Here is a 144179-nt window from a genome sequence, read left to right on the forward strand (position 1 = left end):
ATTAATGGCACCTGTTTGAACTTGTTATCAGTATAAAAGACACCTGTCCACAACCTCAAACAGTCACACTCCAAACTCCACTATGGCCAAGACCAAAGAGCTGTCAAAGGACACCATAAACAAAATTGTAGACCTGCACCAGGCTGGAATGACTGAATCTGCAATAGGTAAGCAGCTTGGTTTGAAGAAATCAACTGTGGGAGCAATTATTAGGAAATGGAAGACATACAAGACCACTGATAATCTCCCTCGATCTGAGGCTCCACGCAAGATCTCACCCCGTGGGGTCAAAATGATCACAAGAACGGTGAGCAAAAATCCCAGAACCACACGGGGGACCTAGTGAATGACCTGCAGAGAGCTGGGACCAAAGTAACAAAGCCTACCATCAGTAACACACTACGCCGCCATGGACTCAAATCCTGCAGTGCTAGACGTGTCCCCCTGCTTAAGCCAGTACATGTCCAGGCCCGTCTGAAGTTTGCTAGAGTGCATCCAGAAGAGGATTGGGAGAATGTCATATGGTCAGATGAAACCAAAATATAACTTTTTGGTAAAAACTCAACTCGTCGTGTTTGGAGGACAAAGAATGCTGAGTTTCATCCAAAGAACACCATACCTACTGTGAAGCATGGGAGTGAAAACATCATACTTTGGGGCTGTTTTTCTGCAAAGGGACCAGGGACGACTGATCCGTGTAAAGGAAAGAATGAATGGGGCCATGTATCGTGAGATTTTGAGTGAAAACCTCCTTCCATCAGCAAGGGCATTAAAGATGAAACGTGGCTGGGTCTTTCAGCATGACAATGATCCCAAACACACCGCCCGGGCAACGAAGGAGTGGCTTCGTAAGAAGCATTTCAAGGTCCTGGAGTCTCCAGATCTCAACCCCATAGAAAATCTTTGGAGGGAGTTGAAAGTCCGTGTTGCCCAGCGACAGCCCCAAAACATCACTGCTCTAGAGGAGATCTGCATGGAGGAATGGGCCAAAATACCAGCAACAGTGTGTGAAAACCTTGTGAAGACTTACAGAAAACGTTTGACCTGTGTCATTGCCAACAAAGGGTATATAACAAAGTATTGAGAAACTTTTTGTTATTGACCAAATACTTATTTTCCACCATAATTTGCAAATAAATTCATTAAAAATCCTACAATGTGATTTTCTGGATTTTTTTTCCTCATTTTGTCTGTCATAGTTGACGTCTACCTATGATGAAAATTACAGGCCTCTCTCATCTTTTTAAGTGGGAGAACTTGCACAATTGGTGGCTGACTAAATACTTTTTTTCCCCACTGTACTATACATTATCTCTTCGCCTAGCTGGATCTGGCCAGAGAATTTCATCAACATCACAAGCAATATCCTCATTAGCAAGACAAAGTGGGAAGAACCGTCTTGAATGTCGAATCCATCCTTGCACAGCTGCGGCGTCGACTTGGTCACAGGCGTCCTCCATGGCCTGAATGAGGGGTACCTGAGCCTGAGGCTGGAGATCGTAAACCTTCCACCGCCATGCAGAGAAAAACTATTCGATAGGGTTTAGAAACAGAGAGTATGGTGGAAGGTATAGTACTGTCAACTGTGGATGGTGTTGAAACCAGTTCTGGACCAAAGCAGAGCGGTGGAATGACACATTGTCCCAGATGACAGTGTATTGCATCTGGTGCATTTCATTACCTGCTGTGACGATGTGGTGCAATCGGTCCAAAAATGTGAGAATGTGAGGTGTGTTGTAAGGGCCCATTTTGGCATGACGGAGGAGAACCCCATGCTGTGAAATGGCAGCGCAAAGGGTGATGTTACCCCCACGTTGTCCTGGGACATTGATTATAGCCCTGTGGCCAATGATATTTCTGCCTCTCCTTCTTGCTTTTGTGCGGTTGAACCCTGCCTCATCAATATATATGAATTAATGCAGGATTTCCTCAGCATCCATCTGCAAAACTCTCTGAAATACAGTGAAAGACAAGATTGTGTAGTTCAGGATAGGTCTAGTATACAGTCAATGTAAAAAAGTCATGTGTGCAGTATGCAACATCACAGTGCTAAAGTGAACAATACAAACCTCCACATACTCATGGCGCAGCCGTTTGACCCTCTCTGAATTCCGCTCAAAAGGCACTCGATAAAGTTGTTTCATTTGAACCTGATGTCTTTTCAGGATGCGTGCCAGTGTTGACTGAGAGACCTGATGGACATTATTGAAAATGGCATGGTCACCGATAATGTTGGCTTGTAGTTCTTTAAGCCTGATAGCATTATTGGCCAAAACCATGTTTATTATCTCTCTCTCTTGTTCTTGCGTGAATATGGGCCCCCTTCCTCCTTGTCGTTCCCGACCCTCAATCCTATGTAGAGAATAATACATGTAACTTACTGTACAATGTCACAGGAAGGGGTATCACAAGTGCTGATATGGTGCATACAATAAGCGGCTGATTACTGTAACTGTAGACAGATCTTCTTTTACCTGTTTTCCTGTCGAAAAGTCCTTATGACAGATGCCACTGTATATCTGCTAAGATTTGGCTGAACTCTCAGTCTAGCCTCCCTCAGCGTCAATCCGTGGTTCACAACATGGTCCACTAGTGTTGCACGAATGTCATTTGATAAGTTTGGTCCTCTTCTTCTTTGTGCACGTTCTCCGCCTGCTTCAGGTCTTCCTCGACCTCTGGCTCGGCCTCTGCCTCTTCCTCTACCTCCTTCTCCTCCTCTGTGTACTCCTCCTCTCACCCTCACTCTTCTTCTGACTCCTTCCATTTTGGTTGAAGGCAGGTGAACCTACCTGCTGCATTTTTATAGTGCTTAAACCTGATTGGTGTGTCTACAATTTAGCAATCATGGGTTTGTGCACCTGATGGCTGTGTTTACAGTTTTTCTCAGTCGCTTTGGTGCATTTCTTAGATCAAAAGTGCAATTCTTGATACTACTTGTACAAATTCCAAATCATCTAGTCACTTGTGCACATCATTAAAGCAATTTCTTATTCCTTTGAACAAATTGCAATTGCTTTTGTACATATTGCAATTGATAATGTACAAGTGTCAGCTTTTTTCCACATTTTCAATTGCTCATGTCATGTTGATCAAAATATAGTAGATGGTTCTCTGTTGAATAGTCTTACCCCTCAAAACATCTAGGCATTAGTTCCTTGCATAAGCCATTACATGCAAAATTGTTGAACTATTTGTCATAAACTGTCAAGCATAGTTTTACACATTTCTATTAGACCTTTTGTACAAAAACGTAAATTGCTGAATCGTGCAGGTGAAATTAACCCTCACTCATGAAGGAATGTAAAGTGTTAGTTCAACCAACAATCAACCAGTTGTCTAAATTGCTCAAAGGTGCATCTCATGAAGAATCAATTGGCAAGCATATATAGACAGACCACAACACAGAGTTGCAATTTTCCAATAATGGATGGACCAGGAAACGAACAGGGTCAACAGCCAAGAGGAGGAAGAAGAGGAGCAAGGATGCGTGGTGGAAGGCAAAACAGAGGAAGAGGCAGAAGAGGACATAGGCGCATATCTGATGACATAAGGGCCACTATTGTAGACCATGTTGTCAATCATGGCCTTACAATGGCTGAGGCGGGTCGAAGGGTGCAGCCGAATATTGGGAGATCAACCGTGTCCTCAATAGTACAAACGTTTCGAAGAGAGAACAGGTATGTCCACCAATGTACAGTGCACTGTTACTGTATATAAGCAGTATACTGTATACTTCCTACAATGCTTCATATTACAGTAGTCCACTTGTATTTCACAGCATACAGAAATATACTCTATACAGATACATACTGCACCTTACATGCACCCACCTGTATGTTTTACAGTAAAATGTGTGTTCGCATAGTTTTTGTCTATGTGAAAGTGTGCGATGCATCACTGCATTTTTCCACACATAGGACTGCAAGATTACCTCAAACCGGTGGCAGAGGACGCCTTTTCACACCTCAACAGGAGGAGGCTATTTGCACCATGGTCCGAGCAAACAATGCCATGAGACTCAGGGAAATACAAAGGACCATTATAGAAGACAACGATGTCTTTGAAAACATCCGTACGGTTAGCATCTCAACCATCGACAGGGTGCTGCATAGAAACCAGATGAGTATGAAACAGCTGTACCGTGTACCATTCCCAAAGGAATGAGGACAGATTTAAGGAGCTACGGTACCAGTATGTACAGGTAAAACATATATCTATGTAACTACTTTACAGCAACATTTTATAGTGTTACATAGTACAGTAAGCATAAACTGCACACATTTCCATTGCTGTGGAAGGAACATGCAATATATGTACATTTTATGTCACTCTTCCTTACCAAAACAAATTCAACTGTGTGTTCTGGGATATAGCGTATAATGGAGTTGGAATCAAGTGAACCCTCTCACAACTTTGTATACGTGGATGAGGCTGGCTTCAACCTGACCAAATGCAGAAGGCGGGGGTCGGAATATCATCGGTCACAGAGCTGCTGTGGATTTGCCAGGCCAACGGGGAGGAAATATCACCATGTGTGCTGCTATTTCGGAGCATGGTGTCCTAACCCATATCCCCCTTTTAGGGCCATACAACACCCAGCATCTACTCAACTTTTTAGAGACTCTCTACAGGGCTCTCATCCCTGATGATGAGAGGGGTCTGTTTAGAGAGGATTTGCCAAAGTATGTGGTCATTTGTGATAATGTGAGTTTCCATCGATCAAACATCATAAGGCAATGGTTTGTGACCCACCCGAGGATGCTCATAGAATTCATCCCACCTTATTCACCATTCCTTAACCCAATTGAGGAGTTCTTTTCAGCATGGAGGTGGAAGGTGTACGATCGTCAGCACACACACAGATGACCCTGCTGGCTGCAATGGATGCAGCATGTGAGGACACCACAGTAGACGCCTGCAGAGGATGGATAAGGCATTCCAAAAGATTCTTTCCACGTTGCATTGGAAGGGAAAATATCCGGTGTGATGTGGATGAGAATATGTGGGCTGACAGACAGGAACGTCTGGATGTGTAGAGACAGCACTAGAACAGTGCTGTGGGCAAAGTTGTGCCTTAGGGGTGGTTTCCTGTGTTTCTTTCTAATTTCGTTTTTTTCCTTTGTGCCCCTTGGGTTGTCCAGTCTCTTTCAATCAATAACCCACATACAGTAATATGTAAATAGTACTGTTGAAATTGATATATGCCATAGAAGTGCAGCCTTGTGCATTTTCAATACAGTAACTGTCATCCAAACTGTAGCCTAAGTTTACATCAGGTAATACTGTCAAAGTACACAGTTCCATTGACAACATGCCTAAACATTTTGACAACCTTGTTCGTGAACAATGACTCAATGACTTAACATTCTGATGACACTGACATGATCATTGGCATGAATATTTACTTTTGAGAGATGTACTAAGGATTTTTAGTGACTGACTAGCTTTAGAAACATATCTATTGTATATTGCAGTTTGTACAAATTGTTCTGAGAAATGCACTTATTATTTTGCACATGTTAGGGATGATGTGAAAAATGCACCAAAGCGACTGAGAAAAACTGTAACAGATTGGCTCATAGGTGTGGTAATTTGACAGTCAGTGCTTTGGAATTGCAAGGAAGTGACATCATGATATACTTCTGTGTCTGATGTATACAAGTGTGTTTAGTGTTTTGCAAATCACTGTGTGTAATGTTTTGTAAATAGTGTGAAGCTGACAATGTGCTTACAGTTGTGCAAATCTAGCCTTGTGTTTTGCTCCTTGAGTGTAAGGTTTTGCTAATTGTGGGAAAAGTTTAATTTTAGTGTGTAAGCAATCGTAAAAAACTGTAAAGATTTGATGGATGCAAACCAAGACACTGGGACTCCCCTTCTCTGAGACCTCCTCTTGTTTTTGTCCAAGTCAATGGTTTCATGGCAATGTGGGTGATTTGGGGCCTCACCACTAACTCCAGTTAAGGGTTTTATAGCACCTAAAGCCACACTAAAGGGTATAGTACCACATTCACAGCAAACACAAAGATGTACTAGTATTTTGGACCTGTAATGCTGAGTTCACTACACTTGGGTATCACATATAATAATAATAATAATATGTTTGGCATCTCTGAGTTTACATGCCCTCAATGTCACCACAGCCCCAATCATGACTACACATGTATGTATTGTAGTTGTTATTCCAGGGTGGGGAACATTGAGACTGGCTGCCTGCCAATGAGGTGCCAGCAGACTTCTTAAAACCACCACCTGTATCCCTACTCCCACGCCTGTTTTGTCTAGCGCCTACTACCCACGGTGATAGAATCTGGGGGAAATCCAGGTGGTTGCCTCAAAGGAGAGATAATATCTGTTTAAGTGAGAGGCTCCACACACTTAAAGCTCATATTGTAGTGTTTCCCAGACTGTAGCCTATGTACTGATGATTGGGTGCTGTTTGTATAGTTCCTGGCAGGTGGAGTTAATCTAACAGTCAGATGCTGATAAGAATCTCCTATTTTAGATAGAATGCAAACACCTCCCCTCTAGTCTACATGACCTGTGTGTAATTTATGATATGTGTCTGGTATGATATAACATTTGAATAAAGAAAGACAATCCTAAATTCTGCTCCAACATGCTCCCAAGCACCGGTTTAAGAGTTTGGAATGTGCATATCACCCACACAATTTTCAATAATAGGTAATTTGATGTTTTCAGTGGGTAGCTTACATTTTTAAAAATCTCCCATTCTTCCTCCCCTGTTATCTTGTTTAAAAAGCAGAATAACAAATGTTCTTCCCCCCTCCCCACCATCTCCTGTTGAGACTTTCCTGTCCTGAGGCGATAGCTAGCATGTAATTTTCCCTGTCTCCCTATCCGTCCTCTCTCCATCCTCTGGATATCCCCTATCTTGCTCTTACTCTCTCTCTCTCTCTCTCGCTCTCTCTCTCTCTCTCTCTCTCTCTCTCTCTCTCTCTCTCTCTCTCTCTCTCTCTCTCTCTCTCTCTCTCTCTCTCTCTCTCTCTCTCTCTCTCTCTCTCTCTCGCTCTCTCTGTCTCCATCCATTCCTCTCTATCTCTCTCTCTCTCTCTCTCTATCCCCCCTCTCTCTTTCTCTATGTCTTTCCCCTTTCCCTAGGTTCGTCTGTGTCTGCCCACAGAGGGAAGTAACATTGCAGGTGACTGACTGTCTGGTGTGGTTTGCCTCATGTTGTGTGGTCAGTAGCATCTCTCACAATACAACCCACAGTAGACAGATGGCAGGGGTTTGGCTTGGGCTGACAAAGACTTCCACAGATGGACCTTGTCCCCTGCATTATTAAAACAATTTTAACTGAACATAGGGACTCACTAGGACACTGAACGACCCTGCGATTACGTAAGGTCCTCATCTGCTGTGTCCTGTCACCAAGGTGATGAGTGTGTGCCCAGGGACCAGCTGGTCAGCGTTGCTCCTCCCCTGCAGTCAGTCAGCCACTGAGCTGCCTCATTACAACCATTACCATATAGATAGAGCTTGTTTAGCCATTGAATGACTGTATCACTTATACTAGAGTACTGTATCATAAAAAACCAAATGTCACAAAATAGTCATATTGATAGTATTTTACTTTGGTCCTTATGATAAAGGAGTAATACATCCCAATGCTATGGTTTATGGCTACTGAGTAGTGTGTATATTTCAGAACCATCAGACCCGGGGAAGTTGTAAGAACGTGTGGAGACCAGCTCTGTTGCTAGTAAGAGAGTAAAGTGTACTGTACATGATTACAGAGTAAACATGCAAAGGTTTCCATTGTATCACTCCATACTTACTCACTCACTCATTTCCTCATCTTTCCCAGCTGCCTCTAGGTTATATGAAAAACATAAAATTCTGTGCTTAACTGATCAATTATCTGCTGTTAATTTCCCTGGCCTTACTTGATAAGGATCCTGACACCCCTTACAAAAAAACGTGTGAAATAAACGTGGTTTTCGTGTGAAGTTTCACGTTAATTTTTCATGTGTTTTTTGTTATGTGAAAAATAAATTCTCCACGTGATTTCTTTTCACACATGTATTTTTCTAATGATTACTTTTGACCATTTCCAACTACTTCTGGTGTCCCATCCAGGGACGACCCTGCTTAGCTTCAGAGGCAAACCAGCAGTGGGATGCAGGGTGCTATGTTACTGGAATGAACGTGCCAGAACTTACACCTGGACAAAAGGCAGCGAAAGCAAAGGCAAGGGTAACATAACCAAAGATAGGAAAGCGGAAAGGGCTTTATTAAATTGCTTTTTCATAAAAAAAAGCATTTTCTTTCTTTTTTGCATCCAAAATAAATTTGCTCTGGCATTTAAAAATGCTATCAATACTTTTGGGTTTATCTTTATTTCTTTCAATATCATTATTTTTGTTTGCGATTCTAAGAATTTTGTTCTCGACTTCTGAAGTTCTGCTTGATATTAATGGCACAAAATTTACTCAATCACTAGACGATTGCACCACTATTACTCTATCTGTCACGAACGTCTACTAAGTGAGTGGACCAAGGCGCAGCGTGCGATACGAACATGACTTTATTTAATTAAAGTACTCAATACAAAAACAACAAACAATGACGAATCGTGAAGTCCTCAGTTACAATGACTGATACGGAACAAAAACCCACAACCCTAAGGTGAACACTGACAGTTTAAATATGGCTCCCAATCAGAGATAACGAGCCGACAGCTGACACTCGTTACCACTGATTGGGAGTCACACGACCAAACAAGGAAACACAACCAAATACAACACAACCAATACCAAACACAACCAAATGAACACAGCCTGGCTCAAAATACACAGTCCCGGAGCCAGAGCGTGACAGTACCCCCCCCTAAAGGCGCGGACTCCGACCGCGCCTACACCCCAAATAGGGGAGGGCTGGGTGGGTGTTGCTCCTCGGAGGCGGCTCCGGCTCCGGGCTTGACCACCACCCTACTACAATCCCCCGTAGTGCCCCCCAGTCCGATCTGACCCAGTTAGCTGGATCAGGACTGCCGACGCGCACCCCTGGCTTGGCGCGTGAGGCAGGAATGGACCGGACCTGGCAGACGATACGCACCCTTTGCATGGTGCGTGGAGCCGGAACAGGCCTCACCAGGCTGAAGACTCGCATCCCTGGCTTGGTGCGAGTAGCAGGAATGGGCTGAATCCGGCTGACGACTCGCACCCTTGGCTTGGTGCGAGTAGCAGGAATGGGCTGAATCCGGCTGACGACTCGCACCCTTGACTTGGTGCGAGTGGCAGGAACAGGCTGAATCCGGCTGACGACTCGCACCCTTGGCTTGGTGCGAGTGGCAGGAACAGGCCGGGTTGGGCCGGCGACGCACACCGTGGACCTGGTGCGTGGAGCAGGGACCGGCTGGGCTGGGCTGACGACGCACACCGTGGGCCTGGTGCGTGGAGCAGGGACAGGCCGAGCTGGGCTGACGACGCACACCGTGGGCCTGGTGCGTGGAGCAGGGACCGGCCGGGCTGGGCTGACGACGCACACCGTGGGCCTGGTGCGTGAAGCAGGGACAGGATGAGCTGGGCTGACGACGCACACCGTGGGCCTGGTGCGTGGAGCAGGGACCGGCTGGGCTGGGCTGACGACGCACACCGTAGGCTTAGTGCGTGGAGCAGGAACAGGCCGGGCTGGGCTGGCGACGCACACCGTAGGCTTGGTGCGTGGAGCAGGAACAGGCCGGGCTGGGCTGGCGACGCACACCGTGGGCTTGGTGCGTGGAGCAGGAACAGGCCGGGCAGGGCTGTCGACGCACACCGTAGGCTTGGTGCGTGGAACAGGAACCGGCCGGGCTGGACTGGCGACGCACACCGTGGGCTTGGTGCGTGGAGCAGGAACAGGCCGGGCTGGGCTGGCGACGCGCACCATTAACTTAGTGCGTGGAGCAGGGACAGGCCGGGCAGGGCTGGCGACGCACACCGTAAACCTAGTGCGTGGAGCAGGAACCGGCCGGGCAGGGCTGGCGACGCACACCGCAGGCTTAGTGCGTGGAACAGGAACCGGCCGGTCCGTACTGGGAACACACACCACTGGCCTTAACCGGGGATCAGGAACGGGCCGGACCGGACTGGTAACACACCTCAGTCTCTCACGCCGTGCCTCAACTACTTCCCTCCCTCTACTCGCCAATGGCTCCCGTAATCCGGTAGCCTTCTCTCCACGTCTCCCTGTGGCAGCCTCCTGCTGCCCAGCCGCCCAAGCCATGTGCCTCTCGTCCTTCCGACGATGGCCCTGCTGACGCCGTTGCTCCTCTCTCAGTCGCCTCTCCACTGTTTTACTCCATGGCCGGCGATCCATCCCATCCAGGATTTCCTCCCAAGTCCAAGACCCTTTACCATCCAAAATCTCCTCCCATGTCCAGACCCTTGGCTCCTGGACACGCTGCTTGGTCCTGGTACGGTGGGTTTTTCTGTCACGAACGTCTACTAAGTGAGTGGACCAAGGCGCAGCGTGCGATACGAACATGACTTTATTTAATTAAAGTACTCAATACAAAAACAACAAACAATGACGAATCGTGAAGTCCTCAGTTACAATGACTGATACGGAACAAAAACCCACAACCCTAAGGTGAACACTGACCGTTTAAATATGGCTCCCAATCAGAGATAACGAGCCGACAGCTGACACTCGTTACCACTGATTGGGAGTCACACGACCAAACAAGGAAACACAACCAAATACAACACAACCAATACCAAACACAACCAAATGAACACACCCTGGCTCAAAATACACAGTCCCGGAGCCAGAGCGTGACACTATCAATGGTGTTTAAAAAGACAATCCTTAATTGAAACATTAAGACAGTTTTGGTAAAAAGCTGAGGGATGGGGCTGGAGAAATACAACCACTCTCAAATCCATAGACAACGATATGGATGCAAGGACTAACCATCCATGATATCAAAATTATAGTATTGTGGAAAATCTCACTTTCACATGTGGAATTGCAAGTTTACAATCAGATGTTAAAATACAATTTGCAGTTTCATATGTGAAAAACTTTTCATATGTGAAAAAAGTTAACATGTGATTGATTGATTTTCACATGTGGAGTTGTTTTACATGTGAAATGGCAAATGTGATTTTCACATGTGCAACTATATCCTGGACTTCCTGACGGGCCGCCCCCTGGTGGGGAGAGTATCCAACAACACATCTGCCACGCTGACCCTCAACACGGGGGCCCCTCAGGGGTGCGTGCTTAGTCCTCTCCTGTACTCCCTGTTCACCCACGACTCTAACACCATCATTAAGTTTGCTGATGACACGATGATGGTAGGCCTGATCACCGATGACAATGAGACAGCCTATAGGGAGGAGATACGTGACCTGGCAGTGTGGTGCCAGGGCAACAACCTCTTCCTCAACGTCAGCAAGACAAAGGAGCTGAAAACGGAGGGCCAGAGGGCTAAGCACACCCCCATTTAGGAAACGGAGGGCCGAGCACGCCCCCATTCACATCAACGGGGCTGTAGTGGAGTGGGTCGAGTGCTTCAAGTTCCTCGGTGTCCACATCACTAAGGATCTATCATGGTACACACACCAACACAGTCAGCTTAGCGGTTACAGCATTGGACCAGTAACTGAAAGGTCACTGGTTCGAATACCTGAGCTGACAAGGTGAACATCTGTTGATGTGCCCTTGAGCAAGGCACTTAACCCTAACTTTCTCCAGGGTGCCATACTTCTATGGCTGACCCTGTAAAACAACACATTTCACTGCACGTATCTGGTGTATGTGACAATAAAAACCTCATTTTTTCAGGAAGCTGAAAAGATTGGCATGGGCCTTCTGAGTTCTACAGCTGCACCATTGAGAGCATCTTGACTGGCTGCATCACAGTCATCACCTCTTGGTATGCCAACTGCTTGGCAGCCGACCGCAAGGTGCTACAGAGGGTAGTGCGTACAGCCCAGTACATTACTGGGGCCGAGCTCCCTGCCATCCAGGACCTCTATACCAGGCGGTGTCAGAGGAAGGCCCTAAAAATGGTCATAGACTCCAGCCACCCAAGTTATAGACTGTTTAGCGGTACCGATACACCAAGTCTGCAACCAACAGGACCCTGAACAGCTTCTACCCCCAAGCCATATGACTGCTAAATAGTTTGTTATGTTGTTAACCAAATAGCTACTCAGACAATCTGCATCGACCCTTTTTTGACTCATCACATACGCTGCTGCTACTGTTGATTATCTATCCTGTTGCCTAGTCACTTTATTCCTAGTTATATGTACATACTGTATCTTCCTCAATTACCTCGTACCCCTGCACTTCGACTCGGTACTGGTACCCTGTGTATATAGCAAAGTTATTGTTACTCATTGTGTATTTATTATTACTTTTATTATTACATGTTATTACTTTTCTGTTATTTCTCTATTTTCTCTCTTTCTGCATTGTTGGGAAGGGCCCGTAAGTAAGCATTTCACTGTTAGTCTACACCTGTTGTTTACATGTGACGAATAACATTTTATTTTATTTGATAAAGATGTGATTTGAGGCGAAAATATGTTATTCTCCTCACGTGAAAAATGTAATGCATGTGAAAAATATGGTTTCACATGTAAAATTTAAGCTCAACATGTGAAAACAGATATTTCAAATTTGAAAATGCAAATGTGACGTGTTTTTTTGTAAGGGACGTCTGTTTTACAGGAAGTCACATGGGGAAGAGGGGGATGGGGAGGCAGAATAATTTATCAAAATGTAAAGTCTTTGTGCCTTAATAAAAAGAGATGATATCTGACTCAGCTGTGATTTCATCTTTTTTTGGTCAATGTGTATCACCTCTGACATCCTCCCCTTGCATCCCCTCAGCATTTCCTCCCAATCATATCGGTGTGATCAGGCGTGTATCTGACTTTGATTATTTCTGTTCTCATATGATAGTGAAAAAGGTCAAGAATAGAAATGTGTTTAAGTCATCCTTAACAGTCAGATCAAAATGTATGTTTCAAGTTGAATATGTAATGGGAGTATTGTTCCTCATTACATATGCATCATTGTGACTCAGATGTTACTGTTTATCCCTCATCATACTAGGTAGGGGCGCTGAGCCATTTCATGGTTTTCTAATGTGAACACAGCACCATTGAGAATGTTTCAGTTCCAGATATGGCGTATTCTTGGCAGGTTTTCATACTTTCATACTTTATAGACTTTGAAAGATATTGCCTCAGATTAACCTCCAGCCCTAGAAACAGGATTGTGGTGTCGACTGTATGTCTGACTACACAGTGAATGAAGCAATTGCACTGAGGCTACACTGAACTTTCTAAAAGAGAAAAGTGAATATATAGCGCCAGCTTTGGTCAAAATTGATATTGCATGCAATTAAGTAGGAAAAGCACAGAGGTCAAGATTCCATATAACACTTGTCTACTGTTATTTGATTTACATGTTTATATAGTCCCCCTCTGCAGTGTGTTTGTATGTAAAGCACAGCTGACAGATGTGGTGTCCAGTGATGCAGAGGAAGAGAGCAAAATCCCAGGTCCCACAGGATGGGAAAGAGTTAATTGTGCAGAAAGTGATGATCTTATTCTCAGCAAAACCATATTCCTCCAGTTTCTCACATAGCAAACATGGCCTACATAAGAGAGCTCAGTCTCTCTGCACATTCACCATCCTCTTTGACATTAAAGCTGAGAGAGAGAGTAAGAGAGAGAGATTTCAAACAGATTTTTCCCTGCAAGACAGAAGAAAGAGGGATGGTGTGGAAAATGGGAGAACAGAGTAATTGTTGTGAAAGCATGTGCACTCTGATACACTGACTCACAGTCAGATAGTCTATAATGTGATGCTGCTTCACAAATATGAATTGTACCTGTGGTTCTGCAGGTATGTTGTAGATGTAAAGGTCATGACTACAGTGACTGGATGGGGATCGCCATAATATCCACAGAGCCTGATCCAAATCACTAGTCAGGAAAATGTATGATGCAATGATGTTTCCTGCACGAGAATGATAAATAAATTATACGCCAATACTGACACACACACACACACACAGACACACACACACACACACACACACACACACACACACACACACACACACACACACACACACACACTTTCCTGTGCTTTGCTTGTGCTCCCAGACATTCTCTCAGCTTCAATGTTTTTCAAAGCCAATGTATTCGTCTTCACTTCTTCTATCTGTCTTTTCGTGTTTCCCACAAAATCTCTATATAAAGTTATCTCTTATCTGGTTATGCTATGATTGGTGCACTTCAACCATACAAATTGGACAGACAAATAAGTGACTTACTTTTTATTTTTTTCTCCCCAATTTCATCGCTGCAACTCACCAACGGGCTCGGGAGAGGCAAAGGTCAAGTCATGCATCCTCCGAAAAATGACCTGCCAAACCGCGCTGCCCTATTGGACTCCCGGTGATGGCCAGTTGTGACACAGCCTGGGATCAAACCCAGGTCTGTGGTCACACCTCAAGCTCTGCGATGCAGTGCCTTAGACCACTGCGCCACTGTGACTTCCTTTTGTATGCCCCAATTCTGCAATACTGGTATAAAGTGAACTTGTGTAGCACTGGATGGGGAGCAGAATCTAAGTTTGTTAGCTAGCCCTGGAAAGTCCCTGTGCTCTGCTGTAGATCTGTGTGTATTATTGTGTGGTCTCTGTGAATCCTTGTTGAAGTGTACACCACCATCACGCTGATCCTAACAACTCAGAGGCTTGGCTTCTCTCTACGAGCTCTACTTTGAGATGCCCCCTCTACTTACTCTCTCTCACTCTCTCTCTATCTGCACCCTCTCTCTCCTTCTCTCCTCCGCCTGTCCCTCCTCCTCTTCTTGGATGCCTCCCTGCTGTGGCTGGGCAGAGCTTCAGTGAAAGCTTCCTGGCTTTGAAAACAACTCCAGGACTCCACAATGTGACATATCATTAATATGTTTTATTTGGAAACGACCTGTGCATGACTTTTTGCATTGACTTATGTGTGCTTATTTGTGTGTGTGTACTCTATGTATGTTTGAGTAAGTAGGAGTGTGGGTGGAATATTCCCTCATATATACTTCTGTGGTTTGTATGACTTCTCATGAACCAGATATGCAGAATACATGCTGATCTTTCAACACAGCGAGCCCCAGACACTAGCTGCTAGACTGGGGAAGAACAGGAGGGGAACCCCCTGGCCCCATCTACCCTTCCCTCCCTCGCTGCCTAGCCCCATCCTTCTCCACACTGTATAAACTAGGCCTGTGAAGATGTGCTCAACTGAAAGTACATTTGTATTACATGCATTTTCCCAAACATCTGAGAGGGCTGCTGGCTGTGCCGCGGTAGGCAGGGGAGAACAAGAAATACTATTTATTCCTTTCTTGCTGTTCACAGGGTATACTAGGATCTCTGCCTGAAGAATCCCCTGCTTGAGTTCTGTGGATGGTCTCCCATCCCTGGTTCAAAGCTGATGACTGAATAAGAAGTGACAGTGCCGTTGTATGTCCTGTTATGTTTTACATGTAAATAAATAATGCACATACTTCCTGTACAGTCCAGCTGAGACTTGCAAAAATGAAAATCAGCCAGGCAAACAAAACATAGGTCAATTGAGTAGCAACGCAAACCAGTAGTAATAATGGGTTAGAAAAAGGAAGGACTCCCCCTTTCATAATTTCTATCAGTGTTTTACTATCAGAGCTTTGAACAATATGTTTCGCCTTGCCCATACCATCTCAAATTCAAATCCTCAGTCCCCCGGCACCCGGCACCCAGACCACAGTTATGCGAGTCTCCTGGCTGTGTGGAGGCTGAGAGGAAACCCCAAGGGGAATGACCTCTTATTAGCTATACCAGTCATCCTGTAAGAGAGGCGTGCAGTCAGAGCGCCCCCCTGCAGGGCACATGTCATTCTGTCTTTGGCCTCCATATTGTTGCACATGTCTCTGAAGCATTCTTTGCCACCCCCTCTTCCCCCACAGGGTGAAGAAAAGCTGCAATTGTTATAACAGATAACAGTTAGACAGGATTATACATAACACAATGAAATCATTGATATGAAGGGATGTGCCTCTTTCCGTCACTCACCTTCTCACCTCCACCTCGTCCTTGACCTCTAACCTCAGCTACGCCCAATACCACACCTTATGGGTAGAGTCAGGAGTTTTTCCTGACCACTTGACCCAACCAGGAATACCTATAGGCACTAGTTAGTTAAAATTTCAAAATGTAGTTATAGCTAAACCCCATACCAAAACTATTACACTAATATTATATTATAGTGCAATAGAGGCGAGTATCCTCTTTGCCCCTACTCATGGAATAGATTTCTGCGAAACATTAAAAGCTCCTCTTATGAATACAATATTTTTCTGGCAGGGGTTTCATAGTCTCTCCTCAGTCCCTCTGGTTTTGTTTACCCCCTCTCTGGCTCCCTGGCTGTCTCCCTGGGAGGGGGTGCAGACTGCACCACACTGATGGACAGGCTCCCACAGACGATAATAGGCTAGGGAGAGAGAGTTACTTTGGCACCAGGCCCTCTCTCTGTACTGCAGAGTTTGTGCACAGAGTAATCCACGCCTGCCATCATCAATCAGCTGAAGCATTATTTGTGGATCTAGCACCCTGCTAAGTGTTATAGTCTCAATGGATACACCCCATTTTGTTGTAATTTAGATCTAACAGTTTGGTGGAGATATACACTGCTCAAAAAATTTAAGGGAACACTAAAATAACACATCCTAGATCTGAATGAATGAAATAATCTTATTAAATACTTTTTTCTTTACATAGTTGAATGTGCTGACAACAAAATCACACAAATTGATCAACGCATGGAGGTCTGGATTTGGAGTCACCCTCAAAATTAAAGTGGAAAACCACACTACAGGCTGATCCAACTTTGATGTAATGTCCTTAAAACAAGTCAAAATGAGGCTCAGTAGTGTGTGTGGCCTCCACGTGCCTGTATGACCTCCCTACAACGCCTGGGCATGCTCCTGATGAGGTGGCGGATGGTCTCCTGAGGGATCTCCTCCCAGACCTGGACTAAAGCATCCGCCAACTCCTGGACAGTCTGTGGTGCAACGTGGCGTTGGTGGATGGAGCGAGACATGATGTCCCAGATGTGCTCAATTGGATTCAGGTCTGGGGAACGGGCGGGCCAGTCCATAGCATCAATGCCTTCCTCTTGCAGGAACTGCTGACACACTCCAGCCACATGAGGTCTAGCATTGTCTTGCATTAGGAGGAACCCAGGGCCAACCGCACCAGCATATGGTCTCACAAGGGGTCTGAGGATCTCATCTCGGTACCTAATGGCAGTCAGGCTACCTCTGGTGAGCACATGGAGGGCTGTGCGGCCCCCCAAAGAAATGCCACCCCACACCATGACTGACCCACCGCCAAACCGGTCATGCTGGAGGATGTTGCAGGCAGCAGAACGTTCTCCACGGCGTCTCCAGACTCTGTCACGTCTGTCACATGTGCTCAGTGTGAACCTGCTTTCATCTGTGAAGAGCACAGGGCGCCAGTGGCGAATTTGCCAATCTTGGTGTTCTCTGGCAAATGCCAAAGTCCTGCACGGTGTTGGGCTGTAAGCACAACCCCCACCTGTGAACGTCGGGCCCTCATACCACCCTCATGGAGTCTGTTTCTTACTGTTTGAGCAGACACATGCACATTTGTGGCCTGCTGGAGGTCATTTTCCAGGGCTCTGGCAGTGCTCCTCCTGCTCCTCCTTGCACAAAGGCGGAGGTAGCAGTCCTGCTGCTGGGTTGTTGCCCTCCTACGGCCTCCTCCACGTCTCCTGATGTACTGGCCTGTCTCCTGGTAGCGCCTCCATGCTCTGGACACTACGCTGACAGACACAGCAAACCTTCTTGCCACAGCTCGCATTGATGTGCCATCCTGGATGAGCTGCACTACCTGAGCCACTTGTGTGGGTTGTAGACTCCGTCTCATGCTACCACTAGAGTGAAAGCACCGCCATCATTCAAAAGTGACCAAAACATCAGCCAGGAAGCATAGGAACTGAGAAGTGGTCTGTGGTCACCACCTGCAAAACCAGTCCTTTATTGGGGGTGTCTTGCTAATTGCCTATAATTTCCACCTGTTGTCTATTCCATTTGCACAACAGCATGTGGAATTTATTGTCAATCAGTGTTGCTTCATAAGTGGACAGTTTGATTTCACAGAAGTGTGATTGACTTGGAGTTACATTGTGTTGTTTAAGTGTTCCCTTTATTTTTTTGAGCAGTGTATGTTCAATCCATTGAGAAAGTGTATAATGTGTAGAAATGATAGCATCAGTTTATGTGTTTGCCACAAATGTTCTGGAGAACGGAGATCACATACATAATTTATCAAAGGAAGATGTATGAGTTTCAACAATGCAGCTGATGTAATGTACTGAAAAACCAATTACTGGTGAGAAAGCACACACACCATAGCGGTATCTAGGTTACACTCTCTGAGGTTGTAGCCTACAAAAGAGAGAAAGCTTGGGTCCTCTTCCTTAAAATGTTGAGAGAAAAACACTTTTAATCTACATTGTTTTCTTTGATATGTAATAGACATTTGGAATTCAGTAAAAGGTGTTACAGTTACTTACACTGGCTGTTTATTTAACCATGGATATGATTTTATAATCAAGGCTATTCTTCCCATACTTCCATACTACAAGGGATTGGCCTTTTCAACAATTTCTCAAACTGTCAGTAGGCTGGATGGAAGGTTTCAAAGCGCCGTCTTTGGTGCCGCCCTCATCTCCAAGTCCCACCCTTTTTCGCTTCCCCGCTCCGCTAGCAATACCTCCAATTCCCAAGGAAAAATTCCTTTAGGAAAAATGACGGGAAGACTATCGAAGAGAGAATAGCGACTTCTACTCAACAAATATCGCATCAAGTGGCATTTAGAGTAAACTGGAATTGTGCGATTATAAAGGTATGTGCATATATGTATTTTATTCTGCAGTGGACAGCTAGTTTCACTTGAAAGCCACAGCTTGCTTGCAACACTGGGGTGTCAAATGACAGACAACACGGCAGAATCCATGCAGGAAAGCCCAGTCTGATCCCTTTCTGTCCTTGTGTGTGCATGGAGATTATTCAATATTCGTGAATAAATATAATACAGACGTTTGTCTGTATGTTGACTAACTTGACAATGTTGAAACATTGTTGCTTGATTTTACTACAGAATTACCACACCATGAAGTTGATATAATGGAATAATTTTTTCTTCACTCCACCTAGCTTGCTAGAAGTGTTGTAGCTGTCAGGAGTTAATTATTCTCTGTTTGAGTTGACCGACATTTCCCCTGTGAAATGGCATTGCTTATGAACTGCAATGGCGCACTTATAACTCGTTTATAACGAGGCGCGTGTGTTACAATCTCACAACAAAGTGCGAAGTTCACAAGTTTGATTGATACTGTACCTCTTATTGAAGAAACAATCATGTTACACTACAGTATTTGCTACGACAATTTTAGAGGACTGTTGAAGGAGACCGTTGAATGACACCGAATAACATAGGTTAGTGGATGACATATTTTTTACATTCAGTGGCATCATTCTTGGGGAATCCATCTGCTGAAAGTATTGTGCCATCATTGTTGTCACAGCACTAGCTCTACTGTGTTAAAATCAGCATGGAAGTTAGTTAGTTCTACAGGACTGGAAATCTCTGCATGATCTTTTTCTAAATACACATTTTTTTGTATAGGCCTACTTTATTGGAAATTCCATTGTTACATGGCTTGCATGCAACCTTTCCCTTCGTTTGAACGTTTCTTGTTTGTAATGAATGGGTGTTTCCCAGAAGATGATGCCAGCTCTATAGCCTATTATTCTGTAAAATCTTATTTTAGGGTACTGCATTACATGGTTTTTGTTGTTATATTTTCCATAATATTGTAAAAGTGACATTGAATCAATGGGACATGCTTATTATGGTTTATGCTCAAGTTAACCCTATTCCACTCTCTATCTCCTTGTATCACTCTTCCTCTCTCTTTCATCCAGCTCAGCTGTCGTTCCCTCATCTCCTTTCCCCTTCCCAAACATACTGATTGGTTCTGATTGAATAGACATAGCCTTCAGGTTTTAAAAAAACATAACATATTTTTTCCTCCAGGCTGGGTCTGGGCCATCTGCCTTTACACCCAGCTTTAAAAAAAAACACCCCTGGTCTTCCACTTCAAAACCGTGTTAATGTGTGGTCAGAAAAGTTTCACTAAGCCCAGGTCACTCTCACATTTTCCACATTTGTAATAGCAACTCCAAGGCCACAGCAAATATTCTTCCACGATAAATCCCACCATTCTAAATTATAATGGGAGGTTCCTCTTGGTTATTCACTGTCATCTTTGAATATTGGTTTCCGTTTTAAAAATAGTTACAATAGAGAGCAGTTAAATCAAATCTTGTGGAAAAGTGAAAATTGATTTATAGGACAGCCGGCCCTATAACTCTCAACATGTTCCCCTTTCTCCTCCAAAAAAAAATGTCTCTCCTCCTCGCCTTTATTCCGCTTCTTTTCTCAATGCTCCTGTCCTGACTAACCAGGCTTGGGGCTGAGTGAGGCATGCTCACTGAAACCCTGGCCACGCTGGCTGTAGTCCACTCCTGTGATGTCCCTGTTTAGCCTGCTGTAGTCTGCCTACCTACTGGATGACTGTTGATGAAGATGACAAGAATGAGGATGATGGGGATGAGTCCAACTGATCTTTTCTTTACAACCTTACTCCCCAAATTCAGGCACATAACCCCCTGAATGAATGTCCAAACACTAACTGGGCTTGCTTTGGTAAGCTTCTTAATGGCTACCTGATGCATGGGTCAGCTAAACAGACAGACCCAAATACTGAGATAATTCACATCTCTAATAGACTTCTTCTCACAAACGCACACACACACATACAGATGGACAACGCCACCGTGTGTGGTTGTCATGGCAACACCACATTTTTAGGATGGCACAGACCCATCTGCTTGCGTGCCACATGCAGCAGACTGTGTGTCTGTGAACTGACATTCTGAATCTGTCTGTGTGTGTGTAATAACAATAATACTACACAGGATTGATGTACCGCCTTTCTAAAAACCCAAAGACTCTACGCTACATGTAGAGTAGACTATGCCTTTGGCTTTGAAAATACTTCTCCTTTGTCTTACTTCCTGTGTGGAATATCAACATCCTCCAATACCTCTCCACCCCTCTCAACACTTACATAAACAATGTCAGAATATAACAATGGCGCATAGAGTACTGGTGGTTTAAGTGTAGCACAGCTACTCTTTTAGTGAATGTCCAGGATAAATACTGGAGGCTATACTGTGTTTATTTTGGTGCAATCAAGAGCAATTGGTATGTAGTCTGCATGCCAAATTGACAGTGTACCTACAATCATCCTCGCTAAATGCATTCCATTCCTCCACACCAAGCTCTTTACCCTCTCATAGTGTTTGCTCTCCCCTCAAACCCCCTTCTCCATTCCCTTTGCTCTCTCTCTCTCTCTCTCTCTCTCTCTCTCTCTCTCTCTCTCTCTCTCTCTCTCTCTCTCTCTCTCTCTCTCTCTCTCTCTCTCTCTCTTCCCCCCTCTACCCTCTCCCTCTCTAATCCAGTTAATTGACTGACATAAATATTGTTATTTATTCCTGACTGGAAGACATGTCCAGAAGAAAAACAAGTGAAGAATCAGAGCTGACATCAGTAGACCTCTGTGGCACTGGGTACAATAAGTAATGACTGTTAATACATGTTTAAGGAGCCATTTCCTCTATCAGCTCTGCGCTGGTAAGTTCATGGTCAGGGACAGAGACCCTATGACAGATTGATGTCTAGAAGCTCCTATTGCAGTGCTGTCTCAGCCCCATGACCATGCTTCAATTATTGTCAAATCATCAGTCATAGGATGGGTATACAGTCTGAGGCTTAGCTTAATGACTGATCCAGAAGCACACGTGTGTGATCATTCTACAGTGGTCCCTGCAGCGTACGCTCAAACTGGTGTGATTAGAACGGTTATTTAGAACTTCCAGTTTCGATTGATGCAACCGTCAGCGTTTGAGCTGGCCACATTTTTCCCCCACATTTTTTTTGTTGCATGAACATAGTCCTTATAACATTATATCCTGAATGTGACCAGTTTATTTTGGATGCAATGTTCAGACATTCACAGAAGTAGTGGCATCATAACACAATCATCCAAACCGTAAAATGTGGGCTACATTAGTCCTAGCGCTAACTGAGGAAAGATTGATCTAACACAAGCGGTCATATTTAGCTAACTCTCGGCTGACAGAAACCATAATATGAATTAGCTAATAACAATTACTATTTACAATTCATCACACCACGGATGAGCTCACAATTGATCAAAATAATTGAGTAAAAAACTCTCTATAAATCTAAAGTAATCCGACGATGGGTAGTTTGTGCGCGCCGCCATATTTGTTTTTTCGCGCCAACCAAAGATAAGAAGAGGAGACTAGATGAGTTTGGTCTGTTTTCAGTATGCATGTTGAAGGGGGTGTGTCATCTACCATCATTCACCATCAGCCAGTTTTAGTTTGCTTGTTGGTGTCCTAATCGCTCAATTGAATTATCAGCCTTCTGCAGAGCTCACTTGTGACACACCACTGTGATGGTTGATATGGCTGACATCCAGAGGTCTGCATACTGTTCAGTATGGCACAGTCACACAAATGTTGATCTTATCTTGTATGTAGAGGACCATGTTTCCAAAACCAGCATCCATTACTATTTTACTTGATATCTTGAGACAGTTAGGGTTGGTTTGCGTAATTTGTTGTTGGCTGTCCAGTCAGTCCAGTCTGTCCTAGCAGGCCAAACCTGGGAGAACGGAGAGAAGAATATACTCTTTATCAATGATGAGAGGATCTAGGAGGAATTTGCTGGCCTTTGCATAGTAATATATTTGTCCTATTTCACACATGTACAAGTGTGTATTGTACGCATGTGTGAATTAGGAATGTGTTTTTTGCGTATCCCAAATCTCCCTAAGACACCCTCGGATACTGCATATTTCTCTGGAACAAAGTGGAAGAATGACCTTGCTTGCCATGAATATGGCCTCAGGGGCACATGGCTCCTTTGAACGTTTTGATGACATAACGCCAGCTGTTACAGAGAGTAGTGGATTGTTGCAATGGCTACCCTTGCTAATATTGCTCCTTTCTGAGTTTAAGCATTGAAAATAATAGAGCATCACATCAGTTTAGAAATAGCTCTGATTCAGTGGCTATTGATGTGAATTCAATACTGCCTGCAAGTCTTTCCATGTGAATGTGACAGAATATCTAACTTTAGCTTTATATAAGACAATGTAATTACTGTTTGGCAGTAATGTTACATTTGAGCAAGGCATGGAATGCCTTTGGTCTTGTCTGTCAATGGGGCATCACTATCGGGCAATCTTGCTGTGGTTGCAGTCGTTAAAGCAACTTTCTGTTTAATTCTAGAGTGTGTGTTGTGAGAGAGTGACTTTAACGTTGTTTTCAGAGATTGTTATGTTGTTGTCCAGAGACCACAGGAAGGAGATGTGGGTGGAGCAGACAGCGGAGTTGGGGAGTTGACTGACCACCACTGACAAACCCCCTCTTCCCTTCCCTCTCCTTCCAACCTGGAAACAAGTTTGGCTGCCCTCTCTCCAGGGAGTGACCGTAAGTCACCCTGTAGCCTTTTGGGTGGGACAAACAGACTGACATCATTGGACGGTCTGTGCCTCTCTAAGCAGTCTGCCAGATGCACTAGAAGCAGCTTCTAGTGGCTTTAGGTTGAGAGGGACTGTGGCATGCTATGTGCTTCATTATTAGAGAAAGAGGCCCCTATTTACGTCCACAGAGCGCAGACATCAGCCCTGGTTTGTTCCGTCAGTGGAACAAATGGTGAGGAGGACCAGGCCTCGGCTACATTAAAGAACCTAGGTCTGCTCTCCCTAATGTAATGCAGCCCAGATTCCATTGGGCGCTGTGTATTTATGAGTGTGTTTGGTGTGTATTAAAGACACAAGTGTGTCATGCAAACCAAATGTAGGTACATGTCTGTTATAGGCTAATAAAAGCACTGAAGTAAAACAAGTCATAGGCAATCTGTGTTTCTGGATAATTTATTGAAATGTAATTTCCTTTCTTTAACTTTTCATTGGTGGAGGCCAAGACTGCCATCAGCCTTGACCAGACAAAATTTGGCGCCGATGTAGCCAAAAATGATTGATATAATATGAGCTCATAAATGCTGGTATGCCTTCTTTTATTGTCGCCCTGTTTCCTCTGTGTGTGTTGATGAGAAGACCATGAGAGGGATTTATTTTGGGCTGGCGTCAGTTCTGCCTTTCATAGTGATGTGAGGGAGGACTATATTCCTATAGGTGCAATCACATGAAGGTCTCTGAAGCCTCCTCAGATTGCTGTGCAGTGGATTGGTTGATCTCAAAGCCAGTTACACAGAAATACCCACAGGTAGTCTGATGACACTGATTGAATGGGCTTTGTTGTGATGTGGGGGACTGCCAACACATCCCACCACCAACTGGGACAACATGTGAGTTATCATTTAAAGTGTCAGACAATAGCGTTGGTCAGCCTCTGTTAAGCTTCCTGGAGGTATTCTGTTTCCCTGTTTTGGCAGTTGGCGTCACAGTAAAACCTTTCCTTCTGGGAGAGCCTATCATAATGTCTGATCCTGTAGTTTCTCTCCGTCCGCCCATGTGCAGACAGATGTAGAGAGCTTTAATGCTCAATTACTTCTGCCTTACAGCCGCCACCACTTACCGTTGATGCCCGGCTAATGGGGGTGGGCCCCCTGTCAGGAAAAGACCCTCTATTTGATGAAAAGTAAGAACAAGTAACACTTCAAAAATCTCTGCACAGTTGCTCTGCACAGCGCCAGCCATCTCTACCTATCCATCTGTCTGACAGAAAGCTGTGATACATGCCTAAATAAATTACAGTCAGATCAATAGAGGGAAGGTGCCTTCATCCATACTCTACACCACAGCCTGTATCTTTTTACTGCAATTTAACACCTACTACTAACTGGACTGAGGATCTGTCCCCACCCCAGTGTTAGTGATTGACTTATTTTACCCCACCCCACTGTGTTATAGCACTAGTGTGGACTCGATCCTGTGGTGAGGGATTGAGCTTATTGCGCTTAGCGGCAAAACGTAGCCAGGAGCCTGCTTGATGTTACAGCCACAGTATTTACCACCCCATTTAATTTTTTCCTTACTCCTTGACACTTGCCTCTAGTTAAACGAGCTAACTGAGAGTATCTCTCTCTCTCTCTCTCTCTCTCTCACTCTCTCTTGCTCTCCCTAACACCTGTCTGCCTAAACAATTTATTGACTTAACCTTTAAGTTGTGTGTAAATAATGGCTTTTTAGAGGCAGCTTATACAGTCATCCACTTGGCTGATGTGTTCATGAGTGAAGAAACACTGAGACCCATCCTGGGAGGTAAAGTCATCCCATGACTAATAATATTGTCTGCTTCATACAGTGAGTTGGGGCTTTTATCCAATCATTCATAACAGCATGTGAGGTGGTACATTTCCAATTTAATTTAACCGTGCAAGCTGAAATTGGGTTATAACAAATAATTCCTGATTGTGCTGGCATGTTTATCGATACTGTTTTAATGGAAAATAAATGCTGTTTTGGGGACAGGAATGATTAATGGAAGGGGAGCTGAGAGGCAGGGGGACAGATGGGAGGGTGTGGTGGACTGGTGGTGTTTTCCTCTGATTGAAACAGCAGGACTCCTCACTGAGCTGACAGGCCCTGCAGAGAGGAGCAGCTCTACTGAGGAGGAGAGGAGAAGCAGGATTCACTCTGTCACTCAGAATCTGGTCTAACCACTGTAGCCCCAGCAGAGAGTGTCACGCCCTGACCTATAGAACTCTTGTTTGTTGAGTCAGGGTGTGGAAATCTATGTTGTATATTCTATGTTTATGTTCTAGTTATTCTATTTCTATGTCTGGCCGGGTATGATTCCCAATCAGAGGCAGCTGTCGCTCATTGTCTATGATTGGGGATCATACTTAGGTAGCCCATTGCCTACTGTATATGGTGGGATCTTGTTCCTGTTAGGCTGGTATGTGTATAGCCCTTTGGACTTCACATTACGTTGTTTCTTGTTTTGTTGAATGTTTATTTAGTTAATAAACATGTGCGCTTTTCACGCTGCACCTTGGTCCGACCCGTCTCTCAACGTTCGTGACAGAAGATCCCACCAAACGAGGACCAAGCAGCGTGGCCAGGAGCAGACCTCCTGGACATGGGAGGAGATCCTGGATGGTAAGGGATCTCGGACATGGTAGGAGATCCAGGCTGGGATGGATCGCCGTCCTTGCGAACAGACAGAGGAAGCCCGGGTAGGAGAGGAGCAACGGCGACACCGCCGGCGCCGGCCGAGGAGGAAGCCCGAGAGGCAGACCCAATAAAAACATTTGGGGGGGCTAAAGGGGTGGTCGGGGATCGAGAGAGAAGAGCCCCGACCACTGCACCCGGTGGGGTTCCAGTTGGAGTCCCTACGACCATGGGAACAGGAATAGGAACAGTTTTACACTGAGTAGTCGGAGGATGACGACGACGATGAGTTTCTGTTCCCTAACTCGTGGGGGCTCCCGGAGGAGTCCTCACTGGAGGAGGATTGGGCGCGGAGAGTAAAGGACTGGTACAGTCGTAGCCAGTCCGGGTTCCCAGTCCGGGACGCCTCGTGCCTGCTCCTCGCACCAAGTCAGTGGTGCGTGCTCCCAGTCCGGTAAGGTCCGTGCCTGCTTCTCGCACCAAGCCAGTGGTGCGTGCTCCCAGTCTGGTAAGGTCCGTGCCTGCTCCTCGCACCAAGCCAGTGGTGCGTGCTCCCAGTCCAGTAAGGTCCGTACCTACTCCCCGCACCAAACCAGTGGTGCGTGTCGCTAGCCTGGTACGGCCCGTACCTGCTCCCCGCACCAAACCAGTGGTGTGTGTCTCCAGTCCGGCCCGGCCCGTTCCTGCTCCTCGCACCAGACCTGTGGTGCATGTCTCCAGCCCGGCCCGTTCCTGCTCCTCGCACCAGACCAGTGGTGCGTGTCCCCAGTCCGGCCCGGCCCGTTCCTGCTCCTCGCACCAGACCTGTGGTGCATGTCCCCAGTCCGGCCCGGCCCGTTCCTGCTCCTCGCACCAGACCTGTGGTGCGTGTCTCCAGTCCGGCCCGTTCCTGCTCCTCGCACCAGACCAGTGGTGCGTGTCCCCAGTCCGGCCCGGCCCGTTCCTGCTCCTCGCACCAGACCTGTGGTGCGTGTCCCCAGTCTGGCCCGGCCCGTTCCTGCTCCTCGCACCAGACCTGTGGTGCGTGTCTCCAGTCCGGCCCGGCCCGTTCCTGCTCCTCGCACCAGACCAGTGGTGCGTGTCCCTAGTCCGGCCCGGCCCGTTCCACCGGTGCCTGGTCCAGCACCGGTCAGCTGCTCCACTCCGGAGCCAGAGCAGTCCGCTCCACCGGTGCCCAGTCTAGCTCCGGTCAGCGGCTCCACTCCGGAGCCAGAGCAATCCGCTCCACCGGTGCCAGTCCAGCTCCGGTCAGCGGCTCCATTCCGGAGTCAGAGCATTCCGCTCCACCGGGGTCCAGTCCAGCGCCGGTCAGCGGCTCCACTCCTGGACTTCACGTTACGTTGTTTCTTGTTTTGTTGAATGTTTATTTAGTTAATAAACATGTACGCTTTTCACGCTGCACCTTGGTCCGACCCGTCTCTCAACGTTCGTGACAGAGAGGGAGGAGGAGGATGGGGAAGATAGTGGTAAGAATAGAGGAGAGGTACGAGTGGAAAAGGAGAGGGAATGAGGGGATGGTAGAAGAGGGGAGAAACTGACTAAACTGAGGGATAGTGGATATATTGGGGTGTTTCCTAGCCCTCCTGACAACATTTATTTGAACCTACCGTGACGGGTGTCTTCTCCCTACACCCCCAGCTTCGTTCAAACGTACACTTCCTAATCCTGCTGGGTCATTGCAGTGCATGTAGGAGATGCCTGTAAGGGGGGTTAAGTCGTCTCATCCCCCGGCCCACAGGATAGGTCTGAGCCTTGTGTCACTCTGCTCCAACAAGGAAACAACCTAACTATGGACCAGATGGCCATCTTTATGTGTGTTTCTGTTGGAGTTTGTATGGGTGATAAGCCCCTCCCTCTCTACCCCCTAATCCCAGACAGTTTGACCCCCCTAATGGGGAGAGATAAATTGGGGTTTGTACTGTGGCATAACCAGCCAGGTCAGTATTCGACATCCATCCATGTCTGAGGACGTCAGGAAATGATGTGGAAACTGCCACTAGGTGCAACAGTGAGCGCCGTTACCTTCAAGTACGTTTCAGTTTTGCTCGGGTGTTGTGGACAGGAATGGCAGATGGGCATAAGCAAAGGACCCTCTGATTCCAAAGGTTCCAAGTTTGAATCCAGCAATATAATTTTATTTTTAACCTATCCCAAACCGTAACCCTTACCTTAACTATTCCGAGTTAATGCCTCTTAGCCCAAAGGGTGCAAGTTCGAATTCAGTGATAGAAAGTAGTTTTTGAGATTTTTGTTTTAAGCATATCCCAAACCTTAACCCTTACCTTAACCATTCAGAGTTAATGGCTAACCTTTGGGATAGGCTTAAAACAGAAATTCAGAGTTAATGCCTAAAGATTATGCGGAAATTTCCCATCAAAATGAATCAATTTGTTTCACGCTTTGAAGTTCATATCCTGCAGTCAGATTTGTTCTACTCTTGGCTTAGGAGGTTGAAAGATATATTCTCTCACCAAGCTGCAGAGAGCAGGCAGTGAAACAGGCAGTCAAACAGTATCTCTTCAGCCCTCCATCACTCCCTGGCCTGCCTGGGCTCTGGGCTGGCTGCTGAATAAATGATGGCTATTTGATACTGCACCACACTGTGATGCAGAGCTGCTCTGGACTCTGGACACTCAGCAATACACAGGTAGAGACAACTCTGAGGTAGCAAGGTCACTATGCTGAACACAGCACATCATTGCAACAACACAGGCGAAAGGTAGCCTAGCGGTTAGAGCGTTGGGCCAGTAACTGAAAGGTTGCTTCTTCAAATCCCGAGCCCCCAAGGTAAAAAATATATCGATGTGCCCTGGAGCAAGACACTTAACCCTACTTCCTCCAGGTTTTGGCTGGCCGTGACCCCACTCTTAGGGGGAGTTGGGATATGCAAAAAACACATTTCCAATGTGCATAATACACATGTATGAAATAGGACAAATATACAGTTGAAGTCGGAAGTTTACATACACCTTAGCCAAATACATTTAAATTCAGTTTTTCACAATTCCTGACATTTAATCCTAGTAAAAATTCACTGTCTTAGTTCAGTTAGGATCACCACTTTATTTTAAGAATGTGAAATGTCAGAATAATAGTAGAGCGAATGATTTATTTCAGCTTTTGTGGGTCAGAAGTTTACATACACTCAATTAGTATTTGGTAGCATTGCCTTTAAATTGTTTAACTTGGGTCAAACGTTTCGGGTAGCCTTCCACAAGCTTCCCACAATAAGTTGGTTGAATTTTGGCCCATTCCTCCTGACAGAGCTGGTGTAACTGAATCAGGTTTGTAGGCCTCCTTGCTCGCACATGCTTTTTCAGTTCTGCCCACACATTTTCTATAGGATTGAGGTCAGGGCTTTGTGATGGCCACTCCAATACCTTGACTTTGTTGTCCTTAACCCATTTTGCCACAACTTTGGAAGTATGCTTGGGGTCATTGTCCATTTGGAAGACCCATTTGCGACCAAGCTTTAACTTCCTGACTGATGTCTTGAGATGTTGCTTAAATATATCCACATAATTTTCCTTCCTCATGATGCCATCTATTTTGTGAAGTGCACCAGTCCCTACTGCAGCAAAGCACCCCCACAGCATGATGCTGCCACCGCCGTGCTTCACGGTTGGGATGGTGTTCTTCGGCTTGCAAGCTGCCCCCTTTTTCCTCCAAACATAACGATGGTCATTATGGCCAAACAGTTCTATTTTTGTTTCATCAGACCAGAGGACATTTCTCCAAAAAGTACGATCTTTGTCCCAATGTGCGGTTGCAAACCGTAGTCTGGCGGTTTTGGAGCAGTGGCTTCTTCCTTGCTGAATGGCCTTTCAGGTTATGTCGATATAGGACTCATTTTACTGTGGATATAGATACTTTTGTACCTGTTTCCTCCAGCATCTTCACAAGGTCCTTTGCTGTTGTTCTGGGATTGATTTGCACTTTTCGCACCAAAGTACGTTCATCTCTAGGAGAAAGAACACGTCTCCTTCCTGAGCGGTATGACGGCTGCGTGGTCCCATGGTGTTTATACTTGCGTACTATTGTTTGTACAGATGAACGTGGTACCTTCAGGCGTTTGGAAATTGCTCCCAAGGATGAACCAGACTTGTGGAGGTCTACAATTTTCTTCCTGAGGTCTTGGCTGATTTCTTTTGATTTTCCCATGATGTGAAACAAAGAGGCACTGGGTTTGAAGTTAGGCCTTGAAATACATCCACAGGTACACCTCCAATTGACGTCAATTAGCCTATCAGAAGCTTCTAAAGCCATGACATCATTTTATGGAATTTTCCAAGCTGTATAAAGGCACAGTCAACTTAGTATATGTAATCTTCTGACCCACTGGAATTGTGATACAGTCAATTATAAGTGAAATAATCTGTCTGTAAACAATAGTTGGAAAAATTACTTGTGTCATGCACAAAGTAGATGTCCTAACCGACTTGCCAAAACTATAGTTTGTTAACAAGACATTTGTGGAGTGGTTGAAAAACGAGTTTTAATGACTCCAACCTAAGTGTATGTAAACTTCCGACTTCAACTGTATGTCCAAATTATTATTATTTTGTTATTACATATCAGTGAATCCTCTAAAATATGTCCAATTTGTTTCAATATGTGTGTCGTATTGTGTGCATTTGTTTATGCATACATGTATAGGTGTGTGGTAACCAATTCTCTAAACGAGTAGCCAATATGAATTGAATATAATGGATTGTATTCATATAGCAATTTTAAGGTGTCCAAAGCCCATTGCAATGCAATTACGTCTCACCTCATCCACTACTGCTAACCCATTTCCAAGTCTGGAAAAAATCCCACACACTTTCCTCTGACTGCAGTTGTACTGTTTTAGTTAGACCTACTTTATATCCTGCTGTGAATTTAGCTGGAATTCTGCTCCTGTTCAGCTCTACTGCCTTTTGCTCTTTGATCACATCAATGAGACTTTTAATGTGGGCGACTGTCATAGGGGCTCATGTTAGTAGTTACAGGAACCTCTGTCTGTGAGTCATTATTTGGTATTTGTTTATTTGTGGATTCATGTATTTGCATGTGTAATGAGTGTTGGTTTGTGTAAAAAAAAAAAAAAAAAAAAGTATATTAAACCAGGGCTCAGAGTGTACTAACCAATTTTGTGTCTGGATGTGAATGACATATTCTCAATTGCTATGTCTGTCATTTGTTCATCGATTGCCATGGCACCACCACAGCTAGCACTAAAAATAAAGAATGGCTAGCTAGTCTATCGCGCTCTAGCGACTCCTTGTGGCGGGCCGGGCGCCTGCAAGCTGACTTTGGTCGCCAGCTGGACAGTGTTTCCTCCGACACATTGGTGCGGCTGGCTTCCGGGTTAAGCGAGCAGTGTGTCGAGAAGCAGTGCGGCTTGGCAGGGTCGTGTTTCGGAGGACGCATGGCTCTCGACCTTCGCCTCTCCCGAGTCCGTAGCGGAGTTGCAGCGATGGGACAAGACTGTAACTACCAATTGGATATCACGAAAAAGGGATAAAAGTACAACAACAACAACATTTCTTCCAAATGACCTCCCTCCACTAATATTTGTGCGTCGGTATTTCATATAGCTTTGTGATTCTGCTTTTATTCATTTTGTATGGCTGTCCAGTATACATTTTCTCTCCTTCAGAGCTTGTCCCTGAATGTGGTGTGAGTAAAGCATCTTTATTTTTTTAATATTTTTTTTTTAATTGGGGGGGGATGGATCAGCTTAATATTGCAGATAGATTGTATCTTCTATCAATGTAATTGTCTGCATCACTTCCAATCCCCCATGTTTTTTATATATATACTCCCCTTTATTACTTTTCAACCCCGCCATCCTTTCCCTACTTGGAGTAAATTAGTGAACAACAATGCCCAGGCCTCTACTTCCGGTCTATACTTACTATCTACACCTTATGGACACAGTTAATTTTACAATAATTATATTATATATATATATATATTTTTTGCTCCTGAACTTCTTCTACTCTCAACCTCTCCGATCATTTTCATGATGTCCATCCGGTTTGCTTCTACAGTGGGGCAAAAAAGTATTTAGTCAGCCACCAATTGTGCAAGTTCTCCCACTTAAAAAGATGAGAGAGGCCTGTAATTTTCATCATAGGTACACGTCAACTATGACAGACAAATTGAGAAAAAAAAATCCAGAAAATCCCATTGTAGGATATTTAATGAATTTATTTGCAAATTATGGTGGAAAATAAGTATTTGGTCACCTACAAACAAGCAAGATTTCTGGCTCTCACAGACCTGTAACTTCTTCTTTAAGAGGCTCCTCTGTCCTCCACTCGTTACCTGTATTAATGGCACCTGTTTGAACTTGTTATCAGTATAAAAGACACCTGTCCACAACCTCAAACAGTCACACTCCAAACTTCACAATGGCCAAGACCAAAGAGCTGTCAAAGGACACCAAAAACAAAATTGTAGACCTGCACCAGGCTGGGGAAGACTGAATCTGCAACAGGTAAGCAGCTTGGTTTGAAGAAATCAACTGTGGGAGCAATTATTAGGAAATGGAAGACATACAAGACCACTGATAATCTCCCTCGATCTGGGGCTCCATGCAAAGATCTCACTCCGTGGGGTCAAAATGATCACAAGAACGGTGAGCAAAAATCCCAGAACCACACGGGGGGACCTAGTGAATGACCTGCTGAGAGCTGGGACCAAAGTAACAAAGCCAACCATCAGTAACACACTACGCCGCTCAGGGACTCAAATCCTGCAGTGCGAGACGTGTCCCCCTGCTTAAGCCAGTACATGTCCAGGCCCGTCTGAAGTGCATTTGGATGATCCAGAAGAGGATTGGGAGAATGTCATATGGTCAGATGAAACCAAAATATAACTTTTTTGGTAAAACTCAACTCGTCATGTTTGGAGGACAAAGAATGCTGAGTTGCATCCAAAGAACACCATACCTACTGTGAAGCATGGGGTTGAAACATCATGCTTTGGGGCTGTTTTTCTGCAAAGGGACCAGGACGACTGATCCGTGTAAAGGAAAGAATGAATGGGGCCATGTATCGTGAGATTTTGAGTGAAACCCTCCTTCCATCAGCAAGGGCATTGAAGATGAAACGTGGCTGGGTCTTTCAGCATGACAATGATCCCAAACACACCGCCGGCAACGAAGGAGTGGCTTCGTAAGAAGCATTTCAAGGTCCTGGAGTGGCCTAGCCAGTCTCCAGATCTCAACCCCATAGAAAATCTTTGGAGGGAGTTGAAAGTCTGTGTTGCCCAGCGACAGCCCCAAAACATCACTGCTCTAGAGGAGATCTGCATGGAGGAATGGGCCAAAATACCAGCAACAGTGTGTGAAAACCTTGTGAAGACTTACAGAAAACGTTTGACCTGTGTCATTGCCAACAAAGGGTATATAACAAAGTATTGAGAAACTTTTGTTATTGACCAAATACTTATTTTCCACCATCATATGCCAATAAATTCATAAAAATCCTACAATGTGATTTTCTGGAAAAAAATTCTAATTTTGTCTGTCATAGTTGACGTGTACCTATGATGAAAATTACAGGCTCTCTCATCTTTTAAGTGGGAGAACTTGCACAATTGGTGGCTGACTAAATACTTTTTTCCCCACTGTATATGCCATATCTTTCTAACTGTGCTCTTTCCCTAAAGCTCCCAACATACAACCTATATACTTATTATGGACACAGTATGCTTACATTATTAGCTATCTTTGTTATTATTTGTTGTTATTTGTTATTAGTCCCATCCTTCAACTCTATTCAATACCTCCCATCTATCTCTTAACACCATCCATATAGGATTTCTATTTGCCATATATATTTCAACCGTACTGTGATGTTTTACAAAAGTTCTGAACCTTTCTATTCTCATTGCTTCTACAGATTGTGAATTAAAAATAAACATTTTTGCTAAAAGTATTATTATATTATTGACCGATTGACTATGACTTTTCAGATCACCCAGTAATGCTATCTGCAAGGTTAGCTCCAGGTAAATATTGCAATCCTTTAGCCATTCCTGGACCTGTGTCCAAAAAACAAGCTACAAAATGGACAGAACCAAAACAAATGATCTAATGATTCTGTCTCTTCACAGCAAAATCTGCAGAGCTGGGAAGATTGTATCCCCATATAAATAACATTCTATTGGTAGCAAGAATTTTATATAATAATTTAAATTGAAAGATTTTTGAATCCGGTGTCGTTTTGCGTGTCAGTTCATAAACACTATGCCACTATGTAAAGCATCTTTGTGGGGGCTGAGGTTCTGGTTATGTTTGAGGGAAAATGTTAAAAGAACATATCACACTTCCACCCCATCAGTTTAGCGATGGGGTTAGAATGTCAACATCGATTTCCAAATCTGCTGTCATCTTCTGCAATAACAGGGTGGAGAGAACTGTGAGGGTGTGGTTTATTGAGCGCACGTATGTGTGCGTGCCTGCATGTGCGTACGTGTCTGGTGTGTGTGTGTGATGCATGACGTGTATTGTTGCAAGCATATGTGTGGGTCTAAGTTTTTATGCATGAGGACAGGATGTTAGTGAGTCATGGTTCAGGAATGCAGTGTATTATACATGGTAGATCCAGATCCCACTGCAGCTACTACACCTACACTCTTAGAAAAAAAGGTTCCAAAAGGGTTCTTCGGTTGTCCCCATAGGTGAAACCTTTTTGGTTCCAGGTAGAACAACCCTCTGTGGAAAGTGTTCTACCTGGAACCAAAAGGGTTCTATCTGGAACCAAAAGGGGTTCTTCAAAGGGTTATTCTATGGGGGCAGCCGAATAACCCTTCTAGGTTCTAGATCTTTTCTAAGAATGTAGGCCCACAGGGAACACAACTCTTCCTATTGTGCATAGTCAGACAGAGGGAAACAAGAATGAACTGTGTGGGTTTGGATGAGTCAGGCCCCATGGCATAGATGACGAGATACACATTGAGTTAGAGGTGTAACCATAGAAACAAGCTTCAGAAATGTTCTGTTCGGGTAAAGAAGACAGACAATTTTTTACTCTGTGTGACTAGGGTTTCCATTGGTGATGGACATTGCGTATTAGACCAGGGCTCAGAGTGTACTAACCAATTTTGTGTCTGGATGTGAATTACAGATTCTCAATTGCTATGTCTGTCATCATTTGTTCATCGATTGCCATGGCACCACCACAGCTAGCACTAGAAATAGGGAATGGCTAGCTAGTCTAAGATGTCTTTACCCTAGATTAAATCAGATCAAGCGTTAACGGATGTTTTGGCGGTGTCGGAAGTGGAACTGCATTGGTGCTTTCAAATCAGTAGGCAGCTGCTCTTGCATCATTGTCACCCGCCCCACTCGTGTTACAGCAGCGGTTCCCAAACTAGGGGTTGCGACCCCATATGGGGTCGCCTGGTATGAAAATGGGGTCGCGGTGGAATTTCAAAAATCCTGAAAATAAATATACAGTACCAGTCAAAAGTTTGGACACACCTACTCATTCAAGGGTTTTTCTTTATTTTTTACTATTTTCTACATTGTAGAATAATAGTGAAGACATCAAAACGATGAAAGAACACATATGGAATCATGTAGTAACCAAAAAAGTGTTAAACAAATCAAAATATATTTTAGATTTGAGATTCTTCAAAGTAGCCACCCTTTGCCTTGATGACAGCTTTTCACACTCTTAGAATTCTCTCAACCAGCTTCACCTGGAATGCTTTTCCAACAGTCTTGAAGGAGTTCCCACATATGCTGAGCACTCGTTGGCTGCTTTTCCTTCACTCTGCGGTCCAACTCATCCCAAACCATCTCAATTGGGTTGAGGTTGGGTGATTGTGGAGACCAGGTCATCTGATGCAGCACTCCATCACTCTCCTTCTTGGTCAAATTGCCCTTACCCTTACACAGCCTGGAGGTGTGTTGGGTCATTGTCCTGTTGATAGTCCCACTAAGCGCAATCCAGATGGGATGGCGTATCACTGCAGAATGCTGTGGTAGCCATGCTGGTTAAGTGCAAAAGCACCCCCACACCAGAACACCTCCTCCTCCTTCCTTCACGGTGGGAACCACACATGCGGAGATCATCCGTTCAGCTACTCTGCGTCTCACAAAGACACGGCGGTTGGAACCAAAAATCTCAAATTTGGACTCATCAGAACAAAGGACAGATTTCCAGGTTTCTTTGCAGCAATTTTACCATGAAGGCCTGATTCACAGAGTGCCCTCTGAACAGTTGATGTTGAGATGTGTCTGTTACTTGAACTCTGGGAAGCATTTATTTGGGCTGCAATCTGAGGTGCAGTTAACTCTAATGAACTTATCCTCTGCAGCAGAGGTAACGCTGGGTCTTCCTTTCCTGTGGCGGTCCTCATGAGAGCCAGTTTCATCATAGCGCTTGATGGGTTTTGCAACTGCACTTGAAGAAACTTTCAATTTTCCGGATTGACTGACCTTCATGTCTTAAAGTAAGGATGGACTGTTGTTTCTCTTTGCTTATTTGAGCTGTTCTTGCCATAATATGGACTTGGTCTTTTACCAAATAGGGCTATCTTCTTTATACCACCCATACCTTGTCACAACACAACTGATTGGCTCAAATGCATTAAGAAGGAAAGAAATTCCACAAATTAACTTTTAACAAGGCACACCTTTTAATTGAAATGCATTCCAGGTGACTACCTCATGAAGCTGGTGAAGAGAATGCCAAGAGTGTGCAAAGCTGTCATCAAGGAAAAGGGTGGCTATATTTTGATTTGTTTAACACTTTTTTGGTTACTACGTGATTCCATATGTGTTATTTCATAGTTTTGATGTCTTCACTATTATTCTACAATGTAGAAAATAAAATAAAAAATAACCCTGGAATGACTAGCTGTGTCCAAACTTTTGAGTGGTACTGTATATACAAACAAATAATTATTTATAATATTGTCTTTGTATCTCAAAATCATTGTAATGTGGTTAACCTTAAAAATCTCTAAATGAAAATTATTCAAATCTAAAAGATAAAATTCAACCAGAGAGCGCCCTTAGATCATTGGAAAAGGCGGCACTGAGGAAACTCTGACTGAATGACTGAATTAGCTGTGAGGGCCGAGATCCTCATTGTATGATACACAGAGAACAACTGGCGGCAAAAGAGCTGAGCACAGAACTCTGAGATATACTGCAGCAGGTAACTTTGATTGTAAACTACATCAAACCACATCCACTGCGCGCACACCTGTTCACAAACCTATGGGCGATATGGGATCAGAGCATGACATGGTGGGGGAGTGTTGGAAAGATTTTTTGAGTTTTCGTTCCTAACTCAAAGGGAATACCCTGCCGTCTCCCTCTGAGCATTAATGCCACATTCAAAACAACTGGGAATTCGAAACTGGGAACTCGCAAATCTCAGTGCGTTCAAGACAACTGGGAACTCTGAAGAAAATGAGCTCCGACTGGGAAAATTTGTTTTGAACAGTCATCTAACTCGAAATTCCAACTCGGGAACTCAGGCCTCTTTCTAGAGCTCTGACTTTCCGACCTGAAGATCACTGACGTCATGATTTGAGCTCGTATTTTTCAGAGTTCAAAGTGGTCTTGAATGCACCATAAAACTCACGGTACCCTTCGCCAGCTCATACACTATATATACAAAAGTATGTGGACACCCCTTCGAATTAGTGGATTAATGGACAGGTGTATAAAATCGAGCACACAGCCATGCAATCACCGTAGACAAACATTGGCAGTAGAATGGCCTTACTGAAGAGCTCAGTAACTTTCAACGTGGCACCGTCATAGGATGCCACCTTTCCAACAAGTTAGTTTGTCACATTTCTGCCCTGCTAAAGCTGCCCCGGTCAACTGTAAGTGCTGTTATTGTGAAATGGAAATGACTAGGAGCAACAACGGCTTAGCCGCGAAGTGGAGGACACACTTCGTGAGTGGCGCAGTGGTCTAAGGCACTGCATCGCAGTGCTAAACTGTGCCACTAGAGATCCTGGTTCGAATCCAGGCTCTGTCGTAGCCGGCCGCGACCGGGAGACCCATGGGGCGGCGCGCACAATTGGCCCAGCGTCGTCCAGGGTAGGGGAGGGATTTGGCCGGCAGGGGATGTAGCTCAGTTGGTAGAGCATGGCGTTTGCAACGCCAGGGTTGTGGGTTCGATAAAAATAATGTATGCACTAACTGTAAGTCGCTCTGGATAAGAGCGTCTGCTAAATGACTAAAATGTAAAAAAAACAAGCTCACAGAACGGGACTGCCGAGTGCTGTCCTCAGTTGCAACACTCACTACCGTGTTCCAAACTGCCTCTGGAAGCAACGTTAGCACAATAACTGTTCTTAGGCTTGTGTGCAGCCGCACACAAGCCTAAGATCACCATGCGCAATGCCAAGCGTCGGCGAGGAGGAATAATGGTCTGGGGCTGTTTTTCATGGTTCGAACTAGGCCCCTTAGTTCCAGTGAAGGGAAATCTTAACGCTACAGCAAACAATGACTTTCTAGACGATTCTGTGCTTCCAACTTTGTGGCAACAGTTTGGGGAAGGCCCTTTCCTGTTTCAGCATGACAATGCCCCCTTGCACAAAGCGAGGTCCATACAGAACTTGACTGGCCTGCACAGAGCCCTGACCTCAACCCCATCGAACATCTTTGGGATGAATTAGAATGCCGACTGCGAGCCAGGCCTAATCGCCCAACATCAGTGCCCGACCTCACTAATGCTCTTGTGGCAGAATGGTAGCAAGTCCCCGCAACAATAATCCAACATCGAGTGGAAAGCCTTCCCAGAAGAGTGGAGGCTGTTATATCAGCAAAGGGGGGACCAGCTCCATATTAATGCCAAGGATTTTGGAATGAGATGTTCGACAAGCAGGTGTCCACATACTTTTGGTCATGTAGTGTATCTGTGTGAAGCTGGATTCATTGTTCTCGTCGGCAAAAAAACAAATATCGATCCAAGTTGGATGTAACAGCAGGGATGAGGTGCGCACTGTCGACCACGCCCCCTGACTTTGAGAAGCTCCGACGCGATATGCACTAAAGCACACCCATCTCATTAGTGGTGGTGAGATAAGATACATTATGTCAGTCTAACTTGTAATTGACTGTCATAGCCCCACATTAAAAGTATGTGATGGTGAGTTGAGAAGACAATCAGAAATACTGTTGGAATGTTTTTCAGTTGACTGCCATAGCCCCAAATAAATAAGTTAACATTGGCTGTTAATTACATAATTTCTTTCACATGGTTGGGGCCGCGAGAATTTTCAGATATCAAAATGGGGTAGTGGGACAAAAAAGTTTGGGAACCCCTACATTAGAAGTTCAGAAAGAGAAATTGTAGGCTATATAGAAATAATTAGGCTCAAATTGAAAAATCATTCAACAAAATAATAAGGATTTCTATCATCCTAATGGAGGTGTAGATTACATCTCACATTCCAGTGTTCAAACTTGTAAACAAGGCTGCATGGGATTTCTCTTAATGCTACTCCGTGCAGCCAATGGCATTGTCTGCTTTAGGTTTAATGCCAGGAGCCACTTGTGGATTTGACAGCTCTAACACAGTTCTACCTCCGACACCGTCAAAACAACCGGTATGTGGATGTTGGCTAAAACAGATCTCATTGAATCAAGCCTTTTGTCTTTGGTAGTTGGAGTTGGCGAGCCTCTGACCCTACCCCTGTTTGCTGTTCCTTGCTGCCTGGCAGGCAGAGTAGGCTGTCCTGTTATAACTCACTGCTGTCCTGTTATAACTCACGGCTGTCCTGTTATAACTCACGGCTGTCCTGTTATAACTCACGGCTGTCCTGTTATAACTCACTGCTGACCTCTAACCCCTGTCTGATCTTTATCACAGCTGTGAGGCTCCCTTCCTTCTGAGGATGATAACTGAGATTTAACAAGTTATGAATCAGCAAAACCCATCCCACCATTCCGCTTCCGCCGCACAAGCAGTTGAAAATCCTCAATGGACATTCCTTTGATGAGTCATAGGGGGGAAGTCCTAATTTTGCTGATTTATGTTTGATGAAAATGCATTGCGTGCAGGTCTCTAGTTACAAATCTTTTTTTCCTGAAGCACTCTACTTCGTATGAGTTGAAAATGTATTTTCTCAGACCGTTTGATGTTTGGAAAATCTCACGCTGGCTTGGTTTCAAAGCTTTAAATTGAATCCATAGTTAGCTAAACTTTAAATTGAATCCATTGTCCAAATTGAATAGTTAGCCTATGCTTGACCCCAGGTCTCTCTCCTCCCCCATGCTTGCTTCTGAATGGTCAGTTTCAAATGATTTTTTACATGAATGTCTGTTGGTTTATAGTCCTATAGACCAGGTGCTCTGGCTAAGCAAACTGCTAATGAAGGGCTCCCAAATCGACCAGTCCCAAAACCAGAGTGTACGGTCACAGTGAGACACACATTCCCTCCCATCTGACTCATGCGGGAAGTGTTTACAGGCCCAGCCCTCTATAGGGTCTCAGAGAAAGGTTTGTGGTCAAACCAACCTCACAGAGCTATGCTTGCTCTAGCACAAATTGTATTTATTTATACTCCAACTCTCTGAAACTCCTCTGATTAAATCCACTCTGACCACATTCCCACAAACCCCTGCTTTTAACATAAAACCGCTCTCAGTATTCCAGACCTGATATAAATGTTTTCCAGTTATGGTATTTTTTTTAAACGTAGCCTTGACTGAAAATGTATTAATCTCTAATAGATAAGAACCCCTCACTTTGGGGAGGGATTGTAATGTGTGTTTATAGGGCGGAAAGTTTTATGGCCCAGTTTGCAGCGATAAAGAGGCTATTGGCTGGACTGGGAGTCGCCACACGGCTACAACACTCAGCAGCCATGACGGCTGGCTGACAGCAAGAAGGGTGATGGGGGTTGTATGTACACAGTTAAAGAGAAGGGGGAAGAGAGGGGGTGTATTTTGACATTCTTTCTAATGTATTCTAACGTATGTTTGTCATTCTGCTAGCTTTGGTGTTGATTTTGGTGTGGGTTGTATTTGAGTGATTTAGGTGTGTTTGAGCCACAGCTCAGCCCAGCTGTCTGGGTCAGAGGACATGCTCCTGTCAAAGAATGGCGCTGTTTTTTGGGCCTACGGTCGGGGGCGGAGAGGGAGAGAGAGACCAGGATGGGGATTTAGTATAGTGGGAGAGGGCAAGAGAAAAAAAGAGTTGGAGAGAGTAAAGACAGAGCAAAAACAGACAGAGCAAAAACGGTAGAGAAGAGAGTGTGGGGAAGAGAAGAATCAGAATGAGTATGAGGAAGAGCACCTGTGGGACAGAGAGACCTGTTAGTGGTTGTAGAAATGTTTTTGTTTTGAGCCATCTGTTGCATGAGGACATCAAATGTCAGGAATCTCAGCTATAGAGACAGGAAGGAAGAGGATCATAGAACAGACGGTTTGAGGTAAGAGTGGCTGCTGCTACACTGATTCCTGTAAAATGACTTTGAGTACCATTCCTGCAGATCTAGCTGTGCTTTCACTCTCTCATCATCATCTCTCTTAGAAAAAAGGGTTCCAGAAGGGTTCTTCGGTTGTCCCTAGGGATGTGTCGATCATGAAATTTTGTCAGCCGGTGATTGTCAAGCAAATAACTGCCGGTCTCACGGTAATTGACCGTTAATTAACATAAGCACATTTAGCATCTCCTGGCTTCCACGCATAGCCTACAAGCAACTGTTGCAGACCTTTGGAACATCTACATTTTAAAAAGTATAATAAATCCATGTAATATAGCCTACACCATCACAATAAATCTATTATTTATTTTAGACAGGTCTAAAGAAACATGATATGAAGAAAATGTAGTCTATTTCAGAAGAACAGAATAGCATCTTCTGAGTTGTCCTTATGTTAGGCCCTGATCTGGCTATGCCAAATGACTGTGGGCTACACTAGTTAATTTAGCAGACAAGATTTGCTTAGAATTCCGTGGCATTGTTTTATATTATTTTATAGTATGAAGAATAAAATTGAACATAGCTGAATAAAATAGAAAGGATATTTTCTCCAAATGATTTGAGGGAGTGCGCACATGCGGCCATTCTGTGTTGAGCGGTTAACAAAGAAACAGGTGCTCCTATATGCTTAATTTAGAGTTATTTATGTAACTTTAGTTGTGATACAAATGTTGGGCTATATGTTTTGATTTTTAATACAATTCTAAGGCTGCATGATGTGACTCTAATGATGATTTGAAAGAAGTCGCATGAAAGGCGTGAGCTCTGCTTTTTTTTTTGGCTGTTGTGCCCTTGGGCTGAATATAATAATTATAATTCCCTTCTCCCGGCTGCATGACGAAGCACTTCTCACTCACATGGCTCTCCGTCACGTGATCGGGTCTTTCTCACAGGCTACAAGTGAAGACAGACAAATCGGGGACGCAACTGTGCACGTCCTGATCCAATTCCGAGGCGCATATTGAAGATATTGGAAGAACTGTCCACATTTGCTTTTCGTCAGCCAACAAGATGAGTAGGCCTAACGAACAGCAAAAGCACTAGCCTATGTCAATCTACTATCCCCCATAGTACAAAAGTTGACCTATTCTATTCTGTGCGATAAATAAATATTCCAAACATAGTCTGGGACAGTTGTGGGATGCGATAGATCCCAAATTAATGCAACCACTAGCATCAAAAACCTATTTTAAGCAATGAGCCTGATGGAACAGATGAGAACGTTTAGCTTAAAATGTTAATAAACTATTAGGCTATTTCTTCACATTATAAGCGCAGCAATGCGCACACGGCAGTAGGCTATAAGCGCGAATGTTCCATTAGCAGGAAAACACCATTCTCAAAAGTGACCACAAATCGATTATGCATGTAATGCTGTTGTAAAGCGAATTAATGTGCTTCATTTTAAGAAGTTATTTGGCCACTTTAGTTGTGATACAAACCTTATCAAAACATATAGGCCTATGGGCTAGGCTACATGAGGTATGCGACTATGATTTGATAAGTCGCAAGATAAAGCATGCACTGTTTCTTGCCTTCAGCTGGGCATCAGTCACAAGTGATAATATATTATTCACAAGTGATAAGCTAATATTGCCACCCATCAGACTATTCTTGATTTAATCTTGTCTATACATATACTAAATAATGGTTTATTTTTATGCCAGCCAGGTAGGCTATACTCCTGTTGTAAATCAAATAAAATTGTATACACATATTTAGCAGATGTTATTGCGGGTGTAGTGAAATGCTTGTGTTTCTAGCTCCAACAGTGCAGTAGTATCTAACAATTCACAACAACACACACAATACACACAAATCTAAAAGTAGAAGAATGGAATTAAGAAATATATAAATATTAGGATGAGCAATGAGTGGCATAGACTAAAATACAGTAGAATAGAACACAGTATATACATATGAGATGAGTAAAGCAAAAATATGTAAACATTATTAAAGTGGCTAGTGTTTCATTATTAAAGTGGCCAGTGATTCCAAGTCTATGTATATAGGGCAGCAGCCTCTAAGGTGCAGGATTACATAACCGGGTGGAAGCCCGGTTACGCTAATGTTCAGAGAAGCAATTTGCTTAATATTAGGAAAGTTGAGAGATAAATATAGTAGGCCTAGCCTATAGAAAACTGATGGGATCCTCCTCTTTTTAATAGAGGCCATCACTCTGTTTTCTCACGCAATTGCATAGCCTATAGAAATGTTGCACAACATGAGCTCATGGGCACTCATTAAGTGTTTGATTTGATTTTTGATTACATTTGCATTGATGTCAGAGTGATTAGAGGTACAATAGATTGCTGAGTACCAGGCAGTTAGCGAGTTTGGTAGGCTACTAATGACCATCAGCAGCATCAGAACAAACAGGGATGCAAATATTTATTGTATAGACGGTTTAGCTGAGAACGTCATGAAAACGATGCACACGCTTTAATGGGGCAGAAGGCCGTGTGTTGTTGTTATTCTGGATGGCCTGATAGCTAGCAACGATGACAAGGAACTGCCATGTGGGCAATTGTAAGTGGCTCGTTTCAGTTAGTTTGATCTCGTTCTTGATACCATGTCTTTTGAGGTGTTTTGACTGTGCTAATATGGCAAGCTAGCTAACCAACAATTGTAACGATGTATTTGAGAGACAACAAGTACTCATTGTGCAACTTTATATATGTTTTCAATAAACAATGGAGACAAAATATAGTTAACATGTTGTCAACAATCTAAGCCAACCCTGTCTGTTTTGCTCCATAGCTCCTGGGTCTCCTTCATGGGTCACATGGTTGTGGCTATTTCCCCTCTGCTGCTGCCCAAACTTCCCTCAGAACAAAAGAGCCACAGAGCCGTGGCCCCTTGGTGGAAAACTTTTACAGCGTGTTTATTGGGATGCCAAACAAGCTTCATTTAGTTTCTGCAAAATAGAGAAAGTGTTGGGTCATTCAACTACACACACACCTTACACCCACATTTTGTACACACAAAAGGATTTTCATAAGAGCCCATAGTGTCAGAACGGGTGGTGAAAAGAAGAGAACTTTGGCTCTGCACTCCAACCCAACACACATGTTACCACAAGCACTCACACGATGAGTCACACACTCATTCACACATTCTTCCATGGTGCACCCTCATACTTACACAGCCGTGACATCTCCTATTCCTTCCCCTGCTCTCCTTTCACCTACCCTCCCATCTCTCATCTGCCTCTCTCCTCTCTCTGGGTAGTGGGGCCGGTACTAAATCAGATGAGTGTGTCTGTGCCTGCAGGGTGGCCTGCAGGGTGGATGACAGCAGGGCAGGCTGACTCTGGGCTTTAAATAACCTGTATGTTTTTATATCCAGAGGGGAACCCCATCAATAGAGGCCTCTACTCTCCCATCTGCTGCCCTCTCAAAGGCCTGTTACACTCCCCCCATCTACAGCCCTGTCAAAGGCCTCCTCTCCTCCCTCCCTCTCTTCTCCGCCTCTCCCTCAGCTACTGCCTCACGTGGTCTGCTCTGCTCCCTCCCTCATTGTCTGACCGGAATGTCTCTCACTCACCTATTCCTTATCAAGGCTGTCACTTTTCCATCACTCGGATCTCAGTAACTACATGGTCTATCCAGACACTGAAGCTGTCCATTTCCTTCACAAGTCTCGCATACTAGGCTTCACGGTCTGTGAATATGAATACTGACAGTCCTACTTCTCTCCAGTTCTCTGTCTTTGTGTCTTTGCAAAATTCCATTACATAGCTCGAGGGAGTTAAGGCTATACAATTCACATCGTTATTCATGTAATATATTATCCTTCACATATGTCTCCCGTTACGCAGTACCAATTATTCATACTGTACAACATATTTAATATGCCAAGTTAACAGTGATCCATATGTCGTCATACAATCCATAGAAGCCATTTAATCAAGCACATAGGGTTCAGAATGTGAATTTTGCAATGACCCATCATACACATTATTTTGACCTTCAGTCTAAGCTTTTCTCTAAGCTTTCGTCTTTTATTGCTTTACCATTTCCTCACTGTTTTCCACCTCTCTTTTTCCTTGCAGTCCAGTGTGTCCTTGTAATGGTGCCAGATGTGACTGCTACGTTGGATAGCTGCTGTAACTCTGTTAAAGCGGTGATGCCAGGTGTCCACAGGCGCTATGTCCTGTACAGTGACAGGAGGAGAAAGTGTAGTGAGGAAAATTCAGGACAGGGAAATGGTCACCTGACCACTAACTCGAGCTCAGAATAACTCTGCCCTTCAGGAAGACAGCTCTAGTCGTAGGGAGGAGAGAAAAACACGTGTACAGTGCCTTGCAAAAGTATTCACCCCCCATCTAGCCACTGGGATTTTTGCCCATTCTTCAAGGCAAAACTGCTCCAGCTCCTTCAAGTTGGATGGGTTCCACTGGTGTACAGCAATCTTTACGTCATACCACAGATTCTCAATTGGATTGAGGTCTGGGCTTTGACTAGGCCATTCCAAGACATTTAAATGTTTCCCCTTAAACCACTTAAGTGTTGCTTTAGCAGTATGCTTAGGGTCATTGTCCTGCTGGAAGGTGAACCTCCGTCCCAGTCTCAATTCTCTGGAAGACTGAAACAGGTTTCCCTCAAGAATTTCCCTGTATTAGCGCCATCCATCATTCCTTCAATTCTGACCAGTTTCCTAGTCCCTGCCGATGAAAAACATCCCCACAGCATGAGGGTTGGTGTTCTCGGGGTGATGAGAAGTGTTGGGTTTGCGCCAGACATAGCGTTTTCCTTGGTGGCCAAAAAGCTCAATTTTTGTCTCATCTGACCAGAGTACCTTCTTCTATATGTTTGGGGAGTCTAACACATGGCTTTTGGCGAATACCAAACGTGTTTGCTTATTTTTTTCTTTAAGCAATGGCTTTTTTTCTGGCCACCCTTCCGTAAAGCCCAGCTCTGTGGAGTGTACGGCTTAAAGTGGTCCTATAGACAGATACTCCAATCTCCGCTGTGGAGCTTTGCAGCTCCTTGGAGAGCTCTTTGGTTTGTCCCTGACCTATCTTTGGTCTCTTTGTTGCCTCTCTGATTAATGCCCTCCTTGCCTGGTCCGTGAGTTTTGGTGGGCGGCCCTCTCTTGGCAGGTTTGTTGTGGTGCCATATTCTTTCAATTTTTTAATAATGGATTAAATGGTGCTCCGTGGGATGTTCAAAGTTTCTGATATTTTTTTATAACCCAACCCTGATCTGTACTTCTCCACAACTTTGTCCCTGACCTGTTTGGAGAGCTCCTTGGTCTTCATGGTGCCGCTTGCTTGGTGGTTCCCCTTGCTTAGTGGTGTTGCAGACTCTGGGGCCTTTCAGAACAGGTGTATATATACTGAGATCATGTGACACTTAGATTGCACACAGGTGGACTTTATTTAAATAATTATGTGACTTCTGAAGGTAATTGGTTGCACCAGATCTTATTTAGGGGCTTCATACAGTGAGGGAAAAAAGTATTTGATCCCCTGCTGATTTTGTACTTTTCCCACTGACAAAGAAATTATCAGTCTATAATTTCAATGGTAGGTTTATTTGAACAGTGAGAGACAGAATAACAACAAAAAAAACCAGAAAAACGCATGTCAAAAATGTTATAAATTGATTTGCATTTTAATGAGGGAAATAAGTATTTGACCCCCTCTCAATCAGAAAGATTTCTGGCTCCCAGGTGTCTTTTATACAGGTAACGAGCTGAGATTAGGAGCACACTATTAAAGGGAGTGCTCCTAATCCAGTTTGTTACCTGTATAAAAGACACCTGTCCACAGAAGCAATCAATCAATCAGATTCCAAACTCTCCACCATGGCCAAGACCAAAGAGCTCTCCAAGGATGTCAGGGACAAGATTGTAGACCTACACAAGGCTGGAATGGGCTACAAGACCATCGCCAAGCAGCTTGGTGAGAAGGTGACAACAGTTGGTGCGATTATTCGCAAATGGAAGAAACACAAATGACCTGTCAATCTCCCTCGGCCTGGGGCTCCATGCAAGATCTCACCTCGTGGAGTTGCAATGATCAGGAGAACGGTGAGGAATCAGCCCAGAACTACACGGGAGGATCTTGTCAATGATCTCAAGGCAGCTGGGACCATAGTCACCAAGAAAACAATTGGTAACACACTACGCCGTGAAGGACTGAAATCCTGCAGCGCCCGCAAGGTCCCCCTGCTCAAGAAAGCACATATACAGGCCCATCTGAAGTTTGCCAATGAACATCTGAATGATTCAGAGGAGAACTGGGTGAAAGTGTTGTGGTCAGATGAGACCAAAATGGAGCTCTTTGGCATCAACTCAACTCGCCGTGTTTGGAGGAGGAGGAATGCTGCCTATGACCCCAAGAACACCATCCCCACCGTCAAACATGCAGGTGGAAACATTATGCTTTGGGGGTGTTTTTCTGCTAAGGGGACAGTACAACTTCACCGCATCAAAGGGACGATGGACGGGGCCATGTACCGTCAAATCTTGGGTGAGAACCTCCTTCCCTCAGCCAGGGCATTGAAAATGGGTCGTGGATGGGTATTCCAGCATGACAATGACCCAAAACACACGGCCAAGGCAACAAAGGGGTGGCTCAAGAAGAAGCACATTAAGGTCCTGGAGTGGCCTAGCCAGTCTCCAGACCTTAATCCCATAGAACATCTGTGGAGGGAGCTGAAGGTTCGAGTTGCCAAACGTCAGCATCAAAACCTTAATGACTTGGAGAAGATCTGCAAAGAGGAGTGGGACAAAATCCCTCCTGAGATGTGTGCAAACCTGGTGGCCAACTACAAGAAACGTCTGACCTCTATGATTGCCAACAAGGGTTTTGCCACCAAGTACTAAGTCATGTTTTGCAGAGGGGTCAAATACTTATTTCCCTCATTAAAATACAAATCAACTTATAACATTTTTGACATGCATTTTTCTGGATTTTGTTGTTGTTATTCTGTCTCTCACTGTTCAAATAAACCTACCATTAAAATGACAGACTGATAATGTCTTTGTCAGAGGGCAAACGTACAACATCAGCAGGGGATCAAATACTTTTTTCCCTCACTGTAGCAAAGGGGGTGAATACATATGCGCGCACCACTTTTCCGTTATTTATTTTTGTTGAATTTTTTTCATTTCACTTCACCAATTTGTACTATTTTGTGTATGTCCATTACATGAAATCCAAATAAAAATCAATTTAAATTACAGGTTGTAATGCAACAAAATTGGAAAAACGACCAAGGGGGATGAATACTTTTGCAAGGCACTGTAAGTAAATGATTGAAAGGGACGGGAGAGATTACGGTTAACATACTGTATATTACGGTTAATATACTGGTCAATGGCGCCGGAGAAGATGGCTGCCGTTTTACAGCCCTCTAACCAATTGTACTATTATGTGTGTTTTTCCGCGTTATTTGTAATTTATTTTGTACATAATGTTTCTGCCATCGTCTCTTATAACCAAAAAGAGCTTCTGGATATCAGGACAGCGATTACTCACCTCGTTTTGGACTAAGATTTTTTCTTCAACGAGGTGGCCGCGAAGGATATCCTACAGACACCCGACAAGGCCCAAATCCCCGTCATTCGCATGAGGAAGAGACGGAGATATCGTGGACGTAGGTCGGGGTGCCTTGTAAGGATCCGACGGCGAGCGAGTAAACTGCCACTCCCATCAATCCTATTAGCCAATCTTCAATCATTTGAGAATAAATTGGATGACCTAAGATTACGGTTATCCTACCAACGGGACATAAAAAAATGTAATATCTTATGTTTCACCGAGTCGTGGCTGAACGACGACAAGGACAAAATACAGCTAGCGGGCTATACGCTACATCGGCAGAATAGAACGGCTGACTCCGGTAAGATAAGGGGTGGCGGTCTGTGTATATTTGTAAACAACAGCTGGTGCACAAAATCAAATACTAAGGAAGTCTCGAGGTTTTGCTCACCTGAGGTAGAGTATCTTATGATAAGCTGTAGACCACACTATTTACCAAGAGAGTTTTCATCTATATTTTTCATAGCTGTCTATTTACCACCACAAACCAATGCTGGCATTAAGATTGCACTGAATGAGCTGTATAAGGCCATAAGTCAACAGGAAAACGCTCATCCAGAGGCAGTGCTCCTAGTGGCCGGGGACTTTAATGCAGGGAAACTTAAATCCGTTCTACCTAATTTCTACCAGCATGTTAAATGTGCAACCAGAGGGAAAAAAACTCTAGACCACCTTTACTCCACACACAGAGACGCATACAAAGCTCTCCCTCGCCCTCCATTTGGCAAATCTGACCATAACTCTATCCTCCTGTTTCCTGCTTATAAGCAAAAACTAAAGCAGGAAGCACCAGTGACTCGGTTAATAAAAAAGTGGTCAGATGACGCAGATGCTAAGCTACAGGACTGTTTTGCTAGACTGGAACATGTTCCGGGATTCTTCAGATAGCATTGAGGAGTACACCACATCAGTCACTGGCTTCATCAATAAGTGCATCAATGATGTCGTCCCCACAGTGACCGTACGTACATACCCCAACCAGAAGCCATGGATTACAGGAAACATTCGCACTGAGCTAAAGGGTAGAGCTGCCGCTTTCAAGGAGCGGGACTCTAACCCGGACGCTTATAAGAAATCCCGCTATGCCCTCCGACGAACCATCAAACAGGCAAAGAGTCAATACAGGACTAATTCAACTATTGAATAATACTACACCGGCTCTGACGCTCGTCGGATGTGGCAGGGCTTGAAAACTATTACAGACTACAAAGGGAAGCACAGCCGCGAGCTGCCCAGTGACACAAGACTTCCAGACGAGCTAAACCACTTCTATGCTCGCTTCGAGGCAAGCAACACTGAAGCATGCATGAAAGCACCAGCTGTTCCGGATGACTATGTGATCACGCTCTCCGTAGCCGATGTGAGTAAGACTTTTAAGCAGGTCAACATTCACAAGGCCGCAGGGCCAGACGGATTACCAGGACGTGTACTCCGAGCATGTGCTGACCAACTGGCAAGTGTCTTCACTGACATTTTCAACATGTCCCTGACTGAGTCTGTAATACCAACATGTTTCAAGCAGACCACCATAGTCCCCGTGCCCAAGGACTCTAAGATAACCTGCCTAAATGACTACCGACCCGTAGCACTGACGTCTGTAGCCATGAAGTGCTTTGAAAAGCTGGTCATGGCTCACATCAACACCATTATCCCAGAAACCCTAGACCCACTCCAATTTGCATACCGCCCCAACAGATCCACAGATTATGCAATCTCTATTGCGCTCCACACTGCCCTTTCCCACCTGGACAAGAGGAACACCTACGTGAGAATGCTATTCATTGACTACAGCTCAGCATTCAACACCATAGTGCCCTCAAAGCTCATCACAAAGCTAAGGATCCTGGGACTAAACACCTCCCTTTGCAACTGGACCCTGGACTTCCTGACGGGCCGCCCCCAGGTGGTAAGGGTAGGTAACAACACATCTGCCACACTGATCCTCAACACGGGGGCCCCTCAGGGGTGCGTGCTCAGTCCCCTCCTGTACTCCCTGTTCACCCATGACTGCATGGCCAGGCACGACTCCAACACCATCATTAAGTTTGCAGACGACACAACAGTGGTAGGCCTGATCACCGACAACGATGAGACAGCCTATAGGGAGGAGGTCAGAGACCTGGCCGTGTGGTGCCAGGATAACAACCTCTCCCTCAACGTGACCAAGACAAAGGAGATGATTGTGGACTACAGGGAAAAAAAGTGGACTGAGCACGCCCCCCATTCTCACCGACGGGGCTGTAGTGGAACAGGTTGAGAGCTTCAAGTTCCTTGGTGTCCACATCACCAACGAACTATCATGGTCCAAACACACCAAGACAGTCGTGAAGAGGGCACGACAAAGCCTATTCCCCTTCAGGAGACTGAAAAGATTTGGCATGGGTCCTCAGATCCTCAAAAAATTATACAGCTGCACCATCGAGAGCATCCTGACTGGTTGCATCACCGCCTGGTATGGCAACTGCTTGGCCTCCGACCGCAAGGCACTACAGAGGGTAGTGCGTACGCCCAGTACATCACTGGGGCCAAGCTTCCCTGCCATCCAGGACCTCTATACCAGGCGGTGTCAGAGGAAGGCCCTCAAAATTGTCAAAGACTCCAGCCACCCTAGTCATAGACTGTTCTCTCTGCTACCACACGGCAAGCAGTACCGGAGTGCCAAGTCTAGGTCCAAAATACTTCTCAACAGCTTCTACCCCCAAGCCATAAGACTCCTGAACAGCTAATCATGGCTACCCGGACTATTTGCTCTGCCCCCCCACCCCATCTTTTTACGCTGCTGCTACTCTGTTAATTATTTATGCATAGTCACTTAACTCTACCTACATGTACATATTACTTCAACTACCTCAACTAGCCGGTGCCCCCGCACATTGACTCTGCACCGGTACCCCCCTGTATATATAGCCTCCCTACTGTTATTTTATTTTACTTCTGCTCTTTTTTTCTCAACACTTTTTTGTTGTTTTATTCTACTTTTTTATTAAAAATAAATGCACTGTTGGTTAAGGGCTGTAAGTAAGCATTTCACTGTAATGTCTGCACCTGTTGTATTCGGCGCATGTGGCCAATACAATTTGATTTCATTTGATTTGATATCGAGTTAAAGACAACTCTGCTTCTCTTCATTCATTATTGCTCAGACTATGTCAGACGTGCTGGATGGATGACAACACTGCAAGATCAATGTAGCCTGAAGGCAGCTAGCTTCTCCCCCTCACATCCTTGGTTATTGTTAGCGACAGAGACAACGTGATGTAATCCCTGTAGGCGGTAGAGCAGAGCCCTATGGCCAGGCGCTGTGTCATTAGCATGATCAGCCCCAGTGTTAATTAGCTGGCTGCTGCTCTTTAGTCATTCATGTATTCAAGCTGCCTGCAGGGTGGCACTGCACATCACCTCCTATCGCTCCCTGGTGTCAACCTGAAGTGAAACTTTCAAGATTACTATTCTCTCTCTGGGTTTACCTTTGGCTGACACGTAAATTATATGAACAGCTCATGGTTAAACCTTTGGTGTGATTCTCTTGATTCTTCTCCACAAGGGTGACTGACGGGATATCCTCTGAGGCGCAACTGATTGGATTTTTAAATGAAGGGCGTATGACACGTCTTCTAACAAATTAAACATGAATCACATCAGATTAGATGGATCAGAGGGAGACTGCAGGCAATTCTTGATCGCCATTAAATACATTATTCTTAAACTCTCTCTACTGAGACTCATTATCGGCAAGGTCGGTACATTCTGAGTGAACAATACATACACTATGGTGGAGTTGGGGTCCAGTGAAGGAAACACTATGTTGGGGTTCAATTATTTACACAGGGAGGTTCTGCTGCACCTCCTAAACACCCACTTCCACACGGTTAGCACCACAAAAACAGAATTAGTAATTATATTTCTATGGTTAGCACCATGCACCTGGCCCTCTACTCACTGCCTACCTCCAGTCTGAGGGAAGGGGTTGGGGAGGGAATCCATTCAGCTCTCACATTGCTGTAATGAGTTAGAGAGGAAACCCAATAGTCTGTGGGCAGTCTCTCAAAAACACAAACTCACAGGCAGGGACAGAAGATGGGATTGTGTGTGTGTGTGTGTGTGTAAATTCATGTGTGTGTGTGGTGAGTTAGAAATACGTTTCTGATACATGTATGTCCCCTTGGGCCCCTGGAAGGTCATGGTTCTTTATTTGATGGCTGATTAGTGTTGAAACATCCCCTCTCTGTGCCAAGATGCGAGCTAACAGGATTAAAACAGCCAGCTTCTTCAGTCATCCCCACACCTCTGTCAGTTTCTATTCTATCACTTTCCCCCGCAGTCACCGGCCCCCTCCACACACACGCACACACACACACACGCACACACACACACACACACACACACACACACACACACACACACACACACACACACACACACACACACACACACACACACACACACACACACACACACACACACACACACACACACAGTCTTGTATAAATAACCTTGTGGGGACACACATTTCAGTCCCATTCAAAATCCTATTTTCCCTAACCCCTAACTAACCCTAACCTTAACCCTAACCCTAACCTTAACCCCAAAACCCTAACACTAATAAAATGTCCCCAGTTGGTACAATTTTTTGTTTGTTTACTATTCTTGTGGGGACACATTAGTGTTGACCTTTATGTCCTCAGTGAAAGCGAGCTTTAATTTGCTGATATGTGCAGCAGTACCAGTCAGTCTCTGCAGTGCAGAAGGCCCCTCTCTCACCCTGGCTGTTACCATTGGACCCTGACTCTGAGATGACCCCGGCAGACTCCCATCTCTCTGCTGGTCAGCTGTCCACTGGCCCTCTCATTGTCCCCCCTCATCCTGCTGGGCGGAGACCCTATTAAGAGCACAGTCACAGCCAGGGCAGGTTGTTCTGGTCATTGATATGTAGAAGATGGAGACTGCTATGCCAGCTGTGTGATACTCAGATCCCATTCCTGTCCCCCCCTCTCCATTATTCAGGGCCCCAACAGGAAACAAGAAGCCCTAAAATCCATGGATTGTTGTTGTTTTACTGGAGTCTAGAATAGGGAGATTTTTTGGCGTGCCAAAGCAGTTAGGCTCTACAGGCTGTGAGAGTTTAATGAGGTATGACACTTTGTGTGCGGTATTTGGACAAGCTTCACTGAAAAAAGATTTATCAGACTGTTCATATGTTCGGCCTTCTTGTTTTTAAGTCTCTAGTACTTACGTTTTGCAAAATGCTTCCCTCTGCTGTTGCTGTTTGTTGAAGATTTAATATCATGAGACCAAGATGACCAAATCATGACCCATTTTCCTGATGGTGTTGGATTTAACGTTAGTGAGCCCAAAGTCACGGTCAATGATTTTCTCCATTGAATAACATGAGCTAGATTAAAATGGACCAGAAGTTCTCACTTCATCACTCCTACATATATTTGGTGAGACTATTGTTTGGTACTTTTTAGGTCACTTGATGTAGTGAAGTGAACTGTTTCCTCCTATGCTGATTTACTGTAAGTGTTTGCCCCAGATAGTCTTATCTTACCTACAGTAGCACCAATAACACATCTCAAAGCACTTAGAGAAAGTGATAGCATTCTGGGTTTACCATCTCAGATCTGCTCAAGTGGTTTTATGCACTTCTAAGCAAAGAGATGCAGAGACAAGCACTCAGGTTTGTTTGTATTGTGTCTTTTCAGATAAAAACGGATGAAGCAGTGACCAAAAAAAAAATGCTTTCCGCTTCACGAAGATGGAAGAAAGATATAAAAACAACACTTCCTCAGTCTGCGGTTGTAGACCCTAGGCTGCACAGCCTGTTTGACTTCCTTCCTACCTTTGGCAGTTTCAGGTGTAAAACCGCAAGGTGCCGTAGTGTAGCCAACTAGGACACATGCTCTTTCAGATATTGCACAATACAGCCTGTAACAACTAAAGCAGTTGTGCTTTTTATATAAAGATACTGTTTGTGTGTCTTGTTAAAAATAGGAAAGTGCATTGGCAATGTAGCAGCCATAGTGAATCATATTGTTCCATTCTCTCTTTCACTTGAATCCAGTTGTAAACAGAGAATGTTTCACATGTGAGTAGAACTTTCTGCCTGCATCCTCTAAATAGCACTGGCCGTTCTAACTATCTCGTTCTCAATTTCTGTCACTGTCTCTCCTCTATTTCTGATGACACTGTTTTCTCACAGCAACACTAGGCTGTGTGTAGTGACAGCACTGTGTCCTTGTATTCCCTAACCATTTTACCCCACATAGACACAAGTCTAGATGGAATAGAATTTGCATATAAATGTCATGGTTGTCTTACAGTAAAAATCAAATTAAACTTTATTTAAAGTGCATTTAAAATCGCAACACACTTTATAAGAAAACATATCTATTCATATTAGTTTCTGTTACTTTGAGTGGTGGTGCGTCTCTGTGGTAGGTTCCAGTGAAGGCTACTCTACTCTCTTTCTGGGTTTCATTTCTCAATATCCTGCAGCTATCGGCTGGATTCCACACATCCCACATGAGCTTAGATCCTCCAGCTGGAACCAGTTTCCAAAGGAAGTTCCCCAGAGAAATCGTCTTATTTATAGAGGCATTTAATTTTGGGATCGCTGACCCATGATACCACTGTCTTGGAACAGATTGTATTGAAATGCAAAAACTCAGCTCCAGCTTTTACTTTGTTCTTTCTTTTCTAGTTTTCAGTCTCTGTCCATCTCTTCTCTCCGTCTGGAGTCTTTTTGAAACTCGCTCCCTTTTGCACTGATTCTTTCACTCACCCGTTGCAGAGCCACATTGATTTGCCCCACTTTTTTCTCTTGGAGTTCATTGACAAGAGTTTTGTTTGTGCTTATTGTATCTGTCTGCAGTAGTCACTCAGTATTAGGATCACTTCCCGGTCCAATACCTTGTTCACCTCTTTGATGTTTCCCTACAAGACTCAGATCAGTGAAGGTGAACAAATACCCCCTGGAGCCATAAGAGGGAGACAACAGATAGTCCATTCAAACCAATGAGATAATTGATAGAACAGCAGCTGACCTTCTAGGTCATGGATTGGTCCGAAGAACAACTTGAACTTTTGATTGGCATGTTGACAAATGCTAGTCTGTCAAGTTGGCTTCGATATTGTTGAGATGGGTCTTTGATCATTATGTAGAGAGACGCAACAGCTTATCCCTTTATCTCAGCACCCATATACACACTGTGATTTTCACTGTGACACAAACACTCTTCACCCCTGGCCTCTGAAATGAGGTGACAGGAAAAGCCTGCTGTGTCTACAGATAGAGTACTGTAGCTGTGGTTTTGTCAACTGCGGTTCATGGAAATGTATGCAATTTTTCCTTCGTGTAACCACATGTAAGTGAAATGTCTGTCTGTCTGTTTGAAAAAACGTATTTTAGCAGACTGTTCAACCTCTTACACACATGGTAGACAGTTGCAAAATAGACGTAGGAGTTCTAGATCATTTTCTTTGCAATCCTGATCCCGAGGAGCAACTTAGTGCTTGATTGATTCATTGAAGCCATACAGTACTGTCCCCTCCATGTAGGTCTAAACCACTGTGGATGTACAGCGAAAACACCCAGGTGTCTTGTCCAGCTGCAGCCTTCAAAACCTCTGTCTCCCAGCCAGACACAGACCAAACATTTCCCTTCTTATAGCCTATCTCCTCTATACCCAAATGCAATCTCTTCCAGTCAACGTCTTTGGGTTTCTGCGGTCTTCTTTTGTCTCTCAGTTTCATTTCTTCTCTTACTTTCTCATTCTTCTCTCGTTCCTGCTCTCATTCTACCTTCCTGTCTGCGTCTGATGAGGTTCAGGTTACGTACTTAACGAGAACCATGTATCCCCCTGTTTTCCTTTCTCTCTCCCTCACTCTGCCCCTCTCTGCTTTCACTCTCTTTCTTTCGCTTTCTCGGTCTCCCTCTTGTATTACTAGCCCCGGTTCCTATGTGTCTTCACTTGATTCAGTTCAGATTACATCCACAGTTAGCTGATAGAAGAGTTGTGTCTCGTTTTCCACCTTATCTTCTGGGTCAGTCTCTTCACCTGTTCTCCTCTTTTTCCACATACCTATATATGTTCACTTTTTCTCTCCATAAAAGCGTTCCCTTTCCATGCGAGGGGACAACAGAAATGGTTTGTGATCCAGACGGAGCAGTGTGTGTGTTTCTGTGTATGTTGCTCATTGGCTGACATCCTGTCTCGAACATTCACAGGCGATCTCCCCCTGACAGTTGCTTGTTGTCACATATCCCTGACAGAGATGTCCTACAAAGGCGACAGGGCCCAAACCATCTCCCTCTCTGTCTCTGCCTCCCTTTTAGAGAGTACGAGACAAGACTCTCAGGGGATAGTGTTCAGTGCAGGTGAAAAGAAGTGGGAGGTTATCTCCTTACTCTACTGGGCTGCCTCAGCTGACTCAAATCACCATCTCTGAGCTTTAGCATGAGCCCTGGTGGGGAGTGACAGAGCGAGCTATTGACAGAGGTGGGTGCCTACTAGGGGGGCTAGGCAGGGAGTTCATATGGAGGGGACATTAAAATGGCATGGCATAGTGAGATGTTATAGATCGTCCCCCCCCGTAATCTTAATGAACATGAAATGGAGAATATGCATCACAAGGAGACTGCAGGCAGTGAAGGTGTTACATAGATACATAATACATATCTCACGGCACTGCTCCCGGTCTTTCATATCATCTCCTTTGTGTTTGAGATTCCTCAAGATATCCACTAGTACGGAGACCAAGCAGAGAACAGTCAGAGACAGTTCTTTGAGCGAAAGCATGGTGTACGAGCGTTCCTCATAAATGTGTTACTCAAGGGAACTGGTGAGTTTGCTGCTCAGTGTTTTGGACTATGTGTTGGTCTATTACTGCAGAATCATTGCTATGTTTATTCCACTAGTTGCATCTTTGTACGTTTGGTGTGCCACACACTAGTAGCCTACGGTGGGTGTATTTTTGTATTTAGTCTCTCTCATCAGCATATAGAACAGCTTTCCTTAAGCCAGAGAAAATAATTATGGCTCAGCCATGCAACTGATCCATTAAATGAGTCTCCCTCACACACGCTGTGTTATAGGCTTGGTGTGATTAAGTTGCAGTAAACCTGTCAGATACAGGCTCTGATGGTGATCAGGCGAGGGATTCTGCACTAGACTCCAGGCTCATCTCATGTTTTACACTCCAGAGAGTTTGTTTGGGGGGGTTGATTTGAGAATTCATATCCTTTTACACCAAAGTTTCCTGCCCTATCAGACTCTTCAGTCGCCTCACTCTCATACATAGATTAACCATGCTGTCGCTGCCTCTAGGGATCGGAAATTAGTGATCAGAATTTCAGTTTCTGCCCTTACAAGAAGCCAGCTCAAACGGTCTCATCTCAGCCCTCTCTCTCTTTCTCTCTCTCTCTCTCGCTCTCTCTTTTTCGCTCTCTCTCTCTCTTTTACACTATCCTCTCTCCCCCTCTCTTCTTTTTCTGTCTGTCATGTCTACCCTCACTGTCAGCAAATGCAAATTACCTCTTTATGTGTTTGGCAGGGGTCATGACCCTGCAAAAATGTGCAGTTCTATAGCTATTCTCATGCTATTCTACACATTTTGCAATTAGGCTGAGAATGTAACTTTTTTATAGCACATTTCCTGCTATTCTACACATTTTGCCATGAGGCTGAGAGACAATTTTGCAGTTTTACAGCTATTTTCCTGTAATTCTAAACATTTTTGCCATGGCTTATGACCTGTTCAAATGCTATCTGGGGGGGCCCCGCCTTGCGGGGACTGTGGGGGTGTGTGGTACACCAGTGATGACCTGTCTGTAGAGTATTTTCATTCTGTCTTTCTGCATACTTTCCTTTATGGTAACCAATTCATCGGTGTCTTGGGACTGCAAGTTGCCATGGTGTTAAGCCGGAGTCTGGACACGCTTGAGGTCAATGGGTTTACTGGGTTGCCATGGTGCTAGTTGAAGCTTCGTTTCTCATCATTGGCTGTTTGCAAATTACCGTTGCAATTTTCTTCAAGCTGTACTGGCTCTAGATAATCTCTAACGTGTGACCATTCATCTGTAACCTCCTGTAACTGGCACCAGAACAGTATGAAGAGGATGGTCCATTGTATCTCACCTACTCAGATTGGCCCCAGATCACACCTAGCAGGAGAACATATTTCTGAACTTCACAGGGACACTGGACTTTATGTTACTCATTTATCGACCAGAATGTTTTGCTGTGGCAGTTGTGGTTAATGATCATAGGATAGGAGTAGACTAGAGCATGTAAAGAATTAAGACCCACTGTCAAAGGAAATTGTACTGGACTGTCCAACTAACCAGTGTCTCTGATTTGTGTTTGAATCTGCAGGTAGCCAACTGAGTAAAGACGACCATGCACTCCTGAGTGCACAGCATCGCTTGTGTTTCCTGCTTCTCCCTGGATCATCATCGGCTCTGTGATGAACCACACCCCTAGCCCCCACATGGCCGAGGCCGCTAAGTCCGGGGCGGGCCTGCTCTGTGGCCTGGGCCTGGGGCCGGACAGGGTCCGCTCTCCTGATAGCCTGACCCACACGCCCAGCCCCACGGGGGGCACCCCCAGCTCCAGCCCTCCCCTGCTGCTCTCTCCTGGCCTGGGCGAGTCTGGGGACTGGGAGAGCCGTGAGGAGCTGCGTCTGAGGGAGCTGGAGGAGGCCAGGGCGCGAGCTGCCCAGATGGAGAAGACCATGCGCTGGTGGTCGGACTGCACGGCCAACTGGAGGGAGAAGTGGAGCAAGGTGCGTTCCGAGAGGAACCGGGCACGGGACGAGGTGCGGCAGCTCCGCCAGAGGCTGGACGCCCTGACCAAGGAGCTAACAGGCGCACGGCGAGAGCGCCAGGAACTGGCCTCCGAGAACGAGACACTCAGACAGGAAGCACTGCGTCTCCGTGCTGACCAGGCCTCACCCTCCCACGCCCCCTCAGCACCACCCTCCTCCTCCACCCCATCCTCCTCCTCCTCACAGCCCCTTGTGGACAGCAATCAGGACAGGGTGGGCGAGGGGCCCGGGTCACCAGAACAGGAACCAGTGAGAGATGTAGACACCGAGAAACCTGACCGACAAAAGGTGGGAGAATGGTCACACACTCTAGAACCAAACAATATCAGTAAGAGACTCTATAGTACTCTATAACCCAGAACAGTCAGAGAATAGTTTGCACAGATCTGAGCCAGGGGAAAGGTTGGTCGGAGGTCTTGGTAGAAGATCGAGCACCAGTCACTTATTTGGGCCAGCGTTTCATCTTGTTAATGAAGAGCTAGCAGCAGATATGGCTCAGAGCATAACCTCCAGCTGTGCCTTATTGAGGTCTTCCTACCTGAGCATTGTGCCTCAGTGGGAGCTCTGCTGGAGTGTAGCTTTTGTTCTTAAAATAGAATCCCCCCTGCACAACCCTATCTTCTACCAAGGGGGCACAGACTGGGTACTGCAGCATTGGAGCCCAGTCGTTGTTGAGAGTTGGACAAGATGAGGTTTCTGTTTTTAAGAAATGTGTATCTTGGCAAGGAGTGTTCAGCTGTATGCAGCTCAAGCAGCAGTGAATACAGATCAGTGTCATTAGCAATCTGACTTGACCTTCAGCCAACTCACACACAGGGGGGGCTGCTGTTTCCATGGAAACACTCTGACAGACACTTTCACACTCATCCAGAACAGGAGGTCCACTTCAGGCATGAAAGGTAATGGCAATAACCTTTCTCAGTTTCCCAGTCTGTAGCCAAAGGGAACACAGGAAATAAGTGAATAATGAGAAGACATACAACACAACCTGGAGGAGAATGTCCAGTGAGATTCTTCCTCAGTGGCTCACCATGGGCCAACACACACACGGAGCTCTTCCTAGGCAAGCAGCTGGCCATTGATAATAAATCACTGTTGGATAAACAGCAGCATGGAGCTGAGCTGGGCATTGTGGGGCTGCTCACATACAATCCCATTTCCTGCCCCTCCATTGTTCTCTCCCTCAGTCTTACACAGACACGCTGAGTGCTTCCACATGTGGCGGGCTGGGTGAGAGGAGCAGCGCTATCCACCCACCTCCACCTCATACATTAACCTCTAGGTCCCCCTGCTGGCCACAGCTGGGAACAGCCTGTGTTTTTCCTCCCATCTGATGGTTGTGCTCTAGTGCTCAGCTCTCTCAGTAACAGGAAGTTGGCAGAGGGTCCGGAGCCCTGCGTGACTCCCAGAGACAACCCTTTGATACTTAATCCTAGCTGTGAGGAAGAGAAGGACGAGAATAACAAATATGTGTTGTTTAAAAAAAAAAGGCAGTTTTTGATTACTCCGTCAAACGGCCTGGGAATTTATTTTTTACAGACAGGAAATGGGGATAGGGGGTAATATGATAGCTGCTGTACCGGCGCTGTTGAGTTAGGGAAAAACCTGTCTCCCTGGTGGGGTTTAATTAAGAAAAGTGAATCATTGAGTCTAGGAGTATGCTTCGCTCTCCAGCCTTCTCTCTTGGAGTGGAGCTGTGATGGCTGACGTCAGGGTTTCAGAGTGGGGTGACTCCACTACATGGTTCATCTAATCAAATAAAATGTTATTTGTCACATGCTTCGTAAACAACAGGTGTAGACTAACAGTGAATGAAATATATCCCTCTTCCTCATTCCTCTCTCCTAACTGGTAATTCTCCCGGATTCTCCCTTCCACTTTCTATATCCTCTTTCTTTCTTTCTTTCTTTCTTTCTTTCTTTCTTTCTTTCTTTCTTTCTTTCTTTCTTTCTTTCTTTCTTTCTTTCTATTTTTCTTTCTTTCTTTCTTATTTTCTTTCTTTTTTTCTTTCTTTCTTTCTTTCTTTCTTTCTTTTTTCTTTCTTTCTTTTTTCTTTCTTTCTTTCTTTCTTTCTTTCTTTTTTTTTTTTTTTTTCTTTTTTTTTCTTTTTTTCTTTCTTTCTTTCTTTCTTTCTTTCTTTCTTTCTTTCTTTCTTTCTTTCTTTCTTTCTTTCTTTCTTTCTTTCTTTCTTTCTTTCTTTCTCCTAGGAGCTGGAGCTGTTGGAGTCAGTGCTGAGGTCCAAGGCGGAGGGTCCAGACTCGTGGGACGCCCGTAGTGCCAGCAGCCTGCGTTCTGCCCTGAGTCGCCAGGACCGCAGCCGGCTGCTCTGGGATGACATCACTGCCATGGAGGAGGACCCCGGCAAGATCAACGCCCTCCAGCTCCGCCTCGACGAATCACAGAAGGTCCTGCTCAAGGAACGCGAGTAAGGAGAAGGGATCGAGGGAGAAGGAGGGCAATATTTAGAGAGGTTGAGGAATATTTAATTATGTGAAGGTGCTTTCCTCAGATATATTATGGCTTGTATGGAATTGGAGCCATACGAGACACCTTTCACAATGCATCCATCCATCATATTTCATTATCAAATTAGCATTAATGTTGAGTGTATGGAAAGTGTAGACTAGTAACTGCTCTGTCTCTCTCTGTTCCACCCTGGCCGGGATGCCAGTCTTATAATTTACAAGCAGAGCCTCCTGTTTTGGCCTGAGCTCAGCTCTGGCACTGCTGCAGCTTCCCACTCCCGCCAACACTACCATCAGCCCCATTATCTTTTCCATTAGAATCATAACTGTTTTATGAGCTCTCTGGAGGCTGCTGATTTCGCTGGTGATTTGTCTGCATCTTCAGGTCCAACAATCTGGCAGAGCCCATCTGTCTATAAGACTGGTTTCTGTTGGGCTATTCTGCAACATTCTGGAACATTCATTCTGTCAGTGCCATAGGCACCCTGCTGACCTCAGAAGATATTCGCCCAGAATATCGAAGTCAGCTGTCACTTTTAGTTAACCATAACATCTATCCAACTCGGTTTTGATGGCATCATGGTTACATAGTATTTTGGGGACACAGGTTCTGTCAAGTCTCTTCCTTCAAAAACATATTCAATAGGCGTAGCTATTTTCCTGTATTAAATATTCAGAACTAATATTGTGTATGCTTTAGATTGTTCTCTGCAGGCTTGTGATCTATCTCTGTTGAATAGTCATTACCTATGTTGTTAGAGTAGTATTTAACCAACTATCTTCTCTCCCCAGGGATAAGCATGCACTCAGTAAGAGCATAGAAAAGCTGGAAACAGAGCTAAACCAATGGAAACTCAAATATGAGGAGCAGAACAAGACCAAGCAGGAAGCCATGAAACAGGTGAGATTGAGGGTCACCTTTACGTTCTAATCCCCCAACACCCGTCCAGGGGACATATACGTGCCCTCTGAGGCCACGCATCAAACGGGGTAAATGCATCAAACGTCAGCCCTTTCATCCTGGTGGTTTTAGAAGTGTTGTCATCATATTGGCCATGGGAATATGGCCATACCCCCCGTACCTACATCAATACAGCCTGGCAGACTGGCACACATCCACCTCACACAGACACACCTGCTGAGACAGCAGCTTCAAAGAGCCAGGGCCGCCGGCTCAGAGAGAGGGTCAAGGGGCCGGAGGATGGCATGAAGTTGAGCCACCCACTCTAAATACAGCCCTGCGGGATAGGCGTCAGCTGGTGGGTGAGGGGAGAAGGCACTGTCGGGGGGCCTGATGACCAGAAACCTCCAGGAGTTCCTTCCTGGCTGGCAGGGCAAACCAGCACCATGCACCGGAGCCATCAAACCCCAGGCCATCAAAGTGGAAGAGGGCAAGGCATAGCAACGGACCTTAAACCTCCATTTAACCTTCACGAAGCCTGCTTCTGAAAGACACAACCCCCTGCCTCCTCCCTTGGCCCACCTCTTAGCCTTCTATCACGAACCCCCAGATCGGCGCCAAACTGAAGGGCAGGCATACTGTACCAACTCCCAGAACCGGACACCAACTTTCAGAACCGGACACTATTATTATTATTATTATTATTATTATTATTATTATTATTATTATTATTAAACACCACATATAGAGATATATAAATATATATAAATATATACATAGACACAATAGTTTGGGACACTCTTCTAAGCAGACTCTTCAATGTCCTCTTTATTTATTAACGTTAATGTCCTTTTTGAGAGAAGAATAATGGTAACAAAAAAAATAAAGAAAAGAAATTCACGTTTTCTGTGTTGCTCGCCATCAGAGTCCGAAAAAGGAAACGGCCATCTCCTGCAGATAGTTCACTCTCGTAGTTCACCCCTTTTTTGCCAAACTGAACTTACCTTTTTGGACTGTAGCCCTGTAGATGAGGCACTTGACATGTCACTAAAAGAAAGCAAATCTGTATGCGTTGAAAAAAAATGAATTGCAGAGCGGCACCTTTTTGTTTTTTCCCCCCAACTTTGACATTTTTCGCAGGTAACCGTGGAATGGTAATATTGTTTTTAGTCACCATTGCCTATTTGCTCTATTAAAGGACTCAATTTGTAGGCCTCCTGTAGCTCAGTTGGTAGAGCATGGTGCTTGCAACGCCAGGGTTGTGGGTTCGATTCCCACGGGGGGCCAGTATGAAAAATGTATGTACTCACTAACTGTAAGTCACTCTGGATAAGAGCATCTGCTAAATGACTAAAATGTAAATGTATGTGTTTACAGGAGAAAGCCACTAGGAGGCACTCTGTGCTCAGAGCAGATAAGCTGTGCGTGTGTGTGTCGATGTCATTGGAAAACCATGAATGGACTGGCAGGGTAGTCAGTGATATCTCTACGGATATCATGAAGGGCAGAGAGGAGAGGAGAAGGTTGAGATGTGGCATGTGTGTAATATGTACCTGGACCACAGTGGGATTTCAGATGTTAAATGGAGAAACCACTGTAGCCTGCAGAGCTGAGTGAGAACATTATGTTGTATGGGAATTTATCATCCTTGAAGGTGGCTCAGTTTATAGGAGGAGAGGGAACTAACACTAAGACCACGGATGCCCATAGTCTAGTCTTACCAAGGAGCTTAACACCTGTAGTAGTTCCTGCTGTCTGGCTGTATCCATGTCGCTCACTCTCTCTCTCTCTCTCTCTCTCTCTCTCTCTCTCTCTCTTTCTTTTTCTCTCTCTCTCTCTCTCTCTCTCTCTCTCTCTCTCTCTCTCTCTCTCTCTCTCTCTCTCTCTCTCTCTCTCTCTCTCTCTCTCTCTCTCTCTCTCTCTCTCTCTCTCTCTCTCTCTCTCTCTCTCTCTCTCTCTCTCTCTCTCTCTCTCTCTCTCTCTCTCTCTCTCTCTCTCTCTCTCTCTCTCTCTCTCTCTATCTATCTATCTATCTATCTATCTATCTATCTATCTATCTATCTATCTATCTATCTATCTATCTATCTATCTTTCTCTCTCTCTCTCTCTCTCTCTCTCTCTCTCTCTCTCTCTCTCTCTCTCTCTCTCTCTCTCTCTCTCTCTCTCTCTCTCTCTCTCTCTCTCTCTCTCTCTCGCTCTCTCTCTCAGCTGAACATGTTGAAGGAGGTACACCAGGATGAGTTGGGTCGTATGTCGGAGGACCTGGAGGATGAGCTGGGAGCACGCACCAGTATGGATAAGAAACTGGCCGAGCTACGTGCAGAGGTGAGGCTTAAACACACAGCCAGTGGGCTTTTAACCATCTATAATGGGTTGTAATGGACTGGACTTACATAGCTTTATAGATCTTTACACTTAATGGGAGTAATTCAGCCCATTCAACATCAATTAAACTCAATCAAGTTTACTCTCGTCTCTGACTCCATGTTACCCACTAGTCGACATGGTGGCATTGGGAGCTGGCTGGGTGGGCAGTGTGTCACTGACGTACTAAGTTGTCATTTTTGGAGAGTATATTTCACGCCTGTGGCTCATGGTGGAGCGGAATGAGTCCTCTCCTTTGAAGTGTTCTTTAGAGAGCCCTCGCGTGTCACATTGTCCCAGCGGCCCCTGGGGGCCCGACGCCAGCCCGCTGTCAGCCCCACGTGCCTCACGCCTCTCCTCTCTTTTCTCTCCCTCTCCTCTGTTCTTCCTTATTGTCCCAGCAGCAACATCCTCTCTGCTCTGTGCTGCTCAGATATCAGCTGTGGGAATACACCCTGTGCATGTTTAATGGCTCTGCTGTGGTGGCTGGCAGTCCGGGCTGAAGGAAAGGAGAGTATGATAAAATGCTAATGGTCCATCTCTTCACTTGTAGAGCATTTACAAAGGGCTTTACTGTCACGACCTGGACACTGGTGCTCTGACTGACTAACTGACTGCAGGGAGGCGTCTCTATATTCCTCTCTGGTACAGCGATTGGTTGTTTCAACTTTCCCTCTGACCTCGTCCTCTCCCTCTGATTTTACATTGTTTTCCCTCCTCTCCACCATCACTCCCTCCTCCCACTCCTCCTCAGATGGAGCGCCTGCAGGTGGAGAACGCTGCTGAGTGGGGCCGGCGAGAGCGTCTGGAGACCGAGAAGCTGGCCCTAGAGAGGGACAACAAGAAGCTGCGTGCGCAGACGGAGGACCTTGAAGAACAGCTGGCCCGTAAACGCCGGCAGGCGGCCAGTGCCCTGGACACTGACCTCAAGACCATCCAGACTGAGCTGTTTGAGAGGAATAAGGTGAGAGCAGAGAGCAGGAAACTCGCTCTGTGCACCACTGTCTCAAATAATGTAAATTATGAAACGCTAACCTTGTACCTACAGTATGTTTGCCCTCTAGTTGCGAGCCTTTTCTTTGTTTTCTGAAATAAACATTAGTCAAATACAACCACTTACTGTTTCCTTGTTGAGATTCAATTGGCACATGCACATTTGCGCTGAGTTGCAATCTTAGAGCAACAGCAATGAGCAAACAGTCGGTGGTTGTAGTGTATTAACATTTATTTAATAAGTATGGATTTCAGCAAACAAAGAAAGGACAAACATAGGTACAAGGTAAGCGTTTCATAATTATTATTGACGTTGGGCAAATCGATGTAGTCGGAGTTGAATTCCACAAAGCCTGGTCTCAGCTCTACTCCGTTGGTGGAGTTCATCAGAAACTTCCTTCACAATGGAGTGGAGTTTAGTCAGCTGCATTTTATGTGGTGTGCAGTGGTGTAAAGTACTAAAGTAAAAATACTTTAAAGTACTACTTAAGTAGATTTTGGGGGTATCTGTACTTAACTTTTTATTTTTGGGACAACTTTTACTTTAACTCCACTACATTCCTAAAGAAAAGAACAGGAAAATGGTCCAATTCACACACTTATCAAGAGAACATCCTTGGTCATCCCTACTGCCTCTGATCTGGTGGACTCACTAAACACAAATACTTTGTTTGTAAATGATGTCTGAGTGTGTGACTGTGCCCCTGGCTATCCGTAAATAAATAAAAAATAAATAAAATTGTGCCATCTGGTTTCCTTAATATAAGGAATGTGAAATTATTTATACTTTTACTTTACTTTTGATACGTAAGTAGATTTTAGCAATTACATTTACTTTTGATACTTAAGTATATTTAAAACCAAAGACCTTTAGACTTTTACTCAAGTAGTATTTTACTGGGTGACTTTCACTTTTACTTGAGTCATTTTCTATTTAGGTAACTTTACTTTTACTCAAGTATGACACCACACTGTTGGTGTCTTACATGAATACCTGTGTAATACCTGTGCCCTTGGGATTCCTTTACTGCAGTATACAGTTCTGGGGTCATGCATCTGGGGCTTTTCCACCTGAGGACACTGTAACTTGTGATGGGGATCTTTTTTTACATATCATAATATTATACTGAACAAAAATTTAAACGCAACATGCAACAATTTCAAAGATTTTACTGAGTTATATATAAGGAAATCAGTCAATTTAAATAAATGCATTGGTCCCTGATCTATGGATTTCACATGACTGGGCAAGGGCGCAGTCATGGGTGGGCCTGGAAGGGCATAGATAGACCCACCCACTGGGGAGCCAGTCCCATCCCCTGGGGAGCCATGCCCAGCCAATCAGAATGAGTTTCTCCCCACAAAAGGGCCTCAGCACCCCCCTCCCCCCTCAGACGATCCCACTGGTGAAGAAGCCGGATGTGGAGGTACTGGGCTGGCGTGGTTACACATGGTCTGCGGTTGTGAGGCCGGTTGGACGTACTGCCAAATTCTCTAAAACGACGTTGGAAGTGGCTTATGGTAGAGAAATTAACATTAAACAGTTTTGTCCCCCCTCAGGTTCTCTGGCAGGCTATTCCAGAGGCTGGGGGCATAATAACTAAAGGCTGTCTCTCCATGCCTCTAGGTCCTGGGCTCATGAAACATGGGACTAACACTTTACATGTTGCATTTATAATTGTGTTCAGTATATTTTGGGACGATATTTTATTGATATCTGTCTCCAAGTATCAATTTGTAAATAAAAAATTGCTACCCTAGGTAGCGTTAGCTGGCACCTACTACCATACCCCGGTCAAAGGCATTTAAATATTTTGTCTTGCCCATTCACCCTCTGCATGGCACACATACACAATCCATGTCTCAATTGTCTCAAGGCTTAAAAATCCTTCTTTAACCTGTCTCCTCCCATTCATCTACACTGATTAAAGTGGATTTAACAGGTGACATCATTAAGGGATCATAGCTTTCACCTGGTTAGTCTATGTCACGGAAAGAGCAGGTGTTCCTAATGTTTTGTACACTCAGAACATCAAATCTCCTTTGCACATAAGTATCATAAGGTCCCTGGCAATTCCTAGCCCTACCTGTAACTAGGACATTTAGATTTGAGTCATTTAGCAGACACTCTTATCCCAAAATAATTACAGGAGCAATGGCACATCAACACATTTTTAATTTAGTCGGCTCAGGGGTTCGAACCAGAGACCTTTCAGTTGCTGGCGCAATGCGCTTAACCTCTAGGCTATAGGATTAACACACATTAGGCCTTCCACACTGAGGGGTACTTATTTGCAAATAGTCTCACATGAACTGGGAGAGGAGGAGTGGGAAGGAAAGTGAATGTGGAGCAGACAGACAGATGGAGATGGAGGAACCTTGAAATCTTCAATTCAAATCTGTCCCCCATGCACAGTGCTACACTGCCACAGGACCCCATTATCCTGTGCTGTCCATAAATTCTGCCCATGTCATAGAGATTAAGGACCCTTATCCATCAAGAGCAGGTGGCCTGTTCCGACTGGGTAGTGTCCTTGTGCACTGGATGACATGAATGCATTAGGCTGGCTAGGGCTCAGTGCACTGCATGGCATGCAGCCTCCCGCCAGTGCTAACACATTTCATTACATACTGTACAGCTCTGAATAATCTTTAGTCATTAGGTCTCTGCCTGGTTGTTAGACACATAGGAAATATGCCTCTCATCAGACACGTACAAAGCATGTGTTCATCAGACATGGTCTCTAGCTGGCTGCTGTGGAATGAGAGCGTCACACTCTGTGGCAACTTATCACAGGTAACAAATCAGGTCACCACTGAGAGAGAGAGGAGCAGAGAGAATAGAGGAGAATTGAGGATGTGTGTGCTTGTGAGAGAGAGTGTTTGTGTATCTCTAGTATACAGATTGGCCAGGCTGGAGACATTGAAACTGTGTGGCTGATGGATGTCCTTCTCTGTGTGTTGTTGAAGCAGGGTATCGATCGAGACGGGGGGAGAGAAACACACAGACGATTAAGACACTGTGGCGACACCGACAAAGAACAAAGTGTGATTGATACCAAAATCATATCCATCCTCATCTCAGACTTTCTGAGCAACTCACGGCCAGCTAGGAGATTGATGTCCTCTGTCGCAGTGCAATTCAGATGGCCTGAGGAGAGAGAGGGGGAATGGGACTGTGTTTGTGTGTGTGCCTGTGTGTTGTCATCCGTCTTGGTGTGTAGGCTACTGTGGGTTTGTTCCCCCTGTGTGTGTGTGTGTGCGTGCGTGCGTGTATTGGTTCCATTGGTCACATTGAAGACAAGTTGAACTGCAGCCTATTGATTAAGAAAGTAATGTGCAGAAAGAGAGGTAAAGAGAGGTTTGATACATGCATTTAATCAGAGGCTGAGCTGGAGCCACAGTGCCGGTCACATCCTGTAGATCAGACCAGTGGTTTATCAGTGTGCTGTCTGACACACTACCCCTGTGCTCCCTACAGGCTATCTCTACTCTTCCTCCTCTCAGAGGCCTCGTACAAGGCCAAGCCTCAGGGGGATCTCTCCCTATGTGAGATAGCACTGTCTGTCTGTCTGTCTGTGTGAATGCAGTTTGGTATCAATATTTGGGACTGTGTGTGAACCTATCAGAAGTAGTAACTCTACAGTATCCTTTAAACTTGAATTGTCCTGGTTCTGTAGATTATCTTTGTTGAAGAAGTGGTTGTTGACTGTTTGTTGGTTGTTGTTGACTTTCATCCATGCTGTTTCTTTGAGGTGAATCCCTTCTTGATAGTGCTGGTCTGTGACAATGGGCCGTCCCTCTAGCCAACTGTGGCCCAGCCAAGAAGTACCAACCTTTTACTATCGCCAGCATCCCCACTGAGATCTGGCTTACCCCACCGTCTCACCATCTGTGCACGTGTGAGTGTGTGTGTGTGCGTGCTTGTGCCTGCATGTGTGTGTGTCTGCGTTGCAGGCAGTTAATCATGAAGCTTCTGTAGATTATTAGCCCTCTGTCCCCCACATCACTCAGTCAAGACATATGCTGAAGGTGACAAGGAGAACTGCTCGGCTATATATTCGAATTTTATACACTGTGCTTCATTTTTTATGCTCGATGAATAAGATTAATCTCCCTATGTGCAGAGACAAGCCCCTGCCCTCACTGACACACATGCACACACACACACACACACACACACACACACACACACAAACATACATACAGTGTAAACTCACCTTGCATTCACATTACATACAAACCATAAAAGGACATACACTTACTCACACATTTCTCTAATTTCTCTGCCAGCACTGCTTTCTTCCACATTATGAAGCCCTAGTAAAATATGTGACACATGTTCAGATGCAAGTACAGAAATGATATTTAATAAAGAGCACAGTGGGATTCTACTTCAGCTTCATACACTGATCCAGACATCTGTGCGTAAACAAATCTTAGGTTAAAGATGAATGTAGAAGCACAGTTACAAGTACTGTGCAAAGCAGCAGTGTGGGAGACAGAACAGGCAGAGAGAGAGAGAGAGAGAGAGAGAGAGCGAGAAGGAGATCACCAGGTCAACCAGAGGAGGCTGGTGGGAGGAGCTATAGGAGGATGGGCTCATTGTAATGGCTGGAATGGAATAAATGGAATGGTACCAAACACATGGCAACATCGTGTTTGACTCTGTTCCATTAAGCCAATTCCAGCCATTAGTGTGAACCCGTCCTCCCATAGATCCTCCCACCAGCCTCGTCTGAGGTCAACCCTGTACAAGCTGCAGAATTCAAACATCAGCTATTAGAAACATCAAAGACAGAGTAAGGAGCTCAAGGTAACTCACTCACTCTGTTCTCTATCTCCCCCTCTCTCTCACTCTCTCTCTCACTCTCTCTCCCTCGCTCTCTCTCTCTCGCTCTCCCTCTCTCTCTCTCTCTCGCTCTCCCTCTCTCTCTCTCTCTCCCTCTCTCTCTCTCTCTCTCTCTCTCTCTCTCTCTCTCTCTCTCTCTCTCTCTCTCTCTCTCTCTCTCTCTCTCTCTCTCTCCCTCTCTTGCTCTCCTTTCTCTCTCTCTCCCTCTCTCGCTTCCTCTCTCTACAACCTTTCTCTCCCGCTCTACTCCCTCTGGATATGCCCACTGGAAAAACAAAGAGAGCTTTGTTTAATGAAAAGACTCCCAGTCTCTCACCAAGGACAGGAACCTTGGCCGTGAGGAGCCTCTCACCTCTCTGAGTGGGTTTGTGTCAGACCCAGCCGGTTAATAGGAATCCTTGTGTAACGGTGAATAGAACATCATGTTTGGTGAAAAAAGGGCTGTGGAGTTGACATTTTTCTGAGGCGTACTGCATTTCCTCTCTCTCTCTCCTTCTCTCTCTCTTTCTCTCTCTCTCAATTCATTTCAAAGGGCTTTATTGGCATGAGAAACATATGTTTACATTGCCAAAGCAAGTGAAATAGATAATAAATAAAAGATAAATAAAGAATAAAAAATGAACATTAAATATTAGGAAATTAGACATTTCAAAGGATATATTATGGCTATATACAGTCTCTCTCTCAATTCAATTTAAATTTAAGGGCTTTATTGGCATGGGAAACATATGTTTACATTGCCAAAGCAAGTGAAGATAGATAATAAACCAAAGTGAAATAAACAATATAAAAAAATGAACAGGAATCATTACACTCACAAAAGTTCCTAAATAATAAAGACATTTCAGATGTCATAGGATGTCAATATACAGTGTTATAATGATGTGCAAATAGTTAAAGTACAAAAGGGAGAAAATAAACATAAATATGGGTTGTATTTACAATGGTGTTTGTTCTTCACTGGTTGCCCTTTTCTTGTGGCAACAGGTCACAAATCTTGCTGCTGTGATGGCACACTGTGGTATTTCACCCATTAGATATGGGAGTTTATCAAAATTGGGTTTGTTTTCGAATTCTTTGTGGGTCTGTGTAATCTGAGGGAAATATGTGTCTCTAATATGGTCATACATTTGGCAGGAGGTTAGGAAGTGCAGCTCAGTTTCCACCTCATTTTGTGGGCAGTGTGCACATAGCCTGTCTTCTCTTGAGAACCAGGTCTGCCTACGGCGGCCTTTCTCAATAGCAAGGCTATGCTCGCTGAGTCTGTACATAGTCAAAGCTTTCCTTAAATTTGGGTCAGTCACATTGGTCAGGTATTCTGCCACTGTGTACTCTCTGTTTAGAGCCAAATAGCATTCTAGTTTGCTCTGTTTTGTTCTTGATTCTTTCCAATGTGTCAAGTAATTATCTTTTAGTTTTCTCATGATTTGGTTGGGTCTAATTGTGTTGCTGTCCTGGGGCTCTGTGGGGTCTGTTTGTGTTGGTGAACAGAGCCCCAGGGCCAGCTTGCTTAGGGGACTCTTCTCCAGGTTCATCTCTCTGTAGGTGATGGCTTTGTTATGGTAGGTTTGGGAATAGCTTCCTTTTAGGTGGTTGTAGAATTAAACGTATCTTTTCTGGATTTTGATCATTAGCGGGAATCGGCCTAATTCTGCTCTGTATGCATTTTTTTGTGTTTTAATTTGTACACGGAGGATATTTTTGCAAAATTCTGCATGCAAAGTCTCAATTTGGTGTTTGTCCCATTTTGTGAATTATTGGTTGGTGAGCAGACCCCAGACCTCACAACCATAAAGGGCAATGGGTTCTATAACTGATTCAAGTATTTTTTGCCAGATCCTAATTGGTATGTTGAATTTTATGTTCCTTTTGATGGCATAGAAGGCCCTTCTTGCCTTGTCTCTCAGATCGTTCACAGCTTTGTGGAAGTTACCTGTAGCGCTGATGTTTAGGCCAAGGTGTGTATAGTTTTTTGTGAGCTCTAGGGCAATGGTGTCTAGATGCAATTTGTATTTGTGGTCCTGGCAACTGGAACCTTTTTGGAACATCATTCTTTTTGTCTTACTGAGATTTCCTCTCAGGGCCCAGGTCTGACAGAATCTGTGCAGAAGATCTAGGTGCTGCTGTAGGCCCTCCTTGGTTGGGGACAGAAGCACCAGATCGTCAGCAAACAGTAGACATTTGACTTCAGATTCTAGTAGGGTGAGGCCAGGTGCTGCAGACTGTTCTAGTGCCCTCGCCAATTCGTTGATATATATGTTGAAGAGGGTGGAGCTTAAGCTGCATCCCTGTCTCACCCCACATCCCTGTGGAAAGAAATGTGTGTGTTTTTTGCCAATTTTAACTGCACACTTGTTTGTGTACATGGATTTTATAATGTCGTATGTTTTCCCCCCAACACCACTTTCCATCAATTTGTATAGTAGACCCTCATGCCAAATTGAGTCAAACGCTTTTTTGAAATCAACAAAGCATGAGAAGACTTTGCCTTTGTTTTGGTTTGTTTCTTTGTCAATTAGGGGGGAATACGTGGCCTGTCGTAAGTTAATTTGGTAAGAAGCCAATTTGACATTTGCTCAGTACATTGTTTTCACTGAGGAAATGTACGAGTCTGCTGTTAAGGATAATGCAGATGATTTTCCCAAGGTTGCTGTTGATGCATATCCCACGGTAGTTATTGTGGTCAAATTTGTCTCCACTTTTGTGGATTGGGGTGATCAGTCATTGGTTCCAAATATTGGGGAAGATGCCAGAGATAAGGATGATGTTAAAGAGGTTAAGTATTGCCAATTGGAATTTGTGGTCTGTATATTTTATCATGTAATTTAGGATACCATCAACACCACAGGCCTTTTTGGGTTGGAGGTTTTGTATTTTGTCCTGTAGTTCATTCAATGTAATTGTGACCGACCGGCTCAATTTGGTCTTATGTAGCAACATTTTTAATTGTGTTTTTTACATTGGATAAAAGTAGAGACTCAGAGCTAGAAAATGGTATATCATACACCACAGTTGAGGAACAATGGCAAAGTAATTCTGCTTTGAAAGTTGATAAACTTGTAACCTCACTTTTGAGAAAATGGCTCTTGAAAGTTTTGGTACATACTGGAGAGGTCTTCTTTGTCTACACACTATTCAGCATCGTTCACACCCTTTTAAGCTTTAGCCCCACCCATCTCTTTAAGGATTCACATGTGAGGCTATGTACTAAACAACCAAAGATTTCAAGACTAAAGACTGGTTTATACTACGGATGTGTTTAATCTGGAGTGCCAGAGTGTGCTCTGGGAGTTCGTAAACTCAGACCTTTGTGAGATTGGCCGTTCGTAAATTCAGAGCGTTTCGCTCTCGGAGCGTTCAGAGTGCACACTGGACGCTCTGGCCGAAAAGTAGGGCTGATCCGAGCGTTCTGACCTTAACAACAGCAGTCAAGCACCCAAGCTAACTGGCTAACGTTGGCTATCTTGCTAGGTACTACAGACACAAATGAGAGAACAGCTCACTCTGATCATTTTACTCGCCCTAGCAGAGCTGGTTAGGCTGTTTTTTTGTTATCAAGAGCATTGGTGACTGCAACTGTGCTGCTGGCAACAATTTAATTATGTAATTCCTCAGTGTGTAGCGGTAGGACGGAGTCAGGCGCAGAACACAGAACTAGTCAACGACGTACTTTACTTGTCAAAAGTAAATAAACATATTTTCCACGCAGGGAAGAAAATACAGACTCACATGTCAATGACAACAAAACAATGAACAATCACGCACAACACCAAGAGGGAACCAGGGTAAAATAGGGAAACAAATTATCATAATTGGAACCAGGTGTGTGCAATATAGACAAAACAAGTAGAACACAGAAACATAGATCGGTGGCAGCTAGTACTCCGGTGACGACGAACGCCGAAGCCTGCCCGAGCAAGGAGAAGGAGCAGCATTGGCTGAATTCGTGACAGTACCCCCTTGACGACATCGGCCTCGGGGACGGCCAGGAGGACGCGGAGCAGGGCGAGTCGGATGACGACGGTGGCAATCCCTCAACAGGAAGGGATCGAGGATGTCCTTCCTAGGAACCCAGCAACGTTCCTCCTGACCGTTCCCCTCCCACTCCACGAGATACTGCAGGCCCCCCACCCGACGCCTCTAATCCAGGATGGAACGGACCGAGTACGCCGGTGCCCCCTCGATGTCCAGTGGGGGCGGAGGGACCTCCCGCACCTCAGACTCCTGGAGCGGACCAGCTACCACCGGCCTGAGGAGAGACACATGGAACGAGGGGTTAATACGGTAATCAGGAGGGAGCTGTAACCTATAACAAACCTTGTTCAATCTCCTCAGGACTTTAAATGGCCCCACAAACCGCCGACCCAGCTTCCGGCAGGGCAGGCGAAGGGGCAGGTTTCGGGTCGAGAGCCAGACACGTCCCCCGGTGCATATACCGGGGCCTCACTGCGGTGGCGGTCGGCGCTCGCCTTCTGTCGCCTGATAGCCCGTTGCAGGCATACATGGGCAGCGTTCCAGGTTTCCTCCGAGCGCCGAAACCATTCATCCACTGCAGGTGCCTCGATCTGGCTCTGATGCCATGGTGCCAGGACCGGCTGATAACCTAGTACACACTGAAATGGAGACAGGTTAGTGGAGGAGTGGCAGAGGGAGTTTTGGGCCATCTCTGCCCAGGGGATGTAAACCGACCAATCCCCCGGCCGGTCCTGGCAATAGGACCTCAGAAACCTACCCACATCCTGGTTTACTCTCTCCACCTGCCTCATTACTCTCAGGCTGATCGAGACCCCCAGATGGTCCATGAACGCCCTCCAGACCCTTGATGTGAACTGGGCACCCCGATCAGACACTATATCCTCAGGTACCCCGTAGTGCCGGAAGACGTGAGTAAACAGGGCCTCCGCAGTCTGTAGGGCCGTAGGGAGACTGGGCAAAGGAATGAGATGGCAGGACTTAAAAAACCGATCCAACAACGACTAAGATCGTGGTATTCCCTTGTGACGGGGGGAGGTCTGTAATGAAATCCACCGATAGGTGTGACCACGGCCGTTGTGGAACGGGTATGGGTTGTAATTTCCCTCTGGGCAGGTGTCTAGGTGCCTTGCACTGGGCGCACACCGAGCAGGAGGAAACATAAACCCTCACGTTCTTAGCTAAAGTAGGCCACCAGTACTTTCCACTAAGACTGCGCACTGTCCGACCGATGCCAGGATGACCAGAAGAGGGTGATGTATGAGCCCAATAGATCAATCGATCGCGAACATCAGACGGAACGTACACACGACCCACTGGACACCGGGGGGGAGTGGGCTCCGTGCGTAACGCCCACTCAATGTCCGCGTCAACCTCCCATACCACTGGTGCCACCAGACAAGAAGCCGGAAGTATGGGAGTGGGCTCCCTGGACCGCTCCTCTGTGTCATACAGCAGGGACATAGCGTCTGCCTTAGCATTCTGGGAACCTGGTCTGTACAAGAGGGTGAAAACAAAACGTGTGAAAAACATGGCCCACCTTGCCTGGCGAGGGTTCAGTCTCCTCGCCGCCCGGATGTACTCCAGATTGCGGTGGTCAGTCCAAATGAGGAAAGGGTGTTTTGCCCCCTCAAGTCAATGTCTCTACGCCTTCAGAGCCTTAACAACAGCAAACAGCTCCCGGTCCCCCACATCATAGTTACGCTCCGCCGGACTGAGCTTCTTCGAAAAGAAAGCACAGGGGTGGAGCTTTGCTGGCGTACCCGAGCGCTGAGACAGTACAGCTCCTATCCCAGCCTCGGACGCGTCCACCTCGACTATGAATGCCAAGGAGGGATCGGATGAGCCAGCACTGGAGCCGAGGTGAACAGAGCCTTCAGGTGACCAAAAGCCCTGTCCGCCTCAGCTGACCACTGCAGGCGCACCGGTCTCCCCTTCAGCAAGGAGGTAATGGGAGCCTCTACCTAACCAAAGCCCCGGATAAACCTCCGGTAGTAGTTGGCAAACCCTAAGAATCGCTGCACTTCCTTAACCGTGGTTGGAGTCGGCCAATTACGCACGGCTGAAATGCGGTCATTTTCCATCTCCACCCCTGACGCGGACAGGCGGTAGCCTAAGAAGGAGACGGACTGTTGAAAGAACTGCCATTTCTCAGCCTTGATGTACAGGTCATGTTCCAACAGTCGACCAAGCACCTTGCGCACCAGGGACACATACACGGCTCGTGTAGCAGAGTATATGAGAATATCATCTATATACACCACTACACTCTGTCCATGCAGGTCCCTGAAAATCTAATCGACAAAGGATTGGAAGACTGAGGGAGCATTCATCAACCCGTACGGCATGACGAGGTACTCATAGTGCCCAGAGGTGGTACTAAATGCCGTCTTCCACTCACGGCATTTAGTACGCGCTCCTGAGATCCAATTTGGTGAAGAAGTGCACCCCGTGCAATGACTCCGTCATACTAGTAATGAGAGGTAGTGGATAACTGTACTTCACCGTTATCTGATTGAGACCTCGATAGTCAATGCACGGGCGTAAACCTCCATCCTTCTTCTTCACAAAAAAGAAACTCGAGGAGGCAGGGGAAGTGGAAGGCCGAATGTATCCCTGTCCCAGAGATTCGGAGACATATGTTTCCATAGCCGCCGTCTCTTCCTGTGACAGAGGATACACATGACTCCGAGGAAGTGCAGCGCCCTCCCGGAGATTTATCGCACAATCCCCCTGTCGATGGGGTGGTAAGAGAGCCAAATCGGCATATTCGGGAGGAATGTGCATAGTGGAGACCTGGTTTGGACTCTCCACCATAGTTGCACCTACGGAAACACCTACACACCTCCCCGAGCACTGACGGGACCATCCCTTGAGAGCCCTCTGTTGCCACGAAATATTGGGGTCATGAGAGGCTAACCAGGGAAGCCCCAACACCACGGGAAATGCAGGAGAATCGATCAGGAAGAGACTAATTCTCTCCTCATGACCCTCCTGCGTTTTCATCCAGAGTGGAGCTGTGACCTCCCTAATCAGGCATGACCCTAAAGGGCGACTATCTAAGGCATGTATAGGGAAGGGCACATCAACAGGCACAATAGGGATCCCTAATCTATGTGCAAATAGACGGTCCATTAAATTTCCAGCTGCGCCTGAATCTACGAGCGCCTTATGCTGGGAATGCGGGGAAAACTCAGGAAATTCTACGTGAACACACATGTGCTCAACAGGGAGCTCTGGGTGTGTCGGGTGCCTACTCACCTGGGATGGTCCACCAGTGCCCTGCCTGCTGCCTCGACTCCCTGAGGACCCTTTCCAGCACCGACCAGCAGTGTGTCCTCTGCGGCCACAGTTGGTGCAGGAAACAGCCCCTCTTCCGGTCACCCTTAGATCAGCACCTCCGAGCTCCATCGGTGTAGGGTTGGAGGAATGGACTGGACGGACCATGATCCAGACGTCCGCGGGTGGCCAACAGGTTATCCAGTCGTATCGATAAATCCACCAGCTGGTCCAGGTTAAGGGTGGTGTCCCTGCAGGCCAGCTCCCGACGAACGTCCTCCTGTAGGCTGCATCGGTAATGGTCGATCAGGGCCCTCTCATTCCATCCCGCGCTGGCTGCCAATGTCCTGAAGTCCAGTGCGAAGTCCTGTGCGCTCCTCTTCCCCTGTCTGAGGTGGAACAACCGTTCCCCCGCCGCTCTCCCCTCCGGTGGATGATCAAATACCGCCCGGAAACGGCGTCTTCATAGCGCACCGATGCCGCGTCTATTCCTCCCCACTCAGCATTGGCCCACTCGAGCGCTTTCCCCGACAGACAGGAGATGAGGGTGGACACGCTCTCGTATCCCCAGGGAGCCGGCTGGATGGTTGCCAGGTAGAGCTCCACCTGGAGCAGAAACCCCTGGCACCCAGCAGCTGTTCCATCATATGCCCTCGGGAGCGAGAGCCGAATCCCACTGGATCCAGGTGGTGAAGGGGTGGACAGCGGTGTGGGGTGAATAGTAGTGGAAGGAGGTGTAGAAAACTCCCATCGCTCCATAGTCTGTACCACTCGATCCATGCCTGTGCCAAGAGTCTGTAGCATGGTCGAGTGCTGCTGGATGCATTCCTCCACTGATCCTGGAGGAATGGATGTACCTGCTGACTCCATATGGGTGCGTGATTCTGTCATGCGTCAGTGTGTAGCGGTAGGACGCAGTCAGGCGCAGGACACAGAACTAGTCAACGACGTACTTTACTTGTCAAAAGTAAATAAACATATCTTCCACGTGGGGAAGAAAATACAGACTCACATGTCAATGACAACAAAACAACGAACAGTCACGCACAACACCAAGAGGGAACCAGAGGGTAAAATAGGGAAACAAATTATCGTAATTGGAACCAGGTGTGTGCAATATAGACAAAACAAGTAGAACACAGAAACATAGATCGGTGGCAGCTAGTACTCCGGTGACGACAAATGCCGAAGCCTGCCCGAGCAAGGAGGAGGAGCAGCCTCGGCTGAATTCGTGACAAATTATGTTTTTTTTGCCAACGTTTACTGACACCGGCCATATTCAATGGGTGTTGAACATTCGTAAATTTGTCAGTTATTCTGCACTCTAGCACACTCAGACGAGAGTGCTCTGAAATCGGAGTAGATAGCCATAGCGAATTTACCAGCTACGTCTAGCGACAGTTGTCACAGTGACATCATAAACATTACAATGAAATAGTTATTTGCATAGTGGAGTCTTTTGTTTAGACATGTAGCTAGCTAGCTAAACAATGAACCATAATCCCAACTCATAACGTTACTACCCTGCATGAATCTGCAGGTAGCTAACCAACCAGGTTCAATGTTAGCTAACTAACATTAGGCTATAACTAGAAATGCAAATGGCTCTGAGTTACAAAAAATATTACTACACAGATCATACACGTAACGTTAGCTCGCTAGTTAGCTAACAGTACACTTTAACTTGAAATGAAAACAACTTTCTGACTAAATTAGAAACGTGTAATATCTGAAAATGTAGCTAGCTAGACTCTCTTACCCGTATACATGGATGGACGCTTATCCCTCTCTGTCAAGGATGCCATGGTTGCTCTTAGTTTGAAGATGTAATCCGGAGCCTTCTGCATATTTGCAATCAAATGCCAGAGTTTTCTCAATCTCCTTAGCTATCATACTCTAATTCCACTGATTTTAAAACTCGGTCCTCCAGAAAGTGGAGAGCAACACTTATGCAGTTCTACTACGTGATATCATTAAAAAATAGCAGCGTTAGAAAGGATTACCTACACATACTGACCAGCTCATATTATAGACAGAAGCGTGCTACATGGCAGACCAATCCAAACTCATCTCTCGGCATGTCCAGCACACTCATTATCTCAACCAATCATGGCTAGCGGGAAGGTTGCTGTCTTTTTCCATGGCTAAACCAACTAGGCTCGTAATTTAACAATTGTATTCGTATTTACAGATGGCATACACGTTTGTTATTAAGGCACATGAATGTTCACATGTTCCAGAAGGCATTTCTGCCCAAAAATGGCGCTCCTGTGAAGTAGTGATGCGCAACATACGCCTAGTTTCCTGAAACAAGTCACAATTGGAGAATCCAGTGGGTTCTGGTAGTCTTTAATAGTTGATTCTAAGATTTTGTATTTGATCATGTATATGTTTTTGCTGTTTGTTCTTTGTTATAGAGCCAAAAAGATTGGAGAGGTGGTTTATTAATACATCTCCATTTTGGATAGATAACTCTTCGTGTTGTTGTTTGTTTAGTGTTTTCCAATTTTCCCAGAGCTGATTTCTGACATGCTGTTCCTTCTTTTTCCGTAGTGTATTTCTGTATTGTTTTAGTGATTCACCATAGTGAAGGCTCAGGTTTTCTGGGTCTCTTATGTTTTTGGTTGGATAGTTTTCTCAAATTCTTTCTTAGGTTTTTGCATTCTTCATCAAACCATTTGTCATTGTTTTTAATTCTCTTAGGTTTTCTGCTTGACATTTTTAGATTTGATAGGGAAGCTGAGAGGTCAAATATACTGTTTAGGTTTTCTACTGCCAAGTTTACACCTTCACTATTACAGTGAAACGTTTTGTCCAGAAAGTTGTCTAAAAGGGATTGAATTTGTTGTTGCCTAATTGTTTTTTGGTAGGTTTCCACACTACTTTCCTTCCATCTATAGCATTTCTTAATATTATTCAGTTCCTTTGGCTTTGATGCCTCATGATTGAGTATTGCTCTGTTCAAGTAGACTGTGATTTTGCTGTGATCTGATAAGGGTGTCAGTGGGCTGACTGTGAACGCTCTGAGAGACTCTGGGTTGAGGTCACTGATAAAGTAGGAGTCCCCTCGAAGCCTACCATTGACTATGTACATACCCAGCGTGCGACAGAGCTGCAGCCGTACTGCAGCAGTCTCTCTCTCTCTCTCTCTCTCTCTCTCTCTCTCTCTCTCTCTCTCTCTCTCTCTCTCTCTCTCTCTCTCTCTTTATCTTTCTCAACACAAGTAAACCCACCCAAACCTCTCCACCCTCCCTCCCTCCATTCAATCCAGCTGCAGCCTATAGAGACAATACATCAACCCCCTCACCCCATCCTGAAACAGCTGCCCCTGCTCTACCCTACAGATGTCACCCCCCAGCCCCCTCCCATCTCCAGGAATAAAACCTGACCGCTCACCAATCACACTGATTAATGACCCCATACACACTGCTCATCTGCTCTGCCTGAATAATGGACTGACATATTGTTGGTGCTGGTTAACAGGTTACATTAGTTAGTTAGCTTCATTATCATCACAAGTCTGTTGCATGGGTTTGAAATGTGTGTGTTTCATTGAGGGTGATACGCTTAATATGTATGTGTTTGTGTTGCGGTGTTTGCGTTTGTGTGTGTGTGTACCTGTACCCACATCCATTGTTTTGTTGTTGTTCTGTGCGTGCATGTGCGTGTGTATGTAAATTAGTTCTCCTGGCATGTGGTTATAACATCTGGGGTTAGTTAGTGTGAAATTGTTTGTCTTGTTCCTCAGATTCAGGGCTCCTGTTTCAGTACTTTTCCATTTGGACCTGCTGTGCTTTCCGTGAGGGAGTCTTCTATTTCATATCTCCATCTCTCTCACCGCCTCACCCTCCCCTTCCTCTCTCTCCTCCTCCCTCTAATACTTAATTCATGCTTATTGTTAATCCATAGCATGCACAACCTTGCATAACAAGTGCGTCTGTGAACATGCTGTGACAGAGAGGAAGAACATGCTACAGCATACAGGATGTAACCTTTGTGTGTGTCTCCAGTGTGTCAGAGCAGAACCAGTGGACATCATTCAGTGTGATGCAGCTCTCCCTGAAGTCCATTCAGCCTAAACAGGCCTATTAGTTGCAGGTAGGCCATGTGGCCTGTGCTCAGTGTAAATGACTCCATTACTGCTTGCCTGGATGGCTTATTTATGAGCCTGGGAGCTAATGCAGCAGTTCACAGGCAGAACAGAGACCAACGTCATTAAGGCTGAGAGAGAGAGCAGGAGTGGCACTGAGTCCGACAAGGGACACAGAGCAGGTACAGGAGAGAGAGCGAGGGGGGGGTGGGGGGGGGGGCGGAGGTGTTTGTCTGTGTATGTGTTGCTGTGTGTGTGAAGGGCAAAAAATAACTGCTGTACTATAAATGTGAGCAGGAGAAGCAGAGAGGGAAACATGGAGGAAGGCATTTTACTGATACCATGCAGAAACTGAGGTAATTTGAGGGAACATGCTTTTCAGGCTGGAGGACTGAGATAAACGTGTCTGTGTGTGACAGAGAGAGAGAGAGAGCAAAAGAGAGAGAAAGGGGAAAATCTGCCCTGATGTGTGCTCTGACAGGACAGACCTACCTTCCTTCCCTCTCCCCAAGGAGCGGCTTTTTAACCTGACATTTATTCTCAGCTATGAGGAGAGAGGGGGAGGAGAGGAGGATGAGGAGGATGAGAGAGGTACATTACAGGGCGAGAGAAAGGGAGGAGGGGAACAGGACTAGAGGGAAAGGAGAGGTAAAATGAAGGTTAGAGGAAAAGGGTATGTGTTTATATGGAAGGGGGCAATCATAGTGGTATGGATGTGGAAGAGAACAGAGCAGAGCAGTAGTATTGTAGAGGAGTAAAAGCTTTGAGGATGGTGAGGAGGAGCACCAGTATTGAAGAGAGAAGCAGGAGAGAAAAGGAGGATAGGCCAAGGGGTGGGCGGCTGGGGCAGGTGTTGTAGGGCTGGGACGTGGCCAGGGTAATGAGTTTGCTCCGTTGCCAGGTGCATGGGGAGATTAACTCCAGTAGTTGCAGGTGGTGACCCCAAGGCCATGCACCTGCTCCCTCAGTTACTGCAGTTGGGCTCTGCTATCCTACACAGGGGCAACCCGGGTCAGGGCTAGGTCTACTTGGGAGTTGTGTGTGTGTTTATTATCGCCTTAGGGAGTCTCTACATCCTAGGCAGAGGGAGAGCTTTCGCTATATTATGACTAAGTGTTTGCTTTGAAAATATTACAGATATTTAATTATGGATATTGCAGGCTGCGAACTGAATTGTAGACTGTGATAGGTATGGTCCAGGGCAAACTGGTTTAGGCTGTCTAGCCTTTAAGACTGTATTCATCCAGCCCAGTTGGATCCATCTGTAGAATGGCAGGTATAGACAGTACCCATGTCCAATGTTCAGTTGCCAAACATTGTCGACCGTTCCAAAATGTTGTGTCTTGCTGAACACACCCCAGGGAACTGTGTGAGCAGGCAGGCTGTCTGGCGGAGGTGTAGACGGGAGGGTAGGTGTTCCCTCTGGCAGCTCTTTGGTTCCTCTAGGGGGCCACAGTGAATCCCACACCTGGCTCAGTGGCTCTCAGTAGAAATAGGCTTATGGAGCCATTAGCTGACTGTGGAACCATTACCACCCCAGTGCCCCCAGTTTCCCATTGATTGATCACTCTCTCACTATCTTCTCTCTCCCTCCCGCTCTCCCATATCCATAGACTTGATCTAATCCTGACCAATCGTACTGGAGCATTGCAATAGGCTCCACTCCCTCAGGCAGCCTCATAATCAACCCAATTCCACTATCCAGTGTGTGTGTGTATGTGGATTGGGAGGGTGTGCAGTATGTGGGTCTAAATGAATACTATATGACATTTTATGAAACTAGTAGTGGGGGAGGGGAAAGTGGAGTGTGTAAGCAAGATTTCTGAACCATCATTTATGTGTCTGTGTATGTGTGTGTGCGTGTGTGTGTACTGTATGTGTGTATGTGGATTGGGTGTGTGCAGTATGTGGGTCTAAATGAATATTATATTACATTTTATGAAACTAGTAGTGGGGGAGGGGAACGTGGAGTGATTTGTGAACAATAATTGATGTACGTGTGTGTGTAGGCCTATGTGCTGTCTATCTCTGTCTTTAGCTATGCATCTGTGTGTGTGTGTGTGTGTGTGTGCATGTATGCATGACCACAGTATGTGTGGGTCTCAATATGTATGAAAATATGATAATGGTAGAGGAGGAGGGGAAAAGGGAGTGGGTGAAAGAGATAATGTGTGAATAATGTGTGTGTGCTTATAGCTTTTTACTCTTTCTCCATCTTGGCTGTTCACTATGTGTTTGGCATTCTGTGTGTGGTGTCTTCATGTTAATTTAAGTGTGTGTGGTCACTTTGACTAGTGTGTGTAGTGTATTTTGTGTAGTGTGTGTGTAGTGTATTTTGTGTAGTGTGTGTAGTGTATTTATTGTGTGTGTGTGGCGTGTCTCTTTGTTTCAGTGCAGTGGAGCAGATGTTATGGCAGATTTCAGGGTCTTGGAGCCAGTCAAGGAGAAACATTTAACAGCTAGCCTTGCGTGACACCCCTCTATATCTAGCTCCCTCCAACCAATCTACCCCTCTTTATTTATGTACTGATTGGCTATGGGGCTGGGGTGTCTTACTGTTCATGTGTGCTTCTGTCAAGCTTGGTATGAAAAATCTGTAAAGGTGTTTTCTACATGGGTCATTGCATGGCTCGTCATCTGTGTGTTACATTTTATGTGCTTCTTGGACAGAATCCTTCCAGTGTGTGTGTGCATGGGCTTGTCACACACTCCCAGCAGTGTGTCTGTGAATCGGTTCGAGTGCGAAATCTCCATCTCTCACCTCACCTTCAGTGAGTACCTTCATCATCATAGATCATTCGTCAGTCTGCCTCATGTTTTATGTAGACTCAGCTCTTAGCCGGTGACTCTCTTCTCTCTTTATTGAAGCACTCCTTCACAGAGGACACTCAGACCCACATTAAAGCTGAATGAAACTTTCAATCCAAAAGTAGAGAATGCTGTCTGATTCTGCTGCATCTCACTGACTTCCAAGTTCCAAACTCTGAAGTGGTTCTTTGTCAGATAATGTGATACAGTGATGTCATGCGTTTCTGAGTGCACTCTCTTTTTCTTCTCTTGGATATCGCACTGTCGTCTTTTCTTCCCCACTTTTCTCTTTTTCATGTCGCTTTTTCTTTCTGAAAATTCCCTTTGTTCTTAATCTTCACCTCTGTCATGTTTATTCATGCTCACAACCCCTCCCTTACCCCTCTCCCTCTTTTTCCATCTCTCCATCCATCCCCCCTCTCATTTCCCCTGTGTCTCCCTCTCTTCCTTTGTCTGAACTAGGCACTTGATGAGGGCATTCTCCCTGTCTGTATCTCTATGTATATAGTATCAATCCAGACCTTACGACCCCTCCACTTAACCCCTATCACATCTCATATCAATCAACCAAACAATCATCCGCTTAATGAGGTCATATATGACTGGGGATTTGCTGCTCAAAGTACACCACCTACTGCTAATGTTGTCACTGTACCACCACTACTACGAACAGGCCTGATCCTTTTAGTTTGATCAAAGATACAATGATGATTGTTTTATTATTATTTAGGCTACAGTACACAAAATGCAATTTTGTGGATCAGGGTTTGTGGTTACATTGTTCATTTTGAAGTTTTTCAAAACCTTGATATTGTATTGTAAATCATCTGCCCGTTTACAGTGCCTCCTCCACTATCACAACACACACACAGTCTCCGGGCCAGATAGTGCTGTTCTACATGCTGTACAATAGTAATCAATTTACATTTCAAGTTGCTTTATTGGCATGAGATAAGAATGTACATACAGTATTGCTAAAATGTACTTTGGAAATGGAATGATTCATTAACAATATTAACATCCTAAAACAATTATCAAGATTGTCAACGCAGCGACAATCAGTAAAAAAAATAATCAAAGATGGGGTTGTATTAGAAATGAAAATCAGTAAGAAAAAAGTAAATAAAGATACAATGGAAAATAGCGAGTCATCCTCGAGTCATGCAATGGTAGTCATGCTCCAGGGTTAACTGTATTTCTATACTGGGACTCCCAGACGGGGCTGTAGAAGTAGACCGTGTCCTCCATTGATGTGACCTTTAAAACAAAGAGTCAAGCATCAAGGAACATGTCTCTCCAGGTGGTCTGGGGATTCAAGGGATTTTTACAGGAGTGAGTGTGTTTGTGCTTGTGTGTGTATCCCCTCATCCAGTCTAGTCTTGGCAGTACTGGGAGCTGTGGGAGCCACATCATGCATGTGTTTTCACACAGTCTGGACACTTGATTATCGCATTGAATTATTAATGAACCACGTGCTCTCTCTAATCTCGCTCGTTCTCTCTCTCTCTCTCTCTCTCTCTCTCTCTCTCTCTCTCTCTCTCTCTCTCTCTCTCTCGTTCTCTCTCTTCTCCTGTACACAGTGCTTCACCCTCTCTCTGTTGTCACTCTAACTTGGCTGTGTGTATTTAAAGTGTCTATGTGTGTGAGCTAGTGTACATGTCAGGTGGCAGTCACTGTGGGAGCCATAGCCAGCCTGACAGAACACATGAAAGCCACAGAAACACATCAATAATTCACCTTTAATGAAGGACTCAAACGGCCCGCTGAGACCAATGGGGTGGCAATGGATGTATTTCCCCTGTTGTGCGTCCATGGCCTCCCTGAATATTCCTCCCTTCTTCCACTTCTCTGGTTCTATCTAGTGACATAGGCTAGTGAAGAAGATGATTTGTCAGTTACAGTATGGTTAGAGAGTAGGGCTGACCCCATTTAGTCGACTGGTCGATTGTTTGGTCGATAGGCTGTTGGTCGACCGAGATTTATTTAGTCGAGCAGCAGCAAAAAAAGACCCTGTCTGATTTTTCCACAACTAGTCCAATTCATTCCACACATCTGACTTCCCCTTTACCTCCTGAGAAACCAAACATTGCATCCATTTTGCTGTCACATGTGTTCAGAGTTTGTTATAACCAATTTATTAATATGATTATGATATGCTATAGTTCAGGCCCTATTGGTCACGTGCATGCGATGCATACATGTGTCACGTAAAGAGAGCAAGGGTTAAGGGAATAGCTTTGTGTAGCTCAGTTGGTAGAGCATGGCGTTTGCAGCGCCAGGGTTGTGGGTTCGATTCCCACGGGGGGCCAGTATTAAAAAAAATGTATGCACTCACTAAACTGTAAGTCGCTCTGGATAAGAGCATCTGTAAAAATAAATAGGGTTTTTCCTAAACAAATTAGGGATTTCGGTAACATAACTTTTCAGTCAGAAATGCCTGTAATTATGTTGCAGCTTCAGCAACACGGACAGTGCAATAAAGACTGTTGATGTTCTGGGGTGGATAATGCAGCAGGCAGGAGAGACACAACGGGTGCTAGTCACAAAGTCACTCGCTGTCTTTTTTTAAAAACACAGCACAGCAAGTCTGAGCCAGGCCCGGCACAATCAAATCAATTGCGGTCGGACTCCCTCTAGGCATCTGTGTGTCTTAATTATTTCATCAAACAGTGCTCGTAAAGCATCAGACAAACTCAGTGCATATAGTTGATTTGATTAAAACACATAGGATGTGTATATATATGAAAAAATACACGTTTAGAAATTTTGACCAATCCATTGGTCGAAAGAACCAACAACTCTCGGTCGACCAAGATTATTTTTTGTCTGGGACAGCCCTATTAGAGAGGTTTTGAATATGATAGTGATGACTTGTGTTTATGAACGTGTCGGTGATAGTGATGACAGTGTTTATGAATGTGTCGGTGGTAGATTTACATTTTGATTTAAAGGTGTCAATGATTCTTAGGAAAGAATACGTTTGAGAAAGCTATTTTCTGACTTGGCCCTACATCGATTGGGCATACGGTAGTAGGCATATCACACTGCCAGTGGCGGACTGAGGCATTGGTTACACAGTTTATCACCTTAACTGCAAACTTCAACTTCCTCCCTTTGTTGTTGTGTTTTTTTGAAGTAGTTTTTTTTCCCTTCCTGTTAAGTGGAGGGCTGGAGCACTGAATCGATACCATGGTCCGTCTGTTTCAATAGGACAGCTCATCTAGCCAGGGCTGCTCGAGTGCTTCGCTATGCAGCTAGGGAATACCAACGCCCTCCCTACCCCTTCCTCCCTCCCTCCCTCCCTCTCTCCCTTCCTCCCTTCCTTCCTTCCTTCCTTCCTTCCTTCCTTCCTTCCTTCCTTCCTTCCTTCCTTCCTTCCTTCCTTCCTTCCTCCCTCACTCTCTCCCCTCTGTTCCTTCCTTCCTCCTTCCCTCCCTCCCTTCCTCCTTCCCTCTCTCCGTCCATTTCTTGTCCTTCTCCCTCACTCCTGTTTGATTTCTCTGGCCTTATAAAACAGTAGTACATGCTGCTCTGCCCTGATCATACAGGAGAATCCTCAGGAGAACTCAACTGATGTTAATGATGACAGTGATGATTAAGTCAAGATTGCACTCTGACTGTTCAATGCAAAGCAGAGAAATGAGAGACATGCTCAACTCATCTGAGATCTGTGAACATGGTTTTCTTTGTGGTTGTCTTTTCTTTTTCAAGTTTCAAGTTGTATTAGTCTTATGTGCGGGATACACGTGGTATACACGTTATTACTTGCAGGTTCCTTTTCGACAATGCAACAACAATAAGAAATAATAAAAGATAAGAATACGAACATAGAGTAAATGGCTCAGTAGAATAGAATAAACATTTTAGCATACCGGTAAATATAAAACAGGAAGGTACAATTTATTGTCCAATATTTACACGTGTTTTGGGGAAGGGGGGATTGGGCAACAAGTGTTTAAACTGTCCAGTATTTAGCAATCATAATAAGAGTCTGGTAGCAGCAGTTGTGATGTGTGTGTAGCATGAATGTATGTGTGTGTGTGTGTGTGTGTGTGTGTGTGTGTGTGTGTGTGTGTAGATCTGTGTGGATGTGTGCATGAGTGAGTGCATCTGTGCTAAGGTGTGAAGAGTCAGTGCAGGTGGTCAGTCCAGGTGGTCAGTCCAGTTCAAGTGTTTCAAGGTTTTCTTTATGTTTTATTGGTGTTCTTTATTCTCGCTGTATTGGTAATGGTTTGTAAGCGTTCAGCTCGGCACAAGCTTTTCCTGGCACAGTATGTTTACTTTCAATGGGAATCTGTACTTCTCTATTGTGTGAATGTGTTAAAAGCGCTCCTGAAGAAGCACTTCCATTATTGATCAGATCTTCAATGCTCTAACGAACAGTAGCAGTGATGTCTAGCAGAACAAAGACCAGAGAAACTCACTCAACTCACAAGGAATCTCCTGGAAGATCTGCTACTAGGGAATATACTCTAATTTCACCCAACGGCATCCGACGCTCATCCAACACCCATCCGTCATGCTTGAAACTGAAATTCACATATAAGCGACGGTACTTAACTGGCCCGAGGTCCGATTTAAATCCAGACTAGCTGACTGACCCTGACCCTTCCCCTTCTGCTCCTCAGGAGTTGGCAGACATGCGCCACATCCACGCCAAGGTGAAGAAGCAGTACCAGGACAAGATGGCCGAGCTGGCCCACGCCAACCGGCGGGTGGAGCAGCACGAGACAGAGGTGAAGAAACTGAGGCTGAGGGTGGAGGAGCTGAAGAAAGAACTGGGTCAGGCGGAGGACGAGGTGAGCACCAACATACACACATTAATTTATACATGGATACACATACAGTTCCTTCTGTAACTATTGGGAGAGTGAAGCATTTCTTTCTTCTTTTGGCTCTATACTTCAAAATGTTGGAGTTTAAATCAAACAATCACTTTAAGGTTAAAGTTCAGACTGTCAGCTTTAATTTGAGGGGTTTTTCATCCATGTCCGTTTAGAAATTACAGCACTTTTTGTGCAAAAGTATTGGGACAAATTCACTTATGTGTATTAAAGTAGTAAAAAGTGAAGTATTTAGTCCCATATGTATAGCACGCAATGAATACACTTCTACATGAATGTGGATGCTACCATGATGACGGATAATCCTGAATGAAGTGAGTGAGAAAGTTATAGACGCACAAATATCACACGTCCTCCCAAAACAATGCTGTCTTGGGGGTGTGAGATTTGTGCGTCTGTAACTTTCTCACTCGTCATTATTTGAGATTCATTCAGGATTATCTGTAATCATGGTAGCATCCAAATTAATGTAGAAGTATTTAGAAACATTATATTCTTATGCACAATCAAAGTGACTCCAAAATGACACAATACATTATTTACCATTAATTTCTATTGGCACAAAATAATCTAAAACAACCAAAACAAACATTTGTAGTGTCACAAGCTTGATGTAGCCATTGTGTGCTATGAATATGGGACAAAATACTTAACTTTTTGCTACTTTAATACACATATAAGTGAATTTGTTCCAATACTTTTGCTCCCCTAAAATGAGGGCACTATGTACAAAAAGTGCTGTAATTTCTAAGCGATTCACCCTCAAATTAAAGCTGACAGTCTGCACTTTAACTTCATTGTCATTGTTTGATTTCAAATCCAAGCTTTTGGAGTATAGAGCCAAAATAATAAAAAATGCTTCACTGTCCCAACAATTATGGGGGGCACTGTAGATACAGCAGACACTGTGCACATACTGTACACACTGTCAGTAAGTGCTTGTCAATGTTGGGTATTTAGGATTTTGATTGAATACTGATTCTGGGTTTTGAAGTCTGGTGTGACTGATTTGCAATGATCGATTTCGCTCTCTCACGTTCTCCTCCCCCCCCCTTCCTCCCTCCATCTATCCATCCAACCCTCCCACCCGTGACCTCCCTCCCTCCCTCCGTCCCACCCTCTATCTCTCTCTCTCTCGCTCTCTCTCTATCTCTCTCTCTCCCTCCCTCCCTCCCTCCCTCCCTCCCTCCCTCCCTCCCTCCCTCCCTCCTCCCTCCCTCCCTCCCTCCCTCCCTCCCTCTCTACCACTCCCCCCTCCCTCCCTCCTCCCTCCCTCCCTCCCTCCCTCCCTCTCTACCACTCCCCTCCCTCTCTACCACTCCCCCTCCCTCCCTCCCTCCCTCCCTCCCTCCCTCCCTCCCTCCCTCTCTACCACTCCCCCCTCCCTCCCAGCTGGATGAGGCCCATAACCAGACCAGGAAGCTACAGCGGTCTCTGGATGAGCAGGTGGAACAGTCAGAGAACCTCCAGGTCCAACTGGAACATCTGCAGTCCCGGTACGACTGATTCTGACACACGCGCGCACTCACGCACACACACACTTATCATATGCTCTCTCACACACACACACACACACACGCACAAATACACACAGACATATGTAATGCTTTCTTGGATCCCTCTCACACTCCCTCTCCCCTTGGTTCTTTAAAGGGATAGTGTGACATTTTGGCAATAAAGCCCTTTTTTCTACTCACAAAGAGTCAGATGAACTAGCATGCTAGCTGTTCCTATAGACTTCCAGTGATTGCGCAAACGCTAGTTAGCAATGCCTCCAGAAACGACCTACACCTTCCTTCAAACTGCATGCAGAGACATAAAATGGTATCCATGAGTTCATCTGACTCTGGGGAAGTAGAAAAACGTAATTGCCAAAATGTCGCACTATCCCTTTAACCAGGGGAATAGTTCCCACCACGTCCCAGCTTGTCTGTCTGAGATATAAATAGTAATAGTGGTCTTCCAGCTCCAGCCCAGTCTATGATCATAAAGCTAATGTCTAAATCAATACATCAGACCAGGCCAGGTGATCCGGGAAAACCTCTGTTGCATTCTCGGACTGCCAGTATTGTGTGTGTGTGTGTGTAGCTTGTTAAAAGTCCATCCTTCACATCGATTTATCAATCAATTCTCTGTGGATCGTCTAATCCTGTGCACACACGCTCAATGCCACACACACACGCACACATACAAACATACTCCACATAGCCCATACACACATGACCTTTGGCCCCCAGGTTTGTTAACAGGCCTAGGGTCAGGGGTGAGATGCAGATTGCGGGGCGCTGAAGCGTGTGGCTATAATGGCCTGGGAGAAATGGAGAGGGAGATAAGAGATGAACACAACAGAGAGACATACAGACAGACAGACACAGCTAGCCACCATGAGAAAGGTCTCTAGCAATGGGGGACGTTATTGTAACGCTGTTGCCATGGTGCTGTCAGAACGTTGTTAAAACTGAAAGGTCCTGATCCGGAGGTGTGGTGATGTATGTGAGGCATCTTTACACCAGGATCTGGCCTTTAGGCTTTGTGATACAGTGCCGCCAATCTGTCACACTGGACATAAACAACTAGCCACTTCTATGTCTGAGGGGTAGGCCTATTCTACAAAGCAGAATCAATGAGTTAGCCAGCTAACTTGCTGGCTAATTCATTGATCCTACTTTGTAGTAGTATACCCCTCTGGTCTGAAGACTGGCAGCTTAATGGTCCACAAAAACTTTTCAGGAAAATGTGTGCATGTGATGGGAATGCATGTGCATGTGGTAAGAAGGAGTGTTTTTCTTTCTGTGTGTTGTGTTATTTTTCGTGGACCGGCAGGACATTCAGATCTCTAAACACTCGGCTCTCTGAAGGCAATTTGAAAGTGGATCAAATAAAGCATGTTCTTTTCTATTGATTTCCCTTCACTGTAGCAGGCTTGTCTGTTTAGCGCAATCAGGGGGCCAATTCAGACTTCAAATGTGATGCAGGTTGTAGAGCACCAACGTTATTAGCACAACCCTCTGGCTGAACAGTGAGAGGCTTAACACGCACAGCCCCAATTTAGAGCTGTGGAGGTTGACAGCACATTGTGTGTGCTGCCATTTCAAGCTCTCCTCCTCCCAGGTTGTGTGTTTTCTGAGGAGCCGCGTTAGTGGGCTTAACATGATCTGAGAGGTAGATTATATAACAGAAGAGATGGAGTAGGAGAGGAGCAATAGAAAAGAGAGGGAAAGCGAGGGAGAAAAAAACATTGGTTTCATCTATAGATTTAAGATGAAAGCATTTTATTGACATTTTAGATCTTTCTAACCTCAATTTCTCGCTCCTTTCACTCTAACATATAGCCTTCATACTGTATATTCCCACGGAGTGTGTCACATTGCTATTTGATATTGTACCAGCTGTGAACAGACAGAAATAACACATTAGCAGTTTAGCAAGGCTGTTGGCTTTATAGATTAGATTGTTTTGCATTCATGCATTAGTTGCAGAGGGTTTGTTGTCGACAATGTTGTGGAAAGCAATTGGGCCTGAGTTTGATACATTAATTATAGTAGCAGCATGAAAATACAGACTACCCACTGGGCACAGATGTAAGTTAATCGTCTAGTTTTGATTTAATTTCAGTTGTGTTGTCAACTAACGTGAATTCAACATGAAACCAACAAAACATTTCATGTCATTGGATTTAGGTTCAAAGTTGTGTTACAAATCCCATTACATTATTTTGTTGAAATGACATGGAAACATTGTTGATTCAACCAGCTTTTGCCCAGTGGGTATCATTTCTCTATCTCCCCCCTCTATCTCTCTCTCTCTCTCTTTCTCTCTCTCTCTCTCTATCTCTCTCTCTCTCTCTCTCTCTCTCTCTGTTTCTCTCTCTGTTTTCTCTCTCTCTCTCTCTCTCTCTCTCTCTCTCTCTGTCTCTCTCTCTCTCTCTGTTTCTCTCTCTCTGTTTCTCTCTCTCTCTCTCTCTCTCTCTCTCTCTCTCTCTCTCTCTCTCTCTCTCTCTCTCTCTCTCTCTCTCTCTCTCTCTCTCTCTCTCTCTCTCTCTCTCTCTCTCTCTCTCCCTCCCCCACTTCTCCTCCAGATGTACTGTCTCTCACCTTAACATGGCCTTGCTAAGTGTTTGGGCAATGGAAAAGCTTTTAGTCGTTTAGTGGGTGACTGTGGTCAAAACACTATTATGTGTAATTTAGCGCCATTAAAATGATCTCTTTTCCTGTCAGTGAGTCCCCCAGTAGACTAACGTGGCCTGGGGAACAGAGAGGGTCAATCCAGGCCTCTGGCACCATCATACTTGTCACACCCTGGCTCTGGGACTCATTATGTTGAGCCAGGGTGTGTGCATTCTATGTGTTTATTTCTATGTTGGTAGTTCTGTTGTGTCTATTTCTAGGTTGTTGTATTTGGTTGTTCAAATGACTCCCAATCGGAGGTAACGAGTGTCAGCTGTCGGCTCGTTATCTCTGATTGGGAGCCATATTTAAACTGTGTGTTTTCACCTTGTGGTTGTGGGTTTTTGTTCCGTATCAGTCTTTGTCACTGTGGACTTCACGTATCGTCGTTGTTTGTTGTTTTGGTGTTCTATACTTTAATATAATAAAGTCATGTTCGCTCAACGCGCTGCGCTTTGGTCTCCCTCATTGGACGGTCGTGACAGAAAAACCCACCTAAAAAGGACCAAGCAGCGTGTCCAGGAGCAAGGAGACTGGACATGGGAGGAAGCGCCTGGTAAGGAGATCGAGAGGCTGGCGATGGCCCAGGTGGGCAAATCGTGGTCCTGGGAGGACATGCTCGGGGGCAAGGGACCTTGGGGGAGGATCAAGGCCCTGGCGAGAGAGGAGCAACGGCGTCAGCAGGGCCATCGTCGGAGGGACGAGAGGCACATGGCTTGGGCGGCTGGGCAGCAGGAGGCTGCCACAGGGAGACGTGGAGAGAAGGCTACCGGATTACGGGAGCCATTGGCGAGTAGAGGGAGGGAAGCAGTTGAGGCACGGCGTGAGAGACTGAGGTGTGTTACCAGTCCGGTCCGGCCCGTTCCTGATCCCCGGTTAAGGCCAGTGGTGTGTGTTCCCAGTACGGACCGGCCTGTTCCTACTCCACGCACCAAGCCCACGGTGTGCGTCGCCAGTCCAGCCCGGCCGGTTCCTGCTCCACGTACTAAGCCTACGGTGTACGTCGCCAGCCCAGCCCGGCCTGTTCCTGCTTCTCGCATCAAGCCTACGGTGTGCGTCGCCAGCCCAGCCCGGCCTGTTCCTGCTCCACGCACAGAACCTACGGTGTGCGTCGCCAGCCCAGCCCGGCCTGTTCCTGCTCCACGCACTAAACCTACGGTGTGCGTCGCCAGCCCGACCCGGCCTGTTCCTGCCACTCGCACCAAACCTACGGTGCGCGTCGCCAGCCCGGTCCGGCCTGTTCCTGCCACCCGCACCAAGTCTACGGTGCGCGTCGCCAGCCCGACCCGGCCTGTTCCTGCCACTCGCACCAAACCTACGGTGCGCGTCGCCAGCCCGGTCCGGCCTGTTCCTGCCACCCGCACCAAGTCTACGGTGCGCGTCGCCAGCCCGACCCGGCCTGTTCCTGCCACTCGCACCAAACCTACGGTGCGCGTCGCCAGCCCGGTCCGGCCTGTTCCTGCCACTCGCACCAAGCCAAGGGTGCGAGTCGTCAGCCTGGTCCAGCCCGTTCCTGCTACTCGCACCAAGCCAGGGTGCAGTCGTCGGCCTGGTCCAGCCCGTTCCTGCTACTCGCACCAAGCCAAGGGTGCGAGTCGTCAGCCTGGTTCAGCTCGTCCCTGCTACTCGCACCAAGCCAAGGGTGCGAGTCGTCAGCCTGGTTCAGCTCGTCCCTGCTACTCGCACCAAGCCAGGGATGCGAGTCGTCAGCCTGGGGAGGCCCGTTCCGGCTCCACGCATCAAGCCTAGGGTGCGTTTCGTCGGCCCTGTCCGGCCCGTTCCTGCTCCCCGCACCAAGTCTGTGGTGCGTTTCGTCAGCCCTGTCCGGCCCGGTCCCGCTCTCTGCACCAAGTCAAGGGTGCGCTTCGTCAGCCCGGTCCGGCCCATTCCTGCTCCCCGCGCCAAGGCAGTGGTGCGCGTCGTCAGCCTGGTAAGGCCCGTTCGTCCTCCACGCACCAAGCCAGGGGCGCGTGTCGTCAGTCCGGCTCCGGCCAGCGGGGCTAGACAGGACCAGGGGTACTTTTGGGGGGTTGCAGAGGAGGTGGGGATCAAGGCCGGAGCCAGAGCCACCGCCGAGGAGGTATGCCCGCCCAGCCCTCCCTTGTTTAGCCCGTATTGAGGCGCGGTCGCAGTCCGCGCCTTTAGAGGGTACTGTCACACCCTGGCTCTGGGACTCATTATGTTGAGCCAGGGTGTGTGCATTCTATGTGTTTATTTCTATGTTGGTAGTTCTGTTGTGTCTATTTCTAGGTTGTTGTATTTGGTTGTTCAAATGACTCCCAATCGGAGGTAACGAGTGTCAGCTGTCGGCTCGTTATCTCTGATTGGGAGCCATATTTAAACTGTGTGTTTTCACCTTGTGGTTGTGGGTTTTTGTTCCGTATCAGTCTTTGTCACTGTGGACTTCACGTATCGTCGTTGTTTGTTGTTTTGGTGTTCTATACTTTAATATAATAAAGTCATGTTCGCTCAACGCGCTGCGCTTTGGTCTCCCTCATTGGACGGTCGTGACAATACTAGCCTGATTCCATATCTGTTGGTGTTGTCATGCTAACTCCTGTATATTGTAAATGGTCAATGACCATAGACATTGACAGGACAGCACAAACAGATCTGGAACCAGGCTAGCATTACACCACAGAGTATGAGAACAGAGAGCAGTAACACAGATACTGCTTCTTGGAAATACTTAACATAGTAGATTCTGCACTTGCCAGGATTTAGTTTTCCCTGTAGTAGACATACCGTAGAGGCTGACTCTCTCTACCTGGATGAATAATCTAATTTGACAGAGAGTGATCCCTGGCTATGTGGGAGGCTGTGTTCTTTCTCTTTCTAAACTGAGGCTCAGTTCACCCTGGAGCCATTCTAGCCATGCGTCATCACAATACACACAGCAGCGCTCACTAGTGCAGGTCCACTGCGAACAGGCCTGCCAATGTATCCCGGAAATGTCTAGAAATAGTTCAACTCTCACATCATAATAACATGAGTGGTTGTGTAGTTTTAATAAGGATGTTGTTTGTCAGGGCTGAGGTGAGGGGGTGTTTCCTTTCCTGGTTGAGCTGTAGCTCAGACCAGGGTCATCCATAATTGAGGAAGGAGTGGATTCATTATGTGAGGCTGTGTTGGGTCTTTGATGTGCAGAGTGAAGGTGTTGAAGCCTGCAGGTGATGGATCAAAGATGGCCCCGCAGAGCCACCGTGTCACATTAGTGTCACTTTGTCTCCCAAAGGGACGGTGCATGGGGCACAGCTCAACACTTACACTGAACACACACTGAACACTCATACTGAACACACACTGAAAGCTCACTAAACACACACTAAACACACTCTGAACACACACTGAACACTCACTGAACACACACTGAACACACTAAACACACACTGAACACACACTGAACACACACTGACCACACACACTGACCACCCACACTGAACAAACACTGAACACTCACAATGAACACACACAGAACTCACACTGATCTTACACTGAACACACACTGAACGCTCACTAAACACACACTGAACACACACACTAAACACACTGAACTCATGCTGAACACACTGAACCTCACACTGAATGCTCACTAACACACACTAAACACACACTGAACATTCACACTGAACGCTCACTAAACACACACTGAACGCTCACTAAACGCTCACTAAACACTCACTGAACACTCACTGAACACATACTAAACACACACTGAATATTCACACTGAACACATTGAACAAACACTGAACACTCACACTGAACACACACTGAACTCACACTGAACACTCACTGAATACACACTGAACACACACTGAACACATTCACTCCTCTATTGCTGGTGTTGTTGCACATTTGAATAATGTCGCCGACTTTCAAGCGTGTAGAAGTTTAGAACGTTTACCTTTATTTATTTTTAATCACAAGACAGGGCACATCAGCCATGCTGCCATTATCACCACTAGGTCTCCTTCTGCCGATGGTCAATAGTCTCTCTATCACAAATATGTAAATTCTCATTCTCTTAAAGGATATAAACTTGTACAAAACAATTTCACATTATAAAACAGTGAAGAAGTGATACTATGGACACATTCACATTTCCACTCATATTCTAGGTTACAGGTGGCTAATTTCATATCTCACTATGATGCACAACCTTGCCAGTTGGCTAGCTAGGCACTTGGTTAGTATACAACACAGTAGGTGTATTTCTCTGTATCTGGAGAACTTTAACACAAGCATCACTTATTTCCCTGATACCCTTACTTGTTTATACATTTACTTAACATGTGTAATAACACTTTTATGCACTTAAGGACATCTTTGCTCACCTAAAATCACAAAACATACACGGCACATTAGACATGCTGCCTGTATCATCACTAGGTCTGCTTCTACTGATGGTCAATCATCTAAGAGCCATAAGACCTCTGAGATCTCTTAGCTGGCCTAACAGTGCCTGACATTGAGCATTACTCAGTAATAACCACAATAACCAACTTATATCCTAAAATTCTAGTCTGCTTTACAGTACCATGTGAATGAGCCACATGTCTAAAGATATCACCCCAAATAATAATATGAAAGGGGGGGGGGTCTATTTCTTATGCCTAATATTACTATGGGTCCCACAGTATCATTACTGACTGATTAGCACCCCCAGCACACATTGCTTACTCATGAACCTGGACAGCTAATAGTTTAAATCTCACTATCTGTACTTTTCCAGCCAGCTCACTCACCCTCACATATTCCCTGCTCTCCAGTATGAATCAGTTAATGAGTCAGTCAGTCAGTGAGTCAGTCAGGCAGTCAGTCAGTCAGTCAGTCAGTCAGTCAGTCCCAGGCAGGCAGTGGTGGCTGGCCCAGGGTTGTTAGCTATCGTAGGTTCATAAGTGCTGCTGCTGTCTAGACTCTAGTTGATCAGCAGTGTAACTGTACGGCCTGGGGTCTGGGCTGGTCTGGGGTCTGTGGGCTTGGCTGTGCTCCTCCTCTCACCTCTAATGAATCCTCTATTTACCTGGACAGCCGGCCCGTTTACCCAGACCAGCCTCAGACGCCTGGCATTGTCTTAAGCACAAGTTTCCTGAAGGTTAAGCTGTTGTGTCCTAATAAAGCGTGACAGTAGATAGACGGAGCCTGCTGCGACACAGAGGAAGGAAGGAGTTGGAGAAAGTAAAAGAGAGAGAAGGAGGGAGCTGGAGAAGGTAAAGAGAGAGAAGGAGGGAGCTGGAGAAGGTAAAGAGAGAGAAGGAGGGAGCTGGAGAAGGTAAAGATAGAGAAGGAGGGAGCTGGAGATGTTAAAGAGAGAGAAGGAGGGAGCTGGAGAAGGTAAAGAGAGAGAAGGAGGGAGCTGGAGAAGGTAAAGAGAGAGGAGGGAGCTGGAGAAGGTAAAGAGAGAGAAGGAGGGAGCTGGAGAAGGTAAAGAGAGAGAAGGAGGGAGCTGGAGAAGGTAAAGAGAGAGGAGGGAGCTGGAGAAGGTAAAGAGAGAGAAGGAGGGAGCTGGAGAAGGTAAAGAGAGAGAAGGAGGTAAAGAGAGAGCGAAACAGACAGGAAAGATAGAGCGTGTTGGTTTAAGGAATTAACTGCGTATGCTTTTCTCTTGTGCCTGTTTGTCTTTGTCATTATGGCGCAGACCGAGCCTACTGCAAACACGCAGGTATGATTTTGGGCCCAAGATCAATTTGGCAAACGGCTCGCTGATAAATAATTTAAGCTTTTCTCTGAGCCTCAGAGGGATTCATTACTGCTAGGCCTGATGGGAACCTTCTGCTGAATTTCAAAAAATTTACCTGGGTTGTAGAGAGCAGACCTCCCCCTTCTCTCTCTCTCTCTCTCTCTCTCTCTCTCTCTCTCTCTCTCTCTCTCTCTCTCTCTCTCTCTCTCTCTCTCTCTCTCTCTCTCTCTCTCTCTCTCTCTCTCTCTCTCTCTCTCTCTCTCTCTCTCTCTCTCTCTCTCTCTCTCTCACTCCCCCCCTCTCCCTCTCTCCCTCTCACTTCCTCTCCCCCTGCTCTCCCTGTGTAGAGATAATGTTAGTATTTCACTGTTGTCCAGGTAGTATGATCACCAGTATAGCAGCTGTGGCCCAGTAACTGGTTGTTGTTGGCTAACTGAGTGTTACCTGGCAACGGAAGCAGCTCCGTTGCGCTGGGCTTTTAGGCAATGGTGAATTATGCATTGTTTGTTTACTCAGTCACTGTTAAGATCTCCACGGCGATTTTCTGCAAGAGCTTTACCTTAGTTGTTGAGGGAATAATCAGACTTTTACAGGAAAAACAGAATTTTGACAGCACTGGGCCTTTAAGTGCCAGTTGTGAAAAATTGAGATCAAAACCTGAAGTAGCCTTCTCACTCAAGTCCACTCACTCATCCTCTCCTCTGTTCTAGACTGAGGCGGCAGAAGAACCCGGGCCTGTTTGGGAAGATGAGGTCAGCTCGGTTCAGCCCAGAGAACCCAGATGGACCGCCCAGTGACCCAGACGAAGAGGAGGAGGAGCTACAGATCCAGATCCCATGAACAAAGGAAGGACACACAGACATCCATCTGATGGATAGACAGATGGACAGACAGACTCTGACTTAGGGCTCTTCATTTCACACCGTGTGTGTCCCATAGACAGACAGACTGATAGTTGGACAGATGTGATCTTGACACCCACTCATCTCCATTGACATGCCCCATCCTGTTAGAGACAAACACTGACACATGGTTGCCATGGGCAAGGTTGTCATGGACACCTGTCGTTACCTGTACCTGTGAACTACAGAGCAACCAGCAGGGGTCAAGAGAGAGCCCTCACTACACTACAACTGACAGCACACTACACTACCACACTACAGTACAACCCACAGTGCACTACAGTTACAAGCCACTACAGCCAGAGCCTACAGCGCTCTAGTCCTCAACACCTCAATCATCACCACTATCACTCCCATATCTACAACACCCTCAGTGATGAAACACTCTCTCAATCACACTGCCACCCATCCTCAGTCTAAAGCTCATGCCTCCTCTTTCACCCTTCCTTCTCTTTCTCTTTGCATCCTGAGTTACTTCACCCAGCGAATGTTGTACAGTATCCTTCCTGATGTATAAAAACACTCAAGATAGCGGCGTTGACATAGCTGTGATGTTCCAGCCGTGTTCCGGTAATGTTATGTAATGCGTTGGAATTGTATCAGTAGCTGTACATACAGTTCAGGACGGTAAGGGTGTTTAGCCCTCAGGTCACTGTGCAAAGGGTGTGTGCTTGGAGCCTGGCACCTGGGATCATCGTTAGTTCATCAGTATTTTGGGCTCAGCCTCAGACAGCTAAACTCTCCCAGTATGGGGGACAGGTAGTATTCTTGGGAGAGACTGGGACTGGATAGAAAGGGACATAAAGGGCCCTCCACCTCTATGTCCCCTTGTCCCATTGTCCCCTCACCATAACCACTAAGAGACAAGGTGCTTATGTAGGGGATGGATCCATTAGACCTACAGTATTAACTTCTCGACATAGTGGGTTGTTCATTCTGAAAGAAAAGTTTGTGGTCAATACACACATCCTTAAAAAACGTAGATGCTGGGCTGATGAAGTATATACTAGAAAAGAACAGAAAGGCCTGCGCACTGCACTGTTTTGATCCAAAAGGGTCTTCGTCAGGTCAAGATCTTTGTGGATTGAAACGTTGTCTATAAATGTCGTAATTGGCAGCATATTCGGTGTGCAGGCCTTTCTGTTCTGTTCATTCTGAAAGCAATAAGACATCGGCTATCACTCCCACTTACTCATCTGCTACTATGGGGACCAAGGTATTTTTAACGATCATGATTTGCAAATTATTTATGTTGTTGTTTTTGATAATTGATCTGTAAACCACAGTGTTTTTGTATTTAGCTCTATAAATGTTAAGTGTACATTATAGACCTGGCTTTGTTTGTCTCTTTTCATGAGCATTGTGTGTATGTGTAAGACTGTGTAATATCTTGATAGAGGGTCATCTGAACATCAGAGCCATCATGAACTCAACCTGCATGGAGTGGGTAAGCAGAGTTTACATTTGAATGTCTATTATGCCATTAAAGAAGCTTAGTATTACCTTCAGGCCAAGGTGGAGGTGAATCATGAAATGAAAGACAGACAGATGTGTTTCCCTCAAAAACAAGACACATCTAACTCAGGACGTAATATCTTCACATCTCAGGGTAAAAGAGAAACTCCATTGATGTTGTTTAGGTCCTCGTGTCAGTTCATTGGGAATCTGCTCAACAGACACAGTATTGTCCAGCCTGCTGCAGTGACGTTTCCTATAGCTCCATCAGTCTTATGACATCTAGAGGTCTGGGTCTAATGGATCTCCTCTCCCAGCCCTCTGTCAGCAGGATAGTATCACACAGGAAGCTTCCCAAACAGGAGATGTTCTTCCCTCCCATGGTCTTGTCTGTGTTCTCCCACATTAAACTTTAAAGCCAGTTTTATCTTCTTCCTTCCCTCTGCCTCTAGGTTATGAATGATGATGCAGCACAGTCACAGTGGTAGGTTTGCCAGGCTTGGTAATGTAATCCCTCTCTTCAGAGACCAAAACAAGTCACCAGTGCTTCAGGAGAGTTAGACTCTATCATCTGCTTTACACAGTCAACTCTACTCCACCACACTCAGACAACGTGTTGCTACTGTATGACAGTGCAACATGGCGCACATTTTGTGTAATTGTTATATTTGTGCCAGTGGATTGAATTGAATTGGCTCTTGTACTGTAACATAAAGTGACATTCACCCAAACTCTGTAATGAGTCATAGGATTGTACACTGAGTGTACAAACCATTAAGAACACCTGCTCTTTCCATGACATAGACTGACCAGGTGAATCCAGATGAATGCTATGATCCCTTATTGATGTCACCTGTTAAATCCACTTCAAACAGTGTAGATGAAGGGGAGGAGACAGTTTAAAGAATGATTTTTAAGCCTTGAGACAATTGAGACATGGATTGTGTATGTGTGCCATTCAGGTGAATGGGCAAGACAAAATATATAAGTGCCTTTGAATAGGGTATGGTAGTAGGTGCCAGGCGCATCGGTTTGAGTGTGTCAAGAACGGCAACACTGCTGGGTTTTTCACGCTGAACAGTTTTCTGTGTTTATCAAGAATGGTCCGCTACCCGAAGAATATCCAGCCAACTTGACACAACTGTGGGAAGCATTGGAGTCAACATGGGCCAGCATCCCTGTGGAATGCTTTTGACACCTTGTAGAGGCCATGCCCCAACGAATTGAGGCTGTTCTGAGGGCAAAGGGGGGTGCAACTCAATATTAGGAAGCTGTTCCTAATGTTTTGTACACTCAGTGTATATTCACCTCTTCCTCAGACCTGTATGGTTGACACTGAGGTATTGGTCATGAGGTTGAGTGCGGATATGGCTGGAAATCTCTGACAGCGCAGACCTCTGGTTCTCTCCTCTCTGACCTTTTCACTCTGTTCTCTCCACTCTGTCCTCTCTTCTCTTTCCTCTTCTCTCTGTCTCTTTCTCTCCGCCCTCTTCTCTCTGTCCTCTCCTCTCTGTCTTCTCCTCTCTGTCCTCTCTCATGTGACCAAGGCTCTGGGATGGTTCTCTGATGTCTAGTGTACTGAAGACAATTAATGATAGCTTATTAAGCCCAGTGTGTAAGGACAAAGAGGGAGATAGAAGCAAACAGACTGAAAAGGATGAGAAAGAGAAGGGGAGAGTTCTGCCTAAGAGCTTTGATCAGACCATTGGAATTTGTCTGGGAAAATTCCAAGCTTCAGACTATTCATCAATACCAACCATTTACAGGTTGGGTGTTGTGTCAGTTAGTGAGCAGAACAGAGATCTTTTTTGCTTCTGTCTAATTCTATGCCCAGTCTATGTTGTATACGTTTGTGTGGTCAAATTCACGCGAGTGTAATTGTATGGGTTTGAGTCTGTGTGTTGTGTTCTATCTCTAAGCACACTGTCTGGGACTGTGTGTCTGGGGCTGTGTGAAGTTCATGCTGCATCAGGTTCTGTTCAGGCCCATTGGTTGCTGGGTCATTACTGAGGAGGCCCCAGTCACTCAGTCCCTGCGTCAGTCAGAGTCCCAGCTCTGCTATTCTCTGCTCTGCTCCACTCTGCTGTGTGGCTTCACTCCCAGTCAGAGACCATTAGCATGAACGACAGCAGGAAGAGGACCCAGATTACACCACAGAGAGAAACAACTCTTCTCTTTTCTCCTCTGTCCCTCTCTCTTTGTTGAAGTCTCCTCTCTTTCTCTGCCCTCGTTGCACCATGCCTACTTGAGTGTTACCAAAGCTGACGCTGGGGTTTTGTCTTTCCAGTTCAACTGAAGCAAGACATGCACTTGCTTTTTCAGAGGCTTTAACGGCACGCACTAATAATTCAGTATTCTGCTTTACTGTATGGCTTGTACTGTAAGAATACTGTAAGAAATAATGTAGGCCTATAGAAATGTAATTATAATCCCTATATGTATTCTATAGGAATCTATATTTGTACTGTACATGTGCACTATCTGTCTCTCTCTCTCTCTCTCTTTCCTACACATTCACTCACGCTTGGGTGAATCTCTCCACTGGCTCTCTAGTGTTCAGTGGAAACTTTAATGAGATTGACACAGACCAATGGTAACTCTGCCTGACTTTCAGCTCTGAGCCAACAATACTAGGCTATGGTGTGGTTTGGCTCTCTTCTGGCAGACATGATAGTAATTAGAGTGTGTGATATGAACCCCCTCAGACAGGAAAGCTTAATGAATATTTTATACTACTCTGATTAAGGTCCATGTAGGTTGAAGGACTAAATCACAGATCAGCCTCAAATCCCATTTCCTCCTTTTGATGGAGCCTGGAAGGCTATTTGTTGCATTAGTCCCTATGTGTGTATATGTGTAGCAAGTATGTGCCAGTGTGCATGAAGAATGAAAGAGAGTGAGTGCATGCATGCATTCGCATGTGTGGGTGTGCACGTGCGTGTTTATGTCAAATGGAAACTGTACAGAATGTGGCTGTTGATATGCTGCATTTCTATTCAGAGAGCGGCCACACTGTTCCCTCCACTGGGATGACTGGCATGGTACCACACCATTGTGGGTCGCTCTGACTGCATCTGTCTCTGGGACTCACTCTACTCACCCTTCTGTCTTCTCTCACACTGTCTTTGTTCAGCAGACACTCTCAACACCACCGCCACAGGAGAAAAAGTACAAAATGTACAGTGCAGTGGGATAGACTGACATGGCACTGTGCCCTGACTATGTTTGATTGTTCATCACAATGTGATGCTTATAAACTGATACCAGGCTGTATGTCTAGAGAGTGTTCATAGTGGGGATGTTCTTTATAGCTTCAAGTAGATCTCGGATTCTCAGTCTTCAGGCCAATCACCCAACCAATGTATCCACCCACTGTTTCTCCTCCTACCTACCCACTGCTGCCTGCTACTAATGCCCATCTGGTTTTAGATGAACCCTTCTACTCCCACACCAGTCCCTGGTCTGCTCCCAACTGTAAAATATCACTCAGTAATGTTTGAGTGCACCACTGGATTCCTCCTATTGACATGCTGTTCACTTCAATTGGTTGCACCAAAACTTCATTGAATATTGAGTTGAAAAACAATATGGAATCTCTTCTTCCTCGCGTCTATTCTCACTTCAGTCCAATATACACTGAGTATACAAAACATTAAGAACACCTGCTCTTTCCATGACATAGACTAACCAGGTGAACCCAGCTGAAAGCTCTGATCCCTTATTGATGTCACTTGTTAAATCCACTTCAATCAATGTAGATAAAGGGGAGGAGACATGTTAAAGACGGATGTTTAAGCCTTGAGGCAATTGAGAAATGGATTGTGTATGTGGAACATTCAGTTGGTGAATGGGCAAGACAAAACATTTTAAGTGCCTTTGAACGGGGTATGGTAGTAGGTGCCAGGCGCACCAGTTTGTGTCAAGAACTGCAACGTTGCTGGGTTTTTCATGCTCAACAGGTCCACCACCCAAATGGTCCACCCTCCAAATGGTCCAAACTGTGGGAAGCATTGGAGTCAACATGGGCCAGCATCCCTGTGAAACGCTTTCGACACCTTGTAGAGTCCATGCCCAAACGAATTGAGGCTGTTCTGAGGGAGGAGGTGCAACTCAATATTTGGAAGGTGTTCCAAATGTTTGGTATACTCAGTGTACATTATACACACGTAACAAACTATGGAATGGTATATTGACAGATAGGCATATCCACATAGTTTCACATACAACACACCCACGCATACAATCTGCTAACAACAGGTAATGAAATGTGCGCTCTCAGCTCGCTCCCATGGGTGTTTGTCAGTGGAAGAGGAAAGTAATAACTGTGTGGGGTGAGCATGGATTCTACAATCATGTACTGTCATGTACAATCATGTACTGTACTGTTGAGTTTTTCCACATTTTGTTGTGTTACAACCTGAATTGAAAATGAATTAAATAGCTATTTTTTTGTCACTTGCCTACACATAATACCCCATAATGTCAAAGTGGGATTTTCGAAATTTTTAAAAATTAATTACAAATGAAAAGCTGAAAGGTGTTGAGTCAATAAATATTCAACCCCTTTGGTATGGCAAGCCTAAATAAGTTCAGGAGTAAATATTTGTTTAACAAGTCACAATAATAGTGTTTAACATTATTTGTAAATGACTATCTCATCTCTGTACCCCACACATACAATTATCTGTAAGGTCCCTCAGTTGAGCAGTGAATTTCAAACACAGATTCAATCACAAAGACCATGGAGGTTTTCCAATGGCTCGCAAAGAAGGGCACCTATTGGTAGATGGGAAAAAAAAAAAAAAAAAAAGAAGACGTTGAATATCCCTTTGAGCATGGTGAAGTTATTAATTACATTTTGGATGGTGTATCAATACACACAGTCACTACAAAGATACAGGCGTCCTTCCTAACTCATTTGCTGGAGAGGAAGGAAACCACTCAGGGATTTCACAATGAGGTTAATGGTGATTTTAAAACATTTACAGAGTTTAATGGCTGTGATAGGAGAAAACTGAGGATGGATCAACAAATTATAGTTACTCCACAATACTAACCTAATTAACAGAGTGAAAAGAAGGAAGCCTGTACAGAATACAAAATATTCCAAAACATACATCCTGTTTGCAACAAGGCACTAAAGTAATACTGCAAAAAATGTGGCAAGCAATGAACTTTTTGTCCTGAATTGTGATGAGGTGGTGTTGAAGGAGTCAGGCGCAGGAGGGTAAATCACAGAATAACAGGCTTTAATCCGCAAAATACAGGTTTACGCAGAAATGCGTCAAACACACTCCAGGGCACAAAACAGGTGCACTGGAAAATACAAGGCACACGGGAAATACTCCCGTCGATACAAAATACACAAGCTTCACTAACCTCCACAATAAACAATCACCCACACAGACAAGGAAGCAGAGGGAACACTTATACAATGACTAATGAGGGATAAGGACCAGGTGTGTGATATTGAAGACAAGACAAATGGAGTGATGATAAATGGATCGGCAGTAACTAGTAAGCCGGTGACGCCGAACGCCGAAACCTGCCCGAACAAGGAGGGGAGGCAGCCTCGGCGGAAGTCGTGACATGAATACAAAGTGTTATGTTTTGGACAAATCCAATACAACTCATTACGGAGTACCACTCTCCATATTTTCAAGCATAATGGTGGCTGCATCATGTTATGGGTATGCTTGTAATCATTAAGGACTGGGGAGTTTTCAGAAAAAAAAGAAAAAAAACCGTTCTTCCACTTTGGCATTACAGAGTATTTTGTGTAGATCCCACTTTGTAAGACAACAAAATGTTGAAAAAGTCAAGGGGTGTGAATCCATTCTGAAGGCACTGTATGTGTGTGTACGTCTAGGTGTGTAAGTGTTCCATTTCTGGGAGTGTTCAGCAGACACAATTATGTGACAGAGGACTTGTTAATATAATATCATTTCATATCACTTTTCATTTTCTCTCTGCCTCTTTGTCCCTCTCTCTCTCTCTCTCTCTCTCTCTCTCTCTCTCTCTCTCTCTCTCTCTCTCTCTCTCTCTCTCTCTCTCTCTCTCTCTCTCGCTCTCTCTCGTTGTCTTGGTGTTTCACAGTAGACCTGCGTATTCTGTACAGTGTGTATTGCCCCCCTCTCCACAGACCTGTACTGTGTTGCGTTGCCGAACTGTCAGTGTTTGTAGCCCAGACCATAGTTCATTATGTTCATTTAGTCCATTGTGTAATCTCTCAGCCTTTCTCATTATAAAGCTAATGGGTTTGAGGCAGGAAAGGAGCAGATTAAATTGATCTGAGCATAATTATGCTTGGGGACCAGCAGATATTCACTTTAATCTCTGGATGTGTGAGAGCACATGCCTTTGTCTGTCTGAGGATGTGTGTCTGTGTGTGAAGGACATTATGTGCGGCAGGTGTACAGTATAGTATGTACATTTTGTAATTATGCTCCAAGCCATGTGCACAAACATTCATATTTGACCGTTTTTATTTTTCCCTTGCCGTGTGAGGATGTTTGACTTTCAATGTTTAAATAGCCTGTGTCATTCACTTTTGCTGCACAACTAGCAACTGGCCTACATGCTCCATTATTATGTCCTTTACATGTTCATTTCATACCTCTTCTACTTCACTGTTTTATTAGGTTTTTAACAGGTCGTTACATGTGAATCACAGGTGTGGGACTAGCAGCCAGCCCACTACATCACAGCACTGCTACAGCCACGTTCTGATGGGGTGATGAAATCACAGCTGGAGCTATACTTCTCCAGGTGACATCCGGATGACCACTGGTCGGGGCACACACACACAAATGCACACACGCACTCACACACACAATGCAGTACTTTGACTCTTGTAGGGCTGATACTTGCCATTGAGACTGTGAGACTGACAGGTGAGATCAACATGCTGTATTTATCCTCAACACACATTGTTGGAGTTGGCTGGTGGCCAGAAGTTCATTTCATAACTTGGATGTGATTGAATGGTAATTTGTAATTTAGACATTGTCAACAGGGCAGCTGTTTCTCCTGGATTTGATGAATAATGAAACTGAGAGTTTGGACTTTTTTAATGTGTATTTTTTAATCTATTTCCCCACTTGCTAGAGACTCACACACCCACACAAATGGTAATTTGGCTGTGTGAAAGAGATGGAGCTAATCCAGAGTTCAGGCCTATTAAAAATATTGCCTTTACTGGCTGATGAAGTATGGCAGATGTTGTAAAATGAGAGAGTTGGACACTGGTGTAGATGCCTGTGAGATCTGCCTGTGCATCTGTGAGAGAATATATTTGACATCTCACATACTGTTGAGAACAGGGAGATAGTTAGGGTAAAACAGTATAAGGATTAGTTGGGGTGATCATTTTGAACAGGATTGTATCACTACTTCCAAGCTGTGATGATGCTGTTCAGAATGTGTTCTCATCACAAGACTACAGTAAGTGCAAAGGCATAGAGAAAACATTAATTGAGAGTTCTTCAATTCTAATAAAACCGGGACAGTCTGGTGAGTTTAGATATGTAATTTCTTATTCCATTTTGTGAGAGATCTGTCCCCACAGAATGAGGAGGCAGCTAGGAAACAGTGACAGGACAATCAGTTGGGATTTCGAAAGAAAGAAACAAGAAAAAAGTCCTCACTTTGCTGTCAGAGTGAAAAAAGAGTGTGCTGGATTCCAGAATGGAACAGACAGCAAATAGAGGAAAAATAGAAAAACACTCCATCCCTTTCATAAAAAAATGTTACTTTGCCTCTAATGTGCTTGTCGTACATCAAAGTCCCGCTGCTTTTTTCTCGTCATGTTCTTGGCTTTCCTTCCAAGCATCACAAAGCTCTGTCTCAGCACAGACATATCCGACAGAAAGACATTCCATCTGGGATTTCTCACAGAGCAGATTTAATTTCTCCTCTTTTTTGTTTTCTATCAGATACACTGTGTCACATGGCCCTCATGCCATGTATTGTATATCCCAACGACTACTCCCCCAAAATATGAATGATTAAAACACTCTTGAAATTAATAGCTCTATTTTCTGCTGAAGTACTGAGTACTTGGCACTTTACTAATACTAGTAGTAGTGGTATCAACGATTTTTTAAATATTTTTGGTAGAATCTGTAACCTTGTCAACTGTCAGAACAATTTGATAAATGTGTGGTGCTGATACATTATGGTTGACAGGAAACTGTGTACAGTACCACTTCTGTATAGTTTCAGGGCTCAACCTGTCTTTAGACCGACTGGCGCTGTGTTCCTTACCTCTAGGTAAGAGACACAAATCAATTGTGCTTGCTCTGAGTCGCATAGTATTTTTGTCAACAAGCGGATATTTTGTGTTAAAAAAACAGACCTTCTGGTCTACAGTTTTCTCTGTTAAAAAGAAAAAGTAGAAGCTGAGTCTCCTGTATCCACAAAGCATCTCAGAGTACGAGTGCTGATCTAGGATCTGTCCGTACAATCCTATTCATTATGATCTCCAAGTCAAAACTGATGCTAGATCCGCACTCCAACTCCGAGTTGCTTTGTACGGACACTACCTTAGGTCTGTCTCATTGGTTTATAGCACTAAGCCCAGCGCTGAAGGAGAGGTACTTATGGTGGCTACATTCACTTGATTAAGATTTGCAGACTTCCACTACACTCTTAGAAAAAGTGGTGCTACCTAGAACCATAAACGGTTCTTCAATTGTCACCCTAGGAGAACCCTCTGAAAATAACTATATTTGGTTCCAAGTAGTAACCCTTTCACTAATACAATGTTCTATGTGGAACCCTTTCACCACAAAAAGGTTCTACGTATAACCTTTTTCACCACCAAAGGGTTCTACCTAGAACCAAAAAGGGTTATCCTATGGGGACAAAGACTGTACTTGAAACAATACTTGAAAATACTTGCAATACTAAGTCCTTTTTTATGGTGACCCAGTTTGGCCACACCTAGAGCTGTGTTAGGAGGATTAAGGGGCACAAAGCCTTTCTCCCTCCTGCCCGCCTGCCCCTCTGGCTCTCCTCTCCCCTGGGACACTAGCGGGCAGACTGGCTACACTACCGAGAGTCACGTGACGACACAGAGCATGTGAGAGGAGAGCGCTCAGCTGCTTTTTGTTCTCCCTGAGAGAGAAGAAGAAGACAGAGTGTCTGGTCTCAGTGACAGTAATTACAGGTCCTGTCACCTGACTCCATTCTACCCCTCTATTACTCCCCATGTCACTGTGCTCACAGACAGAGCAGAGACAACACAGGCTGTCATAGTGTACACCCAGCACCCCCTCCTCACCCCTCCACCCTCCTCTCCTCCTATTGATTGAGAGTTCAGAAGCAATGTGTTGTAATGGAGTTGATGTGAGTTCAGTTTCCACTGAACAAAGGTGCCGGTACAGTGTAACCACAACTTCCACTGTGACACTGAGGGCTGTCGAAGGGCCTGTCAAGGTTCAGGTTAGATGAGTTATTGTGTCTCACTGTCTAAGTGGCTTACAAACAGGTTGCTGTGTCCAGACTGTCTGGGTGTACTACGGCCTGGTGTTCTTTTTCCTCCACACCAAGAGAGCAGGTAAGGTTCAGACGGCATGCTCTGTTTGAGTTCAGTGATAGACACGTACAGTCCAATCTCCACCATTTGTTGGGTAGTGGTGTGTGTTTCATGATGTAAGGAGCTGACTGTTCTTGTCTCTTGTCTACTCTACAGACTCTCATCTTCTTATTCCTCCTCCTCTCCGTTCAGTTGTGTGCACACAGTCAAATAATAGCGTGACCCAGTGTTGTGTTGAGCGATTCTACAGAGGACAGATCAACTTTATTATCCCACCAGGGGGAAATTCATTTGGTCATGTGCTTAAAAATACAGTACATAAAACATAAAAACACAGAATAATACACAATAAAATTCATTTGAAAGTGCAATAGCCTACATATTTACAGTGAAAGTGCAATATGCTGTACACTTAAGGAACCAATAGACTATCCATTGCAGTGGCGACCCGTCAGTCAGGGCATTTTTAGCAAAAATTTACAATAATTTTTTTGGGGGGCTTGCCTGTTTTTCATGGTATTTTGGCATTAATACGTGTCACATATCAGTTTGCAAACAATGTACAAATAAATACAAAAATATTGACTTAATAAAGTCTCCTTCCAAATCTCGTCTTGTTGACTCGAGGCTATGTTCAAGGTAAAGTACTGAATGTGCAGGAACCCATTGTTTGGGTAATGTTACTGATGATATTCTTGTGACTTTGTGGAATGGCAGGTGATGTGTGCCAAGAAGTGACAGATGCGTTTGTTATCTCTCAATTGGGAAATACTAGTTGCTAGGAGATTAAATGAAATGTTAGAGCTGTGGAAGAGGTAGATAGAACCAGGGTTGTATTTGAGAGAGCCAAATTCTGCATAAAACAAAGGATGAGAATGTGTCTTATAGGAGTGCTTAACAGGAGACGTCTTTGAGCTGGAAGGCACAAGTATATTCTCCATCTGAGCTTGAAGAATTTATGCTGTTTTGCCATCTGTTATGTGAAATACACAGTTTGGATTTGAATAACTTCACTTTTATTGCCCCTGATGCATGTAAAATAGCATTTGTTTCTGTGCTTACTCTTAATTTGCACATTTAATGGCCTGCCGAATGGGAACGCCATGCTAATGAAGCCGTGCCATTCTGTCTGTCTCTCCACCGCAGGAGTGTATATCACAGCAGGGGTGATTTCCCTCTGTTTTATGTCATTATATGTTCATACAATTTGCATCATGATACTAATTTCCCTGTTCGCCACCTCCTCTTTTACTTGCTTGTTTTGGTAGTTAATCGTGTGCGTGGATGTGTGTGTGTGTGCACGCCTGTGTGTGTGTGTGTGTGCATGCGTACATGCATGCTCTTTGTTTACAGGTATGACATGCAGATAACATCATCAGTTCTGGAGTATCAGGAGTATTTTCTGTTTCTGCAACTGATCTGCAGACTCCACTCCTATATGAGTAAGCCTGTCTCTTAGGACAGTGGTTCCCAAACTGTGGGTCGGGAACCACTTGTGGGTCTCGGCAGGGGTCCATGTGGGTCGCTGGATGCATTTTCTTGTGCATTGCAAAAAATGAAATATTATTATCATTTATATATTTTTTATATATTTTTTTTTGGGGGGATGAAAAGACGCTTCCAGTGTAAACTTAAACGACTAAAACCAAATAGAAAGTATGTAAAAAAGATAATGGACCTACATATATATTTTTATAATAGCCGATAATCTCTGAGAATTTACAATCAACAAGATAAAAGGTAGACTATCAGGATCCCATTGATTTTGTTAGAATGTTTGAGCATAATAACACAGCATTAGCCATGTCAAAATGCCTAGAATTGGCAGAAATTAGCTTTAAACAGCAATATTTTCTCTTATTCCTTGGTCTGTGTTTGTTTTTTCACTGCTGTGACGACCCTCCCACTCTGTCTGCCGTATTCTCTCTTTGCTCTTGTTTCCTTATTAGGATGCCGGTGGGCGGAGTTGGGAGGGTCGTCAGCTACATGGGAAACACCTGGGCCGGGTGTGTCCCAGCATAAATGGACCTCTTCCACATTCATTGAGGAGACTCTCTCCAGGCAGATACTTTCACTTTGGTTGTGATATTTTTGTGGCCTTTTTGGGTTGTTTGCGTTGGCACTTCTCAACACTTTTCCATATTACATTTATGCAAGCAAACACTCACTTACACTACTGATTACTGATTACACACCCCATTGTTATTTCAAGTTTACTTTAGTTAATAAATATATACTTTAAGTATTCCTTGTCTCCACGTGTCTCCCTTTTGTTACGAACTTGAGCCGGTTCGTGACAAGTGGGGGCTCGTCTGGGATCTTGAACTGGTTGTGTTTGGGAGAACGTGGAGTTAATGTTCAATTCTGTAGGTTTTTTTTTTGTAAATTTTGTTAGTTTGTTTGAGTTTGATAGGCCCAGTATTGGTTTCCTTTGGGTTGTGTACTGCGTTGGAGAGAGTACATTGGTTAGTTTCCAGTCCCTGCCCAGCCTGGAAACTCTTGCTCTACTCGCTGTTGGGGCATCGGTCTGAGGAGGTGAGTACAATCGGCTGTGTACCTCAGTGGGAGATTGGGTAGGGTAGTGACATTTTCTTCCCGGAGCTATAGCTTTTTCCCCTGATAGGCTTAGTGACGTGTTTTGTTTTGGGATACGTTGGGCATGGTTAAATGTTTGTTATTTTTGTGTGGTGTCTGTGGACTGAGCAGTTGTCTTGGGGGCACATCCGTGGCTTGGTGGACTCTACCAGCGTGCTGGGGGGTTTAATTCCTTGCCAGCGGGCTACAGTGCGTAATTACCCACCGCGAATCCACACGAAGACTAGGGTTGAGTTATTGTAGGTTATGGGGAAGCTCCATATCCCAGCTCTCTTCTGTTGTGCTCGGTGTGATTGTCATTTCTCTTGTGTCTGGTGTGCTCAGCAGAGGGGTTGAGCAAGATTATTATGATCTATATATATTTTTTTCTTTTCCTGATTATGGCGTCTAATGTAGATGAGTTCATTCGCTTTCCATCAGAAGAACTGTTAGAATTATGTACTAAAGAACAGCTGTTGAAGGTTGCTGAACACTACAAGGTTGAAATTAGTGATAAACGGCAAAAAAATTATATTAGGTTAATATTGAAGGCCAATTTGATGGAGAGTGGTATTCTGGATGTTACCACTGGGGCAGCCTCTGCTGAGGACACGTTGTCTCCCCGATATGTTACAATGACCGCTCCATCGGTTAGTCATAGTAGTCTTCTTTTTGAACAGCAGAAAGAACTGCTTCTGTTACAGCTGGAGCATGAACAAGCTAAAATGGAGCATGATTGTGTAAAATATGAAAGGGAATTGGAATTTAAACAGGATATGGAGCGTGCTAAAATCAAGCTGCAACAAGAGCGACTAGAGTTGGTTAGGGAAGGAAAGCTCTCAGGGGAGAGTTTGCTCTGGGAAGGTGACCCAGTGTTACCTAGGGGTCGTTCCTCTTTTGGTCGTAATCCAGACACATTTGATATTGTTGGGAATTTACGGTTGTTGCCCCAGTTTAATGAAAAGGACCCGGAGACATTCTTTTCGTTGTTTGAGCGTGTTGCTGACGCTAGGAGTTGGCCTGATTCTGATCGCACTTTGATGTTGCAGTGTGTGCTGACTGGTAAAGCGCAAGAAGCATATTCAGCTCTTAGTGTAGCAGACAGTGTTAGTTATGAGAAGGTTAAAACGGCTGTGTTACAGAGTTACGAATTGGTCCCTGAGGCTTACCGCCAACGATTTAGAACTTTAAAAAGGGATGATCAGCAGACTCATGTTGAGTTTGCGCGAATATTATCTTCACAGTTCAATCGCTGGTGTTCTGCCTCTGCAGTTATGACTTTCCAAGGGCTGTGTGATCTGATTATGTTAGAACAATTTAAGGACACAATCCCTGATCGTATAGCGACGTACATTAACGAACGAAAAATAAAGACTGTTGCTGAAGCTGCGGTTTTGGCAGATGAATATGTGTTGACTCACAAAAATGTTTTTGCAGAACCCCGTATTCGGAGTGAGTGGGGGGCGTTCGCAGAGATTTGGGCCTCGCTCGCCGAGATACTTCGGTTCCCGGGCAGAGTTTCATTCAACTAGGGTTGAGCCTGATACCCGTGGTAAAACTGACGTTGGTCAAGAGTGTCACTACTGTCAAGAATTAGGTCATTGGAAAAATGAATGTCCGATTCTTAGGTCTAGGGGTAAATTCAGTACAGGTGCTTATGGTAAATCGAGGCCTGCAGCGTTAGCCGCGCCTGTTCCACATCAGTTCACTCCTGACGCATTGTCTCATGCCCAGAGCCAGGTGAAGGGTTATATTGATCCCGACTATTTACCTTTCGTTACGGAGGGTTTTGTGTCTATGGTAGGAAGTAAGAACCTAGTGCCAGTAAAGATCCTAAGAGACACAGGTGCCTCTGAATCATTTGTGTTGGAATCTGTGTTACCCTTCTCTTGCGGAGACTGATTCGGGGAATAGTGTTCTAATTAGGGAATAGGTTTGAACACTCTGTCAGTTCCATTGCATAAACTGATGTTGGATTGTGGACTGGTGAAAGGTGAGGTTGTTGTGGGGGTGCGTCCTTCATTGCCTATTGAGGGTATTGACGTGATCCTTGGAAATAACTTGGCTGGGGAGCGTGTGTGGCCTATCGCGTTTCCATCTTTAGTGGTTTCCACTAAGCCGTCAATTGTAGGGATTCCTGATGAGAGTGCGCAGAATTTCCCAGAGGTGTTTTCTGCGTGTGCAGTGACGCGTTCTATGATCCATGACGACCTGGTCACGGAGCTGGCTAACGAGAATACCATAAAGAAGTCTGTTACTGTTTTCCCTGTTATCCCGTTATCTGTATCCCGCTCCGATTTAATCGAGGCGCAACGGACTGACCCTACATTAGGAGAGTTGCGGGACCAAATTGTGCCTGTGGAACAGTTGGGGGATGTCGCACAGGGCTATTTTCTCCAAGAGGAGGTCCTGATGAGAAAGTGGATGTCTCATGGTAGTTGTTTTCTGGGGGAGGCGATTAGTCAGGTTGTGGTACCAGTTAAGCTTCGTGAGTTGGTGCTGACAACTTCTCACAACGACGTTGCTGGGCATATGGGTGTGAGAAAAACCTACAATCGCATATTACGACATTTTTTTTGGCCAAGATTAAAGAGGGATGTTTCTGATTTCATCAAAACTTGTCACACCTGTCAATTAACTGGTAAACCTAATCAAGCTATTAAGCCGGTACCACTGTTCCCTATTCCTGTACTCAGTAAACCTTTTGAGTATCTGATTATTGACTGTGTTGGCCCTCTGCCTCGTTCCAGAAAGGGTAGTAATTATTTGTTGACTGTGATGTGTCAGACCACTAGGTTTCCTGCTGCCTATCCTCTCCGGTCTATCACGACTAAGTCTGTGTTAAAAGCTTTGACTCAGTTTTTCTCACTGTTTGGAATCCCCTAAGGTCATTCAAAGTGATGAAGGATCTAATTTCACCTCTAATCTCTTTGGACAGGTTCTCCAACAACTCCATATTAAACACAACTTGTCTAGCGCTTATCATGCCCAAAGTCAAGGAGCACTGGAACGTTTCCATCAAACGCTTAAGTCTTTGTTGAGAGCTTATTGTACTGAGATGGATAAGAATTGGGAGGAGGGGTTGCCTTGGTTACTGTTAGCTGCTAGGGAGGTTTCACAGGAGAGCACAGGTTTTAGCCCAAATGACCTAGTGTTTGGACATAGGGTGCGTGGGCTTTTATCTGTTCTCCAGGATGACTGGAAGTCTCCCGAGCCTCCTCAGTCCCTGTTATCATATGTGTGTGATTTTCGGCGACGCTTGTATGCCGCTGGTGAAATGGCTAAAGAGAAGCTATCATCTTCACAGGACAGGATGAAGAGCATATATGATCGGCGAGCTGAGCCTCGTCACTTTAGTCCAGGTGATCAGGTTCTGGCTCTGCTGCCAATTGTTGGTTCTCCTTTTCAAGCCAAGTTTCAAGGTCCATATACAGTGGTGCGCCAGTACACTGAGCAAAATTATCTAGTTGCCACTCCAGAACGGAGGAAAGCACACCAACTGTGCCATATAAATTTGTTAAAACCCTATTATGCACGTTCCTCTGAGACTGAACAGGGGGAGTCTACAGAGGACGGTAAGGCTGTTCTTTTGGCTGATACTGTTTATTCCCTGGATTCTGGTCATGCTAGGTCTGTGCAGGAGCAGGAAGATGTTTCTGGTCCCGACGATTGCATACTGCAGGGTAGATTGAAGAATTCAGGGACACTGGAGATTTTAGATAGCCTTCTTACTCATCTACCTGTTGATGGGCGGAAAGAGATGGTTGGTCTGATTCTGAGATTTCCAGGGTTGTTTTCTGATACACCAACACGTACAAACTTAATAGAACATGATATTGACATTGGAGATGCTGACCCCATTCGTCAACGGTTCTATAGAGTTTCTTCAGAGAAACTGCGTTGTCTGGATGCTGAGGTCAGCTACATGCTGGAGAGTAAAATAGCAGAGCCTTCTTTCTCCAGTTGGGCTTCTCCCTGTATCTTGGTCAGTAAATCGGATGGAACAAACAGATTTTGTACGGACTACCGTAAGGTAAACGATGTCACTAAGCCGGATTCATTTCCTCTTCCTCGGATGGAGGACTGCGTTGATCAAGTCGGCGCAGCTAAGTTTGTGAGCAAATTTGACCTGTTAAAGGGCTATTGGCAGGTGCCACTGACGAGTAGGGCACGTGAAATCTCTGCCTTTATTACACCTTTTGGTCTGTACTCGTATTCGGTTATGAGTTTCGGGCTGCGTAATGCGCCTGCAACTTTTCAGCGACTTATGAACAGGGTTGTCTCTGGTCTGGCCGGGTGCGCTGTTTATCTGGACGATGTAGTGATATAAGCAGATACTTGGGAGGAACATCTGTCCCGTATTCAAGCCTTGTTCGAACGTCTGGCTGCGGGTCGTCTCAAGATAAATTTGGCTAAATGTGAGTTTGCTCAGGCGACTGTTACATACCTTGGAAAGGTGGTTGGGCAGGGTGAAGTGCGTCCTGTTCGGGCTAAAGTGGTAGCTATTGATGCTTTTCCACTACCAACTACTAAAAAGGAACTGATGCGTTTCTTGGGAATGATTGGGTATTATCGTGGTTTTTGTAGGAACTTCTCTACTGTGGTCGCTCCCTTGACAGATTTGCTGAAAGCTAAGGCTGTGTACGTATGGTCTTCTCATTGTCAACAGGCTTTCGAAGATGCAAAGAGGTTGCTTACTTCAACTCCGGTACTGGCTGCTCCTCGTGTGGATTTGTCATTTACCTTGCAGGTGGATGCTAGTCATGTGGGGGCGGGTGCAGTGTTGCTGCAAGCAGATGTGGCTGGGGTTGAGAGGCCTGTTAGTTTCTTTTCCAAAAAGTTTAACCATTATCAGTTGAACTATTCGGTCATTGAAAAAGAAGCATTAGCACTTATATGGGCGCTACAACACTTTGAAGTGTATGTTGGGTCGGGTGTAGTACCTATTGTGGTCTACACCGACCATAACCCTCTCACATTTTTGAGGTCCATGAGGTGTCCTAATCAGAGGATAATGAGATGGTGTTTATTTTTACAATCCTTCCATCTAGATGTGCGGCACATCCGGGGGACTGATAACGTGATTGCTGATGCGCTCTCTCGTGCGTCATGTTCATGAATATTGATGTGACCGACCAGTGTTTGATTTTGTCATGTTCTATCTTTCCTGTTTGTCCCCTCCTAGTCTTGTGTTTTTCTTTCCTCTTAAAGGTTGCTTCCTGTGTAAAGGTTGCTGAGGTCTGGAGAGGAGGATGATGGGTGGGGCAAGTGGAGGGGTGAACATGTACAAATTGTCGGTTTGGGACGCAGGGGCTGGTACGTTGGTCCGGGGTCCTTGTTGGTCCCCGGTCTTATGGGGGGGTGACGACCCTCCCACTCTGTCTGCCGTATTCTCTCTTTGCTCTTGTTTCCTTATTAGGATGCCGGTGGGCGGAGTTGGGAGGGTCGTCAGCTACATGGGAAACACCTGGGCCGGGTGTGTCCCAGCATAAATGGACCTCTTCCACATTCATTGAGGAGACTCTCTCCAGGCAGATACTTTGACTTTGGTTGTGATATTTTTGTGGCCTTTTTGGGTTGTTTGCTTTGGCACTTCTCAACACTTTTCCATATTACATTTATGCAAGCAAACACTCACTTACACTACTGATTACTGATTACACACCCCATTGTTATTTCAGTTAGTTTACTTTAGTTAATAAATATATACTTTAAGTATTCCTTGTCTCCACGTGTCTCCCTTTTGTTACGAACTTGAGCCGGTTCGTGACACTGCTCAACCCTTATGCTGGGTCACGAAGGTAAATGTTGTTAAATGTGACTGGGGAGATTCTAAAAAGGCAGCTGTAAACAGAGGAAGAGAGCAGACAGTAAGAGAGGGATGGATGGAAGGATGGATGGAGGGGAAAAGAGAGGGGAAGAATGCTCATCTGGAAATCAAGCCAATTATTTTTCAGCCCAAGGGCCTCCAATAGGCTCAGGGTCCAGAGGGCTCAGCAGGCCACAACATCACTCAATATTTCAGAAGTGGCTCTAGGGGAACAGTGGGGGTGTGGACCCTAGGGTTCATATAGGCCATATGACCTACTCTCCCTACACAATGTATGTCAGAATGGTAACACTGAACCTCACTCTTTTCTCTCTCCTCATTATATCTCCATCACACTCCCACCCCCTAGCTCTCCAGCCTCCAGCCCAAGGCCTAGGCTCCTCCACACTGTGTCCACTTTCCTCTCTCTCTCTCGCTCTCGCTCTCTCTTGCTCTCTCTCTTGCTCTCTCTCTTGCTTAGGAAGAATAGTATGCAGATTTAGCCCACTCACACTATAGGCTGGGGGAAAATGGGTTAGGCTGTTTCATTTGCCCATGCCAGTGCCCTTCATGCATATACATACATGCATAAATATATAAGAGATCTCAGCGCTCATCCATGGAGGAATTTAACTCTTAGCCTTGATGTCATGTTCCAAGGACAGGGAGGCAGGAGACTCAAGGTCCTGTTGGGACCTACTGTACAAGCAGGCTTTACTGTATACTTCAAGGCCTCTCTGGCTTAAGGCAAATTGGTTCTGGTTCATATACATGGCTCTTGATCATAAGGCTAAGGTCATGTCCATTTATAATTGTGATTTAACAGGAAACTCTGAAATGACAGATGGAGTGACTGAACTCCCCTTTCTGTGTAAACGTTAAAATACACTGATTGTACAAAACATTGGGAACACCTGCTCTTTCCATGACAGACTGTCAAGTGAATCAAGGTGAAAGCTATGATCCCTTATTGATGTCACCTGTTAAATCCACTTCAATCAGTGTAGATGAAGGAGTAGACAGGTTAAATAAGGATTTTTAAGCCTTGAGTCAATTGAGACACGGATTGTGTATGTGTGCCATTCAGAGGGTGAATGGGCAAGACAAAAGATGTAAGTGCCTTTGAACAGGTTTTGGTAGTATGTGTCAGGCGCATCGGGTTGAGTGTGTCAAGAACTGCAACGCTGCTGGGGTTTTCACGCTTAACAGTTTCCCATGTGTATCAATAATAGTCCACCACCCAAAGGACATCCAGCCAACTTGACACAACTGTGGGAAACATTGGAGTCAACATGGGCCAGCATCTCTGTGGAACGCTTTCGACACCTTGTAGTCCATGCCCCAACGAATTGAGGCTGTTCTGAGGGCAAAAGGGGGTGCAACTCAATATTAGCCCATACGGACAGATCACTAATGGCAGGTCAAATGGTGCTGGGTGTCTACTTCCCTAGCTCCTGTCCCCTTCCACAGTGTGGTTGTGTGCTGGTAGCCTCGTCAAGAACCAGGCTACCCTAAAAGGGAAGATCATGGAAAAATACTAAATAGGGGTGGGAACCCGGTGTAAATCAGCGACGCCTCGCAACACGTCAAACCAATCAAATGCCCTGCTTGGGCAGAGCTCCAATAGTGCTCACTAGATTAGTGTCGTAGGTGCAACAGTTGGTGAGGATGGCCGGGAAATCGTCGATTAAAACTCCATCAAAATATCTTGATGTACATTATATCGATTTTATGTATAGAGCATACTTCTGGCAAAACATAATTCTGTTTTTCCTCCAGGTTTTCTTACATTTTCTGCAATGTTGCAAAATAGTATACGGAACAACTCTCTGCAAAATGTGTCCATCCCGGTCTGAAAACAGTGATGAACATAACACGTAGCACCAACAGGCATGTGGCGGGAGGGTTCTTGAAATGTAACATCCAATCAAAATCTTGCTGCTGGGAGACAGTGCACCATTCAAAACGTTTTTGCAATACAACATTCTCCAGACCTTCAAGGGTGGCGTGACAGCGACATGATTTTGGAGGTATGGTAATGTGAGACTAGTGTTCTAGTAAATGTCCCCCTAATCTCTGCAGTCTCCAGGGGTCTCTTTATTCTGGTACTGAAATAGAGGGATGTTCCAAATGGTCCCTGTGCACATAACCATTGAGTTGCCCATTATTGACCTCAGAACATATTAGATGAGGGCCCTACACCATTTCTAGATACTGAGTACCACGCCATGCCATCTAGTGTTGATTCAAGGACTCAAGGAGTGGGCTATGTAGTGTGTTAATGGTGTGCATGCTGGTGCAGATTGTACATGCATGGAGGATCCAACAGCACAGTAGCATTGACACACAGGAACAGTTCAGTACCAAGCCACATGAGTCACATCTAACATCCGTCTGACAATATCTCCCACTCTCATCACCTCTTTATCTTAGAGTCCAGCCCAAACACAGCCGGGCTGAAGATGGTGCTAGGAGTAGGATGAGATGTTTGGCCGGCCAGATCAGTGTTTCAGGGGAGGTTCTCAGGTCATGAATCAAGGCTGTAAGCGTTCTCACGGCCCCTCAAAACCGCTCTCTGAAAAAATCAATGAGTGATTAAATATATGTCTTCTGAAAGGCCAAAAGGTTTACAGGCGAGGAGATTTCTCCAAAATACAAATCCCTTTAAAAAAAGTATTGGACTGAGAGTAGAGAATCACAAAACAAAAAAAACAAAAGAAAGAAAGAAAGAAAGAAAGAAAGAAAGAAAGAAAGGAGACAGGCAGACAGACAGAGACAGACAGAAACAGAGACAGAGACAGGCAGACAGAGACAGACAGGCAGACAGACAGACAGACAGACAGACAGACAGACAGAAACTGGGACAGACAGAGACAGACAGAGACAAACAGAGACAGACAGACAGACAGACAGACAGGCAGACAGACAGACAGACAGACAGACAGACAGACTGGTTCAAATACATGGCTCTTGATCATAAAAGTATTGGACTGAGAGTAGAGAATCACAAAACAAAAAAGAAAGAAAGAAAGAAAGAAAGAAAGAAAGAAAGAAAGAAAGAAAGGAGACAGGCAGACAGACAGAGACAGAGACAGACAGAAACAGAGACAGAGACAGAAAGAGACAGAGACAGACAGACAGACAGAGACAGAGACAGAGACAGAGACAGACAGACAGACAGACAGACAGACAGACAGGCAGAAACTGAGACAGACAGAGACAGATACAGACAGGCAGGCAGACAGAGACAGACAGAAAGACAGAAACGGAGACAGACAGACAGACAGAAACTGAGACAGACAGAGACAAACAGAGACAGAGACAGACAGGCAGGCAGGCAGGCAGGCAGGCAGGCAGGCAGACAGAGACAGACAGACAGACAGAAACTGAGACAGACAGACAGACAGAAACTGAGACAGACAGGCAGGCAGACAGAGACAGACAGACAGAAACTGAGACAGACAGACAGACAGACAGACAGAAACTGAGACAGACAGAGACAGACAGAGACAGACAGAGACAAAAAGAGACAGAGACAGACGGGGTATAAAGTATAAGTGGGTACCTCCAGCCTGTAGTGTTGGCTGTACTGCTGTTGGTGGAGTGGACAGAGCAAAGCATTCCAGATCCCCAGCTAGTCCATTAGCCCTGGCTGCTATCGGGCTGCCAAGCGGTACGTCAAACGCACCGTTTTTTACGGAAATAAAAACATTACCACGGCACCCCGTCAGATAAAAATGCATTTTTAGTGCGCTTTGAGGCCGCTTACTCCCTGGCACTGTGCTGACAGGCTGGAGGAGGCGAGTGGACGGAGAGTGAAAGCCTCAAAGCAGTTATACACTGGGAAAGTCAAGACAATATAGACTTGCAGGAAAGGGAAATATAGCAGGAACGAAATGGAGAATGTAATATTAAAGATTGAATTGATGTTGTTGACAGTAGAACAGGTATCACTGTTTCCTCTGTTCTCTATGAACACCTCTGTCTACCGATGGACGGCACTTTCATGTCTCTGAAGACTTCCTGTGTGAAATGCTTACATATTTGCGGTCAGAAAGGTTGGGGAGTTTATTGATATTCGTTCCATGTTGCGGCGGAGCAGTGAGGCGTGTGCCACTTCCATTTAAGCCTGTGCCTATGTCACCCGGGCCCTCACTCACCCGCACACACTGCCAGGCTGTACTCTTTCCATTTAGCCAAGGAAACTTCCTCCAGCGGATTATGGAAGGGAAGACTGTGGTCACAAACGTGCTGATGAGCTAAAAAAAATCTCCTGCACACAGAAAAAGGCAAACTTTTCTATTTTGTCAGTTTAAACTGACTCTTAGGTTAATACCACTGCAGCGTCCCACTTCTCTCCTTTTTCTTCCTCTCTCTTTCTCTCTCCCACACACAGCCGTTGTCCATTAGTCCATAACTTTGTTAGCGTAGGTAATCATTCTTCCTTAATTCTGATGCCAACCCCCACTTCCATACATGCACTAGGAGATTGAGACAGAGATAGAGGTAGTGGGTCCAGTGAATTTCTTTTTGGATTTCATATGGCTGCTGCTGCTTGGATGGTTTACCTTTTCTCCCTGTCAGTCAGTGTGTAGCAGTAGTACACACACACACACACACACAATGTTTGTGGGAGATTGCCTTGTCTTCGGTGGCGAAGCCTGCAGGCTGTGGCAGGTTCCTGTGTATTCTACGATAGCGTTCACCCCTGATCATCCTCAAACCCCCTCTCTCTTTCTCTCCCTCCCTATTTCACTTCCCTTGTCTGTTTTCTTTTCCTCTCTCTGCCTGTCCTTCCTCTCCCTCCTGTCATCCTCTGTAATTTTTCTGTGGTGTCAGGCTCTCCAGCCATGGTCCTCCCCTGCCCCAGAGCCTGGACATTTGTGATCCCGCAGTCTGGTCTGTCATTTATCTGTTGTTTCTCTGAGTCATCTTCTCAAAGCACAACAACAACCACTGCCAGACCTCCACTGTAGCATGAATTCGGTGTGCCTCTGAGCAGTGCACTGAAATGGCAATTATTACACACTTTTGTGTCTCTCCTAATCTCTTTTCGCTTCCTTCTTTTTCTCTCCCTCTGAAAACAGAACGCTTCTGCCATATGAAATGTGATGTATCGATCAAGGTGTTTGTTCCAGCGTTGGGAGAGGATTTGACGTTTTTCCTGGTTAAAGACTCAAACACACACTCCGGTACTATAGCATCTCGAAGGAGGAACAACTTGTTCTGTCACTGATAATGTGAAGTTTGTGGTCCTGTGTACTTTTCAGTTGGTAGAGATTGGCACTTGCAATGTCAAGTAACGTGGGTTTGATTCCCGCTGGGGCCACTCATACGAAAAATGAATGCAGACATGTCTGTAAGTTGCTTTGGATAAAAGTGTCTGCTAAATGGCATATATTACTAATATATCTTTCTTAACACCTCTCTTCACTCTCATTCCACCAATCACTAATCAAACACCTGTCCTTTCTTCCTGTGACTATAATAAGAACAGACAATATATGTCAAAGAAAAGGTCTGTACCATCTTGCCTTCAACAAGTGCTGGAGTTAACTCACGCAATATGTCACTCTTTCTCTCTCACACCAGTATTCTCTCTCTTATTCTCCCTCCTCCTCTCCTCTCCCTCCCTGCCGTGTCCTTCCCCCCAGCCAGCCCAGCTCAGAGTGATCATTAACAGTGAGAAGAGAATAGTATGACCGCTGCAGAGTTGAGCCCATGAAATATTCAATGCCTCCTTCATGCTAAAACTCCCTCTAATCGAAAACTAGGAAACCAATCCCACCTCAGACCATTTCTGGGGCACAGAGATGAAGCACACTACTTTATTCAATTTTTATTCTATGGTTGAGGAGGAAAGGAGGGATAGTTGATATCTCATGTCTTGCAGCATTTGAATGTTTACCAGCAGTGGCTGGTGAATATGCAGGCAGTGGCCAGTTGAGTCATTTAGTAGAATGGCATGTGACAGGGAGTTAAAAAATTGCAATGCACCACTTGCCAAAAATATATGGGATTTCATGGTCCCCCTTCCTTCCTATAAATCTCCATGTCAACCAAGAGGATTTCAGAGAGTAATCTGCTTACATACTGTACACCCAAACCAGCCTGAGGTAAGCTGAACATCACAGAGAACATTAAACCATATCGTTTTCAACCTCTGTGGCCTCTGTGTTTCTGAGCTTGGTGTCTGTTTTAATTTTGCTTTGTTGTGAGAAGGTCCATTCACACACTGCTGTGTGTACAGTATGTGTCAATGCAGTTCTTTGTGTGTGTGTATGTGTGTGTGTGTGTGTGTGTGTGCGTGCGTGCGTGTGTGTGTGTGCATAGTGTGTTATGTTATTCATCATGCTTCGTAAACAACAGGTGTGGACGAACAGTGAAATGCTTACATACGGGCCCTTCCCAACAATGCAGAGAGAAAGAAAATAGAGAAATAACAGGAAAGTAAAACACGTAATAATAAAAGTACTAATAGATACAGCGACATCAGTACAAGCTGTAATGGTGTCGCTGTCAGTCTGCGGTTGCCCCTGATGACTGTTTCCGTGGCCTCGGCGCTGGGTTTGTGTTTCGGTGTTTTGGGCCCTGTGGGACCTGTTAGCCAGCCCAAATAGCAGACTGATGTTTGGGAAGGGCAAAAAAGCTACTCCTGATTCAGATGAATCACTTCCCCTGTGCCTGGGGCACTGCCATTTGACACACACACACACACACACACACACACACACACACACACACACACACACACACGCTCTTGCTGCCGACGACCAGACTTCCATATGTCACTGACTCTGCTTGTTAATCAGAACATCACTTCTCACCCCACATAAGAGATGAGAGAGAAGGGGGGAGAGAGAGGAGAAATGGAGGATGAACTATTGCACTCCCTGACTCCCACTCCTGACTAACAGGAGAAAGGGTTGGCCTGAATGATAGTAAGAAATAATGAATAACTGTCATATATCCTAGCACAGTAGTGAAGGTCAGAAGACGGGCAGTGGAACAGACCAGTGAAGATGTGAATGGTATCACAAAGTTATCCTTTCTCTGCTGAAAAGAGTAGGGAGGCAACACAGAACATCAAGATGGGTAGTAGTCAGTGATGCTGTTTTCAGAGAGGAAAAGAAGGGCGCAGAGCTAGATGAGGCTTTAGGAGTGTCAAACAGGGACACAGCGGGGGTAAGAGGAGCAGAGAGGAGAGGAGGAGATATGCTTGGAGCAGGCTGTCATCTCAGGTAGAGAGGGTGACAAAGTGGAGCAGCTCTGTTTGGCTGTGGGGACGTCCAGCTGGGATAAAAAGTCCCTATCTTCTGCTCTTTCTTTAGCTATTTTGTTCTCTCTCTCTGTTTCTCCCCCCTCTCTCTCTCTCCCCCCTCTCTCTCTCTTTTTTTTGGGTGTGTATTGACCCCTCTCCATGTGTGTTGTTTCGGGGCGTAAGCTGATTTCTCAGATGTTTATCTGCTGTGTTGTGGTCACGGCCCTGATCTCAGATCAGACTGGGTCACTGACCCTCTTACTGTTATCACAGCTAATGATTGCTGGGACGCCTGCTGTGCTGTTGGCATGGCCTTTCTTCTTCTCATAGAATCTATATAATAACACAAACATGATTGTTTTAGTCGGTTAGATTATGTTACCCGACCTGCTATAGCTTTTAGCATACCATATGATCACTTGTACACTTGACTGTTGTGCCCTTTTCATTTCAAAACTATGGATTAAACACTTTGCTGCAGGTTTAAACATGAAGATTGAACACACACTCCTCAGTTAGCCTCAGGGCAGCCTGGGATTAAAGGCGCCAGTGTGAGAATAGTTGTTGATAATTAAAATGACAATTACCCACAACCTGTTTTAGTGACAGGGGTATTATTCACAGCGTTATTGCTATCAACCAACCAGTTACCATTATTATAACGACATCTGCATGCACGGACTACACACACTGCTCAAAGCCAAAAACTATTAGGATGTGTGAATGTATCTCTGCATGATCATTTTTCTAACTGTGCAGAATAGCAGTTTGCTTTTCAGAGAGGTGAAGGGGGAGAGAGAGAGCGAGAGAAAGAGCGAGAGAGAGTCAGTGCCAGAAAGTTAATCTTGCTCTGCAGCCAAAAGCCCTTTAATTCATAATGCTGCAGGAGTTGCTTTCCTCCTCTCTGACATCCATCATGCCACACAGATAATAGATGTGGTTATTATAACAAAACAAGACTCTCATTGCTGATACAAGTTTACCAAAAAAGATAACGGCATTAAACAAAGGTAAGAAAAATACCTAATACTTTTTGGCGAGCAGGCTTCCATTTTGATCGTTTATGAAGTGACCTGACAAGTGCAATGGCAGCATTTACCGTCTGGCCAAGAGGAGGAACCAGACCATAAAGAAAACACGGCAGCGAGGCGAGCGAGATCAATTTTCTCACTATTGATCAGATCCCTACATTTGCAGCGATGCAGCTTCAGTGAGTGGATGATTTTGGGAAACTCCCTCTCCGCCACTCTCACAGAATTGTACACACCTTTTGCATAAATGCTAAGTTTACTCTACCTAGACAGGAAACTAAATGGTAATATCAAGTCCAGTTAGTGTTTGTGAACCTAAAGCATGTTGCACAGTCCTTCACTAAACCGTGTACGTATTGTAGACTGATCATGACTGGCAATCACATTATGTGTTTTACAGTTAAGTAGTAAATGTCTTCATATAGTTAAGTTAATGGAGGATTGTGGAACTACTGATTTCACCTAGCCAGGATAGCGACAGGAGAATAATACATTTATTACAGAGCCGTGCCATAGGAATGCTTTCTTTATAGATTTTTATGGACGCGTCTACATCACTTATGCAACTATCTGTGTAGAGGAAAGAATTGTCATTTTTACCTCTTCCTCAGTAAATAAACTGTGTTTTATACTGCACACTGTCCGCAGTCACTGTTGTTAGGCACTAAAACACAGACATGAACATACCAGTATGTCCTGTTGTATATTTGAATCACACACATGTACATGCACACAGACACATGTCACTCTAAACACATGGAAACATGATCTAGCGCCCTCATTTCCTATGCTGAGAGTAGTCTGTGAAGATGAGGACTGTTGATAATGAAAGATGAGAGGAGCGAAAAGAAACGAGACGATGAGGGTAGTGAATCACGGATACCTCACATCGCACTTTGTTCTGTGTGTGTGTGTGTATGTGTGGGCATACATGCGTGCAGGCTGTCTACTGCTTTTCTGGATGAGTGACTGTGGGGTCTGTTGATTTGTTTATCTATATCTATTTGCAATTCATTCACACCACTCTCACGGTCCACTGCACCTCCTGTCTGGCATTCTACAACATCTCTCTAACACGCAAGCTTACATACAACTGTCAACGATGTAGTGATGGTGTGGTGGGGAATCAGGCGCAGAAGCAGAGGTACAGTCCAACAAGACTTTACTATGCAAAATAATCCACAAACGGCAGGAGGCCAAACAGACGCGCACAGGCGTCAACACACGATCGCACGAAAACACAGTGCGCAAAACTCTCCTAAACAGAGGAGGACACTACTAATACTGGCGTACTGGAAAATTAACACAGCTACGCAACCATCTGACAAGCGACAATTACACACAACCACACACAAACAGGGAACTAAATAGGGTGCATAATGAGACCTAACACAAAACAGGTGTGGCTAACAGACAAAACTAATCAAACAGGAAACACAGAACATAGAACGGTGGCAGCTAGAATTCCGGAGACGACGAACGCCGAAGCCTGCCCGAACAAGGGAGAGAGGCAGCCTCGGCCGAAACCGTGACAACAACACGTACTGTACTACAAACTCTTCCAGGCTATTCATAGGACATATTGCCAATTTCATAGTCCTTCAACCCAGAAATGGGGACTTGCATCAGCAACTTGGACATGGACTCTACTGGATTGGTGCATGATGACATCAAATGTTCTGAAAGAAGTCATTGCCGAAACGATAATGTTCCCGTTATGAATGATTAATTTTTTGAATCTGCCATTCCGGGGTAGTTTAGTTCTTTCACATCAAGCTGCATTGGCATGGCAACATGATATGCAGCTCTGTCTCTGCACCAGAATGAGCTAAGGGAGGAGAGAGAGACCTGACAAGTCACTGATGACTTAACTGAAACTCACTTGATACTCATCCTATTGAGACTTGATTTGGACTTTGTTAAATGTGACTTATTGACAAGTCTCTCTCACCCAGACACCCACTCTTACAACATAGATCCAAAACCAACCACTTCTCCAATTCCGCATACCATCAACCACTTAAAACCCATGATTCAGTCTTCTACTCTGCCTACTTAGCAAGCCATCACCATGTTACTGGTGGCTCTGAAAACACAAATTACCAATGCAAGGCTGGCTTTAAACACTTGGTTGATGTTCTCTCTTGCTTCACTGCAGGTTGTTAATCAGTATTTCAAAAGGGGAGGAGGAGGAGGAGGAGAGATGGAGGAGGAGGGATGGCTTAAGGAATAACTGGGAGGAGTGGTGGTAAAGTAAAGACTTCTGGAGCATTGTCTCTCGTGGGAATGTTCTTCTCCAGAGGTAATTAACTGCTGTTGGTCTAAGGAGCCCAGGAGAGATACACACACAGCCAGATAGATGGAGAGGGCGAGAGGGAGGGATGGGAAGAGGGACAGTTAAAGGAGGAGGAGGATGCAATGGTTGGTTGAGGGTGTGGGAGTAGGAATTGATCATGTGAACAAATATCAGATATACAATAGATACAGTGGGGAAAAAAAGTATTTAGTCAGCCACTATTTGTGCAAGTTCTCCCACTTAAAAAGATGAGAGAGGCCTGTAATTTTCATCATAGGTACACGTCAACTATGAAAGACAAATTGAGAAAAAAAAATCCATAAAATCACATTGTAGGATTTTTTATGAATTTATTTGCAAATTATGGTGGAAAATAAGTATTTGGTCACCTACAAACAAGCAAGATTTCTGGCTCTCACAGACCTGTAACTTCTTCTTTAAGAGGCTCCTCTGTCCTCCACTCGTTACCTGTATTAATGGCATCTGTTTGAACTTGTTATCAGTATAAAAGACACCTGTCCACAACCTCACACAGTCACACTCCAAACTCCACTATGGCCAAGACCAAAGAGCTGACAAAGGACACCAGAAACAAAATTGTAGACCTGCACCAGGCTGGGAAGACTGAATATGCAATAGGTAAGCAGCTTGGTTTGAAGAAATCAACTGTGGGAGCAATTATTAGGAAATGGAAGACATACAAGACCACTGATAATCTCCCTCGATCTGGGGCTCCACGCAAGATCTCACCCCGTAGGGTCAAAATGATCACAAGAACGGTGAGCAAAAATCCCAGAACCACACGGGGGGGACCTAGTGAATGACCTGCAGAGAGCTGGGACCAAAGTAACAAAGCCTACCATCAGTAACACACTACGCCGCCAGGGACTCAAATCCTGCAGTGCGAAGACGTGTCCGCCTGCTTAAGCCAGTACATGTCCAGGCCCATCTGAAGTTTGCTAGAGTGCATTTGGATGATCCAGAAGAGGATTGGGAGAATGTCATATGGTCAGATGAAACCAAAATATAACTTTTTGGTAAAAACTCAACTCGTCGTGTTTGGAGGACAAAGAATGCTGAGTTGCATCCAAAGAACACCATACCTACTGTGAAGTATGGGGGTGGAAACATCATGCTTTGGGGCTGTTTTTCTGCAAAGGTACCAGGACGACTGATCCGTGTAAAGGAAAGAATGAATGGGGCCATGTATCGTGAGATTTTGAGTGAAAACCTCCTTCCATCAGCAAGGGCATTGAAGATGAAACGTGGCTGGGTCTTTCAGCATGACAATGATCCCAAACACACCGCCCGGGCAACGAAGGAGTGGCTTCGTAAGAAGCATTTCAAGGTCCTGGAGTGGCCTAGCCAGTCTCCTGATCTCAACCCCATAGAAAATCTTTGGAGGGAGTTGAAAGTCTGTGTTGCCCAGCGACAGCCCCAAAACATCACTGCTCTAGAGGAGATCTGCATGGAGGAATGGGCCAAAATACCAGCAACAGTGTGTGAAAACCTTGTGAAGACTTACAGAAAACGTTTGACCTGTGTCATTGCCAACAAAGGGTATATAACAAAGTATTGAGAAACTTTTGTTATTGACCAAATACTTATTTTCCACCATAATTTGCAAATAAATTCATAAAAAATCCTACAATGTGATTTTCTGGAATTTTTTTTCTCATTTTGTCTGTCATAGTTGACGTGTACCTATGATGAAAATTACAGGCCTCTCTCATCTTTTTAAGTGGGAGAACTTGCACAATTGGTGGCTGACTAAATACTTTTTTTCCCCACTGTATCTTTTTAGACTAAATGAGTGCTGCACTGTTGGAGTACACAGCATTAATATCCGACAGTGAGTCTGGAATCTATACTTTTCTCCATTACACTTACAAAACGTTATTCTATAGCCTACTGAAAAATGAAGGCAGGCCCTTTATGTAAACTGTAGCATTTAATATGACAATATGGAGGGCAAGGGACTGTTTGATTTATAGTTTCAAGGAGAGCCCACCTCCCAATCCTCCCCAATTCATGCTGGAATACTCCTGGACATAAAACATGTAGTAGGGGCATGAAACCGTCTCCGATTCATTGATCACAATAGAATAGAATACAATAGAGAATAATAAAGCTTTTGGATTATTTAAGTGTAATACAGTGTATTTGATCTGCACTGAAATCCAATATGTATTTTGGAGCATAGAGGTATAAAAGAGCAGATCTTGAACACCCACTCCAGACCCTGGCCCCCTCTGATCCTTTGCAGGAGTGGTGTGATTCTGAGAGAGAAATGAGAGGAAAGTTCCAGTGTTACACTCAGATGACATGACATTACCCTGCTGCTGTTGTAGGGCCTCGTGCTGAATGGGTGCTTTTGTTCACAACAGGAGATTAAATAAATAATTATTATGTGAAAATAGCCTTCCTAATGAGATAGCGGATTTTAATGAGGTCACAAATTGTCTGCCATTTTGGTTTATGGTCGTTATTATTGTAATTTTGTGTGTGCTTTCAAATTGCTTTTATTTTCCCCTTGGTAGAGTTGGACGTCGGAGGAAGAACACAGTGAATGACTACACACACACACACACACACACACGCACGCACGCACGCACGCACGCACACACACACACACACACACACACACACACACAGGGACATTGCAATATTAGCCGTGTGGTCTGTGGAGAGGGCACTGGGTGGGGTATTCTTTGATAGTGTAACAGACAGAAGGATTTGTACAATATATCTGGGGATGTGTTTATGTATTATTTTATACTCTACTCTGTCAAATAATCCAGACATTTGCCCCCGCACACCATACTGCCTGATCAAGGAGCAGCCTTCTCATATTCCATAACAAACGCATGCATGCAATAACCCTTCCCAAGCTGATAAGGTTCCCAGACACAGTGGAGAAAAAAATTAATGACATTATGAGAAAAAATGAGATTTGCAGCCATGGTGTGCTTCTCTATAAAATCAGAACTATGTCTTCCTCTCTTTCTCTCCCTCCCCCCTCTCTCTCTCCCTCTGTGTGAAATAAACTGTTGTGTGTTTCACTGCCTGGCTGTAGCTTGGATGTTTAAATTAACATAAACATCACGCACAACCTCTATCGGGAAAATAGGGTCTTTAACCCCGTAGGGGATGGAGTTGGTGAAGGGGTTGGGGGGGGGGGCGTGTGAATTGTGGAGCAGCGTGTCATATTTCTCCCAGACACTCAGCACTAGCTCTCAAATGCTGCCATATGGCCCCGATTAAACTCATTTATGAAAGTCCCCCCCACACTGGATGCTTAGTCTGCTGCTGTGTCTCCAAAGTGTTTGTCCTCTGCACTCAATTAGGAGAGCGTATGTGTGTATGCGTGCAAGTTGTCCTCTTTAAAGGTTACAAAGGGATACACATGTACTATTACCCTGAGGTTGTCTATGAGGTTGCTGTTGCTAATATAGATGAAAGGATGGGCCGTCCCACTCACTCTCTTCAAACAGAGCCTGAGCTGTCCTCTCTAGACCACTAGAAGGAGAATGCAGAACCGGCTGTGGTTCTGTCAGTATCAGACATAGCTGAAGGCTTCCTACAACAGACTGAGATGAAGAATAATGAACACAAACAGAAACTAAATAATGCTTCACATGAGGTACACATCAAGGCCCATTTTCAAGGCTGGGATAAAAAAGCTTTTTTGTCTGCATGTGCAAGTGTTTACATGTCCACATACAATATGATGGTGTAGGTCTGCATTCCATGAGTATGTGTACAACACTGCAGAAAACTGTGTGAGTATGTGTATAGCTTAACTATCTGTGGTTATGTGTACTATCGGCACTGTCTGTGTGCTGAATGTGTGTGTGTGTGTGTGTGTGTGTGTGTGCCTGTGAGCTGTATGTGTGTGTGTGTGTGTGTGTGTGTGTACGTTCCTGCCTGCCTGCATGCATGCTTGTGTGTGTGAGCAGACAGAGGCCTGTCAGTACATGCCCTGGTGTCTGTCTCCTGTCCCCAGTCAGCATTATCACAGACGCTTATCAACTCAGCGGCACCAGTCTCTCTCTGGACAGATTCCTCTCTGAACACCCCCTCATCCTCCATCCAACCCCTCCCCTCCCCTGCCACCGCCACCGCCACCATGCGATAGCACTCAAGGGGATCTTTAAAAGAATGTAAGCAGATACAGTGCCTTGCAAAAGCATTCATTTCCCTTGGCGCTTTTCCTATTTTGTTGCATTACAACCTGTAAATAACAGAAAAGTGGTGCATGCATATGTATTCACCCCCTTTGCTATGAAGCCCCTAAATAAGATCTGGTGCAACCAATTACCTTCAGAAGTCACATAATTTGTTAAATAAAGTCCACCTGTGTGCAATCTAAGTGTCACATGATCTGTCACATGATCTCAGTATATATTCACCTGTTCTGAAAGGCCCCAGAGACTGCAACACCATTAAGCAAGGGGCACCACCAAGCAAGCCACACCATGAAGACCAAGGAGCTCTCCAAACAGGTCAGGGACAAAGTTGTGGAGAAGTACAGATCAGGGTTGGGTTATAAAAAAATATCTGAAACTTTTAACATCCCACGGAGCACCATTAAATCCATTATTAAAAAATGGAATGAATATGGCACCACAACAAACCTGCCAAGAGAGGGCTGCCCACCAAAACTCACGGACCAGGCAAGGAGGGCATTAATCAGAGAGGCAACAAAGAGACCAAAGATAACCCTGAAGGAGCTGCAAAGCTCCACAGTGGAGATTGGAGTATCTGTCCATAGGACCTCTTTAAGCCATACACTCCACAGAGCTGGGCTTTACCGAAGAGTGGCCAGAAAAAAGCCATTGCTTAAAGAAAAAAATAAGCAAACACGTTGGGTGTTCGCCAAAAGGCATGTGGGAGACTCCCCAAACATATGGAAGAAGGTACTCTGGTCAGATGACAAAAATTGAGCTTTTTGGAAAATGTCTGGCGCAAACCCAACACCTCTCATCACCCCGAGAACACCATCCCCACAGTGAAGCATGGTGGTGGCAGCATCATGCTGTGGAGATGTTTTTCATCGGCAGTGACTGGGAAACTGGTCAGAATTGAAGGAATGATGGATGGCACTAAATACAGGGAAATTGTTGAGGGAAACCTGTTTCAGTCTTCCAGAGATTTGAGACTGGGACGGAGGTTCACCTTCCAGCAGGACAATGACCCTAAGCATACTGCTAAAGCAACACTCAAGTGGTTTAAAGGGAAACATTTAAATGTCTTCGAGTGGTTTAAGGGGAAACATTTAAATGTCTTGGAATGGCTTAGTCAAAGCCCAGACCTCAATCCAATTGAGTATCTGTGGTATGACTTAAAGATTGCTGTACACCAGTGGAACCCATCCTACTTGAAGGAACTGGAGTAGTTTTGTCTTGAAGAATGGGCAAAAATCCCAGTGTATTAAAGTATTAACACAGATCACAAAAAAAAAGATTTTTCATCTTCAAAGTGGTAAATCAAATGATACAAACCCCCAAAAAATCTATTTTAATTCCAGGTTGTAAGGCAACAAAATAGGAAAAATGCCAAGGGGGGTGAATACTTTCGCAAGCCACTGTATGTGTTGTGGGAGAACAGATATGTTATAGTACACTGCATTTATGCTGCATGATGTCAACGTGTGTACTTTTTGGTATGACTAATGACTACATGTCTTTGTAATCTATCTGCTTCTGACTGAGAGGGGTGTGCCCTCTAATTATAATAGGGATGTTGAAATTCTCCATTGTCAATCTCAATGCAAAGTATGTCAGGCTGAAAACAACAGACTTGGACTGTTTGACCAAGTAATGTTTCATGCATCTGTTTTTTTGTTGTTCTGGATGAACGAGCCCTGAGCTCTAATAGGCACAGTCTTGGCAGTTTGGCACAGACATATGCACATATACAGTACCAGTCAAAAGTTTGGACACACCAACTCGTTTAAGGGTTTTTCTTTATTTTTGTTATTTTCTACATTGTAGAATAATAGTGAAGACATAACCAAAAAAGTGTTAAACAAATCAAAATATACAGCCACCCTTTGCCTTGATGATAGCTTTGCACACTCTTAGCATTCTCTCAACCAGATTCATGAGGTAGTTACCTGGAATGCATTTCAATTAACAGGTGTGCCCGTTAAAAGTTAATTTGTGGAATTTCTTTCCTTCTTAATGCGTTTGAGCCAATCAGTTGTGTTGTTATACAGAAGATAGCCCTATTTGGTAAAAGACCAAGTCCATATTATGGCAAGAACAGCTCAAATTAGCATGTACTTTAAGACATCAAGGTCAGTCAATCCGGAAAATGTCAGTGCAGTCGCAAAAACCATCAAGCGCTATGATGAAACTGGCTCTCATGAGGACCGGCACAGGAAAGTAAGACCCAGAGTTACCTCTGCTGCAGAGGATAAGTTCAATAGAGTTAACTGCACCTCAGATTTCAGCCCAAATAAATGCTTCACAGAGTTCAAGTAACAGACACATCTCAACATCAACTGTTCAGAGGACACTGTGTGAATCAGGCCTTCATGGTCGAATTGCTGCAAAGAAACCACTACTAAAGGACACCAATAAGAAGAAGAGACTTGCTTGGGCCAGGAAACACAAGCAATGGACATTAGACCGGTGGAAATCTGTCGTTTGGTCTGATGAGTCCAAATTTGAGATTTTTGGTTCCAACCGCCGTGTCTTTGTGAGACGCAGAGTAGCTGAATGGATGATCTCCGCATATGTGGTTCCCACCGTGAAGCATGGAGGAGGAGGCGTGATGGTGTGGGGGTGCTTTGCTGGTGACACTGTCAGTGATTTAGCACATACACGTGTTTAGCAGATGTTATTGCGGGTGTAGCGAAATGCTTGTGCTTCTAGCTCCGACAGTGCAGTAATATCTATCAAGTAATATCTAACAATTTCACAACATATACCCAATACAGACAAATCTAGTAAGGAATGGAATTTAAGAATATATACATATATGGACAAGCAATGACAGAGCGGCATGGACTAAGATACAGTAGAATATTATAGAATAGAATACAGTATATACATATGAGATGAGTAGTGCAAGATATGTAAACATTATTAAAGTGACTAGTGTTCCATTTCTTAAAGTAGCCAGTGATTTCAATAGGCAGCAGCAGCCTCTAATATGCTAGTGATGGCTATTTAACAGTCTGATGGCCTTGAGATAGAAGCTGTTTTTCATTCTCAGTCCCAGCTTTGATGCACCTGTACTGACCTCGCATTCTGGATGATAACGGGGTGAACAGGCAGTGGCTCGGGTATTTGATGTCCTTCCTGTGACATCGGGTGCTGTAGGTGTCTTGGAGGGCAAGTAGTTCGCCCCCGGTAATGCGTTTGGCAGACCGCACCACCCTCTGGAGAGCCCTGCGGTTGCGGGCGGTGTAGTTGCCATACCAGGCGGTGATACAGCCCGACAGGATGCTCTCAATTGTGCATCTGTAAAAGTTTGTGAGGGTTTTACGTGCCAAGCCAAATTTCTTCAGCCTCCTGAGGTTGAAGAGGCTCTGTTGCGCCTTCTTCACCACACTGTCTGTGTGGGTGGACCATTTCAATTTGTCAGTGATGTGTACGCCAAGGAACTTGAAGCTTTCCACCTTCTCCACTGCGGTCCCGTCGATGTGGATAGGGGGATGCACCCTCTGCTGTTTCCTGAAGTCCAAGATCATCTCTTTTGTTTTGTTGACGTTGAGTGAGAGGTTATTTTCCTGGCACCACACTCCCAGAGCCCTCACCTCCTCCCTGTAGGTGGTCTCGTCATTGTTGGTAATCAAGCCTACTACTGTCGTCTGCAAACTTGATGATTGAGTTGGAGGCGTACTTGGCCACGCAGTCATGGGTGAACAGGGAGTACAGGAGGGGGCTGAGCATGCACCCTTGTGGGGCCCCAGTGTTGAGGATCAGCGAAGTGGAGATGTTGTTTCCTACCTTCACCACCTGGGGGCAGCCCGTCAGGAAGTCCAGGACCCAGTTGCACAGGGTGGGGTTCAGACCCAGGGCCTCGAGCTTAATGATGAGCTTGGAGGGTACTATGGTGTTGAATGCTGAGCTATAGTCAATGAACAGCATTCTTACATACAGTTGAAGTCAGAAGTTTACATACACTTAGGATGGAGTCATTAAAACTAGTTTTTCAACCACTCCACAAATTTCTTGTTAACAAACTATAGTTTTGGCAAGTCGGTTAGGACATCTACTTTGTGCATGACACAAGTAATTTTTCCAACAATTGTTTACAGACAGATTATTTCACTTATAATTCACTGTATCACAATTCCAGTGGGTCAGAAGTTTACATACACTATGTTGACTGTGCCTTTAAACAGCTTGGAAAATTCCAGAAAATGATGTCATGGCTTTAGAAGCTTCTGAAAGGCTAATTGACATAATTTGAGTCAATTGGAGGTGTACCTGTGGATGTATTTCAACGCCTACCTTCAAACTCAGTGCATCTTTGCTTGACATTATGGGAAAATCAAAAGAAATCAGCCAAGACCTCAGAAAAAAAATGGTAGACCTCCACAAGTCTGGTTCATCCTTGGGAGCAATTTACAAATGCCTGAAGGTACCACGTTCATTTGTACAAACAATAGTACGCAAGTATAAACACCATGGGACCACGCAGCCGTCATACCGCTCAGGAATGTCTCCTAGAGATTAACGTACTTTGGTGCGTAAAGTGCAAATCAATCCCAGAACAACAGCAAAGGACCTTGTGAAGATGCTGGAGGAAACAGGTACAATGGTATCTATATCCACAGTAAAACAAGTCCTATATCAACATAACCTGAAAGGCCACTCAGCAAGGAAGAAGCCACTGCTCCAAAACCGCCATAAAAAAGCCAGACTACGGTTTGCAACTGCACATGGGGACAAAGATCGTACTTTTTGAAGAAATGTCCTCTGGTCTGATGAAACAAAAATATAACTGTTTGGCCATAATGACCATCATTATGTTTGGAGTAAAAAGGGGGTAACTTGCAAGCTGAAGAACACCATCCCAACCGTGAAGCACGGATGTGGCAGCATCATGCTGTGGGGGTGCTTTTCTGCAGGAGGAACTGGTGCACTTCACAAAATAGATGGCATCATGAAGGAAAATTATGTGGATATATTGAAGCAACATCTCAAGACAGCCTGCAGAGCTCTATCATACTATCCAGGTCTGTGCCCAAACAGTTTGAGCTTCTACTTCAAAAAATCCACCTTTCCAGAAATAAGTCTCTCACTGTTGCCGCTTGCTACAGACCCCACTCAGCCCCCAGCACTGGACACCATATGTGAATTGATTGTCCCCCATCTATCCTCAGTGTTCGTACTGCTTGGTGACCTAAACTGGGATATGCTTAACACCCCGGCCGTCCTACAATCTAAACTAGATGCCCTCAATCTCACACAAATTATCAAGGAACCTACCAGGTACAACCCTAAATCCGTAAACATTGGCACCCTCATAGATATCATCCAGACTAATTTACCCTCTAAATACACCTCCGCTGTCTTCAACCAGGATCTCAGCGATCACTGCCTCATTGCCTGCGTCCGCAATGGGTCCGCGGTCAAACGACCACCCCTCATCACTATCAAACGCTCCCTAAAACACTTTAGCAAGCAGGCCTTTCTAATTGACTTGGCCCGGGTATCCTGGATGGATATTGACCTCATTCCGTCAGTAGAGGATGCCTGGTTGTTCTTTAAAAGTGCTTTCCTCTCCATCTTAAATAAGCATGCCCCAGTCAAAAAAATCAGAACAAGGAACAGATATAGCCCCTGGTTCACCCCAGACTTGACTGCCCTTGACCAGCACAAAAACATCCTGTGGCGTACTGCATTAGCATCGAACAGCCCCCGCGATATGCAACTTTTCAGGGAAGTCAGGAACCAATATACACAATCAGTTAGGAAAGCAAAGGCTAGCTTTTTCAAACAGAAATGTGCATCCTGTAGCACTAACTCCAAAAAGTTTTGGGACACTGTAAAGTCCATGGAGAATAAGAGCACCTCCTCCCAGCTGCCCACTGCACTGAGGCTAGGAAACACTGTCACCACCGATAAATCTACGATAATCGAGAATTTCAACAAGCATTTTGCTACGGCTGGCCATGCTTTCCACCTGGCTACCCCTACCCCCCCCCTTCTCCTTCACACAAATTCAGACAGCTGATGTTCTGAAAGAGCTGCAAAATCTGGACCCCTAAAAATCAGCTGGGCTAGACAATCTGGACCCTTTCTTTCTAAAAATTAGCCGCCGAAATTGTCGCAACCCCTATTACTAGCCTGTTCAATCTCTCTTTCGTATCGTCTGAGATCCCCAGAGATTGGAAAGCTACCGCGGTCATCCCCCTCTTCAAAGGGGGTGACACTCTAGATTCAAACTGTTACAGACCTATATCCATCCTGCCCTGCCCTTCGAAAGTATTTGAAAGCCAAGTTAACAAACAGATCACCGACCATTTAGAATCCCACCGTACCTTCTCCGCTATGCAATCAGGTTTCCGAGCTGGTCATGGGTGCACCTCAGCCACGCTCAAGGTCCTAAACAATATTATAACCGCAATCGATAAAAGACAGTACTGTGCTGCTGTCTTCATCGACCTGGCCAAGGCTTTCGACTCTGTCAATCACCGCATTCTTATTGGCAGACTAAATAGCCTTGGTTTCTCAAATGACTGCCTTGCCTGGTTCACCAACTACTTCTCAGATAGAGTTCAATGTGTCAAATCGGAGGGCCTGTTGTCTGGACCTCTGGCAGTCTCTATGGGGGTGCCACAGGGTTCAAATCTCAGGCCGACTCTATTCTCTGTGTATATCAATGATGTCGCTCTTGCTGCTGGTGACTCTCAGATCCACTTCTACGCAGACGACACCATTTTGTATACATCTGGCCCTTCATTGGACACTGTGTTAACAAACCTCCAAACGAGCTTCAATGCCATACAACACTCCTTCCGTAGCCTCCAACTGCTCTTAAACGCTAGTAAAACTAAATGCATGCTCTTCAATCGAACGCTGCTTGCACCCGCCCGCCCGACTAGAATCACTACTCTCGGCGGGTCTGACTTAGAATATGTGGACAACTACAAATACATAGGGGTCTGGTTAGACCGTAAACTCTCCTTCCAGACTCACCTTAAGCATCTCCAATCCAAAGTTAAATCTAGAATTGGCTTCCTATTTCGCAACAAAGCCTCCTTCACTCATGCTGCCAAACATGCCCTCGTAAAACTGACTATCCTACCGATCCTTGACTGGCGATGTCAATTACAAAATAGCCTCCAACACTCTACTCAGCAAATTGGATGTAGTCTATCACAGTGCCATCCGTTTTGTCACCAAAGCCCCATATACTACCCACCATTGTGACCTGTATGCTCTCCTTGGCTGGCCCTCACTACATATTCGTCGCCAAACCCACTGGCTCCAGGTCATCTATAAATCACTACTAGGCACATCCCGCCTTATCTTAGCTCATTGGTCACCATAGCAACACCCACCCGTAGTATGCGCTCCAGTAGGTATATCTCACTGGTCATCCCCAAAGCCAACACCTCCTTTGACCGCCATTCCTTCCAGTTCTCTGCTGCCAATGACTGGAACGAACTGCAAAAATCTCTGAAGCTGGAGACTCTTATCTCCCTCACTAACTTTAAGCATCAGTTGTCAGAGCAGCTTACCGATCACTGCATGTCACGGCCTTGAGAGGCCTGTTGTCTTTAGTTGGTTTGGTCAGGGCGTGAGTTTCTATATTATATATTCTATGTTTATGTTCTAGTTAGTCTTTTTCTATGTTGCAGTGCTAGGTTGTGTTTCTAGGTTTGGCCGGTGTGATTCCCAATCAGAGACAGCTGTCGCTCGTTGTCTCTGATTGGGGATCATACTTAAGTATCCCATTGCCTACTGTGTATTGTGGGATCTTGTTCCGTGTTAGGCTTGTATGTGTATAGCCCGAGGACTTCACGTTATGTTGTTTCTTGTTTTATTTATGTTTATTGAGTTAAATAAACATGTACGCTTTTCACGCTGCACCTTGGTCTGACCCGTCTCTCAACGATCGTGACACTGCACCTGTACACAGCTCATCTGTAATTAGTCCACCCAACTACCTCATCCCCATATTGTTATTTATTTTGCTCATTTGCACCCCAGTATCTCTATTTGCACATCATCTTCTGCACATCTGTCACTCCAGTGTTAATACTAAATTGTAATTATTTTGCATTATGGCCTATTTTTTGCCTTACCTACATAACTTACTACATTTGCACACACTGTATATAGATTTTCTATTGTGTTTTTGACTGTACGTTTTGTTTATCCCATATGTAACTCTGTGTTGTTGTTTTTATCGCACTGCTTTGCTTTATCTTGGCCAGGTCACAGTTGTAAATGAGAACTTGTTCTCAACTGGCTTACCTGGTTAAATAAAGGTAAAAAAAAAAAATATGGGTCTTCCAAATGGACAATGACCCCAAGCATACTTTCAAAGTTGTGGCAAATGGCTTAAGGACAAGTCAAGGTGTTGGAGTGGCCATCACAAAGCCCTTACCTCAATCCTATAGAACATTCGTGGGAAGAACTGAAAAAACGTGTGCGAGCAAGGAGGCCTACAAACCTGACTCAGTTACACCAGCTCTGTCAGGAGGAATGGGCAAAAATTCACCCAACTTATTGTGGGAAGCTTGTGGAAGGCTACACGAAACATTT

At 45.0% G+C, this 144179-nt stretch overlaps 1 protein-coding gene across 2 annotated transcripts; it reads left to right on the forward strand.

Annotated features, from left to right (window-relative positions):
• Nucleotides 1–18769: 18769 nt before the first annotated feature.
• On the forward strand, nucleotides 18770–102806 carry LOC121582308 (coiled-coil domain-containing protein 102A). 2 transcript variants are annotated; one of them, XM_041898023.2, is made up of 10 exons: nucleotides 18770–18933; nucleotides 59711–60449; nucleotides 62369–62586; nucleotides 63419–63527; nucleotides 65736–65852; nucleotides 66646–66855; nucleotides 69858–69932; nucleotides 90514–90684; nucleotides 92122–92225; nucleotides 101287–102806. In XM_041898023.2, exons 2-10 carry the CDS (start codon nucleotides 59802–59804, stop codon nucleotides 101414–101416), a joined length of 1782 nt encoding a protein of 593 aa, XP_041753957.1. In that variant the 5' UTR covers nucleotides 18770–18933; nucleotides 59711–59801; the 3' UTR covers nucleotides 101417–102806. The 2 variants fall into 2 exon arrangements, with proteins under 2 accessions (XP_041753957.1, XP_041753958.1); XM_041898024.2 differs by lacking the exon at nucleotides 69858–69932 and having other exon boundaries at nucleotides 18772–18933.
• Nucleotides 102807–144179: the final 41373 nt, after the last annotated feature.

The sequence above is a fragment of the Coregonus clupeaformis genome, chromosome 15 (genome assembly GCF_020615455.1).
Source record: "Coregonus clupeaformis isolate EN_2021a chromosome 15, ASM2061545v1, whole genome shotgun sequence".
Classification (NCBI taxonomy): domain Eukaryota; kingdom Metazoa; phylum Chordata; class Actinopteri; order Salmoniformes; family Salmonidae; genus Coregonus; species Coregonus clupeaformis.

What these genes read in the sequence shown, in the direction of transcription:
- LOC121582308 (XM_041898023.2), top strand. Translation starts at nt 59,802, where the DNA reads ATGAACCACACCCCTAGCCCCCACATGGCCGAGGCCGCTAAGTCCGGG. An exon ending in GTCCTGCTCAAGGAACGCGA is followed by an intron (nt 62,587 to 63,418) that starts GTAAGGAGAAGG and finishes TTCTCTCCCCAG; the next exon opens with GGATAAGCATGCACTCAGTA. An exon ending in AGCTGTTTGAGAGGAATAAG is followed by an intron (nt 66,856 to 69,857) that starts GTGAGAGCAGAG and finishes TTGTTGAAGCAG; the next exon opens with GGTATCGATCGAGACGGGGG.